The 142,776-nt window shown below is 45.7% G+C and overlaps 3 protein-coding genes across 6 annotated transcripts in view; 1 reads left to right on the forward strand and 2 right to left on the reverse strand.

Annotated features, from left to right (window-relative positions):
- LOC138801173 (fibroblast growth factor receptor substrate 2-like) overlaps nucleotides 1–5,669 on the reverse strand; it is a 17,566-nt gene extending 11,897 nt beyond the window's left edge. The window contains exon 1 of the mRNA XM_069983718.1: nucleotides 5,636–5,669. Within this exon, the coding sequence (XP_069839819.1) occupies nucleotides 5,636–5,659 (24 nt within the window). The 5' untranslated portion in view covers nucleotides 5,660–5,669. The remainder of the gene's footprint in view (nucleotides 1–5,635) is intronic.
- Nucleotides 5,670–41,600: 35,931 nt separating this feature from the next.
- On the forward strand, nucleotides 41,601–62,401 carry BFAR (bifunctional apoptosis regulator). 3 transcript variants are annotated; one of them, XR_011364701.1, is made up of 9 exons: nucleotides 41,601–41,725; nucleotides 43,451–43,781; nucleotides 49,330–49,537; nucleotides 52,463–52,632; nucleotides 54,799–54,943; nucleotides 55,572–55,742; nucleotides 58,731–58,933; nucleotides 60,749–61,833; nucleotides 62,236–62,401. XR_011364701.1 is itself a non-coding variant. In XM_069985419.1 (8 exons), the coding sequence occupies exons 2-8, from the start codon at nucleotides 43,528–43,530 to the stop codon at nucleotides 60,939–60,941; spliced, it is 1,344 nt and encodes a 447-aa protein (XP_069841520.1). In that variant the 5' UTR covers nucleotides 41,601–41,725; nucleotides 43,451–43,527; the 3' UTR covers nucleotides 60,942–62,401. The 3 variants fall into 3 exon arrangements, 2 of the variants coding, with proteins under 2 accessions (XP_069841520.1, XP_069841521.1); XM_069985419.1 differs by having other exon boundaries at nucleotides 60,749–62,401; XM_069985420.1 differs by lacking the exon at nucleotides 41,601–41,725 and adding an exon at nucleotides 41,781–41,866 and having other exon boundaries at nucleotides 60,749–62,401.
- Nucleotides 62,402–68,001: 5,600 nt separating this feature from the next.
- PLA2G10 (phospholipase A2 group X) lies at nucleotides 68,002–104,738 on the reverse strand. 2 transcript variants are annotated; one of them, XM_069985422.1, is made up of 4 exons: nucleotides 104,616–104,738; nucleotides 78,244–78,409; nucleotides 72,157–72,263; nucleotides 68,002–69,105 (listed from the first exon to the last, which is right to left on the reverse strand). In XM_069985422.1, the coding sequence occupies exons 1-4, from the start codon at nucleotides 104,620–104,622 to the stop codon at nucleotides 68,951–68,953; spliced, it is 435 nt and encodes a 144-aa protein (XP_069841523.1). In that variant the 5' UTR covers nucleotides 104,623–104,738; the 3' UTR covers nucleotides 68,002–68,950. The 2 variants fall into 2 exon arrangements, with proteins under 2 accessions (XP_069841523.1, XP_069841522.1); XM_069985421.1 differs by lacking the exon at nucleotides 104,616–104,738 and adding an exon at nucleotides 100,533–100,672.
- Between the last annotated feature and the right edge of the window lie 38,038 nt (nucleotides 104,739–142,776).

Here is a 142,776-nt window from a genome sequence, read left to right on the forward strand (position 1 = left end):
GTGAAGCATAAAATTAGAAAACAAAGGGGAGATTTATCAAACATGGTGTAAAGTGAAACTGGCTCAGTTGCCCCTAGCAACCAATCAGATTTCTCCTTTCATTTTCTGAAGAGTCTGTGAGGAACGAAAGGTGAAATCTGATTGGTTGCTAGGGGCAACTGAGACAGTTTCACTTTACACCATGTTTGATAAATCTCCCCCATTGTGTTTTATTTATTGTATTCATTACAATGACAATGTCACATTAGTCATATCACCCTCCTTCTTTATCAGCTTTATTTCCCACTTAGACCCACACTACCACTACATGTATGGATCTACACATTTATGTATGCTAGTGTGCACCAACATCTGTAGATGGTAATGTGTTGCTGTCACTTTAAGAAACAAACAAAAACTTCTGACAGTCACACAGATTCTTCAGAAGTTTTGACCGCCCAGGGCCTAGGTGAGTCAGGAGGAGTGTTTCACCCCCCGACATGAGGGTCTTCTTCTGGCTCTAATGATTGGTGGGGGTCTAATGGCTTTAATCCCTTAAAGGGGTTATCCAGCGCTACAAAAACATGTCCACTTTCTTCCAGAGACAGCCCCACTCTTGTCTCCAGCTTGCTGCTCAGTTCCATTGAAGTGAATGTAGCTTAATTGCAAACCGCACCTGATCTGGAGACAAAAGTCGTGTTGTCTCTGAAGGAAAGTGGCCATGTTTTTGTAGCACTGGATAACACCTTTAAATACAGGCATTGCGTTGACTTGAGAAGGCCTAGCCCTCTAGCATGTATGTGTTCTCATAAAAGAGAAGAGAGTAAAGGCCCTATTACACCAAGTGATTATTGGCTGTTACAACCGATAATCGATTGGTGTAATACCTACTGTTAAAAGGAGATGATCAGCTGACATGCACGGCTACGATAGTGATAACGATGGTCTGCTGGCCGTCGCTCCGTGTAATAGGAGCGGCAGCAGCAGACCGCCGCTATCTCGATGGGCTCCCTCGCCAACGGCTTGTGTAATAGCACTGGCAGCGAGCGGGAACAAGGAGTGAGTGCTGATCTGACAGGTAGGGGCTCGTTTGCTCCTGCTGATCGGCCCATGTAATAGGGCTTTAAGCCACTGCTAGATATCTCTTTTGGTGGCTTATCTGCACCAAAAGAAAGGACATGATGACATTCTTTTGCCTGATCTTTCTCTTCTCTATCATCTGTTATCAGAGAAGAGTTGGGAGCACAACCGGTCTAGCTGTGCATATATGAATATGCAAAGTGGGCTGGCCGGGAGGGGCAGGCTAGACTGGACCAGCGGGTGCTCAAGGAGCATGGGGGACTTCCCAAATGCTCTGAGCATGCTAATTACCATATCAATAATTAGCAGAAATCACCACTACTGGACTGCAGAGGAATAAAGAAGACGCGGGGATCCTGAGCGTCAGGCGCATATCAGCAGGTTCACTGGCCCGAACCTGCTGATAGTGCCGCTTTAAACTATAGTAATCTAATCCATGTGACTAGACCTTATTGTAGAGTGGTGTTGTACTGGTGGTAACCAGCATCATAACTATGGGACCCCCTCATCATTACGTATATACTGATATTAAAAACTGAACAATCTCCTTTGATGGTTATTACAATTGTGAAATCTGAAAGTTTCTTAGCATTCTATTTTTAGTTTCTTGGCATTATTGCAAGATGCCCCAATGTTGTTTGAACCACCATACACTTTGTCATTGAAATCTTCTTTACCCTAGGATAATTTCGGTTGTGATTTGCCTTCGGTGGAAGCATCTAATAAAAAGCATGAAGCTGTTGAGACAGACATCTTTGCTTACGAAGGGCGTATTTAGGCAATAGTCAATGTAGCCAAGGAGCTGGAGAATGAGAATTATCATGACATAAAGAGAATCAATGCCAGAAAAGACAACATTGTACACCTGGCAATATCTCCTTGAGCGACTATATGACCAGCGACAAAGACTCAACATGAATCTTGAGCTTCAAGTTCATGCTACATACTGTTACTTGGATGGATGGATGGATGGATGGATGAAATGAAGGTAAAGTGTAATTTAGGATTGGGTTCAAAACAATTGTCAAGGTCTTATCAGACTTTTGAGTTTTCCTTTCCTATACTAACAGAGTCAATATCCAATCTAACACTTTGTCATTTTTAAAGCATAATGCATACTGTTTTATTAGTCGTTAATATGTATAATTGTATGCCATATTCTACTTGCTTTTCTTTTGAGGAGGTTTCAGGTAACTAAAATAGTTACTAACTTTTTAACAAAGTTTGTGTAAATCATTAGTACAAGCAATGTAAGAAACGTTTTAAATTCTCTTACTAGAGAAAAAAGCATTTTTCCCCACTTATCAAGTTCCTTTCCTGCTCCTTAGTCCTGTCCATCTTTAGGCTATGTTCACACTATGTATGTGTGCGGCTGTATTTTTTATGCGGCTGTAAATGTGCGGATGAAACTACGGCCGTGGGAAAAAATAGACATGCGGCTGAAAACATACGGTCATTTACTTGGAAATCTGGTTCAACTAAAAATAACAAATAAAATCTTAAGAAAGTGATGCAAACACCTCTGTAATGCATCTGGGAAAGCAGGGAACACAGTTTACATGAATTGCTATTACCGGGGTTTGCGATCCTCTGCAGTATGCCCATGCCGATGTCTCTCATGGTTAATATATTGAATTAATAAAACACATTTTCGTTGTAATAAAGTCCCTTTCGTTGTTCAATAATTAAATTTAAACGATTCCATCATTTTGCAATTAAATATACTGTTAAAATAAATATGTATATAAATAAATGTATATTTATATATATATTTATTTTTTGACAGTATATTTAATTGCACAATGATGGATTCGTTTAAATTAAATTATTGAACAACGAAACTGATTTTATTTCAACGAAAATGTGTTTTATTATTTAAATATTAATTAGTACAGGAAGCTCCATAAGCCGTTAATTAATATTGCCGGCAATAGAGCATTCTGTACTAATCATCACTTTACTTTAATTAAAACATCAAATGTTTCTTCTAATTATGTTATCACAATAGCATTATTAGAAGAAACATTTAGAATTATATGTGCGCTCAGCTGATTGGCTGATCGGCTGAGCGCACATATAAAGAGCCGGTCCGCAGTACAGTAACTTCATTGTGCTGCGGACCAGCGAAGAGACAACATCAGGGTGAGTATAGAGCTCTCCCCACCCCCTCCCCTGCACTGCACCCCTCCCAGCAAGGAAGGTGGGTCACTTAACCCCTTCCTTGCTGGGATGGGTGCAGTCTGACATCAGTCTGGCCCCCAAAGGGTTAAGGGGGATGCAATACATCCTCCCTTAACCCCTTGGGGGCCAGACTGTAAACAGCGATCTGTAAAGATGCTGCATACTGTAAGGAGCACAACACCGCTCACAATGATGGGTGTTGTGCTCCTGTTTGTGTGTTTCTCCCTTTTTGTTTTTCAGATATCAGTATCCTGTGGATTACGTCGGATTCCGTGGACTACATCGATGACCAGTGGTTGTTTGTTGTTGTTTTTTTAATAAAATGGTCAATGAGGGGTGTGGGGGTGTTTTTATTTGAATAAAAAAATTTTTTAACTTCTGTCTTGTCTGTATTTCTTTACTTTATAGACTTAGTAGTGGAAGCCGACTAATAGACGGAATCCATTACTAAGTTGGGGCCTAGTGTTAGCCGGTATAAAATGGCTAACACTAACCCCCCATTATTACCCCAGTACCCAATGCCACCAGGGGTACTGGGAAGAGCCGGGTGCCAGTGGTCTCGGAGCGTCAAAATTGGCGCTCCTGGACCGGGCGGCAGCAGGCTGGTAAGATTTAGGCTGGGGAGGGCCTAAAACAATGGCTCTTCCCACCCTGGTGTTACCAGGCTGCTGTCGTTTGGTTTTTAACCCGGCTGGTTATAAAAATAGGGGGGACCCTATGCGTTTGGTTTTAAAATAAATAAATAATTAAAAAAACCCGCATAGGGTCCCCCCTATTTTTATAACCAGCCGGGTTAAAAACCAAACGACAGCAGCCTGGTAACACCAGGGTGGGAAGAGCCATTGTTTTAGGCCCTCCCCAGCCTAAATCTTACCAGCCTGCTGCCGCCCGGTCCAGGAGCGCCAATTTCGACGCTCTGGGACCACTGGCACCTGGCTCTTCCCAGTACCCCTGGTGGCATTGGGTACTGGGGTAATAATGGGGGGTTAGTGTTAGCCATTTTATACCGGCTAACACTAGGCCCCAACTTAGTAATGGATTCCGTCTATTAGACGGCTTCCACTACTAAGTCTATAAAGTAAAGAAATAAAGACAAGACACAAGTTAAAAATTTTTTTTATTCAAATAAAAACACCCCCACACCCCTCATTGACCATTTTATTAAAAAAAACAACAACAAACAACCGCTGGTCATCGACGTAGTCCACGGAATCCGACGTAATCCCCAGGATACCGATATCTGAAAAACAAAAAGGGAGAAACACACAAAAAACACACAAACAGGAGCACAACACCCATCATTGTGAGCGGTGTTGTGCTCCTTACAGTATGCAGCATCTTTACAGATCGCTGCTTACAGTCTGGCCCCCAAGGAGTTAAGGGAGGATGTCTTGCATCCCCCTTAACCCCTTGGGGGCCAGACTGATGTCAGACTGCACCCATCCCAGCAAGGAAGGGGTTAAGTGACCCCCCTTCCTTGCTAGGAGGGGTGCAGTGCTGGGGAGGGGGTGGGGAGAGCTCTATACTCACCCCGATGTTGTCTCTTCGCTAGTCCGCAGCACAATGAAGTGACTGTACTGCGGACCAGCTCTTTATATGTGCGCTGAGCCGATCAGCCAATCAGCTGAGCGCACATATAATTCTAAATGTTTCTTCTAATAATGCTATTGTGATAACATAATTAGAAGAAACATTTGATGTTTTAATTAAAGTAAAGTGATGATTAGTACAGAAAGCTCTATTGCCGGCAATATGAATTAACGGCTTACTGGAGCTTCCTGTACTAATTAATATTTAATTAATAAAACACATTTTCGTTTCGTTGTTCAATAATTTAATTCTAACGAATCCATTATTGTGCAATTAAATATACTGTCAAAAAATAAATATATATATAAATATACATTTATTTTTATATATATATTTATTTTAACAGTATATTTAATTGCACAATGATGGATTCGTTAGAATTAAATTATTGAACAACGAAAGGGACTTAATTACAAAGAAAATGTGTTTTATTAATTTAATATATTAACTATTAGAGGCATCGGCATTCGGCATCATTGGCGGCTATTTTTGAAGTACTCCGTACGGACCGCATGTCAATCCACGGCCGCATTTCCAGCCGCAAACAATGGTCTTGTTCATTTTTTACGGGTCCGTTTACGATAGGGCCGTAGATTCATACATAGTGTGCACTGTGCAGCTGCATATCCTATACTTCCAAGCATACACATGAACCACCAAAAATACCGCCGCACAATTACAGCCGCAAATACAGCCGCACAGTTACATAGTGTGAACCTAGCCTAAAGAAGATAAGTTCAATTAATTATCAGGTTTCATATTGCTAGTAGACATCTATGTATAAATAGAAAAGAAATCAGCTCACCGCCAGTACACAGTTGCCGCTCATGATCCAGCGCTCTAATGGTGTGCTCCAACAACATGCAATCAGGATCAGGACGTATGGGGTATTAGAATCATTGACTTTATGGGCTTGGAAATAAAGGACACATTATACTTCAGACACTGATCCTGAACTTTGTTGATTAGAAGTCTATGCATGGCTGAAGGCTCTAGTAAGCATTATATATGCTGAATTGACAACTTAGACTGCTCAGTACTGCTATGTAATGTCCTTCATCCTGCTGCTGCTTCTAATGGTGTGCTCTGGCAGTAGAAGGGAGCAAGATTCCTTCCTTTTGTGTACAGTGTGCAGGTACATAAATCTAGCTCAGGGGCAACTAGAGATTATGAACGTTAGAGATAAAGCCTGCAGAGGGGAAAACTGTGGACAAATGTCATATTCAAGTTATATAACGGGCAAAAATAATGTGATGTACATGCAAAACAACTTGCCTAAAAGTTCTTTTAGACTTTAAAGTCATACATTCTTATTAATGTAAATTTGTTCTCTTGACCTAAACATTTATTTTCCATGCATCAAAATGTTTTATCAGTACACTTTCAAAAATCACTATGCCGAGTGCAACTGGGATCACAGACAGGTGTATAATGGAGGCTCTCAACTCCAGTAGTAACACAGTCGATAACACCACGCTTAACCAAAAAATGCTTTTCAAATAGATGTCTTTTACTGTTATAACTTTTTTTCATAGTAAAAGAAATTCACATAATTCCACAGAGACAAAATTAGTACATCACCCAAAGTGCAAAGGCGGATTCCACATTTATTTTTCATGCATCAAAATGTTTCTTTGCACATGTGATTTGCTATTATGGCGATATTTTATTTGAAAATATATTCATTTTCTAGAATGGGCTTTTATCACCGGACTTTGGTAAACACCTGAATGAAGTGAAATATTTGCTTTAAAAACACCTATAGGAAAAGGTAGGAGACAAGTTCTTAATTTAAGAATTATTACAATGCACTAAGGACACACAGAGTGTTTTCACATGGATTCTGAAACAGATCCTTTGTTGAAGTCCTTCTAAATACAGCATGGACTCCGCTTCCTGTTTTCAGTGGGAATGGTAGTTCACACTAGTCGTGGTAGTTCACAGATGCCTTGGAGAAAGAAAATAATTGACATAGATTTGCTATTCTGATGCACAGACAACCAAAGGATATGCCAAATGTGGTGCATTTACTCCAACGTGCTTTGGACTGACACCAGTCTAAAGCTGCATTCACATGTCGGCATGTGTTATGGGACTGTGATGATCCATGTCACGAAAAAACTGACAGGTCCTTGTATGTATGGATGAATGGGTCTGTGAATTATGGAAAGCACTAAGCAGGTGTAAATGCAGCTTTTCACCTAACTTTACCTACTATGCATCCCTTTGAATTCTGAACCACAATGTAGGGGACTTAAAGGGGTATTTCAGCCTATGTTTAAAAAAAAAACTGCTGTGGCAGGAAGAAAGCCTTCCCCCACTGCTCTCCCATAGCTCCCATTCTTTGCCATGCAATCCCCAGATCTTTTTTCTTCTGCTTCTAAGATTAGCGCTCAGAACAGGACCTTCCCACTCACTCAGTCACTGCATCTAGTGTTTGTCTTGGAACCAGTAAAAAGAAAGATCATGAGCTGGATGGAGAAGAGCAGAAGCTGCGGTGGGGACAGCAGGGGACCCAGCTAGGTAGGTACTGTTTTTTTTTTTTTTTGTGTATTCCACCCCCCCCCCCCCCCCCCCCCCCCACAGTAACTTATTTTGTTCACTATAAGTTGGCTTTTATCTGTGTTTTTGCCTACTCCCTTTCTCCATGATTTTTGTTAGTCAGCATTGCACATCACAGCAAGACCAAGTTACTAACAGTATAGAGACAGTTAAGGATTCCTTCATACAGCACTACCACAGCACTAATATTATGCCATTGTACTTTCTAGGATACAAGGCATGTGACCCACAGCTGATCAAAGACAGAGTAAACCATCTAGAATTGTGTTACCAAGATCTGGTTGGACTGGCAGCACATCGGAAAGCTCAACTACTGCAGTGTAGGCGCATGTGGAAGTTCTTTGGCGACATGGATGAGATAAAAAGGAGAAAGAACAAATATATACTTCTATTGACTTTGAAAAAGATCTCACCACCATTTCCATTCTACAGAGAAAACATAAACCTTTTGAAGATAAACTAAGAGGACTTGACTCTAATTTACAACAAACCATCAAAGACGGAGAGTTTTTGATTGCCAATAGGCATCCAGACACACCAAAGATCCAAGAGCGTATTGACAGTGTTAAAGACGAGTGGGCACAGCTGAAAGATTTAGCAGCTTTCCTATGAAAGTGTTACTAGACACTGGAAACTTTTTCCATTTCCAGGTTGATGCTAATGATCTGGCTGCAAGGATGCAGGATACATATCATGCAAACAGATGACATTGGTTATGATGAAAATTCCACCAATGTTCTGGTAAAGAAACATAAAGATCTTCTAGATGACATCATGTTGAACAGAAGACTTTGGAAGGTCTTAACTAGAGATGAACGAACCGGGTTCGAGTCCATACGAACCCGATCGTTCGGCATTTGATTAGCTGGGGCTGCTGAACTTGGATAAAGCTCTAAGGTTGTCTGGAAAACATGGATACAGCCAATGACTATATCCATGCTTTCCACATAGCCTTAGGGCTTTATCCAAGTTCAGCAGCCACCGCTAATCAAATGCCGAACGTTTGGGTTCGGATGGACTGTAACCCGAACCCGGTTCGCTCATCTCTAGTCTTAACCAACAAGCTGAAATGTTGCCTGAGGAATACAAAGAATCCCCTGAGATTGACAGCCGACTGCAAACACTAAAGGCTCTCTATGCTGACCTGGCATCTCTCGCTGACCTGCGTTCTCAAACACTGGCTGGGGAAGATGGTGATTGCCGAATCTCTAGAGGACATGAGGGTTGGTCAGCATAGGTGATGTTAAAACATGTTGTCTAGTAGATACATTGTATGTATTAAAGGGTTTCTCCTCAATAAACAGTTATTGCTCTGTGTAATATGGCCAGCGGTCAACTGATGAACAAGCAAATACTCATTCATCGGCTGATCAGGTCAGAGAGCTTGGAAAGTTGGGGTCTAAGACAATGTAACTTAAAAGGGTTGTACAGGATTAGAAAAACTTGATTGCCTTTTCCCAGAATTAGTACCATACCTGTCCACAAGTTACCTGTTCCAGTATTCTTCCATTAAAATGAATAAAGCTGAGTAGCAATACCACACACAACCTGTATAGCAGAGTGGCACTGTATTTTGAATACAACAGTTTTGAAATTTGAATCCAGTAGAACTTTTAACTTCACTACAAGCACTTAGGTTAACTTTAATAAAAATGTCTACATGGATGATGTCATAGAACTTAGAGGGTGCTCTTATAGGCAGCCCCGGCCGCAGAAGGTACAATTTGCAATTCTGAACTTCAGACAGGACCTGGACTTTATGCTTTAAACCAGGGATGGGTTAACTTTTCTGTCAATTCTGGCATTTAGAAAAATATTTGAGGGCCATACAAAAATATCTATGGCCAAACGTAGTCAGCTAGTCACCATGTTTGAGTAATTGTTTGTATTTTTTTTTTTACTTAGACAGGTTTTTACTTACTCAAAAGCATGGTGTGTTAAGCTTTTGAGTCAGAGTAAAAACTCATATGTGTGGAAACATAGTCGCTCGCTGACTACATTCACACCATATAAGTAAATTGTGTCCTTACCCATCTGTAATACATTATTTTGGACAACCTCACATGGATTATGGCACTGCCAGACACAGGAGGGCATGTCCGCAGGCCACATCAAAGGATCTCTGGAGTCGGACGTTCCCCACCCCTGCAGGTTGTAATACACTAACTGCTGAGATATTTTACTACCAGGCCTGATCTAATTAACTTTGACAGCTGGGGATAACACAACTTCTAGATCCAGAGGGTAAGTGACATAGAGCTATGTCCATTGGTTTGTGGGGAGTGTGCACTGGCATCATGTTTTGTTTTTATCTGAATTGACTAGTGTGAAGACTTGTATAATAAAATCATTCATTGAATTATTAAGGTAATTTGTCTATATGGTTTATATGGTTCAAGGGTAAATACTACTTGTTTCCTCTTTCTAGTTGATGTATTTGCAGCTATAGGATACAAAGGAAGAATTCTTATCATGAGTTTTCTAGCATAAGATATTTTGTATTAAATAATTAAATAATCAGAGATTGAAGCATGTTTTGATGTTATGGGCCGGACTAGCTTTCATATGTTGCCCAACCTTTGGTGCCCTAGATCCCAATGTGTTCAAATTGTGGGGATAGTTCTGTATTATTGCTAAGTTACAAAAATGTTTCTGTGACAAAGGAAAGACACGGTCATTTAAAGTGTCACTGTCGTTACAAAATCGGGAGATTAAACAGAGAGTAGATGTGATGCAGTGTGTCCACTCTCCTCTCTAAAAAAAAAGAGTCAGGCTTATAATAGGGCTCTATGGAGCCTGCGCTACAACGCGGATCTCTCCTTACTTGTTCTCCTGGTCAGTACGGATCTGAACACTCAGACCCGGACCAATCCAAACTTTTGACATGTCTCTATCACATCAAGGCTAATAGCAGCACCAATGGTCCCTTAGTGTCGTCAGTATGTGCTGGATGCCTGCTGGTAGACCCACAATCCCCAAGTAGGTCTGTGACAATAGTGCAGATGAAGTCCAACAGCATCCAAGGATAATCTTCCAAAATTTATTGATAACCAAGTCTACATAAATAAGTATTTATGTAGACTTCGTTACCAATACATTTTGGAAGATTATCCTTGAATGCTGTTGGAAATAAGTTGTGAGATAACTAGAGATAAGTAGCCAGCAGAGGTGTCTGGCAGCTGCTTTCTCAGCTCTCCCTATTGGAAACACTTGTATACTTGACTGAGCTGGGCATACACGTGTATGAGTGTTTTGAGAACAATAAAAGTGCTTGGCCACCATAAGGGCCAATTAACATGACTAATTTTGCCTTTGATTTGGCTTTTCTTTTCTTATTGAAATCATCAGGTGCTTAAAAAGCAAATTCCAATTTCTAAATACCCTAGAAAATCAAGACTAGATATGAAAAAAAACAAAAACAAATAGGAGACCTGGAAAGGAAAAAACTATTTGACCCACCCCTACCATAATAAATGTATAAAGCTACCTCTCTGCATCCATGGTGTGTGACCAAGACTTTCAATAGAACTTTTACCTGGGATCGTACTTGCTGTCACTAGTTAAAACGTGTACCTGTCACTTTCTGAAAATGAGACATGTCAAATGTATTGATCATTGAGGATCACTTCTCTCCCCCTGAAACCAAGATAGTTCCATAGACTTACAATTGGAGTTCATCTCGGTCACATGGCACAGAAATGGGAGAGAATTCTCTTAGTGAGAAGCTTTCCTGGCTTGTTCTAGTGATCGATGCAGGTTTGAACACCTTAAATTAAGCGGACCCTCGCGGTTACCTGGGATTCTTTGCCAATTTTTTTTTAAAACTTTGCATTTGGAGAAGTCTACAATGGATATCCCGATGAGGAATCCATTATAATGTATGTGGTGGCCTATTACCATTATTTCTTCAAAATTAAAGCTTTGGCTGTGGATTGCAAACAAATCAGAAAGGTAAGACCTTAGTGGTGTTGTAAGCATCTCTATTTCAGGAAAAAAATATGATGCAGTATTTGTATTCTTGATTAGTATTAGAGGTTTGCTAATTGTAAGGGAGCTTTACAATTGCCTTTCAGAGGTTGGCGCTTCTGACTGATGGTGCAGGTTTTGCATAGATGTACTTTATGAGTGATAGGTAATGCTAGAAGGAAGCGAAACTGGCATTAAAGCGACATCAGTACTTCAGTACATCAGTACTTTCGCATTAAGATTTGCACATGAATAGAATCAATGGAGCTGCATCATAAAGGGGCAGAGTTTCCTCCCACTGGGGGCGGGCCATCCCACCTCCAGTGCTTCATCCGTGCCATGCGGGGGAACCGGCCAGGGGCGGATTAACTTTACCATAGGCCCCGGGCTGTTCACCAAGCCTCCCCACTCCACTGTACCTATCACAGCACTAGCCTGGTGTTCATAGTACAGAACAGAAAATGTCATGATGCCCTGATTTGTGGTAAAAAAAAACCCAGCCATTTTTGCAAATCATGGTAGAAATGTAGCCACGAGACAGTACACCACTGAAAGTATAAGGCTTTTTGGGTGGTCATGGGGCCCCCCCCAGGAGCTCAGGGCCCAGGGCTACCGCCCAAAAAGGACCTATTATTATCCGCTACTGCAACCGGGCCGTGGATAAAAAAGAAGGACTGTGGCACCGGCTTCCTCGCACTGGTGCTGTTCTATTCATGTGCAATACTTAAAGAGGTACTCCAGGCTAGGGGTATTTTTTACAGTGTGGCCGGGGAGGGGGTGGATACAGACTCTGCAGTCCACCTACCTCCTTGGTTACAGCACCAGGTCCCAAATCCCGCCGCCCCATTCTCCCCGCTACGGCCGCTAAAAGGCTGAGCAGCCTTAAGACGTAACAAGCTCAGACCCAGAAGCGGCAGCGGGACGGGAGAACGGGGCGGCACGATCCAGAGGGAGGTAACCAGGGAGGTAAGTGGCCGGCAGCGTTTATATCCACCCCGTCCCCGGCCATACTGTAAAAATACCCCTAGCCTAGAGTACCCCTTTAGGCTATGTTCACACTATGTATCTGTGCAGCTGTATTGCGGGCTGTAAATCATTGGCCGGATTTTTCCGGTTCATGTGTACGCTGGAAAGTATACGATATACGGCTGCACAGTGCACACTATGTATGAATCTACGGCCCTATCGTAAACAGACTCATAAAAAATGAACAAGACCATTGTTTGCGGATGGAAATATGCAAATTCACGGCCGTGGATTGACAGGCGGTCCGTACGGAGTACTTCAAAAATAGCCTGCAATGATGCCGAATGCCGATGCCTCTAATAGTTAATGTTCACACTATGTATGTGTGCGGCTGTATTTTTTATGCGGCTGGAAATGTGCGGATTAAACTACGGCCGTGGGAAAAAATAGACATGCTGCTGAAAACATACGGTCATTTACTTGGAAATCTGGTTCAACTAAAAATAACAAATAAAATCTTTAGAAAGTGATGCAAACACTTCTGGATGCATCTGGGAAAGCAGGGAAACAGTTTACATGAATCGCTATTACCGGGGTTTGCGATCCTCTGCAGTAATGCCGATGCCTCTCATGGTTAATATATTGAATTAATAAAATACATATTCGTTGTAATAAAGTCCCTTTCGTTGTTCAATAATTTAATTCTAACGAATCCATCATTGTGCAATTAAATATACTGTTAAAATAAATATATATATAAATAAATGTATATTTATATATATATATTTATTTTTTGACAGTATATTTAATTGCACAATGATGGATTTGTTTAAATTAAATTATTGAACAACGAAAATGTGTTTTAATAATTAAATATTAATTAGTACAGGAAGCTCCAGTAAGCCGTTAATTCATATTGCCGGCAATAGAGCTTTCTGTACTAATCATCACTTTACTTTAAAACATCAAATGTTTCTTCTAATTATGTTATCACAATAGCATTATTAGAAGAAACATTTAGAATTATATGTGCGCTCAGCTGATTGGCTGATCGGCTGAGCGCACGTATAATTAGCGGGTCCGCAGCACAGTGACTTCATTGTGCTGCGAACCAGCGAAGAGGACACATCGGGGTGAGTATTGTAACGCCTGGAGTAGTGGATCCACTGGACCGACACCAGCGATGGCACTAACCTCACCAGGGGGCGGAGTCTAAGGGGCCGCTGGTTTTCACCAGAGCCCGCCGCAAGGCGGGATGGACTTGCTGCGGCAGGCGACCCCCAGGTCGCTACCCCTGGCTTGGTTGCTGGTGTCGGCAGGCGAGGCGTGGCAGGAGATGGCACAGGCAATGGTCTGCAGGTGAGAGCGCACGTGACAGGCTGAACACGGGAACAGATGGAGGGACAGGGGAACAGGAACCAGGAACAGGGACTAGGGACCAGGTAACGGATAGGACTCAGGAACAGGGACTAGGACCAGGTAGCGGAATAGGACACAGGAACAACAGGGGGCTGGGCCAACGCTATGGGAAGCATGTAGAGGCTCCAACACTAAGGACAGGGCATGCTGGGATTTATAGGGGAGTGATTGGTGCCACTAACCAATTAGGAGCGCACTGCCCCTTTAAATCTGAGACAGCCGGCGCGCGCGCGCCCTAGGAGGCGGGGACGCGCGCGCCGGCCGGCACAGACCGCGACATGCACGGAGGAGAGGTGAGGCGCCCCAGGGGCCGAAGCAGCAGCAGCGCCGGGTCCCAACACAAGGACCCCGGCGGCTGCACGGGACAGGAGGCGGTCGCGGCGGCAACCCGGGACGCGGGAAGCCGCCGCGGCCGTGACAGTACCCCCCCCCTTTGGCCTCCCCCTCTTTCTTGCCTGCAAATGGCACAGGAAGCCACAAAGTCTTTGACATCTTGGGATAGACTGGGCCACCAGTAGTGGCGAGAGATCCGTTGGCCGGTCTTACGGACTCCAGGGTGCCCGGCCTCCAACGAGGAATGTCCCCACTTCAAAATACCTCTTCGAAGCGCAGGGGGAACATGAGTCTTTCCGGGGGGTACTCTCCGAAGAGTGGAGGTGACGACTGGTACTAGGCGATCAGGCGGTAAAACGTGGCAAGGGAATGTGGGTCTGTGGACGAGGTCCTTCTGTAAGTTCTCCCGGTGGTGAGAGGACATGACCTCAGTCTTGGGTACGGAGAGAGGGTACACCTCGGCAGAGAAGGCATCCGCCGAGTCTTGGTCTTCTGCCGGTAGGCCGGATAGAGGCTTGGCAGGGACAGAAAACGACTTAGAACACTTGGTCTGAGGTGACTTGAGACACTGGTTGGAACAGTCCTGACCCCAACTGAGAATCTCCCCGGTTCTCCAGTCCAGCTGAGGGGCATGTTCTTGCAGCCACGGGAGTCCCAGGAGGACCGCGGGGGAAGAATGGGGCAGGACGTAGAAGGATATCTCTTCTTGATGTAAAGGACCCACCTGGAGGACTAAAGGTGCGGTCTGGTAGTACACACGGTCGGTAAGAATTTCGCCCGTGACCGAGGAGATAGTCAGGGGCCTGGCTAGTCGGGTCACGGGTAGCCGCCATCTTTGGACCAATGTTGCCGCAATAAAACTGCCTGCTGACCCAGAATCGAGGAAGGCAGTAGTCTGATGATTTTGTCCTGAGGGAGTCCGGATGGAAACTGGCATAGACAGACTTGGAAAGGTGGCATTCACACCTAGGGACACCTGTCCCACCGGACCTAGGTGCGAGCATTTTCCGGATGTTTGGGGACGTAGGGGACATCCCAGCCGGAAGTGATCGGAACCACCGCAATAGAGACAGAGATTCCGCTCCAGGCGCCGGATTCTTTCATCAGGCGTCAGGTGAGCCCGTTCCACCTGCATAGGAATCTCAGGAGAGGGCTGGGACATCGAAAGGTCAGGATTCTGGAAAACCGGCGCCAGCTGGGGATGGCGACGGGAACGGCTTAGTAAATGTTCATGCCGAACCTCCTCCTCCCTCTCCGAAAAACGAGTATCAACTCGGGTGGCCAGTAGAATGAGTTCGTTCAGGGAGGTAGGCAGGTCTCGGGCAGCGAGCACGTCTCTCACTCGACTAGACAGACCCTTCTTGAAGGTGGCCAATAGGGCGGCCTCGTTCCAGTCCAATTCAGCTGCCAGGGTGCGGAACTGGATGGCGTAGTCACCAACAGAGGAGCTGCCTTGAGAGAGGTTGAGGAGAGCAGTCTCGGCTGAAGAAGCACGGGCAGGTTCCTCAAAGACGGAGCGAAACTCGAATAGGAAGGCCTGGAGATTGGCAGCAACAGGATCATCACGGTCCCACAGTGGCGTGGCCCAGGCCAGGGCTCTACCTTCCAATAGGCTGATGATGAAAGCCACTTTAGAGCGCTCGGTGGAAAACTGACTACTCAAAAGTTCAATGTGCATGGTGCACTGAGTCAAGAATCCTCTGCACAACTTAGAGTCCCCAGAGTACTTGCCTGGGAGAGCCAGTCGGAGTGAAGAAGAAGCGTCAGGAGGTGGTGTGCGCTGGGCAGTAGTCTGCTGCTGTAAGGTGAGTTGCTGGATCTGCTGCGACTGTTTCTGGATTTGTTGCGCCTGCTGAGTGACCACTCTGGCGACATCACGGAGATCAGGCACCTCGCCGGGATCCATGGTTGGAGCCTACTGTAACGCCTGGAGTAGTGGATCCACTGGACCGACACCAGCAATGGCACTAACCTCACCAGGGGGCGGAGTCTAAGGGGCCGCTGGTTTTCACCAGAGCCCGCCGCAAGGCGGGATGGACTTGCTGCGGCAGGCGACCCCCAGGTCGCTACCCCTGGCTTGGTTGCTGGTGTCGGCAGGTGAGGCGTGGCAGGAGATGGCACAGGCAATGGTCTGCAGGTGAGAGCGCACGTGACAGGCTGAACACGGGAACAGATGGAGGGACAGGGGAACAGGAACCAGGAACAGGGACTAGGGACCAGGTAACGGATAGGACTCAGGAACAGGGACTAGGACCAGGTAGCGGAATAGGACACAGGAACAACAGGGGGCTGGGCCAACGCTATGGGAAGCATGTAGAGGCTCCAACACTAAGGACAGGGCATGCTGGGATTTATAGGGGAGTGATTGGTGCCACTAACCAATTAGGAGCGCACTGCCCCTTTAAATCTGAGACAGCCGGCGCGCGCGCGCCCTAGGAGGCGGGGACGCGCGCCGGCCGGCACAGACCGCGACATGCACGGAGGAGAGGTGAGGCGCCCCAGGGGCCGAAGCAGTAGCAGCGCCGGGTCCCAACACAAGGACCCCGGCGGCTGCACGGGACAGCAGGCGGTCGCGGCGGCAACCCGGGACGCGGGAAGCCGCCGCGGCCGTGACAAGTATACAGCTCTCCCCACCCCCTCCCCAGCTCTGCACCCATCCCAGCAAGGAAGGGGGTCACTTAACCCCTTCCTTGCTGGGATGGGTGCAGTCTGACATCAGTCTTGCCCCCAAGGGGTTAAGGGGGATGCAAGACATCCTCCCTTAACCCCTTGGGGGCCAGACTGTAAGCAGCGATCTGTAAAGATGCTGCATACTGTAAGGAGCACAACACCGCTCACAATGATGGGCGTTGTGCTCCTGTTTGTGTGTTTTTTGTGTGTTTCTCCCTTTTTGTTTTTCAGATATCGGTATCCTGTGGATTACGTTGGATTACGTGGACTACATCGATGACCAGCGGTTGTTTGGTGTTTTTTTTTAATAAAATGGTCAATGAGGGGTGTGGGGGTGTTTTTATTTGAATAAAAAAATTTTTTCACTTGTGTGTTGTCTTTATTTCTTTACTTTATAGACTTAGTAGTGGAAGCCGTCTAATAGATGGAATCCATTACTAAGTTGGGGCCTAGTGTTAGCCGGTATAAAATGGCTAACACTAACCCCCTATTATTACCCCAGTACCCAATGCCACCAGGGGTACTGGGAAGAGCCGGGTGCCAGTGGTCCGGGAGCGTCAAAATTGGCGCCCCTGGACCGGGCGGCAGCAGGCTGGTAAGATTTAGGCTGGGGAGGGCCTAAACCAATGGCTCTTCCCACCCTGGTGTTAGCAGGCTGCTGTCATTTGGTTTTTAACCCGGCTGGTTATAAAAATAGGGGGGACCCTATGCGGGTTTTTTTTTAAATAAATAAATAATTTAAAAAAACCGCATAGGGTCCCCCCTATTTTTATAACCAGCCGGGTTAAAAACCAAACGACAGCAGCCTGGTAACACCAGGGTGGGAAGAGCCATTTGTTTAGGCCCTCCCCAGCCTAAATCTTACCAGCCTGCTGCCGCCCGGTCCAGGAGCGCCAATTTTGATGCTCCGGGACCACTGGCACCTGGTGGCATTGGGTACTGGGGAATAATGGGGGGTTAGTGTTAGCCATTTTATACCGGCTAACACTAGGCCCCAACTTAGTAATGAATTCCGTCTATTAGACGGCTTCCACTACTAAGTCTATAAAGTAAAGAAATAAAGACAACACACAAGTGAAAATTTTTTTTAATTCAAATAAAAACACCCCCACACCCCTCATTGACCATTTTATTAAAAAAAAAACACCAAACTACCGCTGGTCATCAACGAAGTCCACGTAATCTGACGTAATCCACAGGATACCGATGTCTGAAAAACAAAAAGGGAGAAACACACAAAAAACACACAAACAGGAGCACAACACCCATCATTGTGAGGGGTGTTGTGCTCCTTACAGTATGCAGCATCTTTACAGATCGCTGCTTACAGTCTGGCCCCCAAGGGGTTAAGGGAGGATGTATTGCATCCCCTTAACCCCTTGGGGGCCAGACTGATGTCAGACTGCACCCATCCCAGCAAGGAAGGGGTTAAGTGACCCCCCTTCCTTACTGGGATGGGTGCAGTGCTGGGGAGGGGGTGGGGAGATCTCTATACTCACCCCGATGTGTCCTCTTCGCTGGTCCACAGCACAATGAAGTCACTGTGCTGCGGACCCGCTAATTATACGTGCGCTCAGCCGATCAGCCAATCAGCTGAGCGCACATATAATTCTAAATGTTTCTTCTAACAATGCTATTGTGATAACATAATTAGAAGAAACATTTGATGTTTTCATTAAAGTAAAGTGTTGATTAGTACAGAATGCTCTATTACCGGGAATATAAATTAACGGCTTAATGGAGCTTCCTGTACTAATTAATATTTAATTAATAAAACACATTTTCGTTGTAATAAAATCAGTTTTGTTGTTCAATAATTAAATTTAAACGAATCCATCATTGTGCAATTAAATATACTGTCAAAAAATAAATATATATATAAATATACATTTATTTATATACATATTTATTTTAACAGTATATTTAATTGCAAAATGATGGAATCGTTTAAATTTAATTATTGAACAATGAAAGAGACTTTATTACAACGAAAATGTGTTTTATTATATAAATATATTAACCATGAGAGGCATCGGCATTACTGCAGAGGATCGCAAACCCCGGTAATAGCAATTCATGTAAACTGTTTCCCTGCTTTCCCAGATGCAGGTGTTTGCATCACTTTCTTAAGATTTTATTTGTTATTTTTAGTTAAACCAGATTTCCAAGTAAATGACCGTATGTTTTCAGCAGCATGTCTATTTTTTCCCACGGCCGTAGTTTAATCCGCACATTTCCAGCCGCATAAAAAATACAGCCGCACACATACATAGTGTGAACATAGCCTTAAAGCTAATGTACTGATGGTACATTAGTTTTAAACAGCAGTACGGTTTATACAACAAATCCACTAAAATGAATGAAGTCATTTTAATAAGAAAGAGGAATCAGAAATCAGAATTGCTGACAGCTCTATACCGAGGTCAGGGAGTGGATTGACTGCTGTTGTGGTTATACAGTGCCTAATTTCCTGTACGCCGTCACAGTAATCGACCGATTTGGCAGATTATCGGTGAGTGTTATAAAGACAATGACAACCATCATCAAGTCTTTATGTCCTGACCTAAAATCATCAGCTGACGATTGCGTATCGCTACATGTAATATTGATGCACGGCTGACGACTGTGTAAAGAAATTAATAGAGTCCATATATACCTGACCCCTTATAAATACTCTTTCTAAGAGACGTTTCCTGCACCTCGCAGCCGCCTTAGACATCTCTGGCCACGGATCTATAGTGACAGGCCACTCTGCCAATCACTGGCTGCGGAGATGAATGGCCTGTCACTGAAGACATGGAGATAGATGTGTATAAAGTGGCTGCGGGGAGAAGGAAACGCAGGGAAAAGACACTAGGACACCGGACAGCCAGGGTAGGTATAAACTTTATTATTGCCTATGTGAAAGCAAGGGCTGCACGGACATCGCTAATGAGATATATACAGTCAATGCTCACTTACATTGCTCATCAGGCTGTGTAATACTCTTCTAAGGTAGCAAAATACCTTGACTCAGCCCTACTCACCGAACTCTAGGTTCAGGGAAATCACTAACAGTATTAAATGTTTCAGAAAATTTCTCCTGAATATTCACTGGTGTCACCCTGTATTTTTTCCAAGCTTTACCTTTCCTACAATTATTGTGCTTTTCCAACTTGAACTGGCAATTTGATCACTGGCCAGTCAATTACATTGTTAGGCTATTTTCCAACTACAGGAATGTGCCGTCATTTAACGGTAAAAAGTGGTCATCTATTGCTCATGATCATTATTTCAGCCTATCATTGACATTAGACATAATGGAAACATAGCCTTACAAAGTAAAAGGTAATTGGTCTAATAGAAATCCTTGAGGCACTGTCCAGTCTTGTTACTATTAACAACTATGGACCGACTTTCCAACCACTAATGTACCCTTCACAGCTTTTTTTCTTCAAAGCATATTCCACAGCAGATGAGGTCACATCCACACCATCAGTCGTTGGCTCTTCATTACTTACACATTGATTGTCTTCCATAGGGGTTAACGTTTCCGAACTACACTTATCCATAGAGATTTTGTGGCAGAGTACAGGAGAAAGTTGTCAGCCGTTTCTTCCAGGTGCCTTTCTTAGTCTGGCCTCTCCCCATTGACCTGTCTGGCACGGGTGACCCCACCGGGAGTACTACTCCCACCAGCTTAGCTCAATGGATCACTAAGGCACACAAGCTCCCTCACCACGTCAAGGTGAAGGCACCAAGAGGGAGCCCTTCCTCCCTAGCCCAATTTTACCCATTCTGGACATTAATTTACCTATTCTTCGTAAACACCCACAGAGAACTCCTTAAAGACTCGAGGAACTTCCCAGCCACTAACAAGGACCTGCTCAGTGGCGATCCCAGCCTAGGTCTGCCCAGTACCCATAAAATGTCTTAAACATTGTTGGGATATCTAACAAAATCTAACACCTAAATTTAATTGAATATATACAGTTTGCCCATGGGGTGCTATGGCACAGAGTCCACTCCGGGTCTAGGTTCAGGGAAATCACCATCCCTCTAGGCCTTCTAGTAGTGGAGTCCAAACTGCCTCAGCATCACAGGGGCAGTGGCGGTCTTTGGCACCAAGCACCCCAAGCGATCGCTTGGGGCCCCCAACATCCAGGGGGGCCCACACGCCCCGCTCTTGTGCTCAAGACCGCTGGACAGGGCCGCTGCCCCGCTCGCTGCTGCCATCTGAACTGTAACTATGAGCACTCGTAATGAGCGCTCAGTTACATGCAGCAGCACTGACAGGGCGGGAGACATTGGCCCCCTTCCTGTCAGTCACTCTTGTGGCCGCAGGAAGTGTTTTCCCTGCGGTCACAAGTGGTCGCTTTGTCCTTGTGGTGCCGACGCTCCAGTGACATCACTGGAGCATCGGCGCCAGGACAAGGGGAGTGCGGCCTCTTGTGATCGCAAGGAAAACCCTTCCTGCGGCCACAAGAGTGAAGAGAAGAGGAGACGCCCGGACCCAGGTGAGTATATGTGTTTGTTTTATTGTGTTATATACTATATGGGAGGGGGAGCACACAGGGGTCTGTTTAACTGGGGGAGCGCACATCGGGGGTCTATATAAATGGGGGGAGCACACAGGGGGGCTATATAACAGGGGGAGCACACAGGGGGGCTATAGACTACTGGGGCTTCACAGAGGGGTCTATATACTACTGGGGGCAGCACACAGGGGGTCTATATACTACTTGGGGCAGCAGAATGGGGTCTATATACAACTTGGAGAGCACACAGGAGGTCTATATCCAAGTGGGGGAGCACGCAGGGGGGCTATATACTACTGGGGGAACATACAGGGGGTCTATATACTACTTGTGAGGCACACAGGTGGTCTATATATAACTGGGGAGCACACTGGGGTCTGTATACTACTGGGGCAGCACACAAGGGGTCTATATAATACTGTTGGGGCACACAGGGGGTCTATATACTACTGGGGGAACATACAGGGGGTCTATATACTACTTGTGAGGCACACAGGTGGTCTATATATAACTGGGGAGCACACAGGGGTCTGTATACTACTGGGGCAGCACACAAGGGGTTTATATAATACTGGTGGGGCACACAGGGGGTCTATATACTACTGGGGGAACCACACAGGGGGTTTATATACTACTGGAGGAGCACACAGGGGTCTATATTCAAGTGGGGGAGCACACAGGAGGTCTATATCCAAGTGGGGGAGCACACAGGGGGGCTAAATACCACTGAGGGAGCACACAGGGGGCCTATATACAACTGGGGCAGCACACAGGAGGTCTATATACTTCTGGGGGAGCACACGGGGGGGGGCTTTATATAACTGGGGGAACACACAGGGGTCTATATACTACTGAGGGAAGCAAACAAGGGGAATATACTACCGGGGGCAGGACACAGGGGGTATATACTATTGGGGGCAGCACACAAGGAGTATATATTACTGGCGGTAGTGCACAAGGGGTATATACTACTGGGGGCAACACACAGCGGTCTATTGTTTTGGAACGTGTGTCGAGGGGGGGGGCCCAGACATAACTTCGCTTGGGGCCCCAGAAATGCCAAGACCGCCCCTGCACAGGGGAGCCCACTCTAATGAAGACAATGTCCTCCACCCATTTCCAGAACATTGAGGGGCCACTCAAAGGAAAGGGGCAGTTGAGCCAGAGCTGCAGACGGTTGTCTCCATCCTGTATTTTTCATTAAAACTCATCTGTTGTCTTTTTTTTTTATAACACATTTAATTTTGACAATCAGTTATCTAGAACCCTCACTATATTGTCTTTGCATAGAAAATATACAGTTAGCTCAAGGGCTGCTGAGGCCCATCCCAGCCTCCTAACATAGTCCCACCCAGCGACCAGCCCAGGCCAGCCCTAGCCGCTGAGGCAGACCTACCCAGCACCCTTAACAACTCAAAATTATTGTTGAGACATTTAACACCTCAACTGGAATTATACAGTTTGCCCATGGGGTGCTAAGGCACAGAGTCCACTCCGGGTCTAGGTTCAGGGAAATCACCATCCCGCTAGGCCTTCTAGTAGTGGAGTCCAAACTGCCTCAGCATCACAGGGGAGCCCATTATAATGGAAACAATGTCCTCCACCCGTTTCCAGAACATTGAGGGACCACTCAAAGGAAAGGGGCAATCGAGCCGAAGCTGCAGACGGTTGTCTCCATCCTGTATTTTTAATTAAAACTTAACTTACTTTGTTTTTTTTGTTTTTTTAATAGCACATTTAATTTTGACAATCAGTTATCTAGAACCTGTACTATATTATCTTTGCATAGAATATATACAGTTAGCTTAAGGGCTCCTAACATTCTCCCACCCAGCGCCCAGCCCTACCAAAGCTGCTAACGCGGACCCACTCAGCACCCTTAACGGTCCACTCCTGGTCTAGGTTCAGGGAAATCACCATCCCTCTAGGCCTTCTATTAGTGGAGTCCAAACTGCATCAGCATCACAGGGGAGACCAATCTAATGGAGACAATGTCCTCTACCGTTTCCAGAACATTGAGGGGCCACTCAAAGGAAACTGGCAGTCGAGCCGGAGCTGCAGACAGTTGTCTCCATCCTGTATATTTAATTAAAGCTCATCTGACGTTGTCTTTTTTTTTAATAACACGTCTATTTTTAACAATCAGTTATCTAGAACCCTTAATATTTTATCTTTGCATAAAATATATACAGTTAGCTCAAGGGCTGCTGAGGCTCACCCCAGCCTTCTAACATTGTCCCACCCAGCGCCCAGCCCTACCAAAGCCACTGACGCGGACCCACCCGGTATCCTTAACGAGCCAAAAACATTGTTGAGACATTTAACACCTCAACTGGAAATATACAGTTTGCCCATGGGTTGCTAAGGCACAGAGTCCACTCCGGGTCTAGGTTCAGGGAAATCACCATCCCTCTAGGCCTTCTAGTAGTGGAGTCCAAACTGCCTCAGCATCACAGGGGAGCCCATTCTAATAGAGACAATGTCCTCCACCCATTTCCAGAACACTGAGGGGCCACTCAAAGGAAAGGGGCAGTCGAGCCAAAGCTGCAGGCGGTTGTCTCCATCCTGTATTTTTAATTAAAATTCATCTTACGTTGTCTTTTTCTTTTTTTTTTAATAGCATGTTTAATTTTGACAGTAAATTATCTAGAACCCTCACTATATTATCTTTGCATAGAATATATACAGTTAGATCAAGGGTTGCTGAGACCCACCCCAGCCTCCTAACATTGTCCCACCCAGCGCCCAGCCCAGCCCTACCCCAGCCGCTAACGCGGACCCTTCCAGCACCCTTAACAAGTCAAAAACATTGTTAAGACATTTAACACCTCAACTGGGAATACACAGTTAATTTTGACAGTAAATTATCTAGAACCCTCACTATATTATCTTTGCATAAAATATATACAGTTAGATCAAGGGTTGCTGAGAGCCACCCCAGCCTTGTAACATTGTCCCACCCAGTGCCCAGCCCTACCAAAGCCGCTGATGCGGACCCATCCGGTACCCTTAACCTTTTAAAAACATTGTTGACACATTTAATACCTCAACTGGAAATATACAGTTTGCCCATGGGGTGCTAGGGCACAGAGTCCACTCCGGGTCTAGGTTCAGGAAAATCACCATCCCTCTAAGCCTTCTAGTAGTGGAGTCCAAACTGCCTCAGCATCACAGGGGAGCCCATTATAATGGAAACAATGTCCTCCACCCGTTTCCAGAACATTGAGGGACCACTCAAAGGAAAGGGGCAGTCGAGCCGAAGCTGCAGACGGTTGTCTCCATCCTGTATTTTTAATTAAAACTTAACTTACTTTGTTTTTGATTTTTTTAATAGCATGTTTAATTTTGACAATCAGCTATCTAGAACCTGTACTATATTATCTTTGCATACAATATATACAGTTAGCTTAAGGGCTGCTGAGGCCCACCCCAGCCTCCTAACATTCTCCCACCCAGCGCCCAGCCCTACCAAAGCCGCTGACGCTGACCCACTCAGCACCCTTAACAAGTCAAAAACATTGTAGAGACATTAAACACCTCAACTGGAAATATACAGTTTGCCCATGGGGTGCTAAGGAATAGAGTCCACTCCTGGTCTAGGTTCAGGAAAATCACCATCCCTCTAGGCCTTCTAGTAGTGGAGTCCAAACTGCCTCAGCATCACAGGGGAGCCCATTCTAATGGAGACAATGTCCTCCACCCATTTCCAGAACATTGAGGGGCCACTCAAAGGAAAGGGGCAGTCGAGCCGAAGCTGCAGACGGTTGTCTCCATCCTGTATTTTTAATGAAAACTGATCTTACTTTGTCTTTTTTTTTTTTTAATAGCATGTTTAATTTTGACAATCAGTTATCTAGAACCCTTACTATATTGTCTTTGCATAGAAAATATACAGTTAGGTCAAGGGGCGCTGAGGCCCACCACAGCCTCCTAACATTGTCCCACCCAGCGCCCAGCCCAGCCCTACCCCAGCCGCTGACGCAGCACCCTTAACAAGTCAAAAACATTGTTGAGACATTTAACACCTCAACTGGGAATACACAGTTTGCCCATGGGGTGCTAAGGCACAGAGTCCACTCCGGGTCTAGGTTCAGGGAAATCACCATCCCTCTAGGCCTTCTAGTAGTGGAGTCCAAATTGCCTCAGCATCAAAGGGGAGCCCATTCTAATGGCGACAATGTCCTCCACCCATTTCCAGAACATTGAGGGGCCACTCAAAGGAAAGGAGCAGTCGAGCCAAGCTGCAGACGGTTGTCTCCATCCTGTACTGTTAATTAAATCTCATCTTATGTTGTCTTTATGTTGGAATAAAATTGTGGCAATAAGTTATCTAAAACCCTTACTATATCATCTTTGCATAGAATATATACAGTTTGCCCAAGGCTGCTAAGGCCCCAACCTTCTGTCATGGACTCAGCCGGTGCCCAGCCCAAGCCTTCCCCTTTGACGCAGACCCGCCCGACACCCTTAACAAGTCAAAAAGATTGTTGAGACATCTAACAACTAAGTTTGAAATATACAGTTTGCCCATGGATTGCTAAGGCAGTGACTTCACTCTAGGTCTGGGTTCATGGAAATCACAATCACGCTAGGCCTTCTAGTAGTTATATGAAGAAGCTATGGCTTCTACAAGGCGATTTCAAGAAGAAGCAATGAAGACCTTTGGTACAGAGAATTGATAGACAATTCTTTTATGCAGAAGTGGGGTGGGGTGTGGAGTGAGGTGGGGTGTGGAGTGAGGTGGGGTGTGGCAATAATGCACACATGATGCATTGTTATGGATGTCAGCAGCAGCAGTCTCAGTGACCTCAGCAGCACTCTGTTTGACCCCACACACTGTGTACTATATATGCATGTAAATACAGACTTAATGCTAGTAGTCAGTCCTTCCAATATAATAGCAGAATGAAGGAAATGGGGGATGACCATCTATTGCAGAGGACGGCTATCTTGCTGACCAGAGGAATTAATAAGTTGCAAGCATAGAAAGAGACGATGACATCACTGGCCCTTAACCAATCATAAAGCTGGGACTCTCAAGCATTTTGAAAATGGTAGCCACAACTATCTGGTACTCTGTAAGGCTGTCTATAGACATATTTAGGAGCAGGCTGGAGCAGGATGAGCTATCCAAGACAAAGGATCATGAACAGGTGTAGTGTCATAGTTACCAGTCGTGATTTAGACAGCTGTGTCCTAACAATGAGGTTACTGCAAATACTAAAGGATTATCAGGACTGGCTGCAAGTAAATGTTATGCATTCCCCAGCAGGTGATAGTGTAATGGACAGCGAGTGTTGGACCCGCTGTGCTACTCAACCGGTTTGGCTTTGGGCCACACCAGGGAGCAGAGTCTAAGTGCCCTCTAGGTCTTCACCCTTTGTCCCGCTCCAGGATGCGGAAGCTGGACTTCTGCGGCTAGAGGACACCAGGTCGCTCCACAAGTGTGGTCCCGGTATGAGTAGCAGCCTATCCCCAAGGACCAGAAGGAGTTGGTGCGAGGCACCGGGGAACAGGCCAAATATACCAGGTCATCAGGCTGGATCATGAGCAGGAAAGTCAGTGCAGTACTAGGGTTGATAGGAGTAATTGTAGTCACATAGGTAGAGGATCAGGTTAGGCAGAGTTAAGGCAGGTTAGACATTCTGAGCCAGCAAAAAGGACTACACTCTATATTGGTTATAGATTTGATCTGAGAATAAAGAAGAATTATAGCAAAGTAAACCCTTGGTTCTCACGTGGCCATTAATTGAAACTACTAGAAAGGAAGTGTAACATTTCAAATGTCAACATTGCTAGATCAGTACACGCTTCAATGTGTATAGGATTATTGAGGTGGATTTGGAGTGGGGTATTGGAGGAAGGCTCTTAGTAATGAAGGAACCTATGACACCATCAGTAGTTAGGATACTAGGGATTAAAATGACTTGATATAGGGTATAGAGAAACTAGTTACTCTTAGATCAGGCAGACCATCAAAAAGAAAAGCTAGACAGAAAGATCAGGGTTTGTCTTCCTCTTCCAGAACCCTTCTGGTTTGCCTTTGCTGTCAATGTGGAAAGGGTGGACAGTTTGTACCTTGTCCTGTTGAGGGGGGAATGCTACGTTCTTGCTTGTTCTCATAACGTAAAGAGTTAACAAATTAGAGACAACTTAATGTATGCGGTAATGACAGGCATAGACTTCACAAATGTTTTCTGCGTTCAGAAACTCAGAAATTTCTTTTGTCATTATCTGAAATGCACGGGTGTGATTGAAAGTATGTTCACACATGGCGGACTTATAAAGTATTATCGCAATGAAGGACAGCTGGATGTCAATTACATGATGAATTATAGTGTGGAAACTAATTAACAGAACTAGATTACAATTAATTGACCAAATGTAATTTCATTGTCTTCTTTTCCTACTTTTTTCCCATTTTTCCTTTCTGAAGCTTTTTTTTTTTTTTTTACACTAATAAAAATCATTAGAACTAGGTAAAATGTGTGTAGTCAACTTGTATTATTCCCTATTAGAGATAGGAAACTGTAGAAGTATCTAATTTATTGAACTCAAAACGTACCCTGAACTATCGGGATATTCCCCTGTGATAAACTTTAACGCTATGCAATGCAGCTAGTTCAGTGTGAGATTGTGGAACTTGTCTGCACTGTAGATTGGACCACTCAGAACATACAGACAACTATTGGAGTACACGTCTGTGATGTATTTTAGCTGTATAAAATGCAGCTAGCTCAATGTAAGACTTTGGAATTTGTTTACACGGAACAATGGACTATTGAAGAGGTACTGACAGATATTGGGGTACACCTGAATAACTATCATTAAAATCATCTTGCTTTTTTTTTTTTAAACCCATGCTTATGTTTGAATTGCACATTTACATTGGCCAATACGTTAATAACGTTGTTATAACATGTATCACCAAAACTTACTGGAATATACAGTTTGCCCATAAGGTGCTAAGGCACATCGTCCACTCCTGGTCTAGGTTCAGGGAAATCGCCATCCCGCTAGGCCTTCTAGTAGTGGAATTCAACCTGCCTCAGCATCACAGGGGAGCCCATTCTAATGGAGACAATGTCCTCCACCCATTTCCAGAACATTGAGGGGCCACTCAAAGGAAAGGGGCAGTCAAGCCAAAGCTGCAGACGGTTGTCTCCAGCCTGTATTTTCTTTTTTAATATATATATATTTTTTTTAAAACAGAGCAATTTATAAGCTGTTATGTGTGGCAGTCACGGCCTCTACAAAGTTATGATAAGGAGAAACAATAAAGGGGACCTATGACACCATCAGCAGTTAGGATACTAGGGATTCGACTTGATATAGGGTATAGAGAGACAAGTTGGGGTGTTATTCTACAGGCTGATGGAGCCCTGATAATAACTTTAAACGAGTGCCGATCTGCTACATTGGCGCTTGTTTACTGGGCCTATTCCACGGCCCGATTATCGTTTAACAATGGCTGCAGGGACATCATTGCCAATGTCCTTGCAGCCCTTGCTTAAACTTTATACATTACCTATCAGGCTGCAGAGCTCCTCTTGCGGTCTTCTTCTCCCCGGGTCCCGCACACTCCAGCTTCAGAGCAGCCTGTCTCAGCTGACAGGCTGCTCAGCCAATTAGTGGCCGCAGTGGTCTTGGACAGTGATTGGCTGAGCGGCCTGTCAGCTCAGACAGGCCGCTCTGAAGCTGAGGCATGCAGGACCCGTGGAGAAGAAGACTGCAAGATGAGCCCTGCAGCCTGGACAGTTAATGTGTATCGCCAGTTGATTAAACCTATATCAACGATCAGCCGATGATCGTTGTCATCAGCTGATGTTTGTATTTATTCCATGGAGCGATAATCGTCCGAATCGGGCTGATACGGCTTATTATCGCTCCGTGGAATAGGCCCCTTACTCTCAGATCAGACAGACCATTAAAAAGAAAAGCTAGACAGAAACATCAGGGTTTGTCTTCCTTTTTCAGAACTCTTATTTTTTGCCTTTGTTGTCACTGTGGCAAGGTTGAACAGTTTGCACATTGAATGCTAGGTGGCTGTTCCCATAATGTGAAGAGTCAACAATGTGTGCAGTAATGACAAGCTTAGACTTCACAAAGTTTTTGAGTTCAGAAACTCAGAAAGTTCTCTTGTCATTATCTGAAATGCTCGGGTGTAATTGAAAGTATCTTCTCACATGGTGGAGTTTCATAGTATTATCGCAATGAAGGACAGCTGGACGTCAATTACATGTACCCCTGTACCCCTTTCTGAACTTTCATTTTATTACACTAATAAAAATTAATAGAACTAGGTAAAATGTGTGTAGTCAACTTGTATTAACCCATATAAGAGATAGTTAAGTGTTTAAGCAATTCACTTATTGAACTTGTATTCACACCTATACCCAGGGCCTTATTTACCAATAGGCACCCGTAATCTGGTGCCTAGGGCAGCACCTTGCAGGGGGGCAGCACCAGGGAGCAGGGGGAGAAGGATTTTATTTTATTTTTTAGTCTCATATCTCCCATTCAGACTTGCCAGTAAATTTGGTGTCTTTCCGAGCCGGCGGGGTTATGGTGGTATTGGCCAGGTCTGGTGTGGCGGTGTTAAATATATGCAGACTGCTTTACCAGTGATTCAATGTGCAATTTCGTTTATGCTTATGTCAGTTAAAAACCATGAAAAATGCGGTTCAGACAATGTTTCTGCATAAAGAGAAAGGCATTTGGCCAAAACCACGCTCCCATTTCTTCCCTGGTACTGTGCTGTTAGCAGAATTATTGGCCATACGCCAGGGTCTGGTTTCGGCTGCATGTGGTGACGTACAGTAAATGTGGGAACCCGGCCTAAGACTGATCAGATATCAATATGATGCTCAGAAGCTAGAAAATCATTGCTGATTGGTGAGTGAAGATGGGACGTCTTCAGGTCTAGTGCATAGGGCGGCAGCAGCAGCTGTTAATACAGCCCGGACTATACCAGGTAGCAAACTCTGTCAAATGCAGATAGTTTAATGCAAGACTACAAAACTTGTCTTAACTCTAAACCGCACCACTCAGAACGTACTCTGAATTAACAAGATACTACCCTGTAATGTACTTCTATAAAAGTTCTATATAGTTCTATAAAATGAAGGTATTTCAGTGTGAGATTGTGGAACTTGTCTGCACTGTAGATTGGACCACTCAGAACATACAGACAACTATTGGGGTACACGTCTGTGATGTAGTTTAGCTCTATAAAATGCAGCTGGCTCAATGTGAGACTTTGGAATTTGTCTACACTTAACAATGGACTATTAAAAAGGTACTGACAGATATTGGGGTACACCTGAATAATTTTCATTAATGTCATCTTGTTTTTTTAAACCCATGCTACTCTGTCTTTATGTTTGAATAGCACATTTACATTGGCCAATATGTTAACAACATTGTTATAACATGTATCACCAAAACTTACTGGAATACACAGTTTGCCCATGGGGTGCTAAGGCACAGAGTCCACTCCGGGTCTAGGTTCAGGGAAATCACCATCCCTCTAAGCCTTCTAGTAGTGGAGTCCAAACTGCCTCAGCATCACAGGGGAGCCCATTCTAATGGCGACAATGTCCTGCACCCGTTTCCAGAACATTGAGGGGCCACTCAAAGGAAAGGGGCAGTCGAGCCGGAGCTGCAGACGGTTGTCTCCATCCTGTATTTTTATTTAAACCTCATTTTATATTGTCTTTATGTTTGAATAGCACATTTATTTTTTACATTAAGTTAACAACATTGTTTAAACATTTACCTCCTATCTTCATGTGAAATCACCTTTATCAAAGTTATATATATATATATATATATATATATATATATATATATATATATATATATGTATATCTGTGCTGTCAGTTTCCAGCTCACAGGCAGTGTATACTTACCATGCTGCTTATGATCTGACATCTGGCTTTTCCAATCCTCCGATCACCAGCTGTGTCTTCAGGCCCTGCCTAATCCAGTGGGCGGAGGCGGCGGCTTGAAGGTACAGCCGGTGGCCGGGGGTTTGGAAAAGCCAGATGCCGAATCACAAGAAGCGTGGATGTAAGTATACATTTCTTGTGATATGTAAAATGACAGCATGGATTTATACTGTACATATCTGTGCTGTCAGTTTCCCTTTATCCTTATTGGCAACATAAACCCCTGTTTACACAGGAAGATGTGCGGCCGATAAAGATACATTTTTAAGCACGTTCTAAACAGACGATAATATGATAATCTGATAATCAAGCATTAGCTCGGTCTTCCGCTGATCACTGTCACTTTTACACAGGCCGATTATCGCCACAGGAGCGTTTCTAGCGACTATCCTGGATGATATCGGCCCATGTAAAAGGCCTTTACGTTGTGTCTTGATTGGTTGTAGATAATTATGCTCACATGACCTCTACACATGAAAACCAACACCCATTGAAACTAATCGAGACCAATGGGCAATGGCTTTCACTGTGCACACAGTGGTGGAGATTTATCAAACATGTAAACATGTAAAGTGAAACTGGCTCAGTTGCCCCTAGCAACCAATCAGATTCCACCTTTCATTTTCCAAAGAGTTTATGAGGAATGAAAGGTAGAATCTGATTGGTTGCTAGGGGCAACTGAGCCAGTTTCACTTGGCGCCATGTTTGATAAATCTCCCCCAGTGTATCAATGCAGCGAATACAGGAGATCTCACTTACCTGTGTGTCCTGTGTCCTGTGCTTGAATCCAGGCACCTCCTATTTCTCACTTCACGACATGACAGTGGTCAGTAGGGTCCTCGCCATCAACCTTTAAATAAATAAGAAAGAAAAAACTTTAATACATGCCCTTACCTTGAGCTGATAATGTCCCACCTTAGACTATGGAGAGGCTTGTAAACACTTGAATACCTCCGGTAACCATGACAACAGGGCACTTGTGTCCTCAGCCACTTCAGAGTCAGTATAGGAAACATCCAAAACCAGCATCATATAATGTTACAGTGATGACTCCCACCCCCTGCAGGTTACTAACAGGACCCCACTGGTAAAGGGACATTACTAATAGTAAAATGTATACATACCGCAGTCTGGCTGTCAGGCTCCATGGTATGTTGTTTCCAAGGGGCGTTGCTGTGCTATGTGGTGATTAGCTAACAGCTGCCCATAGCAACCAGTTAGCAACCAATCACAGTGCAGCTTATAGTACTACAGCAATTAAAGCTGCCGTGTGATTGGCTGCCTATAGAAGCCAATCACAGTGCAGCTTATTGTGCTGCAGCAGTACAAGCTGCCCTGTGATTGGGCAGCATTTATCTCAATTACATTTAGCATATGTTTATTGGTCCTGTACTTATAGATGTTGTCATTTTTATGGTGTTTATTGTAGACAAGAAAATCATGCAGTGTCCTAATCCAGGGTTTCTCAACCTGCGGTACGCGTACTCCAGGGGGTACGTGCGGCAGGTTGAGGGGGTACGTGGGAGGGGGGAAAAAATAACATTTTGGTGTGGGTGCTGGGACACTGCTATCACTCAGCAATGTCCCAGCACCAGTCCCAAATGCTGCTCTCTCCTGCCTTTCCCCAGCAGCAGCTCACCGGCGTGCTGCTAGGAGAAGGAAATAGAGTGAGAGCAGTTTCTAGCACAGGAAGCCGAAGCTACAGACAACGCCTCCCCTATAACCCAGGCTGGCATCTACAGACCCCCCGGAACCTGCCACGGCCCCCAGCTACAGACGTAACTCCCCCCCGGAACCAGCATACCCCCAACTAACGTTCCCTCACCCCAACAAACCCCCCTGAAACCCTCGCCACCAGGGGCTGTTGGCAGCTGCAGACCCCCGAGCTCGCACTGGCCCCTAGCACTAGCAGATACCCCACCGACCTCCCTCCCCCCCAAACCTGCACCGCAAATCTACCACCCCCTATCTCCCCCTCGGACCCCTTCACCTCCACTTTCCCCCTGGACTCAGACCTCATTGCAGCACCTGGCTGGAGAAGACAGGAAAACTCACTTCTTGAACCGATTAGGTGAGTATGAAGTTTTGTTTTTTTTGTTTTGTTGGGGTATGGGGCTCAGCAGGGGGCATTACTATGGAGACAAAGCAGGGGACATTACAGGGGGCATTACTATGAGGGCAGAGCAGGGGGTATTACTATGGGGGCAGAGCAGGGGACATTACTATGGAGACACAGCAGGGGACATTACTATGGTGGCTCAGCAGGGGACATTACTATGGTGGCAGAGCAGGGGACATTACTATGGGGGCAGAGTAGGCGACATTACTGTGGGGGCATAGCAGGGGCATAACTATGATTACAGATCAAGGGAGAATTACTATGGGGGCACAGCAGGGGACATTACTATGTGGGGAGAGCAGGGGACATTACTATGGGACAAGGAACATTACTATGGGGCCAGAGCAGGGGGCATTACTATGGTGCAGATGACATTACTATGGGGCAGAGCAGGGGGCATTACTATGGTGGCAGAGCAGGGGGCATTACTATGGGGGCAGGCCAGGGGACATTACTATGGGGGCAGGCCAGGGGACATTACTATGGGGGAAGAGCAGGGGACATTTCTATGGGGCAGAGCAGGGGACATTACAATGGGGGCAGGGCAGGGGCATAACTATGGGGCCAGAGCAGGGGACATTACTATGGGAGCACTGCAGGGGACATTACAATAGGGGCAGAGCAGGGGACATTACTATGGGGGCAGTGCAAGGGACATTACTATGGGACAGAGCAGGGGACATTACAGGGGGCATTACTATGGAGACAGAGCAGGGGACATTACAGGGGGTATAACTATGGGGGCAGAGCAGGGGACATTACTATGGTGGCTCAGCAGGGGACATTACTATGGGGGCAGAGCAGGGGACATTACTATGGGGGCAGAGTAGGCGACATTACTATGGGGGCAGAGCAGGGGCATAACTATGATTACAGATCAAGAGAGAATTACTATGGGGGCACAGCAGGGGACATTACTATGTGGGGAGAGCAGGGGACATTACTATGGGACAAGGGACATTACTATGGGGCCAAAGCAGGGGGCATTACTATCGTGCAGATGACATTACTATGGGGCAGAGCAGGGGGCATTACTATGGGGGCAGAGCAGGGGGCATTACTATGGGGGCAGGCCAGGGGACATTACTATGGGGGCAGGCCAGGGGACATTACTATGGGGGCAGAGCAGGGGACATTTCTATGGGGGCAGAGCAGGGGACATTACTATGGGGGCAGGGCAGGGGCATAACTATGGGGCCAGAGCAGGGGACATTACTATGAGGACAGAACAGGTGACATTACTATGGGAGCAGTGCAGGGGACATTACAATAGGGGCAGAGCAGGGGACATTACTATGGGGGCAGTGCAAGGGACATTACTATGGGACAGAGCAGGGGACATTACAAGGGGCATTACTATGGAGCAGAGCAGGGGAAATTACTATGGAGGCATTACTATGGGGGCAGAGCAGAGGACATTACTATGAGGACATATGGTTAATGTATAGAAACATATATACATATAGGCTATGTACACACAAAGTAAAAAAAAAAAATACAAAATACGGTCATAATTGTGAGTGAAAATAAAACATTGTGTGAACAGGTAAAAAAAAATCCTTCCATATTTTACAAAAGCAGGCGAAAAATAATTAGCACGTTCATGCTCATTTTATATGATGTGAGCACTGACGGACAGTTTCTCATTGACTTCAATGGAGCGCATTACTATATTGAAAATACGGTCGTATTTTTGCCTCAAATTAATATAGTATGTGAACACAGCTTTAGGCTATGTTCACACATTGTTAAGAATGCCCGTTGTTGCTGATTTAAACAATACCTGTTCTTGTCATAAAAAATGACCTGCATCGAAATCAATGCAAACAACGGCCGCTATTCACACAGTGTATTGAACAACGTCCGTTATTCAATACGGCCATGGAAATAATTGGCATGTCAAGTATTTCCGGCCAATGTGTATTGAAATCAATGTGATATTCGCTTCAAGGAGTGGGATATTCTTGCCCAAAGTAGATTGCACTGCCCTGTGCACTCTAAGGAGTGAGACCTGGGGTAGTAGGTAACTTTTGACATGTCTGAAGTTACTAGAAATGACATCAATGCTTGTTCAACCGCCCACCTACTTCTATTAAGGGTAGAAACACACACCCTGGATACACAGTGGAATTCCGCAACATTTGCTCAGTGTGAACATACCCTAAATGTGTATGGCCACTTTAAGATTACTGATGACTATCTGTTAAATTGTGGCTTATGCATTGTACAATTTTTAAAAAGTCTCCATGATGATAATATTTTTATTTTTTTAGGTTCTGGATAATCTTATGGAAACAGATAAGATGATATATGAATACGAAAAACTCACTTCAGACCTGTTGACGTGGATTGAAGAAACCATCATTCACAAACTAGACGTTGGCTAATTTAGTCATTCAGTGCATACAGGACCATAGAAATGTGGTGTCCCACTAGGGGTGTTACTGTTATTCACACCCTTCGGCTCAGTTCACACTAAGTATATTTCAGCAGGGGTGGATTAACTTTACCATAGGCCCCGGGCTGTTCACCAAGCCTGCCCCCCCCACTGTAACTATGGGAGCACTAGCCTTGCGTTCATAGTACAATCTATACTGTGAGGCGCCCCCTAGTTGTTGGTGAGGCCCAGCCGAGGAGTCAGTTTTCACAAAGTAACTATGATCTGCACAGTCCTTTTGCTTTTTGCAGAAATCTCTATTTTAGCAACATTATTATTTATTTTGTACTTAATTTATTAGTATATAGAGACAGGTGAAAGGTAGTCCTAGCATTATATTCAGCTTTTAAATAGACTTTCACCACATATGGTGAGGCCCAGGCACCCTATTGATCAGTCTGGATAGGCCCAGGCATTGCCTTGGTCTGTTGTGTGAGGCTCCAGTTGAAAAAGTTTGAGAAGCACTGGTATAGATAATGTCATGATGTCCTGATTTGTGCAAAATTGCCATTAAAAAAACTGTGATTTTTTGCAAATCATGGCAGAAGTGTAGCCAGGAAACAGTACACCACTGAAAGTATAAGTCTTTTTGGGTGGTCATGGGCCCCCCAGCAGCTGCCGCCCGAAACGCCCCTATTATAATCCACCACTGTATTTCAGTCAGTATTGTGGTCCTCATATTGCAACCAAAACCAGGAGTGGATTAAAAACACAGAAAGGATCTGTTCACATAATGTTGTAATTGAGTGGATGGCCGCCATTTAATGGCAAATATTTGCTGTTATTTTAAAACAACGGCTGTTATATTGAAATAATGGCAGTTATTTACCGTTATATGGCGGCCATCCACTCAATTTCAACATTGTGTGAACAGAGCCTTTCTGTGTTTTTAATCCACTCCTGGTTTTGGTTGCAATATGAGGACCACAATACTGACTGAAATATACGTAGTGTGAACCCAGCCTATGTCTGTACTTTTTGTGGTCTTATTGCAGCTAAAGTATTACTAAACATGACCACTAGATGTTGCTGTATTGTATAGCTGAAGTATGGGAGCTGCACGGCTGAAGTGTCTCAAAGGGTTATTGTATTTTTGTGTACCAGATTCTGTGAACCAGTAGGATTCTTACTTTCTCCTATCCTATCACCTCTTCCCTTTCTGCTCTTCTGCTCTGCACTTTTTCCACTCAACCACAGTGCACCTTACACACTGGTTAGGAAGTTAGTCCCTTGTGTGAGGGAGGAGTTTTAGTACAAGTCACAGTCTTAGGCTATGTTAACACTACGTAAAAAAAACACGGCCGTATTTCATAACAATGACCGTTGTTTGAGCAAACATGGCCATTGTTATGTTATACGTCCGTGTTTTTTCGTAGTGTGAATATAGCCTTAGTTGGTACCCCGCATGGGTAGGACGCAAAACAGTACCCTCTTACAAACTTCTTTCCTGAAGCACCCACACACTGTGTGATGCAGTGCTAAGCCCTTCAGTAGAGGATTAGCCAACAGATCATCTCAACCAATACCAAGGACTAGGAGTAACCACAGTGTAGGACAGTATCCACTAAAGAGCCAAAGAGCTAGGAACTGATCCAGGCGGAGCAAAGTTACTGGAAAATCTATGAACTCCATCTCACAACGCGAGTGTCAGCAGGAAACCCTACATCCTACTCCCTCACCAGGGCCGGACTGGGACTGAAAATCGGCCCTGGCATTTCAACGCACACAGCCCACTTACTGTACCGGGGAAAATTATATGATAAAATGTCACTGCAGCACAGACACTATATACCATATAAACTTGTTAGGCATACCTGGAGCTACAATTCTCAGCAGTTCCAGAAGGTCTATAGCTGTTAGAGCATGCTGGGAGTTGTAGTTCACAATTAATGGTGTTAGGTATTACATAATTCTGGGGTATTCAGTTATGTAAAATGAAAACCCCCAGAACTAAGTAACACCGAACCCCATAGATTGGGAACTACAACTCCAATCATGCCCTGACAGCTATAGACCTTGAGGAACTGCTGGGAGTTGTAGTTCTCCCAACAAAATAGATAATTCTGGGGTATCCATTTTACCTTAATAAAAATATATTTGGTTGGGAGAACTAAAACTCTCAGCATTACCTGAAGGTCTATAGCTGTTAGGGCATGGGGTTGGGTGTTACATAGTTCTGGGGTATTCATTTTACATGAATAAAAATTGTAACACCCAACCCCATAGATTGTGAATTACAACTCCCAGCATGCCCAAAGAGCTATAGACCTTCAGGAACTGCTTTTCTCCCTACAAATTTTTTTATTTATTTTTTTGTAGGGAGAACTACAATTCCCAGCAGTTCCTAAAGGTCTAAAGCTGTCAGGGAATGCTGGGAGGTGTAATTCACAATGTCATATTTTCTGTTATTTTAAAATTCTAGGGCACCGGCCTCCCTGCTTCACTTTATTAATATGATCATTTAATTTTTAAACTTTAAACATTTTCTACCTAGTGCGTGCGCTGCTCCTCATGAACTGGTACTGTTATTTGCGGTATAGAGCAGTGCAGCGCTCCTACCAAATAATGTTCTACCGAATACAAAAATCATCATACAGTGACTCACAGGTGACGTCTTCTTTGATCTGAGGAGTCACTTTCCTTTTCCTCTTCATCTGGCCCAGACCACCATGATGATTTCTTGCAGCCACGATTTCTCTCTTCACAACCTGCCAGACAAATATCTTAGGCTCCGCACTTTTCTAGCAACTTTCTATCCCTTTTCCCTCCTGCTTGATTCAGTAAATCCAGTAGGTATCTGGGTTGCCCCCTGTATGTAGGATCCCCTGCTGTTCCCCCATATAGGAATAATGTCTCCTGCTGTGCCCCCATATAGTAAAAATGCACACTTAGTAACAGCCCCTTGTGCGCTCCCTCAGTAGTATATAGGCCCCCTGTGTGCTCCCCCAGTAGTATATATCTTCCCTATGCGCTCCCCCAGTAATATATAGACCCCCTGTGCACTCCCAAGTTGTATATAGACCCCCGCTTTGTGCTCCCCAGTAGTATAAAAACCCGCGCTGTGTGCTCCCCAGTATGATATAAACCCTTGGTGTGTGCTCCCCATCCCATATTGCCCCCCTGTGCGCTCTCCCTGTAGCATATAGCCCCCATGTGCTTCCCAGTAGTATAGAGCCCCCCTGGGTTCCCCTTCCCCTCCCATATATCATATAACAAGAGGCCGCTCTCCCCTGTCCTATTTTCGGCGCTCCAGTAACGTCACTCGAGCGCTGAAACCAGAGACAGGACAGAGTTGCCTCTTGTGACCGCTGCGGCCTTAAGAGTTACTGACAGGGAGGGAGCCAATGACTTGTTACAAGCGCTCATAGTTACTGTGCAAAAGGTACCGACATCACATGGGGTCCGGGCGACCATGTAGGGATCGGGACTGGCCCGGAGGGGATGGGCCCCTCTGGCATTTGCCAGAGATACCCTATGGCATCTGCATCCCATCTTGACAGAAAAATAAAGATAAAAGATGTGGATATTTTGGCAAATTTATTAAACAAGAAAAACTGAAATATCACGTGATCATAAGTATTCAGACCCTTTGCTCAGTATTGAGTAGAAGCCCTCTCCCTTTTAAGCTAGTCTTCTTGGGAATACTGCAACATTAACATTGGTGGACGCCATTTTCTAGTCTCTCCAGAGATGCTGAATTGGGTTGAGGTCAGGGCTCTGGCTGGGCCAGTCAGGAATGGTCACAGAGTTGTTGTGAAGCCACTGCTTGCTTATTTTAGCTTAGGGTGCTTAGGGTCATTGGCTTGTTGGAAGATGAACCTTCGGCCCAGTCTAAGGTCCAGATCACGCTGGAAGATCATCGAGGATATCTCTGTACTTGTCCCTGACCTAAACCCACTTGAGCATCTCTGAAGAGACTTGAAAATTGCATCCACGAATGTTCACCATCTGACCAGAAGGAACTGGAGAAGATCTGCAAGGAAGAATGGCAGAGGATCCCCAAATCCAGGTGTGAATAACTTGCATTATTCTCAAGAAGTGTGGTGGCTCCTCGCCTGTTTTAGTGCCCAACTGTTGGTGTTATGTCGGTGGTTGAAATATAGTTCAGCCAGTGATGGTACTGTTGTGACGCCATTGCTAACTCAGCACACAGGTGTGATGGTATACCTGCTTTGTTTAGTGGTGGGCTATATTGATACCCAATGGTCGGTGACCTGCCGGGTTGTGATGGGTCCCTTTGGCTCTTATCACGGTGGTACAGAGTGGCAAGTTGCCCACCCAGACTGTCAGTACCACCACCCACAGAAAGGGGAAAATGACCCAAAGATGGTGTAACCTGTGTGTGTGGGTGCTGGTGCAAAGATCACTGAGTCCCAGAAGAATAAATAAATTAGTTTCACTGAAAGCCTCTTACAATACAGGATAACTCTTCACTAGGTGACTTCTGTGATACAGACATGAGCTCACTGGATCTGTGCTGAGAGTTGCTTAAGTGCTAAGGTAGAGTAGCAGTGCTGGTTTAGTTTAGTGCTGATAAGAGTAGAAGAGCTTAAAGAAGTTGAGCGGTGTTTGTCAGGAGAGTATAAGAACTCGTTGAGAAAGCCCCAACCCAGAGTAGTAATGTGCTCTGCCGGAACTTGTGAGAAGAAATACTTGAAGAAGAATACTTGTGAAGTCATTACTTGTGCCCATGTTTCGACTATGTTGTCGCTATAACCACCATCTGCCCTGCAGTGTTGGGTTACCCGTCCTACGAGGGTGACACAAGCCCCAGTCTTGGTTACCTGGTCAGAAAGTTATGCAGATTTGTAATTACCAGCTACTATATGTCCTGCAGGAAGTGGTGTATTCTTTCCAGTCTGACACAGTGCTCTCTGCTGCCTCCTCTATCCATGTCAGGAACTGTCCAGAGCAGCAGCAAATCCCCATAAAAAAAAACTCTCATGCTCTGGACAGTTCCTAACATGGACAGAGGTGGAAGCAGAGAGCACTCTGTTAGAATGGAAAGAATACACTACTTCACACAGGAGATACAGCAGCTGATAAGTTCTAGAAGACATGAGATTTTTTAAATAGAAGTAATACAAATCTGTATAACTTACTGAGACCAGTTATTTAGAATTCATCCCCCCTCCAGAGTACCCCTTTAAACACCAATACCAGGGACATCACAGGGTTAACTCCAATACCAGGGACATCATAGAGGGTTAACTCCAATTCCAGGGGCATCATGGGGGGGTTAGCTCCAATACCAGGGGCTTCATGGGGGTAAGCTCTAATACCAGGGGCGTCATAGGGGGTTAACCTCAATACCAGGGGCATCACAGGGGGTTAACTCATATACCAGGGGCATCATGGGGGGTTAACTCCAATACTAGTTTGCAACACTTTGCCTACATTCACATTATAAATGTCATAATTAAATAATAGTGTATAAGTGCATTTAAAAAAGTAATTTTTTTTTTAAATAAAATATATAAAAAATCCAACAATAAAATATAAGCAAATGTAACATGAATAATAAATAACATACAAATTTGGAATGTCCACATGTGGAAATATTCAAACTATTACTATGTAACGTAATTATATATTAATGTTGCACACTCCATTACAAAGTACAACAGGTCAAGAAAGAATAAGTCCGGATACGGCTCATGCAAACCCTTCCTTCCATCCTCTATGTCAGTCTATGTTATTATATAACATCTTATTGAGTATGAGGGAAGGATCATGTGACTCCTACAGCAGAGAGCAGCTGAGCCTGCCTACACCACGTGATCACACAGAGTCCGACCTGGCATGACAGCTGATGAAGTCTCGCCTGTCAGCGGGGGCTGCGCATGCGCACAAGTTTGCCCATAACCGGGCACGTCAGGCGGAAGGAGAAAGGGTGATCCGCTGACGCTGGGTAAGATGGCGGCACCCTCGGGAGCTTCAAGTGAACCGAAACAAGGTAATTGTGTTTACTGAGTACATAAGCGGGTGTGGGGTTGAGGGCAGGTAATACTGGAGGAGCAGTGCACGGCTGCTATCAGTATATGAGAGGTGGTGGGAGCTGCGGAGGTATCGGCTTCTGTAGCTTGGCACCCGGCTGGTAAGTATTTATAGCTTGTGGCTGGCACCAGCTCTTACGTGGCAGCATAGTATGGGGCACTGCTGTCACCTGTGTATTGTCTATACCAGGCTTTCCCAACCTGTGATTTTCCAGCTGTTGCAGAACTACAACTCCCATCATGCCCTGACGGCCTGTAGCTGTCAGGGCATGATGGGAAATGTAGTCTTTATGTGTGGGGAGAAGTGGTAATCCTGAGCAGACCTGTATGATGTAAAGTAGGCATGGGGAACCTTTGGCCTTCCAGCTGTTGCAAAACTACAATTCCCATCATGCCTGGACAGCCAAAGCTTTAGCTTTGGCTGTCCAGGCATGATGGGAATTGTAGTTTTGCAACAGCTGGAAGGCCAAAGGTTCCCCCTCCCTGATGTAAAGCCTGGAGAGGGTAGCTTCACCCTGCTGTGATGCCAGGTAGAGCTGCCTCTTATTGTATACCAGGGTTACCCAGGTAAGTGGCCATTACTAGCGCTGTATGTCATCCTCACTCTAATGCCATGTTATCCTGGTCACACCTGGCAGATGCAGAGAGCTAGTGACTGTCCATAGTAGTGCCCACATACAGAAGCCTATCCTGTGCCAGCCATAGGCACACACTAGGTCTGGCCACTATGGTGCCAGCTGGCATGATATGATGTGGCGTTCCCTATACTTGTATGGCATCGCTTGTCTTCAGTGATTGGCAGCCAGGCGTTTCTCTCTGTAGCAGTCTTGGAGAAGAGAAGCAGGGCGGCAAGGACATACATGTATTCTGGGATGGTCTCACTAAAGCTGGCCATATACCTTCATCTTATTCAGTCAGTGGCTATCCCCCCTATCCTCATACACAAGCACGTCTTGGATGAATGTTCTTGTGTTTTCAATGGAGGTGATTTATGGAATGGGAGGTCATGCAATTCCATATGTGCATGACATGCAATGTTTTGATCCGATCACTTCATAAAATCCATATAGCTGGTGTAGCTGGAACGCTGACACCTCCTGCAAGCTTGACAGCTGTTTCGTGTGATTACAACACTTTCTTTGACGTCAGAGGAAGTGTGGTAATCACACGAAACAGCTGTCACGCTTGCAGGAGGTGTCCGCATACCAGCTATATGGATTTTATGAAGTGATCTAATAAAGGACAAAGTTTTATCGGGTGAGTGCACTCTTGTATTTCTTTTTTATGTATACATTGCATGGACTTGCGTATTTCAGAGAGTAGCACTGAGAGTACTCAGCAAACCCACCTGTTATACTCCGAGTACTGTTGTCGCCCAGCGCTTGTCGTCTTAAGTAAAGAGTCAAAATGTGTGAACGTATCGCCTAGAGATGATCTTGGAATGAGGTATAAAATCAAGAAATGGCTCTCTGCCAGTTTCTCCTTGCCAGGCTGGATTGACTGGTCTTACCCTTTACTCAGGAGAGTCCTGTCAATCCAGCCTTGCTCATTGTTCAGACCAGCTATACCAAGTGAGAAGAATATATCTATGTCTTCCAGTCCTGAGTGCATATTGCAGCTGGTACTCCCAGCATCACATGTATTTGTTCTGAATCTCTCACCATCATACATGTTCTGTTTTGCAGAGTTATTAATGACTAGTGGATTTTAATGAAGACCTGGATTCCTGACGTGAGTGGCTGACGGCCTGTGCGTGACAGCCATGGAGGAAGATGTAAAGTTAGAAAGTGCCAATAGCGAGAGCAGCTCCAGAGCGACTTTGGACCGGAACATATCAGTCAGTGAATTTTCCTGCAATTGTTGCTATGATATCCTGGTTAATCCCACCACGCTGAACTGTGGGCACAGCTTCTGCAGGCACTGTCTGGCCCTATGGTGGGTGTCTTCAAAGAAGACCGAGTGTCCTGAATGTCGTGACAAGTGGGAAGGATTTCCTAAAGTTAACATACTACTTAGGTAAGTAAAGGCGGTAGCGTTCCCGTTTTCCGAAGCTAATATATTCAGCACCTTGCCTACACAATGCAGTAAATAGACCATCAATAAACTATGCTAAGCTGCTAAAACCTAAAAGGTATGTTTTATGCGTACTTACTCCACTGTGGATTTCCGATTGAGCAAATAAGGGTCCATTTACACAGAACGATTATCTGCCAAAGATTTAAAGGCAAAGCCAGGAATGGATTTGAAAAGAGGAGAAATCTCAGGTTTTCCTTTATAACCTGATCTCTGTTTATAGTCTGTTTCTGGCTTTGGCTTCAAATCTTTTTCAGATAATATTTCTGTGTAAATGGTCTCTTCATCTGTGAAATAAAAATCCACAGCAGATTAAACTAAACGCACCCTTAGTATGGCACTAATGACAAAAATCATTTTACATCGATATAAAGGCATTTTGCAAGAAACTGCATTTCTGACTAGAAAACCGATGCTAGGTTCACATTACGTTTTTTCATACGTTTTTGCAAAAAACGGATGGATTTGTGTGCATCCGTTTTGATCTATTTTTCCATTGACTTCCATTATAAAAAAAGGATCAAAACGCAAGTTTTTTTTTTAATGTACACAAAAATAAGGTCAGCTACATCTTTGTGTATGTTAAAAATAAAAGGATACATTTTGATCCCTTTTTTTTAATAATGGAAGTCAATGGAAAAACGAAGAATGGATGGGAAAACGGATGCAATGGATAAAAACGGTATGTGAACCCAGGCTTATGTAACAGAATATATTTGGACATAAAGCCAAGACAATGCAATTTCCGTTTACACGCGAACTCTCTGCATGGCTGAAGGTTCATGTGTTCTCTATAGAGCGAGAAAGGGGGAGCTGATGACTTTCGCAGGAAACCTATGCACATGGAATTGTATATAGTGTGTACCCCCATGCTCCAGTGTGTTTTAACTACATAGCAAATTTGGTCAGGCGACATAAAGATCAGTGTCGCTCCTAGAATGCTGTTGCGTGGCAACATAGCATTAATGTTGTAAAAAATCCAACTTTTGATGAGTTTTTGTTGTAGATTGCTAGTTGCATGTGACTTTGAAATCATTTACCCCAGTGCAACTTATCTGCTATGTGGATATTTGTTTTAACAGCCAAATCGTAACCTTAAAAGGGAACTCCGCGCAAGCTTAAAAAAAAACCAGGGTGGTGGGAACGTAATAATGAAGTGATACTTGTCCAGGTGTCACTGCTGGTCTCCTGTATCTCTCAGTTCCTGTGTTGTCACGGCTCAACAGGAACTACCCAGCAGAGGTGTCCTGACTCTCACAGACTGGCTGAGTGGGTCCGTGACTTCACAGGGTCAGGAGATACAGGCTGTTGTACTTTATTGCTATTGGGACAGTTAGTAACAAATGACAGCAAAGAGCTGATGAACAAGCAGATGCTCACTCGGCTGATGGGTCACTTTTGACATGTCAAAAAAAATCTGCTGGCTGTGTATCGCCCCATGTAATAGGAGATGTGCGGGTGGTGGCGGATTAATGCTATAACCGCACAAACTATCTAATAATGGCAGGCCTGGCCACGCGATTCTTGGGTCGTGTAACAGACTTTAACCCCTTGCCGCATATGGACGTACCGACACGTCCAAATCTGCATACAGTTCCTGCAGATGGACGTGCCGGTACGTCAACGGGATGACAGGGGCGCAGGAGCTGCACTCCTGTCATCCCCGGCGGGGCCCGGCTGTCAGTGATAGCCGGGCACCCGCCGCAACTGCCGAGATCCGCGCCAAGCCCGGATCCCGGCAGTTAACCCCTTAGTTAACCCCTTAGTGATCAGATCCAAGATGGCCGCCGCAATCACTGTGAACAGACTAATGTCTGTTCACAGTGATCAGAAAATAAAAATGAATGAAACACCCATGCTCTCCGCCACCGGAGGTAGCGGAGAGCATGGGGCAGTGATCGGGGACCCCCCTGTGGGGTCCCGGAACAGGCGTTCGGCGGTATATACTATATACCGCCGATCGCCTGTTCACAGTGCAGGGATGCACTTTTTATCCCCTGTCACCATCAATGATTGGTGACAGGGGATAAAAAGTGTCAGTGTCCGTCCCCCAAGTCTCCCCCTACCCCTTATACGTTACCTGATCCTGGAGCTCCTTCCTCCTCGACGTCCTGGCTGGTTATGAAGTGCGCATGCGCTACATAACCAGCCAACTCTAAAAATTTAAAGTGACAAGAGACCAATTTGGTCTCTGTCACTGAACTATGATTACTGTGATAGAAAATATCACAGTAATCATAGTAATACAGTGAAAATGAATGTGTAAAGTACAAAAAGTGACAAACATACAAAAAAATAAAACACACACTTTTTATTATAGTAATAATTGCAGTTTACTCCTAATTTGCCCGTAACCACCACACGTTGCCCGTAACCACCGCACGTTGCCCGTGACTCCCTCCAGATTGTCCGTAATCACCCCAAATTACATGTACCCACCCCAGATTACCTATAAGCACTTCAGTTTATCCGCAACAAATCTAGATTGTCTGTAACCCCCCCCCCCCCCCCCAGGTTGCCCTAACCACCGCAGGTTGCCGTAATCATGCCAGATTACATGTAACCCCCCCAGATTGCATGCAACCACCGCAGGTCGCCTCTGACCACCGCACCTTGCCTCTGACCACCGCACCTTGCCTCTGACCACCGCACCTTGCCTCTGACCACCGCACCTTGCCTCTGACCACCGCACCTTGCCTCTGACCACCGCACCTTGCCTCTGACCCCCTCCAGATTACAGGTACCCACCTCAGATTACCTATGAGCATCTCAGTTTATCCGTAACCACCCCAGGTTGCCCGTAACCACCCCAGGTTGCCCGTAACCACCCCAGGTTGCCCGTAACCACCCCAGGTTGCCCGTAACCACCCCAGGTTGCCCGTAACCACCCCAGGTTGCCCGTAACCACCCCACGTTGCCCGTAACCGCCTCCCCTCATGTTTACCGTAACTACAGCAGGTTGCCTGTAACCACCCCAGGTTGCCCGTAACCACCCCAGGTTGCCCGTAACCACCCCAGGTTGCCCGTAACCACCCCAGGTTGCCCGTAACCACCCCAGGTTGCCCGTAACCACCCCAGGTTGCCCGTAACCTCATTTTCTTTATTGTATTTTAGTAACTGCGCTATTCTAATAACCATTACTAGCTGCGGTTTTGCTCCAGCAAATTGGCGCTCCTTTCCTTCTGAGCCCCGCTGTGTGCCCATACAGTGGTTTATGCCCACATATGGGGTACTGTTCTACTCAGGAGAACCTGCGTTACAGATTTCGGGGTACATTTTTTTTCTCCTGTTCCTTGTGAAATTTTGAAATTTCAAACTAAATGAACATATTATTGGAAAAATTCGAGTTTTTCATTTTTACTGGCCAGTTTTGAATAATTTCCTCCAATACCTGTGGGGTCAAAATGCTCATCCTACCCCAAGATGAATTCTTTGAGGGGTGCACTTTCCAAAATGGGGTGTCTTATGGGGGGGGTTCACTCCGCTGGCAATACAGGGGCTCTGCAAACGCACCTGGCTCTCATAATCCTCTTTAGAAAAATCTGCACTGAAAATGCTAATTGGCGCTCTTTTCCTTCTGAGCCCTGCTGTGTGCCCATACAGTGGTTTATGCCCACATATGGGGTACCGTTGTACTCAAGAGAACCTGCGTTACAGATTTTGGGGTGAACTTTCTCTCCTGCTCCTCAATAAATTGAGAAATTTCAAACTAAAGGAATATATTATTGGAAAAATTCGTGTTTTTTATTTTTACTGTCTACTTTTGAATACTTTCCTCTAATAGCTGTGGGGTCAAAATGGTCACCACACCCCAAAATGAATTCTGAGGGGTGCACTTTCCAAAATGGGGTGACTTATGGGGAGATTTTACTCCGCTGGCACTACAGGGGCTCTGCAAACGCACCTGGCGCTCAGAAACTTCTACAGCAAAATCTGCATTGAAAAAGCTAATTGGCGCGCCTTCCCTTCTGAGCCCCGCTGTGTGCCCATACAGTGGTTTATACCCACATATGGGGTACCGTTCTACTCAGGAGAACCTGCGTTATAAATTTTGGGGTAATTATTTTCTCTTGTTTCTCGTAAAATTAAGAAATTTCAAACTAAACTAACATATTATTGGAAAAATTCGAGTTTTTCATTTTTACTGTCTACTTTTGAATACTTTCCTCTAATACCTATGGGGTCAAAATGGTCATTACACCCCAAGATAAATTCTCTGAGGGGTGCACTTTCCAAAATGGGGTGACTTATGGGGAGATTTTACTCCGCTGGCACTACAGGGGCACTGCAAACGCACCTGGCACTCAAACTTCTTTAGCAAAATCTGCATTGAAAAGGCTAATTGGCGCTCCCTTCCTTCTGAGCCCGGCTGTGTGCCCATACAGTGGTTTATGCCCACATATGGGGTACCGTTGTACTCATGAGAACCTGCGTTACAAATTTTGGAGTGCTTTTTCTATCATGTTCCTTTTTAAAATAATAAAACTTTAATCTAAATGTATATATTATTGGAAAATTTTAATTTTCCATTTTTTTACGGCCTAATGGTGAATACTTTGCTCCAGCCCCTGTAGGGTTAAAATGCTCTTTATACCCCTAGATTAATTCTTTAAGGTGTGTAGTTTCCAAAATGGGGTCACTTATGGGGGTTTCCAGTATACAAGCCTCCTAAATCAACTTAAAAAAAGAACTAGTCCCTAAAAAAATCAGTTTTGGAAACTTTCACGAAAATGTGGTAATTTGCTGATAAATTTCTAAGCCCCGTAACACCCTAAAAAAGTAAAATATGTTTATGAATTGAAGCCAGAATAAACAGGACATATCGGTAATGTGACTTAGTAACTAATTTATGTGCTACGACTTTCTTTTAGAAGCAGAGAATTTCAAAGTTCATAAAATGCTATTTTTTTTTAATTTTTCATGATATTTTGATGTTTTTCACAAAAAACACACAAAGTAGTGACCAAATTTTGCCACTAATATAAAGTGGCATATGTGACGAAAAAAACAATCTCAGAATCGCTAGCATACGTTAACGCATCACTGAGCTATGAGCGCATTAAGTGAGACAGGTCAGATTTTGAAAAATGAGCCTTGTCATTAAGGCCCAAATAGGCTTAGTCTTGAAGGGGTTAAAGTGACTGTACCACCAGGCCCAGGCTGAAGCACTGGAGGCGGGCCGACCCACCCTTAGTGGGAGGAAACCCTAGCCCCTCCATGATAGGGTTCCATTGATTCTAATCAAGTCATGTCATGGAGGGGCTGGAGTTTCTTCCCACTAAGGGGGGGTCGGCCCACCTCCAGTGCTTCTGCCTGGGCCTGGTGGTACAGTCACTTTAAGCACCAAACTAGGAGATCAGTGCTTGTACATGGCAGATCCCAGTGAGACTGCACCTACATATGAATGTTTGGCAGGGCATTTAGAGAGGTTTTATTCCCTAGGACATGTATTTTATTTATCTTTTAACAATCTTTTTGTTCTTGTTTCCAGGGATGTCATTGAAAAACTCTTTCCTGATACTATAAAGGAAAAATATGAGGACCTTGAGCAGAACGTTGAAATAAGTCGGGCCCTGCAGGCCTTCAATAAGTATGGAAATGATCAGAATCAGTCGTCTTCCAGGGAAGGGCGGGCTAACCAGCAGAGGGGTGGAGGTGGCTTCTTCTCAGGGGTGCTGACTGCGTTAACAGGAGTTGCAGTAAGTGATGCTCTGATATAACAGAGTCTTTAGTAAACTTCTCAGCTATTAAGCAGCTCGGGAGGGGGGGGGGGGGGGCAATTCACAAGCCCAGGAGCTGTCTGATTTTAGATGGAGACACAGAAGCTTAAAGTATACTTACCATCTCCCAAGGATCCTGGCAACTGGGTGATGTCACAGCCTGGCCACCACTTTGGCAATGAGGTGTCAGCTATAGGGTAAAGGCTAATGGCAAACACACAAAAACACAGAAAAATGCAACAGCTCACCACAATGGCAAGACACAGACCCACTACAGACATGAAAAAAGTTAAAAGCAGCCCCCAAACTGCTAAAAAAAAACTGTAAACCACCCCACCACGATAAGGTGGCCTCATACCAGGGCAGACCCTACACTGTACTATGGCCTCACCATGGCATGAAATACGCCTATGCTCTGGGCATGCAAGATCCGTCTTATACCTGCAAAAATAATTTCACCACATGGGTGGAGTGCACGACCAAGTGGAGGCAGTGTTTGCAACTTCAGCCATAGCAACGCGCTCCTGCCTAGTATGAATGGTGTTCTAGGAGAGCTGACCAAATTTGTCTTTTTTTTTTTTGTGTTCCAGATGGGGGTAGTGTCTGCCTCTACTTGGTCGTGCACTCCACCCATCCCACCCAGGTGGTGTAATTACTTTTGCCGGTATAAGACTGATCTTGCATGCCCAAAGCATAGGCGTATTTGGCAAATGGTAACCAAGATCCTCATTATTTTTGTGGGATTTTTTTTAGCAGTTGGGGGGGGCTGTTTTAACTATTTTCATGTCTGTATCTTGCCATTGCGGTGAGCTGTTGCATTTTTCTGTGTTTTTTGTGTGTTTCATCCAGAGCAACGTGCTCCTGCCTAGTGTGAATGGTGTTCTAGGAGAGCTGACCAAATTTGTCTTTTTTTTAACCCTTAGAGGACCGGGCCAATTGAAATTTTTGCGTTTTCGTTTTTTCCTCCTTGTGCTTAAAAGGCCATAGCACTTGCATTTTTTTCACCTAGAGACCCACATGAGCCCTTTTTTGCGTCACTAATTGTACTTTGCAATGACAGGCTGAATTTTTTCATAAAGTACACTGCGAAACCAGAAAAAAATGTAAAGTATGGTGAAATAAAAAAAAAACGCATTTCTTTTATTTGTTTTGTTTTTTTCTTTTTGCGCCGTTCACCCTGGGGTAAAACTGACTTCTTATATATGTTCCTTAAGTCGTTACGATTCCAACGATATGTAACATGTATAACTTTTCTTTTATCTTATGGCCTGTAAAAAATTCAAACCATTGTTAACAAATATACACTCACCGGCCACTTTATTAGGTACACCATGCTAGTAACGGGTTGGACCCCTTTTTGCCTTCAGAACTGCCTCAATTCTTCGTGGCATAGATACAACAAGGTGCTGGAAGCTTCCTCAGAGATTTTGGTCCATATTGACATGATGGCATCACACAGTTGCCGCAGATTTGTCGGCTGCACATCCATGATGCGAATCTCCCGTTCGCGGCCATACCAAACATTTTATTTATTTATTTTTATTTATTACATGGGAAAAGGGGGGTGATTCACACTTTTATTAGAGGAGGGGGCTTTTTATTAACAACACTTTTTTTTTTTCTCCTTTTACACTTATACTAGAAGCCCCCCTGGGGTTAGGGTTATTCCCCCTGGGGAACTTCTAGTATAAGCACTCTGATCTCTCATACAGATCTATGCTGCGTAGATATGCAGCATAGATCGATGAGATAGGCACATTGATTGCTTCCGGCTGCTGCAGCCAGAAGCAATCGAGTGCCGAGCCGGGATCAGCGTCATTACGGCGCAGACCCTGGACGGGGTAAGATGTGTGGATCGCTCCTCCGGGACAACATCCTGTTAACTTTGACAGCTGCATCTGATTACTTTATTAGTGGGCACGATGATCGGACCGTGCCCGCTAATAGCTGCGGTCCCGGGCTACGAGCGGCACCCGGGACCTGCGGCCCCGCTCTGGACACATGGAGGCGGCCCTGGATGTACGGGTACGTCCAGGGTCGCCTAGGGGTTAAAGGCTAATTGCCCTCCCCCAATCAGAACATATACCTGGATGGTTTATCTATATGGGTGGCTGTGTGTTGGGGTGGGAGGGTTATACAGGGTTATTCAGAAAGGATGGGGCAAAAGTAAAGATCGGTTGTTAAAGTAACATCAGTGGTAAGTGGCCAGTGACTAAAAATCACTATAACTTCTAAGCCAATCACAGCACAGCTTTTATTTTCAAGAGCCATACCATCGTGTTCCCTTATCGAGCACATGAGGGATTTGACCAAAGTAAACGTGTTCTGAGTAAAGTCTGTGCTCCCTTCTTTTTTGATGATGATCCTGTCACTAGCGGTACCTACCTGGACATGGTAAAGGAATGGCTGATGCCACAGAGACTACATGTCCCAGATCTTTCTCTATCAGCAGGATGGTGCACCCATGGTGAACATTTGTAGTGTGTAGATATACGTTGGATAGATGGTGTCTGTTTATGTTCTCTGTTACGAGTACCAGAGCTGCTATTTTGCACCATCCTTTTTGAGTGATCCTGTATTAGTCAAGGGAGCTGTCTGGCCGACAGCAATCTAAAGTGTATGGCCATCTATGGTATCCTATAGACTGATGGCTATTACTTAAGAGGAGGATGGTATTTATGTTATAGATGATATTTATATATTTAAAAAAGCGATGCAGAATCTGTTGGCGCTATACAAATAAATGTTGTTTTTGTTATTATTTGTCAAAACTTCAGAGCACCTGTCCTCATATTTTACTATCTAACCCTCATTTATGTATTGCAGATCCCAGCATAAAAAGTAAATCCTACAATTGAATAGTTATTCTCTCCTATTAATGTCTTTTCATGGTTTTTACTTCAGGTGGTGTTACTGGTATATCACTGGAGCAGTCGGGAATCTGAACATGACCTTCTGGTCCACAAACCAGTGTCTAAATGGACCCCCGAAGAGGTAGTCCTTTGGCTAGAACAGTTGGGCCCATGGGCATCACATTACAAAGACAGATTTTTATTAGGAAGAGTTAATGGAAGGTAAGAATAGCGTCATTACGTCGTTTAAAGAGAGATCCTACATTGATATGTTTACTAGCAATATGGCAAGTATGTTTCATCTGTCAAGTAGTAGATTTTCCCCAAAGAAAATAAGCCCATCCTGTATACACCGCCTCTTATGTCTTAGTGGTTACAGGCAACAAACTGCAGTTTGGTGTGTCTCCACTGCCAGTTCCATCTCTACTATTGTCTGCAGGCTAGCAGCATATTCTAGATCAGGAGTCTCAAACGCAGGCCCTCCAGCTGTTGCAAAGCTACAATTCCCATCATGCCTGGACAGACAAAGCTTTATCTTTGGCACCTGTGGTCTAGATGCATTGCACTAATAAAAAACATTGGTTATGAAAGTTTAAGAACATTCTGGATTCCCTAATAAAAAGCTACATGCAGATCGCATAAAATATTTTGCTTGAAAGAGGAGGTACCATCAGGTAAATCCTCCTAAATCTGATCCAGGGATAGTACGGCGATGTCACGGGGAAGCCGATGCCGCTTTTCATTTTTTGAACTGCAGCCCAGTTCCTGTGTACGGCCCAGTTCCTGTGTACGGTGCAGTTCTATCCACGGGTCCCGGGCCAGAGCTGAAGCACAGGAGGCAGGCCAGCCTGCCCCCAGTGGGAGGGAATTCCCTCCCCTCTGACGCAGCTTTATAAGAATCAATGGAGCCGCGTCATACATGGGCGTGGGATTCCTCCCACCGGGGGCAGGCCGTCCCCACCTCCTGTGCTTCAGCTCCGGCCTGGGACCCGTGGATAGAAGGACGCCGCCCACTGGAACCCGGCCGCGGTTCAAAAAACGGACCGCGGCACCGGCTTCCCTGTGACGGCGCTGTTCTATCCCTGGGTCAGATTAAAGAGGATTTACCTGATGGTACATCCTGTTTAAGATGGCCATACACTGTCATTCACTGTTGACCAAGCCCTTGGGCCTACAGCATGGGTCTCCAAACTGCGGCCCTCCAGGCATGACGGGAAATGTGGACAGCCAAATCCAAAGCTTTAGCTGTCCAGGCATGATGGGAGTTGTAGTTTCACAACAGCTGGTGGGCCGCAGTTTGGAGACCCATGGCCTACAGCTAACTCTACCGTCCTCCCCATACATTGGAACAATCGACACTGCTGAATGTTTCTGTGCTTTGTGTGGGGAGGGGTAAGCTACAGCCAGACAGCTCTGGCTGCAGCTTATCGCTCCAAGGACAACCACGATCTCCTTCGAGCAGCGGGTTTGGTTGATGTTATAATGTTTATGGAGACTTTTAGACCTTAAAAAGGTTATGATAGTTTTTGTTTTTGTTTTATCTCCTTTTTATACTTTCACATAGCCTCACTCCGCATTACAATGAAAGGCATTCAGAATCACTACACATACATAACCTTTCCATCCGTCTTTTTTTCATTTTTAATTGATTTTGCTTTGGAGCAGCCCCTCCAGATGTTGCACAACTACAATTCCCATCTAGCTTTGGCTATCCACAGATGATGAAAATTGTAGTTTTGCTACAGCTGGAGGGCCACAGGTTTGACACCCCTGCTATAGAGTGATGAAATATGCAATGGCCAACATTTATTCACACTTATCTTTAGACTCCAGGGTTCTGTACCATGTTCGCTACCTGCAGCTGCCACTAGATGGTGCTTTCTGCATACTGTTGTTGTGTATGGTCTATAATACTAAGCAGTATGATTTCTCTATCAACTGTAGGCAGCCAGCATATTACTATTCGAATCTCCAGCATAGACAAACAGATTAGGAGTTTGATTTTAGAAGAGCAACCAAATTATTCAGTAGGTAGCCAGCATGTAATGGGTTATGATAAAGCACTATGAATCAAATGATGCTGGGGAGACGTGATTCAGGCATTTAGGCCGCAGCTGATTAGGATAACCAGCAGGTAGACAACCGCTCTGCCATGTGTTTTTCTCCCCAACGCTGTGTCTGTGTGAGCAGGATGGCTGTACAAACTTAATAACATTTTTTGGCAAGTCTCTGTTACATGTCAGCAATACACGTTAACCAGTATCCTGTATACTTTTTCACTTTGAGAGGGCCACAACTTTTTTTGTGTTAATTTGCGTGGTCAGCTCAAAGACCTTGTATGTGCGGTATTAGCTTTTGTGAATTACTAACAACTATTTCTGTGAACAGGCTCCTGCTGACGCTGGCTGAGGATGAATTCTCTAAAGAGCCGTACAGTATAGAGAGCAACAGTCACAGGAAAGCTATTATCATGGAGCTGGACAGAGTTAAAACACTAGGGGTCAAGCCACCCCAGAATTTGTGGGAATATAAGGTATAGAACATAGTCTACTGTCGCCTTATTGTATTGGCTCTTCACATGGATGTCCTTCTTTGTGTGCATTGTATAATGTGCTGTAGGATTCAAAGTCAGGTTTGTTGAAAAGTGGCAAATTTTAAATAAAAAAAATAATATATTATAATATATTTTTTAAATACTTATTCTAGTCTTTACTATGCTGCAGCAATGATGAGCCATACCTGGAGGTAACTTGTGCAGCCAATCATTGTGTCATACATGCCAGTGTCACCATTAGGATCTGTGACTATTTGAGATTTTACAAGTGCGCTACAAAATGGAAATAAATTCTCTAAAGTGGCTTGATAGCTTACAGGTGTTCTTTGTATGGGATGTCCTCAAAACTGTGGGCCAAGAGGACTGGAATTAAGAAGCACTGCACTACAGCGTCTGGTTAGAAGGGTCTCCTGATAATAGACTGATCATGGAGGACCCTGCTGCTTTATTGCAGAAGAATGATTCCATTATCCACTACAATTGCATCATGTCTTTCAGAGTATTGTGGCTGTCTGCAGCATCTCTTACAATGTACTCTGTCTGGGTGTCAGACGCTTGCTTAGCAGTTTCTAGTACATGTGATGTGAACATGTCCTTTTTCTTCTAGGCTGTAAACCCTGGAAAATCCCTTTTTCTGTTGTATGCTCTGAAGAGCTCGCCCCGGCTCAGCATGTTATACATGTACTTGTTTGACTACACAGATACCTTCTTACCATTCATCCATACTACATGTCCTCTGCAAGAGGAGGATGAAGAAGATATTATAACCAAATTCATAGTAAGTTTGCATTTTTTTAATATAATCTTTAATGAGTCATCCCTTAATTTCTCTACTTGGTGCAGTCCTCTGTTCACAATAATGGCAACTATTTTTGGATTTGTATTCCATATTGTTACTGTTTTGGAGATTATATCTCTTTTAAAAGCAATCTGTATTTTGGAGGGAGGGGTATCTATATTATCTCAATAACCAGAAATAGTTTGGGTATAGTTTTAGTAACATCAGTTTGTAATAAAAATAAATAAATAATGCACAGTATAATACATGGGGCCAAATATAACTTATTTATAGGCTAACTGCTAGAGCCTTAGTTTCCCTAAAAAGAGAGGCACAGTGATCTTCCAACACCTTTTTACTCCTTTCAGTTTTTCAAAGGGTTTTCCAGTATCCATTTATTTAAAATCACTCCAAGATATAACAGTCTAATATAGTGTTATCACTAATAGTAGTGGCTTCAGCATGTTCTTGCCTGATTTACCCCTGACAGGAAGATTAAAAAAAAAAAAAAAAAAAAAAAAAAAAAAAAAAAAAACAATAGAACTACACAATATGGTATTGTCTCCGTCTCCCTGGTTCCTCCCGCCCCCCCCCCCCCCATCCTGAGACAACACATCTTCTGTCTCAGGAGGCTCAGCTTGTCTCCGAGCTTAAGGGTACAAACCCACTTGACGTATTTGCTGCGTGAATCAGTCTTAAAAATAAGCAGGCAAAACGCAGGTTGGCTTTATACAATTGTTCTGCGTTAAAATACGCAATTGCGTATTTTTGAAGCGTGAAGCTTGTTAGCAAAGCATCAGTTGTTAACAACCTGTGCGAAAATGTGCGTAATGTACCATATAATCTAGTTGTGTTATATCTGAGGTACAGTGAGGGATTTTTGTATATTATATAATCTACAGGTGTCTGTAGCCTTAAGTGCACTACGTGGCAATTCTGGCGTGCGGGTAAGCTTGTATTAGTGCTAATATGGTGAATGGTTTAATTAAGCATCATATACTAACAAGAACTAACGTTTCAAGAACTGATTCCTAATATAATTGACTTTTTTGTGCTTAATACTGATTGCAGTGAGACCAACAGTGCTCCTTTGTTATAATATGCATTCACTATAGGTACAAGCGATTTATGTAGTCTGAATAAAACTCACTGTCCATATAGCACTTTGATCAATCTCAGTGTATCTGATTGGATCACGCATAAGAATGGTCACAGCGATCTGCAGAAAAAAGGGAAAAAAACAGGTTCATGACCACTATTCTGTGTTATCAGTATGGCTGGACTGATGACTCGCTGCATCGCTGCTCTGCTGTGAGCAAGGCTTCTGTGCTAGGTACCTTATCTGTTGTAATCCATCTTCACAGATGTCCTGTGGAGCTGTCAGGACAGACTTTGCTATTCTGTGTTCAGCTCTGCTATGCCAGAGTGCAGAGCAGAGGAGCACAGTGTTGCTGGCCAAAGCAGGCAGTGACTGTGGAAGTGCCCACCCTCCACCCAAAGCAGGAAGTAAAAGCAGACCAGGAGCATAAATAGTTAATTTTGAAGCTGACAATACATCTTTAACAGTGGTGGGGCTTACATATGGCACTGGTTTTCTGTACATTTTATAGTAAATCTAAAGGCCCTATTCCACGGAACGACTATCGTTTGTATTCGGCCGCTACGGACGATAATCGTCCCGTGGAATAGAGTGCAAAGATCAGCAGACATCGTTCATGTCGGCTGATCGTTGCAGTCGCTTGTTTTTCAACATGTTGAAAAACAAGCAACTGATATAGCAGCGATCTGCTGCCGTCGCTCCATTGAATAGGAGCGTCGGCAGCAGACGCTGCTATATCCTATGGGCTGCCCGGACGATCAGCGATCCCCCGGGCAGCCTCCCCGCCGCCCCCTCCCGCACTCACCAGCTCGCTGCAGCCGCGTTGAATAGCGGCGACAGCGAGTGGGGAACGAGGAGCAAACGAGCGCTCTCAGAAACGACTGGTGTAATAGGCCCATAAGCCAACTAATAGATGGTGTAAAATTAAACTAAAAAAACTGGTACATTTGAAGATATCTGAGGACTTGCCGAACTGTTTGGGTTTGGCAGTGTTCTCCAAACTCTTGGCATTTGACTCCTGGCGGTTGAAGGAGTTGAATACCGCTCATATTTCCCAGAACTCACCAGGGTGGCATCCAACTTCTCCAGGATCATACATGGTATGGATCTGCAGGCATTCTGATTGATTATTACAAAGACCTCCTTTTCTTGTTTTAATTGCACCATTATTTTAAGATTTATAATCGAAATCTGTAAGTCACGTCTTTCGGCACGCGTCCCTGACCCGCTGAGTGAATTATCCCACCTTCCTGCTGGCGGCTTTGGCGCCGCCTACTTATGCATAATATAGAGGTGTCTTCCTTCAGCCCAAGATCCTTTGCGCTGCTAGGGTGTGTGCACACTGAGGTATCCGGGCGGATAAGCCACCGCGGATTCTGTTGCTTGTCCCTGCTCACATCTCTGCCCCGGCCATAGACTCTATTCTATGATCAGGCGATTTCCGTCGTCCCGACAAAAGAAGTGACATGTTGATTGAAATCATTCATTTGGTTAGGTCTGGGTGCTGAGACCCCCGCAAATTTCAAGAAAAAGTGGGGAGAAGTGCTCAGCCAAGTGCTTTCCTTGCTGCAGGTGGTGAGCTTTACAGAATGAGGCAGTAATTTATGGCATACTATAGAGGGAGAAATGTGAAAACCTTATCGGCTTATATATTTAGCTAAGAAGATGATCCATGTAGCACGGTTATTTGAATCTTTTATATGTTTGACTTTCTGTTGAAGTGGCTTTTTTTTTTTTTATAAATAATGTTTGAGTTGTGTAGTTATGTACTCTGTGGATCACCAAAAGTGCAAAAATAAATATACTAGTTTAGAACTTCATTGTTTATAGTATACAAAGTGACTTGACAAGGACCCCTCTCCTGGAATAAATGTTATTATTGTTTTCAGGATTTGCAAGATCCAACATGGACGCAGTGGCGTGAGTTCCTTGTCAAATATGCATTTCTTCCATATCAGCTTCTTGCTGAGTTTGCCTGGGACTGGCTAGAAGTTCATTACTGGACGTCTCGATTTATAATTGTGAACGCCATGCTGCTCTCAGTGCTGGAATTATTCTCATTTTGGAGACTGTGGTCAACCAGCCAGCTTCGGTGAGTGTGTGTGTTGTATATCTGACATCATAAATTGTATGTGTTGGTGTTCAGAACATGTACGCATACATAAACATGGAGGGGTGGAAAACTGTTAGCTACAATTCCCATCATGCCTGGACAGCCGAAGATGGGAGTTGTAGTTTTGCAACAGCTGGAGGGCTGATGGTATCCCTGATATACCCTCTCATTCAGAGGGAAGGAATCCGCTTATATAAACTTTAAGTTCCTAGGAATCTGTCTCTTCCTACATCTCCAATTTCAGTGTCTTGCTCTTCTGCTGTAGTAAACTAAAGACACGGCCTTCTTATTTTACTATTGCCTTTTGGCAACCATCCGGCCACTACATTCAGTGGGGATCTATGGCGAAATTATTTGTTGTGGTCCTAGCAATCCGATGCCCACATTGACACACTTGGCTCACGACTGAAGATGATTTTTATATTTAGAGCTTGACTTTCTAAACAGGAAGGTATGAGACCTGTTATGCATGGTCACACTTGCTCATCTTTATAGAAATCCCATTTGTTTGCTGGTGTAAAATATGAGAATTAAAAAAAACAAAACTTTTGATATTAGAGAGACATGTCAAAAGTTTTGATCAGTCAGGGTCTCTGTGTTTAGACTGCAACCGATAAGAAAACGAACCTCTACATACCGTGCATTCACTCACAGCTCTGTGTCATATGTCCTAGACAGACTTTTAATGTAAGTCTATGCAGCCTTCTAGGTCGCAGGCATAACTGAGAGGAGAGCATTGTTACCACGCTTGTTCTACTGATCAGTCAGGGTCTGAACACTCGGACCCTGACCGATAATAACTTTTGACATGTATTGTTTTAAGCTTGGTTTTTTTACTGACCGGTACACTTTACGGTGTCCCTATCACTTAAACAAACTTCTGACATTAGAAGTCAGAGGTTTATATCAGTGGGGTTACAGGGGGTACTGCCCCTTCATCTCTGCTCACTGCAAAAGTAGTGGTGGTCGGAATTTATAATACAGCCTATGAAACTACCACCGTCCACCGCTACTTTACCAGAAGGAGCAGAGATATAGAGGCAGACCCCGCTGCAAAGCATTTCTGCTTCTTTCTAGTGATCAGTGGGGGTCTTGGCACCTGGACCCCCACTGATACAAACCTCTGATATGTAGCAGTGACATGTAAGAAATTTGTTAAAATGATAGGTACACTTTCAAGCGACTCTGTACCAACAATCTGTCCCCCCCCTTCCCCTCCAAACCACTTGTACCTTCGGATAGCTGATTTTAATCCAAGATCTGTCCTGGGGTCCGTTGTTCGGCAGGTGATGCAGTTATTGTCCTAAAAAAATACTTTTAAACTTGAAGCCCATGCCAAACGGGAGTATCTGTGCCCTAACTTTGCACCACCCCTCCATCCCTCCTCCCCACCCTCTTCATCATTAGGAATGCCACTGAAACATTTTCTCCATGCTGAACATTGCACAGGTCCTTAACGATCCAGCCCATGTGCCGGGCTGCCACAGGTGGGGAATAAGAGGCAATCTGCCTGGAGCATTCCTAATGATGAGGAGGGCGGGGAGGAGGGACGGAGAGGTTGTGCAAAGTTAGGGCACAGATACTCCCGTAGGGCACGGGGCTGCCAGTTTAAAAGTTGTTTTTAAGGACAATAACTGCCGAACAGACCCCAGGACAGATCTTTGATTAAAAGCAGCTATCCAAAGGTACAAGTGGTTTGGGGGGGGGGGGGGGTGTTGGTTCAGATTGTGTGTGTACAGAGTTGCTTTTAGCCAGGTAGAATCTGCGTTAATACATTTCAACTCCATCTTTCAGGTCTATCCCTCGTCTTATGTGGGGACATTTTTGGAAGATGTCAACCCAAGGACTTTTTGTAGCCATCTTTTGGCCTGTAATCCCACAGTTTGTCTGCAACTGCTTGTTTTACTGGGCTTTGTATTTCAACCCAATCATTAACATTGACTTAGTGGTGAAAAGGATTCGAAGATTGGAGACTCAAGCAATGTGATGTGAACGTTCTCCCTCCCACGATAGGACACAAGTCGTGACACTGAATTAAAGGATGGAAGTCGCCTCCTCTTTCTACAGTCACTGTGTGATCCTTTTATTTTAAATAGACTGTTAAATCCAAGAGGCACTACTAAACTATTAAGGTCAAAATATTTTCATACTTTTTTTTTTTTTTTTTTTTTTTTTTTTTTTATATATGTATAATTACTTTTTTTTTTCCCCCTGAACATGAAATTATATATATTTTTTTTCTTCTTTTAGAGCACCACTTTAATGAGATTTTGAGTGAATTTATGGTTTACAGCCTACATAGAAATACTGTGCAGCTGCTTTATGTTAAGTGCAATCATTTTAAGACTGTGGACTCAATTGCCGTTTTCCCCCTACCATATTCTTCCAGTTGTGCATTGTCATTTACACTTTGTTTTTGAGCCAGCTTTAGAGAAGGTTTGACATTTCCCCTATTGCTTTCCCCTAGTTTTTTTTTTTTTTTTTCTCTTTCTTACTCATGCAGTACCGCTAGTGTGGTGATAATGATTTTTGTTTTTTTAGAAACACCGTAATATCAGCAAAGATAAAAATGTGTATGTACCATACACACACAAGGTTGGTGAAGTTGAGAACTACTATACTATACTGACCCCTGTGTTAGCCTTATGTTTTTTTGCTACAGGCAATAGAGCTATTAAATTATTTTCAGTTTATTCTGAACGATTTTGATTTTCCCAGCTGCAGATTAAGTGCAATAATTTTTAATTATGTCTAATGTGAAAAAAAAATCTCATAAATGCTTTCCTGTTTGTTATTATAGAAGTCTAAAGTTTTTCAATTTATGATTTCTCAACTAACAGAACCAAAAAAAAAGAATTCTCCCTGCTTCTAAGCATTGTGTGAGTAGCTTCTGTCGCAAGACAGTCTTAAGCATATTCTATATAATTTTTTTTTTTATTATCTAAAACTTGTCGTTGGCTGTAAGGCCTCAATGACACGTTCAGTGATTTTTTTATTTTTTTTTTATTTTTTTTTTAATTTTTCCTGGGCCACAAAAATTTCTTCTTCGTGATCTGCGGAAAATCATCCATATTTGCGTCCGTAATTGCATTGTTTTCCGTAAAATGCATTTGCATAGATTTGATCCAGATCCCACAGACTTTTATTGGTAATCCGTTCCGCAATCACAATCTGCACTAGAGCATGTCCTATTTTGTGGAACGGATTATGGAAGAAAATTAAAAGATTATGTGAATAGGCTAATAGAAATCAATGTGCTCTAAGTTGAACTGTGATTACAGATCTGCAATAACGGACAACTTTGCAGGACGTGTGAATAAGGCCTAAGGCATCTGCCATCAGCAGGAGTTTTTCTACAATCAAAGACCAATGAGCTAATACCACATGTTTGTTTTTTCCCAAGGCGGACAAAAAACTATCATACTACATAGTTAGGGTGTCTTCACACCTACCGTATCACAGTAGAAAATCAGCTGCGGATCCGCAGCAGATTTAACTAAATGAATGAACACAGCATCAAATCCGCACTTACAAATCTGCTGCGGATCCGCAGCGGATTTGACAGTGCGTATTTAATGCTGTGTTCATTTATTTAGTTAAATCTGCTGCGGATCCGCAGCGGATTTTCTACTGCGATACGGTAGGTGTGAAGGCACCCTTAAACATATTTACTGAAATGTGTAAGAATCACAACATAGACAGACTTGGGTTTGATTTTTAATTTTTGTGATTTCTAATGTATGTTTACCACAAAATCCATTGTAGAACTGATCTAGTTAAAATGTTGGTTAGGTTTATTGGTGCATTACATTATTTTGCACTGATCCTGAGTTTTAGGTTATGTACCCACTATGGGATCAAAGTGGTGGAAGCGGCCGTCTCGTAACATGGCAGACGCAAATAACGATTATGATCAATGTTAGGAGACCGTTGCCTTTGCCCGTTATAATCCTGTAGAGGAAACATAGCCTCGGCCTGTAATAGAAGCTACAGCTGCGTTCAGCTCTTTTTTTCCCCCCTTAGAGCTGCTTTAATGTCCTCCTTCTGGTGATGCTTACTGGGTAGTACCCTCTTCATCCTAGACAGGGTTTTTTTTTTCTCTATATAAGATTACTGTAGAAATGGTCCCGCTGCATTAAAGCAGCTGGGCTCTTAGGCCAGTTTTACCTTTATGTCATACAGATCTGCATTACAGACATATTACAGATCATTACAATCCTGTCACAAATCATTTACAATACAGACATATGCTTTATCCAGGATTTTTTTTTCAAAACAGTGCTACACCTGGCTTTACGTGGTACAACTCTGCTCTATGCAATTGGGCTGCAAAGTGAGGACAGGAGTGACTTTGTTTCTTGAATGACCCAGCTATGTTCTAACTCTGACTAGCACCTTTTAATGGGGTTGTCCCAGGATTATTACTTTTCTGGATCATATTTTCACTGTTCTTTTGGCTGCCACATAGTGTGTTCATCCGTAGCTCAACGTTCCTGCTATTTTACAGGCTAGCCAATATAAATCCTTGCACTAGAAGTGGCTTTTTCTTACTGATGTCGGCACATAAGGTGGACGATCTAAGAGGTAATATATAATACAGCAGGGCGTACCCTAGAAAGGGCTCCTACAGTGTCTAGACACTGTTTTTAAATGGTTCCAAAAGAAAAAATATAAGTTATGTAATATTATCCCGGTACAACCCCTTTTAAAGAATGAATGTATAAAATAGTATACAGTGATATGAAAAGTTATTGTTTTAATACTGTTAGGGTAGCTTCACATGTACCGTATCATAGTGGATTTCACGCTATGAATTCTGCTGTGATTCCAGTTACTGTCATTTTTTTATGGATTTACATACTCTCAGCGGGTTTTTCATTCCGCTGCGAGTATGTAAAGCCCCATCCCACTTAACCCAGGGCTGCCCAGCTAATGCGTTACCTGCCCACGCTCCTGCTTGTTTCTGAGGCTCCCAGCCCCCTGACGCCCTGTTCAGCCAATCAATCAGTGCACTGCCTTCCACTGCACTGGTTAGCTGAGCAGGATGTCAAGGGGCTGGGAGCCTGAAAAACAAGCAGGAGCGTGGGCAGGTAACGTATTAGCTGGGCAGCCCTGGGTTAAATTAGAAAGGGTTTTACATACTCACAGCAGAAAGAAAAATTCGCTGCGAGTATGTAAACTGTGATGAAAATGACAGTATCGGGAATCGCAGTGGATTTTGCTGCATGAAACCGCTGCGGTCCTGTACGTGTTAAGCTACCATAAAGCTAAACGTAAAAACCTACAGATTAGCCTCCACCAGAGTAATGGTGCCTATAACCTCCCCCGTGAAATCCAGCATTGGGTGGCCACCTCAGTCTTCCTATCCCCAGTAGGTGGAGCATAGATTAGGAGTTTAGCTCCATGCTTTGGGACAATACCGGTTGTCCACTGGTGTAGAATATATATATATATATATATATATATATATATATATATATATATAATATTATAGTCCTGCAATCCTCAAGGCTGTGGACAATTAGAGAAATGAGTAAGACTGCCTAGTTCTAAATGCACTTTGGGAAATGGAAGGGCTCTAACCCCCGATGTAACTGCGCAGTAACAGGCTGTTGTTATGCTATTATTGGCCAGTAGAGCCTTGGAGTAGTTGAAGGCCAAGTGCTCCTAAAGAACTACACTAGCTATAATTACCTTTAGGGGCTGAAGATATAGCTGTGCATATTCTATAACGAAAATGTAGAAATTACTAGGCCATTCTTAAAAAAAACTCCATGGCTAAGAGGTGTTTGGAGTGATAATGAAGCATGTACCCAGACACTGCACTCATAGTCTGTCACAATGCATGGATTGCCATGGATGTTGGCTAAGAAAGCCCCCTGCTGCTCCAAACTCTTTCTAGCCAAAGTCATGGAGCCTGGGGATGACTGAGACAAGGGTGTCCCATTCTCATCATCCTTGGGGGATCCCAGCTGTCAGACCCTTATTGATCTAGCATTGATCATTTATCCAGCGGTTAGTTCACTAATGTATCATTCTAGGTTTAATAAAGAATATTTTCTGCATGTGACTTTTTTTTTTTTCTTCCAAATAAAAGGTAGGACATCTACTGTATCTGTATAAAGACCCCACCCTTATTTCCATACACTTCTGATGGCATCTTTATCTATTATGCTAAACCACACCCATGTATAAGATATCATTTATCTTTTTGTATAGTGTACATGTAAGAATTTTGCCATTTTTATTTGATTTTACATGGTAATATGCTACATATGTCTCCTAGTCAAAGGGGTACTCCAGAATGTTTTTAAATCAGCTGGTGTCAGAAACCTTCTGTATGCCCTGCAGGAGTTTGGTTATTCTTACCTGTCTGACCATAGAGATTTGTATTGAGATCTGTTTCAATCTTTTTATCAATTTTGTTTCATAGAATAAATGTCAGAAATACAACATATTAAAGCTGCATCCAAGATATTTGAGCTGGGGATTTGCTACTACTTTGCACAATTCCTGACATGTTAGAAAAAAGTTAAGAGACACAGCTCACCATTTGTAGAGTCTCAATAACCGCAGCGGAGATGTGGTGTGGAGGGTGCACGAGCTTCTGGGCGTTGGCCAGACGCCAAATGCATAGACAAGTTGAAGAAAAAAGGGAGTTGAAGCTGGAAGTCTTGGCAGCTAAAAGATAACTTTTATTTGTGCATTTAAAAAGTTATAAGATACATAGGAGGACCTATGCGTTTCACGCAATAGTGCTTAATCATGATTAAGTGCCATTGCGCAAAATGCGTAGGTCCTCCTATGTATCTTAAAACTTTTTAAATGCACAAATAAAAGTTGTTTTATCTGCCAAGACTTCCAGGAGTGCCAGCTTCAACTCCCCTTTTTTCTTCAGTTCCTGACATGGACAGAGGTGGCAGCAGAGAGCACTGTGTCAGAATGGAAAGAATACACCAGGGCATTCAGCTGTACTAGAAGGCTTGAGGCAGTTTTTTTTTGTGTAAAAAAAATTGTAACAAAGTTTTTGGCACCAGTTGATTTAAAAAAAAAATAAAAATCTAAAGTACTCCTTTGAAACCTATAACAAGCACTTATGACGTTTACATTTCACATTGCTGCTGAGCTTCACTATAGCTGTACTGCATATAGGCATCAGTTCTGGTGGTGAATGCAGAAGCAGCTTCTTCTTAGCCAGTGTCGGGGATTTGTCTCCTAGGCATCCTTGGACCATGTGGTCCTATCATATTACTTGACTCTGCATTACTTTCCCTCCTATAATCCTATTTGCCATAAACCTGCAATTTACGGTTTCACGTCTTGTAAATATGTAATTCTTTGGAATGTATATATGTAATTTATTAAATACCAATGAAATGAGCTTCTTCTAGGGGACTTTATTGTTCTGTCACTGTGACCGCACATCCACCTTTTAGTCTCCATTTTTTGTAAGCAGGTACTGTGAAGATCAAAACCAACTCCGTTTTTTTTTTTTTTTTATATCCCTTTTAACATTTGGTTTAAATTAAAGTAAATTCTTGGCCTTTTTTTTAGCGTGTTGTATGATGTCTGAGGAACCTTTTCTTGTAATAACCAAGCTAATAAAAAAATATTTTTGGAGTGACTGGAATGTAATCACACAATTGCACTGATCAGTTGTACTCAGAATAAACATACTAGAAAACATTGTTTTTCATAGTATTTTGATGATCATCTGATTGGCATGACATCCTTGAGTTTGTGTGATCCACATTCATGTGCGTGTAGTAGTTAGGCCTTACGACCATCACAAACCTAACTGATGTTGTTCATAGAGAAAGCCAATTGTGTGTTCTTCTGCACATGTTACTTTTTGATGCCTCTAAACACTTTTATTGTACTCCCCATGTGTGTTGTTTTTTGTTATTTTTAGTGTGTGGCATAAAACATGCAGTCTTGGGGTTTCCAATGTTATTTATAACACTATTTTCTCTATTCTGAGCTTCAGTCGTTTACTTATGTGTTGTTTTTTTTACTATGTTATGACTGCTCTTCATGAGGAATTTGCATGTGTGAACAATTTGTGTATTCCTGCAGAGATTGTGACAGTGTTAGGGCCCTATTCCACCGGATGATTATCGTTCAGATTATCGTTAAATCGTTCAAATCTAAACGATAATCGCTTGGTTGAAATGCAGTTAACGATTAACTACCGAACGAGAAATCGTTGATCGCTTTATAAGACCTGGACCTATTTTTATTGTTGCTCGTTTGCAAATCGTTCGCATTGAATAAGACAACGTTCGGCCGTTCGTAATAGATACGAACGCAATAGCGAAGAACAAACGATGGCAATTACGATCATAAGTAACAATTATTGTTCCATGGAAATGAGTGAACATTTTCAGGTCTTTCGCAATAGCGGTCGCTTGAGATCGTTAATCGTTAGCGATTATGAAAATGATAATCGTCCGATGGAATAGGGCCCTAACTGTTCAGGGCCAAATGCTTGAGGTGGGGGGGGGAGGTGGTGAGTGTAGTATGATGTATTGTACAGGACTGTATTTCTCTCTGTGCTCAATCTTCTCTCCCTAAGATCCCAGATAAGCTCTGACCTCTGAATCCAGCATTTTATGTGCCTAGACAGTCTAAAAATTGTACAGCTGCTTGTCTCCTCTTCCTGCTCACTCATCTCCCTGCCCATTGTAGTCAGTGGCGGTCTGCTGCTGCTCCTGTTCCATTGGATGACTTGCAGCAAACTGGTGCTATCATGATCTAGATTTTTTAACATGCTAAAAGACCAAGATTTGTTGACATTGTGTTTGTCGGCTGATTTGTGGTCTTTTAACACTTTGATCTGCTACTCTCTCTGGGGAAAAAAGGGGGAAAAATTACCTGGCAAATATCCTATCAGACAAAAATGCTTTCTTTTCCTGTTTTCTTTCCCCTTACTGCTAAGCTGTGATCCTCAGCTTCGTGCCAACTTGTTTACTGGTTATGATTGTATCGATAATTGTACCAATTTCATCAGGGACTATGCCCATCTATCCGAATTCACAGATCCATAGTCACGTTAAACATAAATTTTAATAATAATTATCGAAAATATAAATATGGAAAAAAACAATGATAAAAACAAGCACAGTACAGAACGAAGTCTACAAACCAATGCTATTTTATGTATACTGATGCTCACACAGAACAGGTCCATACAATTACTGTCTAGAATTGATATACAGAACTCTCTATCAGAGTCAAAATTAGAAATGTCAATATTGTCTCGTCTCAACGTGTTTCCCCTTGCCATCTACAGTTCATTAGGAGACCACAGATAGGGTCCTATTACACGACTCGATCAATATTGTATATAAGCACCAATCTGCTAGATCGGCACTCATTTACTGGGCCTGGGCTGTGATTGGCTGCATGGTCTGTCAGCTCTGACAGGCCGTTCTGAAGCCACAGCGTGCAGTGCCAGAATGGATACAGAGCGCAGGAGAAGACCGGGAGTGTGGACTGGTGAAGTATGAACTGTTTGTGCAATTGTCAGCCATTGTGTGATAGCTATGCGCGGTCAGCGGACGATGATTTTAGGTCTGGGTTGTCTCTATTACACAGAGCGATAATGGTGGCATGCTCCGTACTGACCCGACACGATTGTATCCACTGGTAGAAAAAATTTCACATTGATCGGATCAGCATACTTTATAACAGGTACATGTTAATTTCTATGCTGCTACAAGTCAACAATAAAAAAAAAAAAAAGTAAAAAGGCAGACTGCTCGGCTATTTCAAAGTGTCATTTACATTTATATATACACAGTATTTGTTTTTTTGTTTTTTTTAAACTGATGGTTAGAAGCCCAAATCATGACAGCACCTCCAAACCAGAGCCGTATTGTATTCGACAGCGTTCATTCACCCATGGCAGGTACAGCCAGTCATGAGTATTGAGCCAATTGTTTTCTTCGGCCGCAAAGCTACTGATGTCTGCAGAAAGGAGGCCTTCTCTTTGTCTCAGTCCTTATAGTACTTGCAGCGTGGATTTTCCTTCCCACATAAGAAATTAGGATACAGCGCATACTTTACTTTATAAGGTGCTTTCCGTAGGCATTTTGCTAATTCTTTGTCACACTTGCACAGTATATTTTGGCATAAATCCCTTGTGTAATCTGAAAAACAAAGCATTCAGTGCATTAGTAACTCTCGTGTTTCACGAGTGGCTGCCTGGGTCAAAGGGTTTTCCTTTACCCAGCTAGTACAGTGTGCAAGCAGGTGTAGACTCCATTGTAAGAAGTACTTATATCTCTGCACCCACTCTAGAGCACACTTCTTTTATATTTGCATTAGACAAGTTTGGTCACCTTTTTATTTTTTTTTTTTAATGTTTGTCTTTGGGATCTGAACATCAGGATGTTCGCTCATCACTATTTACAAGCTGCTGTTGCAAACTATGTCCATTTTGTTGGGTTGTTTTATATATCTGTTCACACATTGTTTTATTTTCACTCAAATTGTATATAACTTTTTATTTGAGTGTGTGTGAACCTAGCCTTAGATGAATTTTTCCGATTCCCCAATAGGGTTATTAGAAAAGACACACTTCAAAGGAAAGTGAAATTGCAATATCAAGAATGGAAAATGTAAATGTAAATTTGTTAAGAAATAAGTGAATTTACAGTAATAACGAAAGGGAAGTGCCTCGTTGTCTCTGAGATCTGCTCATCAGCCGGCTGCCTTTTAACTCAGTACCACTCTGCCCTGGGTGTTGGGAAAAGTTGGATATAGTTCTGGGAAATTGGGAAAAGTTTCCCAGGATTGATTCCAGCTTTCCCTAGCACCCGGGGAGGAGTGGCACGGGGTCAGTGCCAATCAGTTAAATGGAAGAAGGCTGATGAGCAGATTTCAGAGATAATGAAACTCCTCCCTTCGTTATTACTGTAAATCAATAGTGTTAATAGGCAAATGATTAAAAAAATAGAAACTAGAGATGAGCGAACTGGGTTCGAGTCGATCCGAATGCGAACGCTCGGTATTTGATTAGCTGGGGCTGCTGAACTTGGATAAAGCTCTAAGGTTATCTGAAAAACATGGATACAGCCAATGACTATATCCTTGTTTTCCACATAGCCTTAGGCCTTTATCCAACTTCAGCAGCCACCGCTATTCAAATGCCGAAAGTTCGGGTTTGGATCGACTCAAGCATGCTCCAGGTTCGCTCATCTCTAATAGAAACAAACTACCTTAAACATCCAGCACCAGAGATAACAGTCCAAAAAGGGGTTTCCACTTAGGATGGAAAATTTTATTTTTCCATTGTATACTAACAACTATGGCTAAGAACATTTAGTTCAGAACACATTAGTTGTTTTGGGGCTGGCTGTGGAACTTAAACTTTGTTAGATTTTGGACCATTTTTTCGGGTGCTGGATGTTCCTTGGATGTTTGTCGTATTCCATGTGCCAAGTGGAGAGGCACTAATTTCCATTAAAGGACTGGTTAGCTGGACCAAGGATGCTTAATAAAATATGTAAAACATCTCGAATTTTTGCAGTATTGAGTATGAGCACCATGTGCACAAATACACACTCTTCTTGGCATGCTATCAGTGAGGTTATTAATAGTTGTCTGAGGAATGTTCCGCCTTGCTGAATGCACTTGGGCACGTATACCATTAGGATTCGCTGCTGGCAGCTCCGTCTGCAATTGCCAACCAATAACATTCCAGATGTGCTTGATGGGAGACAAATTCAGAGATGCTGCAGGCAATGGGAGCACATTAAGGTCACACAATATGCCGAAATCACGAGTAACATGTAGTTTGGTACTGTCCTGTTCAAAAACATATTCTTGGACACTTTGGGGAAATGTCCAAATCAAACAGCCTGAGAAACCCAATCAACGCTCTAAAAAATTTAAAATGTATATATAGAAAATACAACTCCCACAGAAATCAATGCAATGGTAGTTAATTGAAAAATCCCAGACAACCCCTTTAATTCCTCTAGGACCACTTAAACACACCCTCCCACCCCTCTTTCATTAAAAACAGGTATGGAGGCAGTGATAAGAAGAGATGGGGTGGCTAACCTTGTGTTCTTGCTGAACTGGGGAATATGTGAATTCAGCCTGTAAAATTGTAAACTGTAAGCAACTGGGACTTTAGCTTTGAGGGTTGTTTAGTAGTCAAATGTCTTAGTTTACACAACATCTCTATAGTGAGTCTATTTATATACCTTACCAAATGGAAACAATATAAAAGGGTGAACAGGCTAGACTATAGGGATATCCTACTAGAACCACACTTGTGGAAAACTACATGGCTCTCATCAAAATGAACTGTAATTACTATGGTGGTTTCCTTTGCTGCGCGCTAAACGCCTCTCACTAGTAACCATACGGAAGTGCTGTCTATAAACAGTCCCGAGACCCATGTGTTTGGAGACGTGAATGGAGAAAACTGAGAGGGTAATTACTCATTTGTTATGAGCTCTAAAGCCATGTGTAATTGCCATGTGTTCATTTCAGCCGGCCTGATGTACTGAACCTACTGACCTCAGCTCTGCTACATCTGAATTCAGGGAAAAGCACAATTTGCGGCAGCCTAAATTCTATTATGGACAAATGTTAAGGTTGGGTCAAAACCACTGTTATTTTACATTTTGTTCTTCTCTGTTATGAAACACTTTGACATACCAGATCCTCTGCAAACCTTACATTAAATGGGTATTCTGGTGTTTAAAAACTGCTGGGGCCAGGTAAATATAAAAAAAAACTATACTTACAAACCCCAGGTCCCTCACTGGTACCCCACAGCTTTTGTTTTCCTAGTTTTGGTCTCGCTGCTTGACCCCTCTGCCTGCTTTCATGGCAGGACCTGCTAACTCATCATTGGCCAATGGGATGCTGCTCTGGCAAGTAATTGGCTGAACGGGCACCTCCTGCCCTGAGCTCTTATCTTGGAAACCAAAAGAAGACGGGAACAGCGGCGGACCAGCAGGGAAACAAGTTTGGTAAGTATAGTTTGTTTGTTTTTTTATTTATATGGCTCCAGTATAAATTTTTAAGGTCCCACAATACCCCTTTAAAGTGCCAAAAGAAATGCATGTTAACATCCATTTAAATAATAAATTTTGAACCTCTACGTCTTGTCGTTCAGCAGATCAACCTGTCTTTTTTACCAGACTAATCCTGCATTAAGACTGCTTGGTATATTGCCTTACCACACTTTATAGAGTTTTTGTCACATTTCCAGTTGTATCCATTGCTCTTAGGATGGCAACCATAATGTTCTGCATATCCATAGCAACAGTCATGCTTATGGCAGCACCTATTAAAGGAGACAATATTATTTAGGTATAAAACAATCGGATTGAAAAATTATACAAATGAATATAGAGCATGCCACAGTTGTCCTTGAAACTAATAACAAATAGCGGTACTGTTCAAGTCTAATAAACATCTACAGGGCAGGTGTAACATACGTGCCAATTCAGTGGGCTCACTGTCGTGTCTTCCCTAACTATTCACCCTAGTCTAACATTCATAACAGCAGCAAAAAAAAAAAAGCTAATCAGTTATATTCCCCCTTAAAGTGAACCAATCACCCATATTTTACAGGTAAGGCTACTAGCAACTCGGGGAAGATCTGCTAAAACGTTGCCTCACTATGCATCCTGGGTCTTCTGGAGAAGCTTTTGCTGTTCAAACTAAGTCTTTTATTCCGGCGCACGATACATGCAGAGAGCCGGGAACCAGAGGCGTAGCTACCATAGACTCAGGGTTGGCAGCTGCTATGGGGCCCAGAGGAGAAGTAAGAGCCATCCTGTGTCCTTCTGCTTAACCTCTTATGTACTGCAGTGTACAATGTTTACTTACATGCTTCAACACAAAAAAAAGGTTAAAAAGGAGAAGACAAAGCAATCTCTGCTTCACTGCACTGATAACCCATGACCTCTGTTCTCTGGCCATGTGTGGAGGACCGTGAAGAGGTCAGTTGTAATCGGTGTAATAGCAGGAAAGCAGACATCTCCTTGTCTTCTGCTCTTTAACCCTTTTTTGTGTTGCAGAATGTAAGTGAACTTTGGATCACTTACACACTGAAGTACATACGGAGTTAAGTAGAAGGTAGTCTGCTCCTGCACCTATGCATTTAACTATAAGGACTCCCAAGGGTCTCTTATAGTTAAAAACAGTGGACTGACTGACAGAGCAAGCAGCCATTGGCTCTCTGCTCTACCAGTCACTCTTGTGGCTACAGGCAAGGATTCTGCCTCTGGCCACAAGAGATTTTATTTTTTTGGCCCCATCACATACATTATGCAGTGCTTTTGTGTTGTGCATAAGGGAGGGGGGCCCCATGAATCCTAGCTATGCCCCCTGCCGGGAACTAGTCATCTGGGCCGTGCCTGTCAGTGCACTGCAGAATAATTGACAGGAAAACAGGCCATCAACTTTTCTAGAGTATCTTGCGTACACAACACTCTTCAGGTCAGGCCGTGGCATCTCAATAGGATTAAAGGGGTTATCCAGCGCTACAAAAACATGGCCACTTTTTCCCCAACTGTTGTCTCCAGTTCAGGTGCAGTTTGCAATTAAGCTCCATTTACTTCAATGGAACTGAGTTTCAAAACCCCACCCAAACTGGAGACAACAGTTGGGGGAAAGTGGCCATGTTTTTGTCGCACTGGATAACCCCTTTAAGGTCAAAGAGTACTCTGGTTCATTGCCTTATTGCTGACATGAAACCTACCTGGCAATGGTGGTGAGTAAGAATATAAAAAAACTAGGTAACAAGCTGGGTCAGAACTAGGGATGGTCCGAACAGAGTTCGGTTCGGGTTCGTACGAACCCGAATGCTCGGCAATGATTCCCGCTGTCTGCCCTCTCCGTGGAGAGGGTGGATACAGCGGGAGGACCGCCTGGAAAACTGAGATACAGCCATAGCCATAGGCTGTATCCCAGTTTTCCAGGCGGGCCTCCCGCTGTATCCACCCGCTGCACGGAGAGGGCAGATAGCGGGAATCTGATGCCGAGCGTTCAGGTTCATACGCAGTTTCGGACCATCCCTAGTCAGAACCTTAGTTTGAACAGCAGCACCTTGTAACATGGTGTCCTTTAACCCCTTAACGTTTATTTTAGTCATTGGGAATTTAAGGGGGTATGGAGAAGGCTCAAGCTGTGACAGGAACTGCCCAGAGCAGTACCAAACACCCCATAAAACCTCTCCTGCTTTAGACAGTTCCTGTCATGGACATAGGTGGCAGCAGAGAGCACTGTGTCACACTGTACAGAATACACCACTTCCTGCAGGACATACAGCCGCTGATAAGTACTGGAAGACTGGAGGTTTTTATTGTTTAGTAGAAATCATGTACAAATCTGTATAACTTTTTGACACCAGTTGATCTGAGAAATATTTTTTTCTCCAAGGTACCCCTTTAACACAGGGTTTGGTGACCTGTTCTTGCTCTGTGGATATTTACTCAGCATGTTCAATTAGAAACGAATAGAGATGAGCGAACCTGGAGCATGCTCGAGTCGATCCGAACCCAAACTTTTGACATTTGATTAGTGGTGGCTGCTGAACTTGGATAAAGCCCTAAGGCTATGTGGAAAACATGGATATAGTCATTGGCTGTATCCATGTTTTCCAGACAACTTTAGAGCTTTATCCAAGTTCAGCAGCCCCAGCTAATCAAATACCGAATGTTCGGGTTCGGATCGACTCGAACCCGAATCCGATTCGCTCATCTCTAGAAACGAACAGTACAGCTGTCTGTGTGCTATTAGTTTTGTTAGATTGCGTTTGTAGGTAATTGTGACTGGAAAATAATAACCAGACCCATATATCTGTAGTCCCCGAATGCGTTTGCTTGCTCGACTATAGCTTGTTGTTATAACAATTTCAACTAAGCCGAAGTTCACAAACAACTGATATTGGTTGTGGAAAATCTTACAGATCCTGGCTGTGCCTGAGCACACACGGAAGTATTTATTTGCTGAAGCATTTTCAAGTCACACCAGTGAACGCTGACATAATGTTAGCTTCTACGAACCTCATGGTGCGTTTACACAGAAAGATTTATCTGACAGATTTTGGAAGCCAAAGCCAGGAATGGATTTAAAAAGAGGATAGATCTCAGTCTTTCCTTTATGACCTGATCCCTGTTTATAGTCTGTTCCTGGTTTTGGCTTCAAAGATCTGTCAGAAAATCTGCCTGTGTAAACGCACCATAAGCCAAACCAATCTTTTAAAGTGTTTATTACAATGAATGAATTATCTGCGTCTGAGTAATCTCGGGGTCAGGAATGGGGTATGCTACATTTCACTGTTATCAGCCAGGATCATTTTTATAGTCTGTAAGTTGTGTAATTTCATGGTCATAGTTTTAGAGCATGGATTGGAAACCTTTAGCCCTTCAGCTATGGAAAAACTTCAATTCCCATCATGCATTGACAGCCAATGCTAAAGCTTTTTCCACAGCTGGAGGGCCAGAGGTTCCCCATCCCTGCTCTAGATGATTGTACTTGGTGCATGAGGGGGTTTGAGGGTCCCGCTGCCACACCTGTATTATAAATGGCCCAATAGATGGGGGCATTGCTACAGATTTTGATCTGGGGCTTGACACCACAAAGTTACATACAGTATCTTATATGCCCTGGGGTGATGAAATGATACCTGCCTCCTTGGGCCCCTGCAACTGCTACACTTATGACCCCAGTACCCAGGGCCGTTTCTGTGGTCTCTGCCGCCTGAGGCAAACCTCAGGCGGCCGCCCCACACTAGCGACCCCCCCTGCCTCCCCCCCCCACCACCACCACTCATTCACCACTGTACCCCGCCGGGCTCCCGTCAGCCAGCATCTCCCTTTGCCCTTCAGCCTGTGGTGAGTGTCGGCGAGGGCTGCAGTCGGATCGGAGCGCGCGGGGGGGTATTCCTATAAGGGCTGCATTCCCATGTCGAGGAATGCCTGTAACCGGAGTCTCCCCCGCCCGGACAGCATCTGATAAGATGCTGAGAGCGGGGGAGAACTCTATTGATATGTGCCGCGCTGTAATGACAGCACCACGCGCGGCTGATTCATTACAGCATCGCACGTATCAGTACAGTTCTCCCCCGCTCTCAGCATCTTATCAGATGCTGTCCGGGCGGGGGAGACTCCGGTTACAGGCATTCCTCGACATGGGAATGCAGCCCTTATAGGAATACCCCCCCGCGCGCTCCGATCCGACTGCAGCCCTCGCCGACACTCACCACAGGCTGAAGGGCAAAGGGAGATGCTGGCTGACGGCGCGGGAGCCCGGCGTGGTACAGTGGTGAGCGCTGATGACAGGACAGGCAAGCGGCTGCAGGGCTGCTGTCTGCCGCCCCCTGCAGGAGCGCAGAATCTGCCGCCTGAGGCGGAATACTCATTCCGCCTCATGGCAGAAGCGGGCCTGCCAGTACCTGCTTGTCATTGCTAATTGTTAGTTCCTAATAATACATGGCTTCTGCATGATCTGCCTGCTCAGCCAATCATTAGCTGAGGCAGGACACTCAAGATATGTGAAATCATTTTCACCTTCCAAAAACAACGCCATTCTTGTCCTCAGGTTGTGAATGGTATTACAACTCAGATTCATTCACGTAAAGCGACTGCCAGTTTAAAAGTTGTTTTCTTTAGAACAATAACTGCATCACCTGCCGAACGGACCCCAGTACAGATCTTGGATTAAAAGCAGCTATCCGAAGGTACAAGTGTACAAGTGGTTTGGGGGGGTCAGATTGTGGGTACAGAGTCATTTTAACTCAACAGAACTGAGATGCAATACCACACACAAACTAAGGGTGGTATTACACGGAACGATAATCGGCCGAATTGGCCCGATTCGGCCGATTATCGCTCCGTGTAATAAATGCAACGATCAGCCGATGACAACGATCATCGGCTGATCGTTGATAAAGTTTAGAACCTATTTTCGTCGGGCGCCGACCGCGCACCGCTGCGTGTAATAGCGGTGCGTGGCCGGCGACTAACGATATACATTACCCATCCACGTTCCAGGGCTGCTGCTGCCGTCCGCTTCTCCATGCGTCCCGCGCGCGCTCTAGCGTCACAGAGGCCTGTCAGCTGATAGGCCGCTCAGCCAATCACAGGCCGCGGCGGTCCCGGCCTGTGATTGGCTGAGCGGCCTACCAGCTGACAGGCTGCTGTGACGCTAGAGAGCGCGCGGGACCCCCGGGAGAAGCGGACGCAGGAGCAGCCCTGGAACGTGGATGGGTAATGTATGCCAGTTTAGCAAGGGCTGCAAGGACATCGGTAACGATGTCCTTGCAGCTCTTGTCAAACGATTATCGGGCCGTGTAATAGGTCCAGTAAACGAGCAACGATCTAGCAGATCGCTGCTCGTTTACAGGTATTATCGGGCCCTGCTCGGCCCGTGTAATACCACCCTAAGGACAAGAAGGGCGTGGTTTCTAGAAGAAAGCAGCGATTTTTTTTTTATAATAATGAAGAACCCCTTTAAGAATACTGGCCTTTGAAATTTCAAAAATGTCATAAATTATTGATATGCTTCTGTCCAAGCCACAAGATAGACATCACAGCAAGCTGGCAGATGCCCATTTTAACAGACCTATAAAGTACCCATACTGTCTTTCTGAACCTACTGCTAGCTGGTTTGGCTGACTATTTAAATTGTATGGTGGCCTCCCAAGAGTTGGATGAGTTGGATTTTCACTGCCCGACTCTTTTGTTCTTGGTGGGATAAGCTGGTTTCAGCTTGTCCCTCCTCTTCCCATAGATAACACATGAACATTAGAATGTGCTGAACATTTATGTGTATGGGGAGGTCAGTATAGATAATGTACAGTTGGAAATGTATGGACACCCTTAGACAAACTGACAAAAAAATTATTGGTCATGATGCCTTTATTTCTTCAGTTTATTTTAAAGATGACAACTAATATGGCTGAACTTCCTTTAGTTATCATCACAACTGATAACAAAAATACTGATATTATGTACGTATTATGCATGTCTGTATTAGTGTGTGTATTATGCATGTGTGTATGTATTATGCATGTGTGTATTAGTGTATGTGTATACACTAAAACACTTTGTAGTTTCATAGCCTAACAGAGCTATCAACCCTATATAACCCCATATAAGTGCAGGGAGAATGAGGTAGGCCGCTGTCTACCACTATCTCCAGGTTTTACAATGAATTGGACAAAGCAAAATTGACAACAATATGGATGACATTCAATGCTCAGCGCTGCTCACCATAACACCATATTCATGTAGGATAACTATAATACTAAATACCAGTCTGTCCTATCTTTTGGTATTCCATGTCCTCCTATGCCACAGTAACATCCATATCCTAAATACGACAGCGAAGATCTGCCAGTCCCACAATGAATGGCTCCAGATAATTCAAAGATTCCTCTTTTCTGCCTTATATGTGAGGCGCCCAGGTCACCATTCAGACCTGCAATAAAGAGAAAAGATTTGGATAGTTTGTTACACGCAGCACTATGTTATTATGTAATTCTGCATCCAGTGAGTAGACGTGGCAGTAAAAGTAGGAATTACCAGTTCTTCATGTTTCCAGTGCCAACCAAGCAGAGAAGACTTTTTCCACCTCACTGTAGTGTGGAGGCATTAAAGAGATAGATGTAAGCTCTTGAGCTACACTGTGGTCTCTTTAACAATATACACTACCGTTCAAAAGTTTGGGGTCACCCAAAAATTTTGTGTTTTCCATGAAAACTCACTCTTTTTTACCACCATACATTGTGAAATGAATAGAAAATAGAGTCAAGACATTGACAAGGTTAGAAATAATGATTTGTATTTGAAATAACATTGTTTTTACATCAAACTTTGCTTTCGTCAAAGAATCCTCCTTTTGCAGCAATTCCAGCATTGCACACCTTTGGCATTCTAGCTATTAATCTGTTGAGGTAAGCTGGAGAAATTGCACCCCACGCTTCTAGAAGCAGCTCCCACAAGTTGTATTGGTTGGATGGGCACTTCTGGCGTACCATAAGGTCAAGCCACAACAACTCAATGGGGTTCAGATCTGGTGACTGCGCTGGCCACTCCATTACCTATGATAGAATACCAGCTGCTGCTTCTGCTGTAAATACTTCTTGCACAATTTGGAGGTGTGTTTAGGGTCATTGTCCTGTTGTAGGATGAAATTTGCTCCAATCAAGCGCTGTCCACTGGGTATGGCATGGCGTTGCAAAATTGAGTGATAGCCTTTCTTATTCAGAATCCCTTTTACCCTGTACAAATCTCCCACTTTACCAGCACCAAAGCAACCCCAGACCATCACATTACCTCCACCATGCTTACCAGATGGCGTCAGGCATTCTTCCAGCATCTTTTCATTTGTTCTGCGTCTCACAAACGTTCTTCTTTGTGATCCAAACACCTCAAACTTGGATTCATCCGTCCACAACACTTTTTTACAGTCTTCCTCTGTCCAATGTCTGTGTTCTTTTGCCCATCTTAATCTTTTTCTTTTATTGGCCAGTCTCAGATATGGCTTTTTCTTTGCCACTCTGCCCTGAAGGCCAAAATCCCGCAGCCGCCTCCTCACTGTAGATGTTAACATTGGTGTTTTGTGGGTACTATTTAATGAAGATGCCAGTTGGGGACCTGTGAGGCGTCTGTTTCTCAAACTAGAGACTCTAATGTGCTTATCTTCTTGCTTAGTTGTGCAACGCGGCCTCCCACTTCTTTTTCTACTCTGGTTAGAGCCTGTTTGTGCTGTCCTCTGAAGGGAGTAGTACACACTGTTGTAGGAAATCTTCAATTTCTTAGCAATTTCTTGCATGGAATAGCCTTCATTTCTAAGAACAAGAATAAACTGTCGAGTTTCAGATGAAAGTTCTCTTTTTCTGGCCATTTTGAGCGTTTAATTGATCCCACAAATGTGATGCTCCAGAAACTCAATCTGCTCAAAGCTAGACTGTTTTCAGATGTGTGAAGATGATTGCACAATCATCAATTAGCCTTCTGAGCCAATGAGCAAACACATTGTACCATTAGAACACTGGAGTGATAGTTGCTGGAAATGGGCCTCTATACACCTATGTAGATATTGCACCAAAAACCAGACATTTGCAGCTAGAATAGTCATTTACCACATTAGCAATGTATAGAGTGTATTTCTTTAAAGTTAGGACTAGTTTAAAGTTATCTTCATTGAAAAGTACAGTGCTTTTCCTTCAAAAATAAGGACATTTCAATGTGACCCTAAACTTTTGAACGGTAGTATAATTAGGGGTGTAACTACCACAGTAGCAGCCATAGCGGCTGCTATGGGGCCCACTGCATCAGGGGGCCCCTTTGCCTGCTCCTGCAATAAACTGGGCCCCCTGAGCTGTCAACATTTGCAGAACTAGGTGGCCAAGTGGACCTCCCGGGTGCTGCAAATATCCTTTTAACTGCATGCATTCCTGACAAGCAATTTTGACTAGACTTGACGGCTTAGTGGTCAGTCGGGAAGGGGGGGCTTCGTGGTCAGTCAGGAAAAGTTTGCTATGGGGCCCAGCCATTTCTAGTTTCGCCCCTGAATATAATATATTTCTTCTTCTGTCTCTCTATAGCTGGTAATATATGGCAAAATTTACAGATAAACAGCACTATCATTTAATAAAAAGACAATGGGCACCATTATTATTATTATTTAAAAGAATGTATATATTAAAATTTTTTGCAGTAGTTTAACAATACAAAAAAAAAAAACACAGCCAAACACATTAGTTTGTTGCTGCACATATGTAAGTACCATATGACAAAATACAACCCCAAAGAACCATTACAGAAGAAATAAAGATCAAAAATGCAGCCCTAATGCCGTGACAGCTTATAGAGTCTGATGGCAGATAAAGAGAACCTATCCAAACATAAACATAAGACAACCATGCACACACACACACACACATATAGTACATACGGACGCCCCTGCAACCAGGTGCCACACACAACTTTAATCTGCTGTAACATCCAGCCAATGTATCCAAAACTTTTTAAATTTCCCAGGACACTTGCGACTGTCATAGAGGATTGGAAACAGTAGAACGTATTTATTAACTAAGTGGATCCATCTCTGCAGCAGGGGAAAACTGAACTTTTCCACTCCATAATAACAATTTTTTTTTTGTCATAGAATAAGAGAAACCAAATGAAAAGCCGAGCATGCAGGAAGCTCCCTACCGATGCTTGACATCTAAAGCATAAATTGGAGGTAGAGATACCCATTCTCCTCAATTGGTCATCTTTAGTGACATATTGCATAAAATATGCAGTAAAACCAGGAAAAAAATTATTTGTGTGGTAAAATTGAAAAAAAAAAACCCAATTTTTTTTAGTTTGGGGGGTTTCGTGTTTACGCCGTTCACCCAATGGTAAAAGTGACAAGTTATATATGTACCTCAAGTCAGTACGATTACAAAAACTAAACTAAAAAAACTAAACTAAATGTCCTTATAATTGCTCTATTACCATGCATTATTACCAGGCCCGTACTGGTAATCTGGCGAGCCGGGCAAATGCCCGCTGGGCTGGCCAGATTACCAGTCCGTGGGCCGCCTGGGCTGCATAATAAAAAAAAAATATTATTTAAAAAAAAAAAAAATCACCGCCGCAGCCCTTCTCTCTTTTCCCGGCCCGACCAGGTCACCCCAGCCCGCACGGCCTGCTCCGGTCACTGCAGCCCGCTCCTAAATTGCTCATCCAATCAATTTGGAGTAGGAGCGTGAGGCCGCTGCGGCCGGCCGTGGAGCGCACGTTGTATGTGCACTACAGCCGGCCGCAGCGGCCCCATGCTCCTTCACGTTGATTAGATTAGAGAAGCACATCAGGAGCGGGCTGCAGTGACTGGAGCAGGCCGTGCGGGCTCCGGTGACAGGAGCGGGCATTAACGGGCTGCAGTGACCGGTGCGGGCTACTGTGAAAGGTGACCGGAGCGGGCCGTGCGGGCTCCAGTGACAAGTAATCGGAGCGGGCCGTGCGGGCTCCGGTGACAGGTGACAGGAGCGGGCAGCAGTGACCGGAGCGGGCCGTGCAGCTCCGGTGATAAGAGGTGACAGGAGCGGGAAGGGCTGCGGTGACCGGGGGCCATCTATAAGGGACAGGGGGAAAAGAGAGAGGGGGCCATCCATAAGGGAAGGGGGAGAAGAGAGAGGGGGCCATCTATATAGGAGGGGGGGAGAAGAGAGAGGGGGCCATCTATAAGGGAAGGGGGAGAAGAGAGAGGGGGCCATCTATATAGGAGGGGGGGAAAAGAGAGAGGGAGCCATCTATAAGGGATAGGGGGAGAAGAGAGAGGGAGCCATCCATAAGGGAAGGGGGAGAAGAGAGAGGGGGCCATCTATATAGGAGGGGGGGAGAAGAGAGAGGGGGCCATCTATAAGGGAAGGGGGAGAAGAGAGAGGGGGCCATCTATATAGGAGGGGGGGAGAAGAGAGAGGGGGCCATCTATAAGGGAAGGGGGAGAAGAGAGAGGGGGCCATCTATATAGGAGGGGGGGAAAAGAGAGAGGGAGCCATCTATAAGGGATAGGGGGAGAAGAGAGAGGGAGCCATCCATAAGGGAAGGGGGAGAAGAGAGAGGGGGTCATCTATATAGGAGGGGGGGAGAAGAGAGAGGGGGCCATCTATAAGGGACAGGGGGAGAAGAGAGAGGGGGCCATCCATAAGGGAGGGGGAGGAGAGGGGGTCATCTATAAGGGAGGGGGGGAGAAGAGAGAGGGGGCCATCTGTAAGGGAGGGGGGAGAAGAGAAATAGTCCATCTGTAAGGGAGGGGGAGAAGAGAGAGGGGGCCATCTATAAGGGATGGGGGAGAAGAGAGAGGGGGTCATCTATAAGGGACGGGGGAGAAGAGAGAGGGGGGTCATCTATAAGGGAGGGGGGAGAAGAGAGAGGGGGCCATTTATAAGGGACGGGGGAGAAGAGAGAGGGGGTCATCTATAAGGGAGGGGGGAGAAGAGAGAGGGGGCCATTTATAAGGGACAGGGGGAGAAGAGAGAGGGGACCATTTATAAGTGACAGGGGGAGAAGAGAGAGTGGACCATTTATAAGGGACAGGGGGAGAAGAGAAAGGGTCCATCTGTAAGGGAGGGGGAGAAGAGAGAGGGGGCCATCTATAAGGGACGGGGGAGAAGAGAGAGGGGGTCATCTATAAGGGAGGGGGGAGAAGAGAGAGGGGGCCATTTATAAGGGACGGGGGAGAAGAGAGAGGGGACCATTTATAAGGGACAGGGGGAGAAGAGAGAGGGGGCCATTTATAAGGAACAGGGCGAGAAGAGAGAGGGGACCATTTATAAGGGACAGGGGGAGAAGAGAGAGGGGACCATTTATAAGTGACAGAGGGAGAAGAGAGAGGGGGCCATCTATAAGGGAGGGGGGAGAAGAGAGAGGGGGCCATCTATAAGGGAGGGGGGAGAAGAGAGAGGGGATCATCTGTAAGGGGAGGGAGAAGGGGCCATCTATAAGGGGTAGGGAAAAGGGGGCCATCTATAAGGGGGGAGAGGGGGCAATCTATAAGGGGGGGAGAGGGGGCCATCTATAAGGGAGGGGGGGAGAGAGAGGGTGCCATCTATAAGGGAAGGGGGGAGAGAGGGGGCCATCTATAAGGGGGGGAGAAGGGGCCATCTATAAGTGGGGGGACAACATAGGGGGGGAGGGGGCCATCTATAAGGGGGGGATAACATAGGGGGAGAGGGGGTCATCTATAAGGGGGGACAACATAGGGGGAGAGGGGGCCATTTATTAGGGGGCTAAATAGAGGGATGCATATACTATACGGGGGTCACATAGAGTCAGCCTACATACTAAATGAGGGTGTAAAGGGGCCAATGCAGATGTGCAGTTAGTATAGAGATGAGGATGGTGCCAGGGTGAGGAGCCTAATATGTCTGTCTGGCAGATTCTGTGGATTCGTGGCTCGGAGGGCCCAGGGCAGATGGAGAAGAAAATGAAAAGGGAAGAACTCCGATCAGAGAAGACGTCCCCTGTGAGTCACCTGATGTAACTGCACTGTAATGTATGTGGTGTACAGAACCTGTGTAGAGCTGGGTACCTCTACATGACTGTATGAGGTGATAGTAATCTGTATACAGTGGATGTTATTTAGTAGCAGCGGTGGTATTAGTCAGTATGTGGTGGTATTAGTCAGTATGCGGTGGTATTAGTCAGTATGTGGTGGTATTAGTCAGTATGCGGTGGTATTAGTCAGTATGTGGTGACATTAGTCAGTATGCTGTGGTGTCAGTATGCGGTGGTATTAGTCAGTATGTGGAGGTATGTGGTGGTGGTGGTGTTAAACTCAGCACGGTGACCGGGGCAGGAAGCAGTCTGTCTCTGTACACTGTGTATTGGTGATGACCTGTAACTACAGCTCAGCTACACAGTACAGAGACAGAAGCTTCTGACCCCATTTACTGTGTTATTATCTGTAATTCCAGTCATGGCCGTGATGATACAACATGTAGCCATGCTGCGCTCACAACATCCTCTCATAACATTTCACCGCGCGGCGAGTGGGCCTGTGTGCTCTGAAATGCCAGGGCTGATTTTTAGTCCCAGTCCGGCCCTGCTTATGACACTTTTACTTTTTGGTCTATGGGGCTGTGTGAGGTGTCATTTTTTGCGCCGTTATATTTACTTTCTATTGGTACCTTGCTTGCTTATATGCGACTTTTAGATCGCTTTTAATAGAATTTCTCTGGATTTGATGTGACTAAAAATCAACAATTTTGTGCTTTGGCATTATTTTGCGCTTATGCCGTTTACCGTGTGTGATCAGGAATGTGATAATTTAATAGTTTGGGTGATTACGCATGCGACAATACCAAATATGTTTATTTATTTTTGTTTATAAAATGGGAAAAGGGGGTCAATTAAGACTTTTAGGAGGGGATTTTTTTATTAATAAAAAAAAAAAAATACACACAAACTAGAAGTCCCCCTGGGGGACTTCTAGTATAACTACATTGATCTCTCATTGAGATCTATGCATTACATATGTACTGCATAGATCAATGAGATATGTGATCTATCGCTCTGGTCTCCTGCAATTGAGAACAATAGATTATTGAGCTGGGATCAGCGCCATTACAGCCCAGAGCCCCGGCCCAGCAAGAAGCAAGGAGTGCCAATAGACCACCAGGTATGTGAGGGAAAGAGCTATTTAAATGCATCTATCAAGTTTGACAGCTGCATTTAAATGGTTAATTAGCGGGTATGGTGACTGGGGCGTGCCCACTAACTGCCACAGCCCTAGGCTGCTGAAAGCAGCTTAGAGCGCGGCGGTTCAGAGCAGGGCACAACCCCCTCAGAACTCCCTTAGCCGACCCAGGGCATACATGTACACCCTTGGTTGTCAAGGGGTTAAAAATCTTGTCTTCCAGTAATTATCAGCTGCTGTATGTCCTGCATGAAGTGGTGTATTCTTTCCAGTCTGACACAGCTCTCTGCTGCCACCTCTTTCCATAGTCGAGAGCAGAAAAGTTTTTTTTTTATGAGGATTTGCTACTGCTCTGGACATACAGCAGCTGATAAGTACTGGAAGGCTTGAGATTTTTAAATAGAGGTAATTTACATATCTGTATATCTTTATGACACTAGCTGATTTAAAAAAAAAATGTTTTCCTTTACATTTTGAAGGGGGAAAGGTTCAGTGATTGGTTTTGATACAGATCTTGTACGGAATTACACTGTACCAACATTTTTATAGTCTAATTGCTCACCACCGTTGTTTATGTCACTTTTTTAACAAAGTGCCTTCTGTATATACAGAATGTCTTTTTTTATGTTTGCACTATGCTCCTTATATACAAATTGTTGAATTTGTCCTCATGGTAATTTATGTCATACATGTTACAGTACTTGTTTTACATACAACAGTTTGAATAAAAAAGTGTTGAAAAAATAAATAAATTGTGAGTTGACTTCTCTAAAACCAAGAGGGCGTTGTGTCCAAGCTGCTGACATTTTTTGTTTGTTAAGGTAAGATTAATGCTTCCCTTTGTTGTACTGTGAGAGAAAATTGGCTTTTTGGTGACAGGTGACCCTATAAATAAGAGAGAACTCCATGTGGGGAATGAGGAAGTTTCATTATAATTGCTCAGGACTAATAAGCAATGACGCTACTCTCTAGAGAGGTTTTCTATGGGAATCCCCATAGAAAACCTCCCCTGCTCTGGACAGTACCTGTCTCGGCCAGAGATGTCAGCAGAGAGCACTGTGTCAGACTGAAAATTAAACATTTCCTGCAGGACATACAGCAACTGATAAGTATGGGAAGACTTGACATTTTTTATTAGAAGTAAATTGAAATCTATATAACTTTCTGACACCAGTTGATCTAAAAGAAAAAGATTTTCACTGGATAACCCCTCTAACTTTCAGTTTGATTTAGTTCTGCAAATACCATATTTCCAGTTAATACAGTAAATACATTGGAAATGTTTGTAATTTCCAGAATCTGTGTCATCACACATAGTTCCTGATTATATTCTAAATGGAACCTGTGTAGGTGTTTTGTTAGTTTGCTGGAAGCCACTAAGGGAAATTTTGCACATTATTATTACAGGGCAATAAACTTATGCAATTCTCATTTTTTGAAGACCCCTCTGGCGGCAGCTTATCTCCCATGAGAAAAAGGAAAGAGAGGCACCACTATACACAATCGATGGTTGATGTACTAACATCAGCGGGATTGGAAGTCATTCCTCAAATGGCCATCTGAAGTCCATAAGAAATCGGATAACTGGGTAGCAAGTTCTCTAAAAAATTGTGGAACATTTGATGGTTTATTTTAAGATAACCACAAATGGAGTCTGAAACTGTGGAGAGCATTGGACAAGCCTTAGGGCCGTATTACACGGCCCAATATTCCCAATAAGCAAACGCTGCTGTGCTAGATGGGTGCTCCCTTACAGAGCCTAATATGCAGCTTGATTATCATGCAGCAAGGGCCCTTGCTTTGGTGTAAAATATTAAAGCTATTACTTACCTGATCACGTTTTCCCAGTGTCCTTTAGCCTCGTCTGTATGATTCCCTAGTCTCTGCAGCTCTTACTTCTGGTCCTGTCTCCCACTCAACCAATCACTGGCCGCAGTGCTGTCCTGCCTCGGCCACTGATTGGCCGGAGCATACATCACCTGCTCCCCGCTCCGGGTTGCTTCTGGGGTTTCCGGCGTCTGCTCATCCTGCTCAGCCAACCAGCACGCTGCCCCGCAGGGAAATCCAGCCGGGAATCCCCGAAGCAACCTGGAGCGAGGAGCAGGCGATGTATGCTCCAGCCGGCAGGCGGTTAACTTACATACTCAATGTCAAAGCCCTTGCGAGTATGTATTCTTATAGGAAAGAACTGGAAATGGATTCACAGCTGATTTCGCTGCGAATTTGCAGCGTGAAATCCACTGCGCATCCGTTGTGTGAGAAGGCACCCTTATACATATCAGGGCTGTGGAGTCAGTAAGGCGCAGCTCCGACTCCTGAATTTTATCAGGACCGACTCCAACTCCCGACTCCTGCTCCTTCATAAATGGCCGGTCATATACCAGGGGAGTTATTTATCACACTGGCTCAGCAGCTTCTCCCTAATGTCCTACATGATCCTGGGGCGACTTCTGAGGGAATAAGGAAACATATAAAGCAGCTTCTCCTGTGTGTGCAGTGGATGCAGCCAGTCTCCAGCCTCCATGTCCTGAACTACTCACAACTAGACTAAATGGAGCAGGTGGTCTTTTCCTGCTGACAGTTTTCTATATTTCTAACTAAATGTTCACCATACTTAAAGAAACACTGCTAACACTGCCAGTTACCTGTAATAAAGAGGTCAGCCATAGTGATATTCAGGGGGTCACACATAGCGATATAGAGAGGGGTCACACGTAGTGATAGAGAGGGGTCACACATAGTGATATAGAAGGTCACTGTGGGGGCACGCAATAGCACGCACACACACACAGACACAGCCTGCTGCAGCCATACCATACACACACACACACACACACACACAGTTTGCTGCAGCCATAGCACACACCACACACACACACACACACACACAAACTTGGCTTGCTGCAGCCATAGCACACATACACACAGCCTGCTGCAGCCATAGCATATACACACACACACACACACACAGCTTGCTGCAGCCATAGCATACAAACACAGCCTTCTGCAGCCATAGCACACGAACACAGCCTGCTGCAGCCATAGCACACACACACAGCCTGCTGCAGCCATAGCACACACACACACACACACACACACAAACACAGCTGCAGCCATAGAACACTGAAGAAAAACACAGAATCTTCTCCCAGAGAGAAAACACCACACTGAGGACCAGGGCCGGCGTTGGGGGGGGGGGGGGGGCAAGCAGGGCAAATGCCTAGGGCCCCCATCCCCCAGGGGCCTCCTACCGCAGTTCCAGTGGAGAGGAGAGCACAGACAGCGTCCTCCAGCGTCTGGCAGTGATCCCTGGCTGCTGCCATCAGGGGTCACGCAGAGGCTGCAGGACGCTGGTCTCGGTGTCTGCTCCCCCTCCCCCTCCCCCTCCCTCCAGCTCCTCTCACTGCACGTGACTTCCTGCTCTGGTGTGGAGCTGTCGGGACGATGGAGGAGAGGGCTGCCGGGTGAGGATGACAGCCTGCTGCTGCTGCAAGGAACATGAGGGGGATGCACCACTACACCCAGCATGTTAGAGGGAGTAAGTATTCTGTACATGTAGTGTGTAATGTGTATGAATGTAGGTGTATAATGCATGAATGTAGTGTGTGTTACATGTCCTGTGTGTAGTGTATGGACTGGATGGTTTGTATCTGTATAATGTGTTTTCATGGGTGTGTGAGTGTTTGTGTATATATATATATATATATATATATATATATATATATATATATATAATGGTGTGTGTGTATTAGCACTGCTGACTCCAAGTATTGAGGTGAATAGACTGTATACAGGAGCTGCAGCCATTCTCCGGCCTCATCAGTCCTATGTAATTGCTGCAGCTCCTATGTATAGTGTATGATGACATCACTAAGGTAATACAGTGTATTTTATTGAGAAAAAAATAAGGTGGTATTCAGTCTTTAGGTGGTGGTCACTGTATGGTGGTAATATTGGTCTGTATATAGTGTCATTATGCAGTGGTCACTCTTTGGCATTAATATTGGTCTGTATATAGCGTATATATATACACTCATTACTGCCATAGATTGACTACCACATAATGACACTATATACAGACCAATATTACCGCCATACAGTGACCACCACATAATGACTCTATATACACACTATATACAGACCAATAGTACAACCATAGAGTGATCGCCCACATAATATTGGTCTGTATATAGTGTGTATATAGAGTCATTATACAGGGGTCAGTCTATGGCAGTAATATTGGTCTGTATATAGTGTCATTATGCAGTGGTCACTCTTTGGCATTAATATTGGTCTGTATATAGCGTATATATAGAGTTATTACTGCCATAGATTGACTGCTACATAATGACTCTATATATACACTATATACAGACCAATAGTACAGCCATAGGGTGACAGCCACATAATATTGGTCTGTATATAGTGTATATAGAGTCATTTATTATACAGTGGTCAGTCTATAGCGGTAATATTGGTCTGTATATAGTGTATATAGAGTCATTATGGGGCGGTCACTTTTATGGTGGTAATATTGGCCTATATATAGTGTGTTTTCTTCAATAACGGTATGGAGGTAATATTTGGTCCTGATTATAGTGATTTTTTTTAATTAATTTTTTTAAAGCAATTCATATAAATAGTTCTTGTGTTTACACCACTAGCGGCAGTCCCAGCATGTAGCGGCAGTCCCGGCATGTAGGGGCAATCCTGGCATTTAGCGGCAGTCCTGGCATGTAGCGGCAGTCCTGGCATGTAGCGGCAGTCCCAGAATGTAGCGGCAGTCCTGACATGTAGGGGCAGTCCCAGAATGTAGCGGCAGTCCTGACATGTAGGGGCAGTCCTGGCATTTAGCGGCAGTCCTGGCATTTAGCGGCAGTCCTGGCATGTAGCGGCAGTCCCAGAATGTAGCGGCGGTCCTGACATGTAGGGGCAGTCCTGACATGTAGGGGCAGTCCCGACATGTAGGGGCGGTCCCGACATGTAGGAGCAGTCCCAAAATGTAGCGGCGGTCCCGGCATGTAGCGGCAGTCCTGACATGTAGCGGCAGTCCCGGCATGTAACCTTTTGAACTGAGTAAGGGCCCTAATACATGGAGCGAAAATTGTCCGAATCAGGATGCTATCGCTCTGTGAGGACACTGGGGAACATGATCAGGTAGTATAAATCACAGACAAGGCCTGAGGACACCGGGGAACATGATCAGGTAGTATAAATCACAGACACGGCCTGAGGACACCGGGGAACGTGATCAGGTAGTATATATCACAGACAAGGCCTGAGGACACCGGGGAACGTGATCAGGTAGTATATATCACAGACAAGGCCTGAGGACACCGGGGAACATGATCAGGTAGTATAAATCACAGACAAGGCCTGAGGACACCGGGGAACATGATCAGGTAGTATAAATCACAGACACGGCCTGAGGACACTGGGGAACATGATCAGGTAGTATATATCACAGACACGGCCTGAGGACACCGGGGAACGTGATCAGGTAGTATAAATCACAGACACGGCCTGAGGACACCGGGGAACGTGATCAGGTAGTATATATATCTTTATTGTTTACTATATACAGCAAGGATTGCACACACATCACTAATGATATACTGTATATATACACATAGGGGGAGATTTATCAAACATGGTGTAAAGTGAAACTGGCACAGTTGCCCCTAGCAACCAATCAGATTCCACCTTTCATCACTCAGATTCTAAGTAGGTGGAATCTGATTGGTTGCTAGGGGCAACTGAGCCAGTTCTTCTTTACACCAGTTTGATAAATCTCCTCCATAGCTTTTGCTGTAGTAGGCTCTCTAAGCAAACTCCATTCTACCAAATTGGCGCTCACTTCTGCAGAATATCAGGCCGTGTAATACGGCCTTAAAAGTGGCCGTACACTTCCAATAACTGCTGGCTGAACAATCCTTCAGCTGACAATTATCTCTCCCATCTGGTCCCGTCCTCCCCATACACAGAAATTTGGCACATCTGAGTTTTCCTGTGTTTTCTATAAGAGGGGAAAGCCATAGCCATACAGATCTGATGGCGGCTTATCTCTCTTAGAACAAAGAGGTTGGGCATTAATTTTCCATCAAGCTCGACCCCCTATGTCCACTGATATCATCTGTCAGAGGACTGTCCAGAGAGCCCCATACACCTTACACTGATGGCCGAACCCACCACGAGCAACAGGTACCACCAACAAAAGAGTAACATGTATGGGGACCTTAAATTGTTGCTAAAATATTTCAGCATTTGGGGCCCCACCTTTAACTTTGCCCAGGGCCACATCTAGTCTAAAACCGGCCCTGCTGAGGACAGAGGTTACTGCTACACTACTTATGTCTTCTCCTCCTCTTCTATATTACACAGGATATCTTCATATTACACTGCTGCTCATATACAGTCATCCAGCATCCAGGGAGAGAACAGCACAGATCTCCCCCCCACACACAATGGGCTTTTCCAGCTCAGAAACAAACTGCTAAATAGTAGCGACAACTTTTCCATGACCACCCTTATGTAATATGGCTAGTGTCCTATTACTGATATATTCCCTGACCCCCCTTATGTAATAAGTCCAGTGTCCTATTACTGATATATTCCCTGACCACCCTTATCTAATAAGGCCAGTGTACTATTACTGATATATTCCCTGACCCCCCTTATGTAATATGTCCAGTGTCCTATTAAAATGTTGCTCATAATATATATTCATGAGCAAAACTTGTAAAGATCATATCAAAATTCAATTCTACATTTTTTAAAGATTTTTTTAAAGCTGGAGTCGGAGTCGGTACATTTTTTTCCGACTCAAACTCCGACTCCAGCCAAAACTAGCTCCAACCCCGACTCCACAGCCCTGATACATATAATCATCAGCCATTAGCCGCGCTACCTATTACATGTAGCAATGGGCGGTCCACGAATGATTTTTGAACTTGCCAAAAGATAACGATCATATGATGATCGACTCTTTGACTGATCGTTGTTTTTATTACACAGAGCGATATCGGCCTGATTCAGCCAAATATCGCTCTGTGTAATAGGGCACTTAATATATGGTAGAAGAATAGCTAGGTAAAGTGTATTGGTTGTTTACACAAGGCTAATACAATTAACAAAGGCTTTCATACAGTCCAAGGAAGCCAGATTTAATATACCGAAGGGCAAATGTTATGTCCTTGAACCACACTGAACTATCTAGCTGTTCTTCTCTGTCGGGGACTCTACCCAATACCTCCACTTCTTATCCCAATGTAACAAATAAAGTGTAGAATAGTAGAAACCAAGACAAGTAATATGAGACCGGGGATCTAGTATAGGAATGTAAAAACTAGTCCAGGCCCACAGTAGGCATACTATCTTGTCTGAAACTATAGATAGATTTCCTATGCTTTAGATGATGTTTGCCCATTGTTACGGCCGCGGCGGCGTCCCGCGTTCCGGGCCGCCGCCGCGACCGCTACCTGCCCTATGCAGCAGCCGGTGTCCATAGTCGGGGACCCGGCGCTGCTGTCACCTCGGCCCCGGGGGGCGCCTCACCTCTCCACGCTCCTGTCTCCCGCTGTGCCGGCCGGCGCGCGCGTCCCCGCCTCCTAGGGCGCGCGCGCGCCGGCTGTCTCAGATTTAAAGGGGCAGTGCGCCCCTAATTGGTAGTTGCATCCAATCACTCCCCTATAAATCCCAGCATGCCCTGTCCTTAGTGTTGGAGCCTCTACATGCTTCCCATAGCGTTTGGCCCAGCCCCCTGTTGTTCCTGAGTCCTATCTGTTACCTGGTCCCAGTCCCTGTTCCTGAGTCCTATCCGTTACCCGGTCCCTAGTCCCTGTTCCTGGTTCCTGTTTCCCTGTCACTCCATCTGTTCCTGCGTTCAGCCTGTCACGTGCGCTCTCACCTGCAGACCTTTGCCAGTGCCATCTCCTGCCTACTGCTCCTGCCACGCCTCGCCTGCCGTCACCAGCAACCAAGCCAGGGGTAGCGACCTGGGGGTCGCCTGCCGCAGCAAGTCCATCCCGCCTTGCGGCGGGCTCTGGTGAAAACCAGCGGCCCCTTAGACTCCGCTCCCTGGTGAGGTTTGTGCCAGCGCTGGTGCCGGTCCAGTGGATCCACTACTCCAGGCGTTACAGTAGGCTCCAACCATGGATCCCGGCGAGGTGCCAGATCTCCGTGACGTCGCCAGAGTGGTCGCGCAACAGGCTCAACAAATCCAGAAACAGTCACAGCAGATCCAGCAACTCACTGCCGCCTTACAGCAGCAGACTACTGCCCAGCGCACACCATCTCCTGACGCTGCTTCTTCACTCCGACTGGCTCTCCCAAGCAAGTACTCTGGGGACTCTAAGTTGTGCAGAGGATTCCTGACTCAGTGCACCATGCACATTGAACTTTTGAGTAGTCAGTTTTCCACCGAGCGCTCTAAAGTGGCTTTCATCATCAGCCTATTAGAGGGTAGAGCCCTGGCCTGGGCCACGCCACTGTGGGACCGTGATGATCCTGTTGCTGCCAATCTCCGGGCCTTCCTATTCGAGTTTCGCTCCGTCTTTGAGGAACCTGCCCGTGCTTCTTCGGCCGAGACTGCTCTCCTCAACCTCTCTCAAGGCAGCTCCTCTGTCGGTGACTACGCCATCCAGTTCCGCACCCTGGCAGCTGAATTGGACTGGAACGAGGCCGCCCTGTTGGCCACCTTCAAGAAGGGCCTGTCTAGTCGAGTGAGAGACGTGCTCGCTGCCCGAGACCTGCCTACCTCCCTGAACGAACTCATTCTACTGCGGTGGTTCCGATCACTTCCGGCTGGGATGTTCCCTACGTCCCCAAACATCCGGAGGACGCTCGCACCTAGGTCCGGTGGGACAGGTGTCCCTAGGTGCGAATGCCACCATTCCAAGTCTGTCTATGCCTGTTTCCATCCGGACTCCCTCAGGACAAAATCATCAGACTACTGCCTTCCTCGATTCTGGCTCAGCAGGCAGTTTTATTGCGGCAACATTGGTCCAAAGATGGCGGCTACCCGTGACCCGACTAGCCAGGCCCCTGACTATCTCCTCGGTCACGGGCGAAATTCTTACCGACCGTGTGTACTACCAGACCGCATCTTTAGTCCTCCAGGTGGGTCCTTCACATCAAGAAGAGATATCCTTCTACGTTCTGCCCCATTCTTCCCCCGCGGTCCTCCTGGGACTCCCGTGGCTACAAGAACATGCCCCTCAGCTGGACTGGAGAACCGGGGAGATTCTCAGTTGGGGTCAGGACTGTTCCCACCAGTGTCTCAAGTCACCTCAGACCAAGTGTATTTTGTCATTTCCTGTCCCGGCCAAGCCTCTATCCGGCCTACCGGCAGAAGACCAAGACTCGGCGGATGCCTTCTCTGCCGAGGTGTACCCTCTCCCCGTACCCAAGACTAAGGTCGTGTCCTCTCACCACCGGAAGAACTTACAGAAGGTCCCTTGCCACGTTATACCGCCTGATCGCCTAGTACCAGTCGTCACCTCCACTCTTCAGAGAGTACCCCCCGGAAAGACTCATGTTCACCCTGCGCTTCGAAGAGGTATTTTGAACTGGGGACATTCCTCGTTGGAGGCCGGGCACCCGGGAGTCCGTAAGACCGGCCAACGGATCTCTCGCCACTACTGGTGGCCCAGCCTATCCCAAGATGTCAAAGACTTTGTGGCTTCCTGTGCCATTTGCAGGCAAGAAAGAGGGGGAGGCCAAAGGGGGGGGGTACTGTTACGGCCGCGGCGGCGTCCCGCGTTCCGGGCCGCCGCCGCGACCGCTACCTGCCCTATGCAGCAGCCGGTGTCCATAGTCGGGGACCCGGCGCTGCTGTCACCTCGGCCCCGGGGGGCGCCTCACCTCTCCACGCTCCTGTCTCCCGCTGGGCCGGCCGGCGCGCGCGTCCCCGCCTCCTCGGGCGCGCGCGCGCCGGCTGTCTCAGATTTAAAGGGGCAGTGCGCCCCTAATTGGTAGTTGCATCCAATCACTCCCCTATAAATCCCAGCATGCCCTGTCCTTAGTGTTGGAGCCTCTACATGCTTCCCATAGCGTTTGGCCCAGCCCCCTGTTGTTCCTGAGTCCTATCTGTTACCTGGTCCCAGTCCCTGTTCCTGAGTCCTATCCGTTACCCGGTCCCTAGTCCCTGTTCCTGGTTCCTGTTTCCCTGTCACTCCATCTGTTCCTGCGTTCAGCCTGTCACGTGCGCTCTCACCTGCAGACCTTTGCCAGTGCCATCTCCTGCCTACTGCTCCTGCCACGCCTCGCCTGCCGTCACCAGCAACCAAGCCAGGGGTAGCGACCTGGGGGTCGCCTGCCGCAGCAAGTCCATCCCGCCTTGCGGCGGGCTCTGGTGAAAACCAGCGGCCCCTTAGACTCCGCTCCCTGGTGAGGTTTGTGCCAGCGCTGGTGCCGGTCCAGTGGATCCACTACTCCAGGCGTTACACCCATGCATATGAGCATTGTACCAGTGTTCTATCTTACATTTTACATTTGAGAACGTAAACTCTGCCCAATTTGTAGAAAACACATCCATACATACCATAAGAAATTTTAAAGGGGTAATCAAAACTTAACCTAAATGATTGGCATTTGAATTCCGCCGCCTGAAGAAAGTGGATGCAGCCCGGAAACTGACTGGAAAGCATGGATACAGCCTATGGTTTAAAGAGGTATTCCAGGAAAAATTTATTTTTCCCCTATCCACAGGATAGGGGAAAAATAGGAGATTGCAGGGGGTGTCCGACCTCTGTACCCGCTGCTGATCTTCGCATCGGGCCCTGGCTTCTGTATTATGAATAGAGCTGCGGGTATGGCAAGTGACCAACACCTCTAATCATTCCTATGGAGCCAACGGAAAGAGTTGCGTACAGCGATCTCCCGGCGTATTCGGCTCTTTCCATCGCTCCATAGGAATGAATAGCGCTGCGGGTCACGTGCTGTATCCGCGGCTCTATTCATAATACAGAAGCCGGGGCTGATACGGAGATTGACGAAGGGTACAGAGGTCAGACCCCTGCAATCTCCTACTTGGTTTTCCTGGAATACCCCTCTGATCAGGTAGTATGGAGTGCTCTGTGACTCTATTGAGCACTGGCAATAACGTGGCACTGTAAAATTATATAATCTAAAAACACAATACATTCTATGGAAACAAGGCTTGGAAAAGAGTGCTCCTTATAATCCCTGAGACATTGTCACAAAAAATAATAAAATGTAATATGCCATTTTATCATTCAGGGTCTGAGTGTTCAGACTGCGACTGATGAAGAAAAAGAGTTGAGCATATTCTCCACCTGGTCTGTGTCACTTGTTTCTTGCTCAGCATATCTATCCTTTATTTCAGTGAATGGTACACCAGTCACATATTCCTGTGTGGTCTCTTAATGTGCTATGTGTTCTGCCAACAACCAGCTATGTGCTAAACTGGCAGTGCCCACATCCCGCCTGCTGGAAGGTTTAACTCTGAATGCATCTGCCATCTATGTATGTAGGACATTTCAATTTTACATTATATTCTGTATTTCTGGGTCGAGGACATGGATACATATGCAGGAAATCCAGGTAAATATGGTCCTATAAACCCATTCACATAAGCAGAAAAAATGGCAGTACGGTGGCAATAAATAGGTTGAAATCCTGGTCCAAATCTATATATGTAATGGAGATCTGGCTATTATTAGAAAGGGTTCACTAAACCCTGCTAGGATTGTATGAAGTAATTGCATTGAAAAGACATCATTATAAAGCTTTGGCCTGACCTGCTGGAACATTGGCACACTGATACACTTCTGCTGGTTATTGTGACAAAGGTTTCTTAGTTTTCTCTTCTGGAGAGACCTGGATCCAACTGCAGCCACATCCTCTGCCCAGCAAAGTACTGATCAGCCTATCCTAGCACTGCTCTGCTGGGAGACAGCACTAGCTAACAGCAGCAATAGCCAGGCTAGTCTCCCAGGGACAGGACAGGCAGGTTGTGCTGTGTACAGAACAGCAGATGTGCTGCTGATGTGGCTGCTGCTTCATAGATAAAAGCAGCTGTATTCTCTGCTCAGCCTATACATGATAAAGTCATACACACACCATATAATACCACTATACAAGGGTTAAATAATATCACCACTTCACAAACATATATGACCTCAACATAGTGACTGAATGCTACTACTCTACTGTTAACAAATAATACCTCCGCACCATGATCACATACAGCAGGGTTAGGGAACCTCGGCTCTACAGTTGTTGCAAAACTACAACTCTCATCATGCCTGGACAGCCAAAGCTAAATCATGATGGCAGTTGTAGTTTTGCAACAGCGGAAGAGCCGCGGTTCCCTACCCCTGACATACAGTATGTCACCATATAGTTATTGAATAAATACCAATACTGTGCCCACATAGTGCTACATATCAGTTGTATGCAGACATTCTGCAAATTGTATAAATGATTACATTACAGACAGGCTCACAAGTGCCATCTTCTCTCATTCATTTTCCCTTATGTTTTCCATCAGAAACAGACCACTATCAACACTTCTTCAAGGCATAACTCATCTCTACACAGTTTGGCTGGGGAAAAGAGTAGGCAAGGTAGGCACCTGCCTAGGGCTCCACAACCTGCCAGGCCCTGGGGGTGCAGTTGGTGTTAGGCACTATTGGTACTATTCCACGTAGCGATTTTTCGACAATCAACAATTAACGAAAAACTATCTCAAACGACTGCTATGGCGAATGACCTGAAATCGTTTACCCGATTACACGGAACAGTTATTGTTACTTATGATCGTTTTTGCAGTTGTCCTGTTCTCACTACTGTGTTTGTCGCTACTGCCAACGACCAAACAACAAGAAATAAAAAAAAGGTCCAAATTCTATCTATTCTTGTTGGTCATTTAATCATTGTCTGCTATTACACTAAACAATTTTTGTTCAAATCCGAACCATCTAACGATAATCATTCTGGGTGATTGCCCCGGAGCTCCGATGTAAGTGCAAACTGATGAAGCAAGGGACTGCTGGTTCTCACCCATCACTTACAAGAAGCAAGGATGAGTGCAGGTCCTCTATGCTCTATTATTGGGAATGTTGGTCTTGATATACCGGCCTTTGTTCAGTAACAGTATAATGGCATCATTCAGTCACTGTGTGTCAATCATGGTATGGCGGTATTCTCTATCTAGTCCATGTCTTGAAAGGGATCAGAACACACAGTGCATCACAGCTTATGGTGTTCACAACCACATTACTGCAGACCAGTCTGAGTGCCCAGGTTGACCCCTGTCTAGTGCTGAAAGGTCCCATGGTCTGATGAATTACATTTTTTACATCATGTGGACAACCAGGTGCATGTAAGTTGTATACTTGGGAAGAAGTGGTGCTATGATGTTCTATATAAAGAAGGCTATGGGCAATGCTTGGCTAGAACATCTTGGGTTTTGGATGTGGATGTTACTCTTGACACGGCAGATACCCAAACATTGTTACAGACCAAGTGCCCCTCTTTATGACAGCAGTGGCCACTTTTAGCAGAATATTGTGCTCTGCCACACTGTAAAAGGTCATTAGGAACGATTGGAGGATAAAGAGGTCAGTATATCAGGTCCGATTGCCATCTGTTTAAAATACTACAGAACATCTTGAAAGGTCTTGTGGAGTCCACTCTTCGATGGTTCTGACCGTTTTAGTAGCATGAGGGAAGCCTATCTAATATTAGGCAGGTGATTGTATAACTGATCAGGGTGTCATTGTATTAATAGGTTAAATTAAAAAAAAAAGTTATAGTGCAAGATATCAAAATGTCATCAGTCTGAAGACAGCCCTCTGTTGTTAGAGACTCCTGCTCCATAACACAGCATACTGAGGCGACTTCCAGCTCAGGTGTGTTTTTGCTTTTTTTTTTTTCTTAAACAGACACACATAGGCTATGTTCACACATAGAATTTCTGTCAGTCTTTTGGTCAGTCTTTTTTCAGCCAAAGCCAGAAAAGGAACTGACAAGTGTTCAGTGAACACGTTTGTAAATGTTCATACGACCATGACCCTAATTGTTCATGTTCGTCGATAATGAACAATTTGTTCAATGATCAGAATGGTTGTAACTAGGGATGGTCCGAACCTGCCGAGGTTCGAGTTCATACGAACCCAGACTCTCGGCAATGATGCCCGTTGTCTACCCGCTTCGTGGAGAGGATGGATACAGCGGGAGGACCGCCTGGAAAACCAGGATACAGCCACAGCCATAGGCTGTATCCCAATTTTCCAGGCGGTCCTCCCGCTTTATCCACCCTCTCCACGGAGGTGGAAGACAGCGGGAATCATTGCCGAGAGTCCGGGTTCGTACGAACCCGAACCTCGGCAGGTTCGGACCATCCCTAGTTATAACGATCACTGTCAAACATATTCAAACTTGCGAATTTACGGCACTGCATAATTTGCTCATTGCACCTGATAATCTGTACACATGTGCGTAGACCAAAACGTACACTTTTACTGTACAGTATGTAACCTTATTTGTTTGTGAATGTTCAGCGAACACGAACCGATCACGATAACCTTTTTTATGTTTGTGTTCGGGATCCGAACCAAACATCGGGATGTTCGCTGATCACTAGAACTGACAGGGCAAAATTATGAACTGATAGAAATACTATGTGTGAACATAGCCTAAGGATGCCAGGGTGTCAAAATGTTATCACGTTAGACTTGTTGAAAAGAGCCCAGCACACATAACTGCAGTATAGTAGCTGATTACTGTCCACTGTAGATCTGTATCTATGTGTCTATGCATGTATGCACATATGTGTTCTATAACTTTATATTTAAAGTGTCACTGTTGTTTCAAATATTTTTTCACATGTCATAGAGACATGTCAAAAGTTTTGATTGATCCGGGTCTGAGTGTTCAGACCAGTGCCGATTATGAGATTGAGCCACTAAGCACAGTCCTCTCCTGGATCTATGTCACGTGATAAGTTGGGCTCCTAATGTAAGTCTATAGAGAGACAGAGACAGGAGTGGACCAGGGGCAGAGTGGTCCTATCCCCGCTCATTCTCACGATTGGTATAGGCCGTTCAAAGGTTTTTTTAAATGACAGTGACACTTATTATATATAATGTTAAGACTTGTGCTATAAAAGCTTCAGACAGAAGCTAAGGGGGTGTAGTAAATGTAGTGGTATGTGGTGCAAAGACAGAAGCAAAGAGTTACTAAGTGAGCTATACTGGTCAGGAGTAAATGCGCAATATAAATCTGTAATAACACAGACGAACAGAAATATGTAGAGAAATAATAGTAGAGAATAAACCTGTCAATGATAAAATTGTGTAATCTCAAATAATAATAGAAAAAAAGATTAATATGTTCATTAACTTAATTACTTAAAATATGTAAAATCTAGTCTGATAATACTCACAGCTACATAGGGAAACAATGAGGAAGATTTGGAGCTCCATGGATGAGGCAGCCAGCTGATGTTGTCTCTCTGAAGTTCCTCTATGCTATGAGCTTATTCCCCGAAATGTGCTGGGATAACTTTCTGTCTCACTCCACATTCGGTTACATGTTCCCTCAGACACAGGCTGCTCAGTCTCTTCCTGTGTGTGTCCTGGCTGTTGGCACTCCTGGCAGGTGGCCCAGGAATTTCATGGATTTAAGCTAAAACATGGGCTGCTGAAAGTTCCCTTTGTGTTCTGGATGCAATGTAAGTCTATGGGGAGGTTAATCAATAGTGGTGCAGGATATATAAATTTAAATGTAAGAAAGAAATCACACAAAGGTTATCAAAATGCTGCACATGGCACTTTTTAATTTATCAAGATGCGGTACGTGTGTATGTGACAACAGTGGGACATTACTTAAAGTGGAGAGCTGAAGACAGCTGAAGCCCTCTTCTCTCTGGCACATCCTGACAGGCAGTATCTTTTCTGAGATGTGTGTGTAGGGGAGTGCGTCTAAGTGCCAGTCATTGCATGTGGGCGAAACCATATTGGACATTGCAAGCGGATGTACTCCCCAGACAACGCCTTTAGGACCATCTTGTGACACGTCAGTCATAGTAGATTCAAGATATTTTTCCTCTAAATTTATTGTGTATGTAAGGAAAGCTTTAAAACACAAAAGTTCATTATCAGGTGGAGATCAAAGGAGAGCTGATTTCAGAGCATGGTACTACCACCCCATACACATTAGAGGTAAAACATTTTTATTAGAGATGAGCGAACCGGGTTCGGGTTGGAGTCCATCCGAACCCGAACTTTTGGCATTTGATTAGCTGGGGCTGCTGAACTTGGATAAAGCTCTAAGGTTGTCTGGAAAACATGGATACAGCCAATGACTATATCCATTTTTCCACATAGCCTTAGGGCTTTATCCAACTTCTGCAGCCACCGCTAATCAAATGCCGAAAGTTCGGGTTCCGATGAACTCCAGCATGCTCGAGGTTCCCTCATCTCTAATTTTTATACATGCCTGGAGATGAAGTAAAAACACTCACCCACCCTCATCACCACTACTTTCTAAGAACACATTATCCCCACAAGACCTGCCTGCTCAGTTAATCACTCACTGTGATGGGACACCGCTGGCGTCTGATCCTGTCACCAGGAATTAGTGGGGACTGGTGGGGACTGGGAGCAGCTGCAGGAGATCGGGGTAGGTTAGTATTACATTTTTTTCTTACCCTTGCACTAAGGGCCAATTGTAGGTTTTCTGCTGCCTGAGGCGAAACCTGAAATGGTACAACCACCACCACCCCCTCCCCAAGCCTATTGAAAATCCTAAGTAAGGTATCTGTGCAGAAACCCTGCAGCATATCATAATAAGTACACTCGAAATCCAGCTCAACCATAAATCACCCTGGTTAGGCTCTACCTTCAATCTGTAGTAAGGACAAGGCAGAAAACGTTTGAAAGTTTCCAATTCCGCCAGTGTGTAAACAATTTTTTAATCTTTATTGCTTCTCCTGGAACAAAAGCCCCTCTCATAGATTCAAGAGTCAATGCCTTGTGACTACTCATGGTGGTCTTATTCATGGTCATACTACCATTACACCTTGTGTATTGATTTCTTATGGTGTAGTGATGGCTTGTAGTGATGTCTAAAGCATATAACAAAACACACAAAGGGGGACATTTATTAAGTCCGGTGTTTTCTGTGCCAGACTTAAAAATGTCCCTGCTGCTCCGACAGTACGGAGATTTATGTAGAGGTGCACTGTCTCTACATAAATCCCGTGCGCACCAGTGTGTGCGCCAGTAAACCTACGCCAGCTCAGAGTAAGTTTCCTGATCATTTTTTAGCCAAAAAATGATGAATTAAGCGGACGCTGAGTCAACTGACTAGTTTATATACATTTCCATTTTTTATAAAAATTTATTAGTATGAGATCTTGTCCTGTGCTTCCAGGTTGGGTGCCATGAGCTCTCTTTTCCCCTTATTGCCCTATGACAGCACCCCTGGAGAGCGTCCTTCCCCCTTTCCAAGAGACAGGAAACAGCCGCCAAGGATGAATGCTTCAAAAGGGGCAGGGCCAACCCCATACTTTAGTTCTGTTTCCTGTCTTCTGAGAAGTCGTAGGAGGGTGACGCCTCCAGGGGGGACCCTCTCAGGAAGATTTGCCAGGATTGCTGAACTGGGGTGCCCCGTCCAGTGGCATCTTTTTGGACAGACGGGTTCCCCGATGTAAGTCTTTTACATTAAAGCCACCTAGGCAGTCTGGAATATCCCGGTCCATCATCTGGGCTGCTCTCACTCTCCTCCTAGTTTGGGTCCGGAGGTGGGGGAGGTTTGGGCCGGGTGCCGTGGTTCGCTCCTGCTCCTTTTCTTCGGCCCTCCAGTGTAGCCCGGGTGCCTTTCAATGCGTTAGTTCATGCGGGGGACCTGGTTAGCGCTTCCGGTTGCCGAGGGCCTTTTGTTTGTCTGGCGGCGGGGCCTCTGGAGGCTGTAGCGGGTGGTGTTATGCAGGCCCGGGACAAGGAGTTTTGGTGCCCTAGGCAGAGAAGGCAAATTGCGCCCCCCCCCCCCCCCCCCCCGAACCTAGCGTTATCAGAATCGGCGGTCAGTTTCCCTAAAGGCCCTATTCCAAGGAACGATTGTCGGGCCATATTCGGCTGATAATCGTCCTGTGGAATAGTAGGCAACGATCAGCCGACATCGTTCATGTCGGCTGATCGTTGCGTCGTTTGTCTTTCAAGCATGTTGAAAAACAAACGACTGATTCTATCATTTTACTGCAACACATACTGTACATGCCTTCACCACTGCAGTGGGATCCGGTGCCTTGCTAAAAAACATTTTTATCACAGGTTGAGAGTGTCAGGGAGGTGGGTCTGTGACAATGTTTGTGCACGCCCTGCTCTATGGCTGCTGCATCTTCAGGTCGTCTCCACTCCTCCAGCTGTCACTTATTCTGGAGGACGTGGCAGCTTGAAGATACAGCAGTGGCCAGAGAGCAGGGCGTGCACAGACATCGTCACAGACCCACCTCCCTGGGATAAAAATGTTTTTTAGCAAGACACGGGATCACACAGCAGCGGGGAAGGTTTGAGACAGCAACTGTATTGCTTCCCACTGTGCCAGTGCTCCCCCTGTGCCCCCATGTAGTAGACAAGCCCCCAAAGCACCCCATATAAATTGGTTTGCCAAATATGTGCCCCCATACAGTATAGGAGATCTTCTTTGTGCCTCCATTTAGGTAGGGTTTAGTAGTGGAGGTATTGTGGATAAGGGGTGTAGTAGTACAGGTATAGATGAGAGGTGTAGTAGTGGAGGTATAGTGGATAAGGGGTGTAGTAGTTCAGGTACAGATAAGGGGTGTAGTAGTTCAGGTATAGATAAGGGGTGTAGTAGTGGAGGTAGAGTGGATAAGGGGTGTAGTAGTTCAGGTATAGATAAGGGGTGTAGTAGTGGAGGTAGAGTGGATAAGGGGTGTAGTAGTTCAGGTATAGATAAGGGGTGTAGTAGTTCAGGTATAGATAAGGGGTGTAGTAGTACCGGTATGGATGAGTGTTGTGTCAGTACATGCAGGGAGTTGCAGTGTTGTCACAGGCTGACAGCTAACCTGTGACAACACTACAACTCCTTGCATGCACTGACAGCCTATGACATCACTACAACTCCCAGCATGTACTGGCAACCTGTGGCAACACTACAAACCTGTGGCAACACTACAAATCCCAGCATGCACTGGGATCCTGGGAGTCAGTACATGCTAGGAGTTGTAGTGTTGTCACAGGCAAGCTGTCAGTACATGCTGGGAGTTGTAGTGTTGTCACAGGCTAGCTGTCAGTACATGCTGGGAGTTGTAGTGTTGTCACAGGCAAGCTGTCAGTACATGCTGGGAGTTGTAGTGTTGTCACAGGCTGACAGCTAACCTGTGACAACACTACAACTGCCAGCAAGTACTGGGAGGGATACACACACATACACTCACTCACTCACTCTCACACATACATGCATACATCCACTCTCACACACACATTCCCATGCAGGCACTTACATTTCATGAGGGATCTCCTTCTATCTTCCCAGCACCTGCAGCTCCTCTGTCGTCCTCCTCACCGGCACTATGCTCTCCCGCCCCTCCCCCTCCTGTCCTGCACAGACAGGAGACTGTAGCCATGAGGTGAGAGCCGGTGAGACCTACAGACTGCTGACAGGGGAGGGAGCACGACCCCAGACTGCATCCTAGTGAGAAGGACAGCTCTGTAAAAGTCTGTTCTTCTCACTAAGCAATGCAGTATACAGCCAGCAGCACCGTCCCCTCTCTGTGAGTCACCTGGCCCCTACAGCACTCCCGTCAATGCGGCCCTGGTTACAGTGCAGGGTGGGCTGGCGGGCGAGCGGGGGACAGGATGGATGGGTAAGAAAATTAATTACCCATCCAGACTGCGCCCCCTGTAGTTTTGCGCCCTAGGCCATCGCCTACCCCTGCCTACTCTTTGTCCCGGCCCTGGTGTTATGTATATACTTCCGGTATGGGGGCGTGATGACACAACGGTCTTCCGGGAGAGCGCGGCCGCGTCATCAGCCGCTGAGCCGCGATTGGCCAAGCACAGTTATGCTCAGCCAATCGCGGCTGAGCAGCTGATGACGCGGCCGGCACTCGGGAAGATCGAAGGTGTTCGAACCAGCCGGCCGAAGATGACGTTTGGCACAAGATGGCGGACGCGTGTCGGCGCGGATCAGGTATGTATAATGCACTACACTTCCGGGTACACGGGTGGGGGTGGTGGGACACGGGGAAGGGGGCCATTCACAGACATAACATACATTACAAAGTTGTATAACTTTGTAATGTGTGTTATTCTGTGAATAATTTTTTACCGCCGCACTACCCCTTTAAGAGTGGCATCAGGATGAAGGCTTCAGGGTGCTCCAGTGGATGGGATTCCAGCCAGTTCCAGGACCTTGCAGCATTGAAGTTTTTCCTGTACCTGCTGCCTTGCATCTACTACTATGGAGAAAGAAGCAGAGCGCACTGACACCCAAGAAGCCGTGTCTGAGGTGGCTGTGGTCAGCTGGGTGAGAGGGGTTGTACTCCAGATGGTCTTATTTTGCTAAACGATTGTTCTGTGTGTTTTAGGAAGGTTCCAAAAGACCAAAAGCTAGAAAAGAATGTGCTATGTGCAAGAAGAAGTTGCATCATCCTTTTCTAAGACTCTTTGTAATACCTGTTTGACTAAAGTTATGCAGGAGGAATCTCCATCCTTTATGTCAACTGATGGATTTTTTTCCCTAGGGGGTTTTATACTTAAATTATTTAGACAAGAGATTTTGTCCTGATATTTGTTTGGTTCCTTGCAGAACGCTTATTAGAAATGAAATTAAGTCGGCTATGCCTGGAGGTAAACCTTCTACTTCTGTGCAGCCTGAGGTTTCCTTGCTCTCCCCCTCTAGCCCACTATCTCCTTAGGAGCTTGAGCGAGAGGAGGAGGAGGAGGAAGGAGAGTATAAGGCTTCATCTGATTCTGAGGAAGAGCTCTCTGGTAAACCGCTATTCCCTGTAGAAAATGTGGATGCTCTAGTAAAGGCTATTAGAAGTACTATGAAGGTTGAAGAATGCGAGGAACAACTATCTGTTCAGGACAAAATGTTTGAAGAACTTGCTTCTAAAAAAAGAAAGTTTTTCCATTACATAAGACTATTAAGGACTTAATTTAGAGGGAATGGAAGAAACCAGATAGAACATTTTTTGTACCGAGAACCCTTAAGGGGAAGAACCCCTGAGGAGGCTAATACTGAGTCTTGGGATAGACCTCCTATGGGTGATCCAGCAGTTGCTAAAATTTCTAGAGGAGCGGCTCTCCCCTTTGAGGACACAGGCCTACTAAAAGATCCCATGGATAAGAGGGCAGATGGGTTCCTAAAGAACAGTTGGGAAGCAGCGGCTGCGGCTTTCAAACCAGTGGTTGCTACAACATCTGTAGCTAGATCTTTAAAGTTGTGGTTAGCAGATCTGGAGTCTAATATTAGGGATGGTACTCAGAGAGGAGCTGATTAAGTCCCTTCCCTCCCAGTCTAATGCTTTAGACTTCATGTCGGATGCATCGGCTGATGCACTCAGGCTTGTCACCAGAACTACTGCCCTCACTAATTCTGCCCGTAGGGCACTGTGGATTAAGGACTGGAGAGGGGATGTGGCCTCCAAATCTTTATGCTCTCCCTTATCAGGGTAAGTTTCTGTTTGGGCCAGCATTAGACACCATTCTGGAGAAGGCTTCAGACAGGAAAAAGGGGTTCCCCTCTGTTGCTCCTCCAGCTAAGAGGCCCTTTGGTAGCAAGGGAAGGGGGGGCCCAGTCATCCTCCTCTAGGGGTAAGAACTGGAAACCGCTTTCTATTTCCCAAGACCATGAGCAGTAAGAAAGACAAGAAACAATGACGCCAAGCTACCTGTGGGGGACGCCTTTTGCATTTTTACCCAGAGTGGGAAAAGATTTCAACAAGCAAGTAGGTAAAAGATCCAATAAAGAATGGTCTCAAACTAAAATTGTCATCTCTCCCAGGTGGTCGTTTTGTGATTACAGATCTAAGCAGAGATTTACAGAAGCAGACAGCTGTAGAATTGGAGATTCAAGCCTTACTTCTGAAGAAGGTATTAGTTTCAGTCTCCAATGCAGAGGTAGGAACAGGGTTCTATTCGAACCTGTTTCTAGTGAGGAAACCCATTTTGTACTATCATAAATCTGAGGGATCTGAATCATCACTAATGCTACAAGAGGCTCAGGATGGAGACAGTTCAGTCTGCCATTCTGAATCTCTCGAAGGACTGTTTTATGATCACACTAGACCACAGGGACGCGTATTATCATGTTCCGATATTTCAGGGTCACCAGAAGTTTCTGAGGGTGGCTGTGCATATGAAATTGATAGTTCACCACTACCAGTTCCAGGCTCTCCCCTTCGGTCTCTGCCAGGCTCCCAGATCCTTCACAAAAATTATAGCAGAGGTGATGGCTCACATAAGGGAAAAGGATATCTTGATAGTCCCATATCTAGACGATTTCTTGATTATAGGCCCTTCTGCAAAGATAGTTGCCCAACATTGTGTCCTGGTCCAGGACATTTTAGCCAGAAGCTAGATTTCATAATCTGGATATTAGACGCTGTCTTTTGTTCTATCTTAATAAGACTAGGGATTGGAGAAAGTCTCAGAGATTGCTTATTCTTTTTCATGGAAAGAATAGGGGTCAGGCTGCCTCCTCTAGATCTGTAGCTAGATGGAGTAAGGATACAATTACTCTACCTTATACCTCATCTGGGTTAACACCACCGGCTGGATTTGGGGCCCATTTAACTAGGGCAGTTTCTACATCTTGGGCAGAGAGGGCTGCAGCTTCTATATCCCAGATCTGTAGGGAAGCCACTTGGAGTTCACCTCACACATTTTTCCGTCACTATAGACTTCAGCTTCCAGGATCAGAGAACCTTTCCTTTGGTAGAAAGGTCCTTCAGGCAGTAGTCCCTCCCTAGTAAACCTATTCTAGTCTCCAGGGGTGCTGACATAGGGCGATAAGGGAAAACTTAAATTACTTACCGGTAATCTGTTTTCTTTGAGCCCATGACAGCACTCCTCCTAATACACTCCTCCTTATAATGTACAATTTGTAAATAATAATAAATAATAATAATAATAATGATAATAAAAAAATGTAAACAAAAAAGGAAAAAGATGAGAAAAGAGGTACAGATTCTTTTTTGCACTTACGTTTTTGTATTGCTCTGATTGGAGCATACGGTTTTCTCCGTTGAGGGGAGAATGTTTTCTCTGCTGGAGAGCAGAGCTCTGCCCTCGTCTAGATTCCACGAAACTTGCTAAGAACTGGAGTGTGAGGTCGGTCCTGCACCTTTTAAAGCATTCATCCTTGCCTGCTAATTATCCATTTAAATGCATCTGCTCCAGCCAGGGGTCTGCGCCGTAATGGTGCTGATCCCAGCTCGGCAATCTATTGCTCTTGTCTGCAGCAGCCAAGAGCAATAGAACACAGATCTCATTGATCTATGCAGTATATCTATGCTGCATAGATCTCAGTGAGACAACAGAGTACTTATACTAGATTTTTAAATAAAAGTAAATTACAAATCTCTATAACCTGCCTCTCTCTGAAACCAGTTGATTTGAAAGAAAAAGATTTTCACCGGAGTACCCCTTTAATAATTTTATTGATAGCTGTGGAGAGGCTGCCGTGTAGTGTGTAGTGTGGCACTGTATTAACATTTATTTTAGGTCTACAGGGTATTCTGAGGATGAAGGTTATATGTGCTGTCTTTCAGTGTATAAGCTATTCACTGACAGCAAGCATAGACTTCTAGTCACTTAAAGGAAACAAATTGTCACAGTTGTGTTGATTAGGCTCCCAGGGAAGCTGCACGGACCTTGCAGATGGGTCTCCTACCGTGTCAGGGGTTGCTGTCTCCATAGCTGCCTGTGGGAGAGCGGGCAGTTCCGGAGAGGAGATCAGAGGAGAAGGCCGGATGTGCTGCACATGTGAGGATCCAGCGTGGCTGTGATGTGAGGGAGGCAGGCCAGAGCTGTCAGGAGCGACATCAGTGATGTGGGGGTGACTAGGGGATCGGCCTTGCTCTGGCTATAGTGTGTGTGGGATCCTGTGTAAATGTAGCGTCCTCTTCTTCTCTTCCTGACATGCTGCAGCACAGGGGTTAAACAACATGTTTTCCTCTTGCCCTCCGGACGAGTCCCGTCCCATCACCAGAACGGAGGTTATTAGTCCAGAGCAACCCCTGACCTCTGACCTGAGGCTGCCCGCAAAGGAACCGGAAGAGAAAGAGATGGGTTGCAGCATGGGTCAGTAGCAGGACTGTGTTAGTGATTACGGTAACTTATGCTGGGTTTACATGGAACGATTATCGTGCGAATTTACATGATAACGATCGAATTCGAACGATAATCGTACATGTAAACGCAGCGAACGATCGCACGACGAGCGAGAAATCGTTCATTTTGATCTTTTAGCTTGTTCTTAAATCGTCGTTCGCAAAAAATTCGCCGATCGTTCCGTGTAAACAGTCGTTCACTGATTTTACCTATGTGCGAGATAGGCTTAAGCGATCGCAAAATGATCGTAAAACAAATTTTCTGTACGATATATCGTTCCATCTAAACGCTGATCGTTATAAAAGAAAATCGTTACTTAGAAATCGTTAATCGTACGATTGGGCAAATTATCGCTCCGTGTAAACCCAGCATAATGGTGCATTTACACAGACACATTTATCTGACAGATCTTTGAAGCCAAAGGCAGGAACAGACTATAAACAGACAACAGGTCATAAAGGAAAGACTGAGATTCCTCCTCTTTTCAAATCCATTTCTGGGTTTGGCTTCAAAAATCTGTCAGATAAATCTTTCTGTGTAAATGTACCAAAGTGGTTATTGGCCAGTGACTGGAGAGCAAATTAAAGGGGTTGTCCAGCAAAAATCGGTTTCTTCAAATTTACTGTTTATAGATTTGTAATTTACTTCTATTTAAAAATCTCAAGTCTTCCCAGACTTATCAGCTGCTGTATGTCCTGCATGAAATGTTATTTTCTTTTCAGTCTGACACAGTGCTCTCTGCTGTTATCTCTGTCCGAGACAGGAACTGCCCAGAGCAGTAGTAAATCCCCATAGAAAACCTCTCCTGCTCTCGACAGTTCCTGTCTCGGCCAAAGATGTCAGCAGAGAGCACTGTGTCAGACTGAAAAGAAAGCAGCATTTCATGCAGGACATAAAGCAGCTGATAAGTATGGGAAGACTTGAGATTTTTAAATAGAAGTAAATTACAAATCTATATAACATTCCTAAAACAGTACATTTGAAAGAAAAAGATTTTCACTGGATAACCCCTTTAAGACTATGTTCACACAACATCTTATTTTGGTCATATTTTTTGACAGCTGTCAATTTGAGGTAAAAATAAGTCTGTAGTTTCATAATTACAGCCATAATTATCATAATACGGCCGCATTTAGGGCTCAATATGTCGGTTGTCCAAAAATACAGCCAAAAACAAAGCAAAAAAAGAGAATGAAACACTGCACTCATAAATGATGACTTCTTTATTCTTTATGCATGTGCAGACATTGTGGAGCAGACGCCAGCTGGGTGCGACGTTACGTTTCCTGTCTACAGGACGTGCTCTCCAGGATCTCAAATTTTCTATAGGAATATCTGCAGCATCTCTGTCCACCATTATTCCAGAGACCTGTGTGGCCGTGTGGATGCTTTAAAAGGGGTCTATCTTAAAGGGGTTATCCAGCGCTATGCTATATGTTTTTGTTTGTTTTTTCTTGGTTTTGTGTCTCCTTTTTTTTTTGGCAAATTTTTATTTTTAAACCAATTATTACGCTATCAGTCGCAATGTCCACAGTAATGCAGTGTGGTGACTGTGGGCCTGCCTTCTAAACATAATGCTTTTTGACAAGGTGCATCTGGGTAGCTGTGCCCTACTTTATACTAGGTGTTTTTTCATGTAACCATCATTTTTAAGTAAGTTATGGAGAATTACACTTATTGGAATATTTTTAATTGTGGTATATACTGTACTTAAAGCGGCACTATCAGCAGGTTCGGGCCCAAACCTGCTGATAGTGCCACTTTAAAATCCATGCTATTTTTGTGGGGTGGCTTAGTAGATGAGTTTTTAAAATTTTGGGATTGTAAACTTTGCCCCAGTCTATGAAAGGGATGTGTGGCATTTGGATAGGTCACAATTCCATTTTATTTTGGGTACAAAAACTTAGGCATCACTGTCAACAATGTGGGATCCATAATAGAAAAAACAAGTTGCCTAATGCTGGCTAACAAGGTGCTTAACTATAGTGAAATTTAAACACCTCTACTACTACTTGCATTTTTTGTGTGCTTTCAACATCATTATGGTTAGGGATCTTAATAAATTAATGCGTAACCTGTTAAATATACATATCTGTCTCGTTTTCAGTCTTTCAAAATCTTTTGCTTATGCGATTGTATCATTTGCTTTATTTTTACTGTGCAACAACTCCTTACTTCCATTGAGGAAGGAGAAAGAGGTGTGGTGTACGAACGTGTGACACATGTGTACCAATAGGTGGGCGTGCCAATCCACGCCAGGGCGTGCTTACATACGTCATTACTCACGTAGGGATATAAAGACTCGCCCATGTGTAAGCGCCATATTGCTAACATGTCTGCCGTAGAAAAGAGACGCGCGTCCCCACTGGAGCACTTGGAGACGGAGCTGCTCATTGTCTTATGGACGAATGTGATTATGAATTAAATAGAGCAGTGTATCGGTGTCCAAATGCGCGGAAAGCAAAAATGATCTGTCAAGTTATTCGCACGATGCACCGAACATTTGGGATACTCAGGACCAAAGAACAGATCCAAAAGAAGTGGTCAGATCTGAAGCTGAAGGAAGGTGACAAGTTCTGAAGATCCGCATTCGCATTCGAGCTTCAAAGCGCAGTAAGTGTATTTTTGGTTTGTTTGTCAAATTCTTGCAGTCCGAGCACTTGTACATGTATGCCAAATCCTTGTTGCCTCATGAAAAATTTAAAAATGTTATATCAGGGGGAGAATTTTCAAACATGGTGGAAATTGAAACTGCCTTATTTGCCCCTAGCAACCAATCAGATTCCACCTTTCTATTTTCAAAAAAGGTGTGTGGAATGAAAGGTGGAATCTGATTGGTTGCTAGAGACAAGTCAGCCAGTTTCACGTTACACCATGTTAGATAAAACTCCCCTACAGTGTTGACAAACCATGGGAAATCGAAAACAAAGTGTTATAAAGTATAATTGCCTCATTTGCTGCTACCAACTCATCTCAATCCAATTTAAATTTGAGATGCAATTTTACAAATATGCAAAGTGGAATGTTTTTTGTTGCTAGGGGCAACTGAAGCAGTTATACCTTATACCTATATCTTTAAGGCTTCGCAACCTACATTTTCCACTTTACTCTGGTTACACCCCTTCATCTTAGCAAACTTCCCCCGACCCCCCCCTCCACTTCCTGTCTTGCTCTTCCCCTTCTCCTGACCTGTCCTCTTCCCCTCCGATTCCACGCCCCTCTCTTGTTTGTGTAATTGATCTCCTGAATTCAGCACCCACTTTAATCCCTTTTGTTACTTATTTTGTTTCTTATTTTTTCTCTGTTCCATTTTATTCAGAGTGTCGTGCTGCATCTACTGCTGCTGCTAAATGTTTGGCAACCCAGCCGTCTGAAAGGAGCACAAGGCGAATATCTTTGGATCATGATAGAGAGGCTACAGGTAAGCGTTTTTTTGAGAGAAAAAAATCTCATTCCACATTTCCCACCAAACAGAAGTTACAGTGTGTGTGTTTGTAGACAATTGCCTTACCATTGTTTGGCTGTAACTGGTCCCTCTTGTTAAAGGGGTACTCTGGGCTGTGTGGATTTTTTCACTAGGACGGGGGAAGAGGTGGATGAGGAGAACGGTGTTCCCTTACATCCCTGGTTTGTATGGGGGGTCCAGCTGCGCATCACACTGGTCCCTGCTGGCCTGCTGCTTCCTTGTCGCGGCTGGGGCTTGAGACGTGACGTTTCAAGTCTGCTTAGCCTGTTAGTTGCTAAGGCAGCATTCCCGCTCTGTCACTAAGTGGGTGACCGTCCTTGTAAAGTTACATTTTGAGGCTATGTTCACACTACTGTTCCGTGACCCCGGCTGGCCGGGTGATCTTTCCGGCCGCGGAGCTCTGATTCGGGCGCATCAACATGCGCCCACATCAGAGCTTCTTATAGCACACAGTGAAACAAGCGTCTGGAGCCGCTTGCTTCACTGTGTGACCTGACAGGTCTTTTTGCGGCAGGAATTCACTGAATTCCGGCCGCAGAAAACTGACCTGTCAGTTTTTTTCCGGCGCCGCACAGGATCCCGGCCGGAGAGCATACGATGTGTGTACGCTCCGGCCGGGATCCAATTGACAATAAGGCTTACCTCCCAACTTTGACTGAGTGCAAAGAGGGACATAGACACGCCCCAAACAAACAAATCCACACCCATACCACAAGCCACTCCCCTAACCATGCTGAAACACTTCTACAATCACAGGGTAGTGCAACACTGATTTTCTTATGCTACCACTGCTACTGAATAAAATACATTGTACAAGGATCAATATCACCTCATACAGTCATATAGAGGTAAAGCCAGCCCTACACATGTTCTGTACACCATATACACTACCATTCAAAAGTTTGGGATCACATTGAAATGTCCTTATTTTTGAAGGAAAAGCACTGTACTTTTCAATGAAGATAACTTTAAACTTTAAAGAAATACACTCTATACATTGCAAATGTGGTAAATGACTATTCTAGCTGCAAATGTCTGGTTTTTGGTGCAATATCTACATAGGTGTATAGAGGCCCATTTCCAGCAACTATCACTCCAGTGTTCTAATGGTACAATGTGTTTGCTCATTGGCTCAGAAGGCTATTTGATGATTAGAAAACCCTTGTGCAATAGTGTTCACACATCTGAAAACAGTCTAGCTCGTTACAGAAGCTACAAAACTGACCTTCCTTTGAGCAGATTGTGTTTCTGGAGCATCACATTTGTGGGGTCAATTAAACACTCAAAATGGCCAGAAAAAGAGAACTTTCATCTAAAACTCGACAGTCTATTCTTTTTCTTACAAATGAAGGCTATTCCATGCGAGAAATTGCTAAGAAATTGAAGATTCCCTACAATGGTGTGTACTACTCCCTTCAGAGGACAGCACAAACAGGCTCTAACCAGAGTAGAAAAAGAAGTGGGAGGCCGCGTTGCACAACTAAGCAAGAAGATAAGCACATTAGAGTCTCTAGTTTGAGAAACAGACGCCTCACAGGTCCCCAACTGGCATCTTCATTAAATAGTACCTGCAAAACACCAGTGCGGGATTTTGGGCTTCAGGGCAGAGTGGCAAAGAAAAAGCCATATCTGAGACTGGCCAATAAAAGAAAAAGATTAAGATGGGCAAAAAAACACAGACATTGGACAGAGGAAGACTGGAAAAAAGTGTTGTGGACGGATGAATGCAAGTTTGAGGTGTTTGGATCACAAAGAAGAACGTTTGTGAGACGCAGAACAAATGAAAAGATGGTATTCTATCGGTAATAGAGTGGCCAGCGCAGTCACCAGATCTGAACCCCATTGAGCTGTTGTGGGAGCAGCTTGACCGTATGCTACGCCAGAAGTGCCCATCCAACTAATCAAACCTGTGGGAGCTGCTTCTAGAAGCGTGGGGTGCAATTTCACCAGCTTACCTCAACAGATTAACAGCTAGAATGCCAAAGGTGTGCAATGCTGTAATTGCTGCAAAAGGAGGATTCTTTGACGAAAGCAAAGTTTGATGTAAAAACAATGTTATTTCAAATACAAATCATTATTTCTAACTTTGTCAATGTCTTGACTCTATTTTCTATTCATTTCACAACATATGGTGGTGAAGAAGTGTGACTTTTCATGGAAAACACTAAATTGTTTGGGTGACCCCAAACTTTTGAATGGTAGTGTACATTACAGTGCAGTTATATCCAGTGACTCACAGGGGACGCCTTCTCTCATCAGAGTTCTTCCCATCTTCTTCATCTGCTCTGGTCCATCATGAGAACTTCTCCAAACCACGAATCCAAAAAATCTGCCAGACAGACTCATTAGGCTCCTCGCTCTGGCAACATCCTTATCTCTCTACAAACACATCTATATTGGCCCATTTACACCCTCATTTACTTGGTAGGCTGACTGTATGTGATCCCCTTATAGTATGTACCCCCCTCTATGTAGCCTCCTTATAGATGGCCCCCTATACATATCCCCCTTATAGATTGCTCCCTTATACATGTCCCCCTTATAAATTTCCCCTTGTACATTTCCTCCTTATAGATTGCCCTTTGTACATGTCCCCCTTATAGATTGCCCCTTGTACATATCCCCCTTATAGATGCCCCTTGTACATGTTCCCCTTATAGATGCTCCTTTTACATGTCCCCCTCTTATACATGTCCCCCTTACAGATGCCCCCTTGTACATGTCTCCCTTATAGATTGCCCCCCCCTTACAGATTGCCCCCCCTTACAGATGGCCCCCTCATACATGTTCCCCAGACAAAAAAAAAAAAAACTCACCTAACACCTTGCTCCCCCACTGCGGCTGTCTTCTTCTTTCACCCTGTCGACCTGGCCCCCGACTGATCCCTCTCTGGGGATGTCCCGGGAATTCCTTAGCAGAGCATGCACCAGTGACCTCTCAGTGTGTGCCGGGGCTGGTACTTCCGGTACAGAGAGCTCTCAGGTCTTGTGAGAGCTCCCTCTACCGGAAGTACAGGCCGGTGGCGCACTTTGAGAGGTCACTGGTGCGCGCTCTGCTGGGGAATCCCCAGGACATCCCCAGAGAGTGTGTATCAGCCGGGGGCCTGGCCGGCACTGCCCCAGTCCCGCAGGCATACTGAAATCTAAGGACAGTATGCCTATGGGGCGGGAGGCAGTGCGGTGGGGATCGGGACACATGGAGGCTGTCCCGGAACGCGGGACATTACCCCTAAATTGGGACTGTCCCGCCAGATCCAGGACGGTTGGGAGGTCTGCCACACTGTAAGTTTGAGGACCTTCGGGTCATGTGATCAGGTCCTTCACCCTTTTCTCTCTCTGTGCAGGTCCTGCTCCTTTCCCCTGTGTCTTCTGATGTTCAGCCTGTTCACCTTGCACTACAGTGAGCAGGCTGAACTTTAGAACACCGGGCCCCTCTCCCTGCACTTGCCAGGTTAAGCCCTGTGCTGACGCTGGCCCTGTATGGCTGCTACAGCTATAGTTATGCACAGGATGTCTCATCCCTAGCCTCATCAAGTGTTTGAGAACCGAGCAAGAGTTTGAGAACCAAAGCAAACTTTCCTTAAAAATACTGTTTGAATTCCGAGCAGTTTGAGAATCGAGGTACCACTGTATCTCTGAATGCTGCTAAGGGGGTCTTCCCAGCGCATTAATTCTACCCCTACCTAAAACTGATCAGAGGGAATCCAACCACAGGCACCTCTCTGATACCAAGAACAGGGGCAAAACTGTCCTCCAAATGAATTGTGCTCACCTCATATACGCATTCAATTAAAAACAACAAGATGGCTACCCCTGGAATAATGCACAGAAAGCAGAATTAAAAAAAAATAGAATAAAAGTATTAAAAACACAAAAATACCCTTTAACTGAGAAACGTCTTCAAGACCTGCCATCTACCTATAGAGTAATACTGACATTATCATTAAAAAAAACGGAATAATCAAAATAAAAGAAACACTAATGCTAGAATACTGTTGTGTTGTGGGAAAGGATTATTATCTGTAACGTTTAAATTAAATTAATTTAAATTAAATTACAACATTTTGAATTAAACAGAAAGTTACAGATTATACTGAATTTTACTCAGAACACACACTGAGCAGTCTCCTTCGGCTAAGGCTTGCGTACAATGTTGCCCCTTTTCTATGCTAGTTTCAGTTTTAGAGCAGGGGTTAGTATATCTGCCCCTATATATCCATCTGCCCCTCCTGTTCTATAACGTTATGTGGCATACTTAGTAACATTTTCCTGACAGGTTCCCCTTTTAGTCTATTGATGTGCTATTGAGACAACAGGATACATCATTCTAAAAAATATTATTCTATATGGGGATTTATAAAGACCGACGTCTGCCAGGCGTGCAATTGATGAATCTCCCAACTAACTTGTTCCTATGCGGTCTCATAGTAATCATTTCATCACTGCAGTTAGGAAACGATTGTAAGTACAAATGATGTATCTTGCCATTTAATATTGTATCCCTAGTGCAGGGGTGGGGAACCTTTTCCATGTCGAGGGCCGGTCGGGCATTAATAAAATCATTCGAGGGCCGCATACCGTGCGCGGCAGTTAGTAGCGGGGGTTTGCAGCACCCAGGACAAGGCATAGTATTGTTCCCCGAGTGCCCCTGCTATTGTAGTTAACCCCCAGTGATGCCCCTTGTAGTCTAGTTAACCCCCAAGTCATGTCCCTGGTAGCCTAGTTAACCCACATCAGGCATGTCTCTGGTAGCCTAGTTGTCCCCCCCCATCAGTCATGTCCCTGGTAGCCTAGTTGTCCCCCCCCCATCAGTCATGTCCCTGGTAGCCTAGTTATTCCCCCCCCCCATCAGTCATGTCTCTGGTAGCCTAGTTGTCTCCGCCATCAGTCATGTCCCTGGTGGCCTAGTTATCCCCCCATCAGTCCTGTCCCTGGTAGCCTAGTTGTCCCCCCCCATCAGTCATGTCCCTGGTAGCCTAGTTGTCCCCCCCCATCAGTCATGTCTCTGGTAGCCTAGTTGTCCCCCCCCATCAGTCATGTCCCTGGTAGCCTAGTTGTCCCCCCCATTAGTCATGTCCCTGGTAGCCTAGTTATTCCCCCCCCCCATCAGTCATGTCTCTGGTAGCCTAGTTGTCTCCGCCATCAGTCATGTCCCTGGTGGCCTAGTTATCCCCCCATCAGTCATGTCCCTGGTAGCCTAGTTGTCCCCCCCCCATCAGTCATGTCCCTGGTAGCCTAGTTATTCCCCCCCCCATCAGTCATGTCTCTGGTAGCCTAGTTATTCCCCCCCCCCCCCCATCAGGCATGTCCCTGGTAGCCTAGTTATTCCCCCCCCCCCATCAGGCATGTCCCTGGTAGCCTAGTGATTCCCCCCCCCCCATCAGGCATGTCCCTGGTAGCCTAGTTATTCCCCCCCCCCCCCATCAGGCATGTCCCTGGTAGCCTAGTTAACCCCCATCAGGCATGTCCCTGGTAGCCTAGTTGTCCCCCCCCATCAGTTATGTCCCTGGTAGCCTAGTTATTCCCCCCCCCATCAGTCATGTCTCTGGTAGCCTAGTTATTCCCCCCCCCCCCATCAGGCATGTCCCTGGTAGCCTAGTTATTCCCCCCCCCATCAGTCATGTCTCTGGTAGCCTAGTTATTCCCCCCCCCCCCATCAGGCATGTCCCTGGTAGCCTAGTTGTCCCCCCCATCAGTCATGTCTCTGGTAGCCTAGTTGTCCCCCCCCCATCAGTCATGTCCCTGGTAGCCTAGTTATTCCCCCCCCATCAGTCATGTCTCTGGTAGCCTAGTTATTCCCCCCCCCCATCAGTCATGTCCCTGGTAGCCTAGTTATTCCCCCCCCCATCAGTCATGTCCCTGGTAGCCTAGTTATCCCCCCCCCCCATCAGTCATGTCCCTGGTAGCCTAGTTGTCCCCCCCATCAGTCATGTCTCTGGTAGCCTAGTTATTCCCCCCCCCCCCATCAGTCATGTCCCTGGTAGCCTAGTTATTCCCCCCCCCCATCAGTCATGTCCCTGGTAGCCTAGTTATTCCCCCCCCCATCAGGCATGTCCCTGGTAGCCTAGTTGTCCCCCCCATCAGTCATGTCCCTGGTAGCCTAGTTGTCCCCCCCCCCATCAGGCATGTCCCTGGTAGCCTAGTTATCACCCCCATCAGGCATGTCCCTGGTAGCCTAGTTGTCCCCCCCCCCATCAGGCATGTCCCTGGTAGCCTAGTTATCACCCCCATCAGGCATGTCTCTGGCAGCCTAGTTATCACCCCCATCAGTCATGTCCCTGGGATCCTAGTTAACCCCCAAATAAAAAAATAAACATCCCACTCACCTTACCTCCGCTCCCACGCTGCCCATGTCCTCTTCTGTCCCAGGTCCTCTGTGCCGGTCTTCTCCTGCAGGCGGCGCGCGATGAAATGACGTCATCGCGCGCGGCCCGCAGGAGACTAAAGACACGCGCCGCTCTGCTGGGGAAGAAGCCGGCACAGACAGCATCCTCCGGTGTCCGACAGCTGTCACAGACACCGGAGGATGCGGTGTATGCCGGCTTCTTCCCCAGCAAAGCGGCGAGCATCACAGGGGAGCTGCGGGCCGCGGGCCGCATCGGGAGGTCTCAGGGGCCGGATGCGGCCCGCGGGCCGGAGGTTCCCCACCCCTGCCCTAGTGTAATGTAGTTTTTTCATTAATACATTGTTTAGACAGTGGGATTGGATTAGTATAGTTATTATCATGTACACAAAAATGACTTGTTTAATACTTTGCCATGAAAAATACTATAAAGCTTTCTGAATATGATACTAATGGTTGTAACACAAAAAATAACAAGAATACTGGTGGAAAGTTATGACAGTCCATGTGTAATACTTTACAAGTAATCCTTTTCTAACCAAATAAGTAGACTAAAGTCAGTTACCAAAAATACATGTAGAACTTGATGAGAGTGACCTTGTCTGGTCATCTGTTGATTAGAGGGTGATGCGGCGCCATCTGCTGGTGACAAGCTGTAATAAGCTCTCCCTCAGCATATAAAGAAGTGGCCACAATGTAGTCAGTACAACTAAATTTTTCTTCTTTTCTATTAAATTGTTCTAAAAGGTTTATTTAACAAACACCATGCCAGAATGTGTTTATGTGTCCAAAATGTAGTAACAATCCTGAGAAAGAGGATGCTTGTTATACCTCTTATATATTGATATTTTTGGAGACAGTGGGTGAAACCTTAGGGGACTTACCCTGATACTTATAAAAACTCTTTGGCTGGCAAACACTGGCTGTCTTTTTTAAATGCATTGGGACTTGAAGTTATTTATCCCCTCTTGAATGACGCAGGACAGTTTGCAAAAAAATTGGTTTTATACTTAACAGTAGGACATCAAAGGTTCCACCGAAGTCAGGTTGTACCAAAGTGACTGCCTGCTACTGCCACTGTAGGTTTCCAGGAAGACATCATCCCACCACCCTCTATTCTACCCCCACCTCTGCTTTGTGTCCCGCCGCCATCATCGTCATCAATATCCTTCTGCTGCTGCTATGTTGGTCTTACCACTTCCATTATTTGAAGATGTACCATGACCACTCACCTGTCCATGTAAGGAAGATGAAATTGGTGGAGGACCTAGGACACACTGAAACATGAGTGGCAGGAGATCTGTGAGGTCAGTATGTCGTTTTTAACAGCATCCCCTGCCTTAAAAAAAATTAATACACAACACATTTTCCTCCCCTTTTTGTAATTATGATGGCACTGCGATGTGTAGTGATCCCTAGGAACCAAATATTAGTAATTTGTGGAGGTATCTGCACTGTTACATGACTTGACCATATCGGTGCAGAACCGAAAGCCAGTGTGAATAACTTTGGAGTTCTGAACTTAGGGGACTGGTTTTGGGTACTGTACTTTTATACAGGAGATAAGATCTGAGATCTGAATTTAAGGGGTCCAGTTTGGGTCTGTATTTGTTTAGGGGATCTGGTCTGTATTTTGTCTGGAGTACATGTTTATTCAGGTGACTGTATTCCATGGTTTGGTCTGAGGTCTGTATTTATTCTGGCGTCTATATTTATGGTGTTTGGTCTGGGGTCTATATTTGTCTAGGGCAGTGCTTCTCAAACTTTTTCAGTTCGGGCCTCACCAACCAAACCACAGTGTTGCTCGGGCCTCACCATTGGTGGACGCCAAAGCCAGAAATGAAAGAATTAAAAGATTATCAGGGGCAGGGAGCAGAGGGCAGGGAACAGAGGGCGGGGATGTGGGGGCAGGGAGCAGAGGGCAGTGATGTGGGAGCAGAGGGCAGAGAGTACAGGGCAGAGATGTGGGCGCAGAGGGCAGAGATGTGGGAGCAGAGGGCAGAGATGTGGGAGCAGAGGGCAGAGATATGGGCACAGGGAGCAGAGGGCAGAGATGTGGGCGCAGAGGGCAGAGATGTGGGAGCAGAGGGCAGAGATGTGGGAGCAGAGGGCAGAGATGTGGGCACAGGGAGCAGAGGGCAGAGATGTGGGCACAGGGAGCAGAGGGCAGAGATGTGGGCACAGGGAGCCGAGGGCAGGGATATGGGAACAGAGGGCAGAGATGTGGGCACAGGGAGCAGAGGTGTGGACACAGGGAGCAGAGGGCAGGGATGTGGGCACAGGGAAAAGAGGGCAGGGATATGGGAGCAGAGGGCAGAGATGTGGGCACAGGGAGCAGAGGGCAGGGATGTGGGCACAGGGAGCAGAGGGCAGAGATATGGGAACAGAGGGCAGAGATGTGGGCACAGGGAGCCGAGGGCAGGGATGTGGGCGCAGAGGGCAGAGATGTGGGAGCAGAGGGCAGAGATGTGGGCACAGGGAGCAGAGGGTAGAGATATGGGAGCAGAGGGCAGAGATATGGGCACAGGGAGCAGAGGGCAGAGATATGGGAGCAGAGGGCAGAGATATGGGCACATGGAGCAGAGGGCAGAGATGTGGGTACATGGAGCAGAGGGCAGGGATGTGGGCACAGGGAGCAGAGATGTGGGCACAGGGCAGGGGGCAGAGATGAGGAAGCAAACAGCAGGGGGCAGGGATGTGTGAGGTGTGTGTGTCTGCACACATCCCCTGCTCTCACCGCAGGACCTGAGAAGCTTGAGGCTTGTCAGAGCTGAGGGGAGGGGGGAATTTGTTGAGAGCTTATTTAAGGTGGAACAGACAGCCTGAACCTCGGTCACCAGGAAGATTAACCTTTACTGCTGGCCGAGGTTCAGGCTACCTTAACAAATCCCCCCTCTCCTCTGCTCAGGGAAGCTCCCGGCGAACAAGCCTCCGTTCCTCCGTGCATATTCCTGTGTGCACACTCAGGCCGGTCAGGAAGTGCAGCCACTGGCCTGAGAGTGTGCATACCTGAATATGCACGGAGGAACAGTGATGCGGACTCTGACAGAGCCAGGCGGGCATCAGTCAAAGCTTGCAAGTATGCCGCTGCCCAGGGGCGTATCTAATGTCTCTTGGGCCCTGGTGCAAGAGGTCAACTTGGGCCCCCCCCCTACCACATACTGACTAATAACACCACATACTGACTAACACCACCGCTGCTACTGACTAATACAACCACATACTGACTAATAACACCACATACTGACTAACACCACTGCTGCTATTGACTAATACCACCACATACTGACTAACACCACCGCTGCTACTGATTAACACTACCACATACTGATTAACACCACCGCTGCTACTGAATAAAATCCTCTGTACATAGACCAATATCACTTCATACAGTCATATAGAGGTGGACGCACTGTACACAGGCTCTACACACCATATACATCACAGTGCAGTTATATGAAGTGACTCACAGGGGACGTCTTCTCTGATCGGAGTTCTTCCCTTTTCATCTTCTCCATCTGCCCTGGGCCATTATGAGAACTTCTCAGAGCCACGAATCCACAGAATCTGCCAGACAGACATATTAGGCTCCTCGCTCTGTCACCATCCTCATCTCTTTACTAACTGCACATCTGTATTGGCCCCTTTACACCCTCATTTAGTAGGTAGCCCTGACACTATGTGATCACCCTTAAAGTACATATCCCCCTATTGTATACACCCCCCGTGTAGTCCACCTTATAGATGGCCCCCCAATGTTTCCCCCTTATAGATGGCCCCCTGTGTTGTCCCTATTTTAGATGGCCCCCCATGTTATCCCCCTTACAGATGCCCTCCATGTTGTCCCCTCCTCCTGACCCTCCATCATCATACTACTACCCCTTTCATCCTCCTGCCCCTCCATCATCATACTACTACCCCTTTCATCCTCCTGCCCCTCCATCATACTACAACCACCTCCATCATAATACTACTACCCCTTCATCCTCCTGCCCCTCCATCATCATACCACTACACCCCTCATCATCCTCTTGTTCCTTCATCATCATACCACTACACCCCTCATCATCCTCTTGTTCCTTCATAATCCTCTTGTTCCTTCATCATCATACCACTACACCCCCATCATCCTCTTGTTCCATCATCATCATAATACTACTACACCCCCATCATCCTCTTGTTCCTTCATCATCATACCATTACACCCCTCATCATCCTCTTGTTCCTTCATTATCATACCACTAGACCCCTCATCATCCTCTTGTTCCCTCATTATCATGCCACTACACCCCACATCATCCTCTTGTTCCATCATCATACCATTACATCCCTTATCATCCCCTTTAAAAACAAAAAAATTTATACTCACCTGAATGATTTCTGTAGCCCCCAGGTCACACGCGCTAGCGGGGCTTCCCGCGGCGGGAGCGGAGCTTCGTTGGACCTGTTTTTTTTCTACATGATGCTCCGTGCACCAGAAGTACTTCCCCCCGGCGCACACAGAGCTCCATGGTGATCCGCAAGACAGACGGGGCCCGTCCCAGCCTGCCTCTTGTGATCGCAAGCAAAACATTGCTTGCGGTCACAAGAGGGAGTGGGAGGGGGCAGTGCAGTGGCAAGGGGGGGCCTCGCAGGCTACGCCACTGCCGCTGCCCCACTGCTCACAGGCTGCTGTTTGGCTACTGTCCCGCGCCTCACCAACCTGTGACCCGCGCCTCACCAGTGAGGCGCGCCTCACACTTTGAGAAGCGCTGGTCTAGGGGTCTGGTGTGATGTAGTTATTTTTGCGATCTAAGTTTATTTTGTCTGGGGTATATTTAAAGGGGTTATCCAGCGATAGCTCGTTTCTAACGTTGCCAGTGTCTGTGTCTGTAATGTGTGTTTGTGTATGTTAGTGGTGTCTCAAGTGATTGTGCATAATGTGTGGATAATGGGTGCATAGTGGAAGGATGACAGGCCCGCTGAGGCCCAAGGGCCCGCAAAAACCTGGAACCATCCCTGGAGCAGATGGTGGCAGGAGTAGTACTGTGTGTATGTGTCCCACACACTGAGCAGGGAGGGAGGGGGGCAGTGGCGGATTATAATATGGGCGGTTTGGGCGGCCGCCCGGCGCCCGGGGCTCCGGGGGGGCCCACGCCACGCCGCCCACATTATAATCCGCCACTGACTCTCTGATGTGTGGCTGCCGGGGGTGTCCCGTCCTATCCCCGGCAGCGAGCGCATCAGAGAGCTCCCCGTGCGCCAGAAGTCACAGCCACAGGCGCACGGGGAGCTCTCTGATGCGCGCGCTGCCGGGAATAGGACGGGACAACCCGGCAGCCGCACATCAGCCGGAGGCTGCAGAAGGAGAGAGGCTCGACGGGGGAACGGACGGCAGGTGAGTTGTGTTGTTTTTTGTGTTATCTGCTGGCAAGAGGGGGACCATCTATAAGAGGGTGGAAGAAGGGGGGACCAGCTATAAAGGGGGGCAGATAGAAGAAGGGGACCATCTCCTATAGGATTAGCACCCTCCTCTCCTGACATCCTCTGTGCTGCTGTGACCTCCCCTATAAGATCAGCACCCTCCTCTCCTGACATCCTCTGTGCTGCTGTGACCTCCCCTATAATATCAGCCCCTCCTCTCCTGACATCCTCTGTGCAGCAAGGGACCAAACATTATGTTTATTGGGGCCAGCAGGGAGGGGAGGCAGGCAGTGTTTATTGGGGACAGCATTGGGGGAGGGGGGGGCAGTAGTGGATTATAATGCGAGCGAATTGACCGAGGGGGGGGGGGGGTGGGGAGGGGGCCCAGGTTGGGTGGACAGCCCGGGGCCCAGGGAACATTTAGGGTACTATTACACCAACAGATCTGACGACAGATTATCGGCCAAAGATTTGAAGCAGAGAGGAGAAATCCAGTCTTTCCTTTATGACCTGTTATCTGTTTATAGTCTTTTCCTGGGTTTGGCTTCAAATCTTTGGCAGATTATCTTTCGTGACATCTGTTGGTGTAATAGTACCCTTAATCCGCCACTGGAGGGGGGAGGTAGTTAGATGTACAGGCACCTCTGCCCCGTGTCCCTGTGATACATTACATACAGTTGCATATACAATACAGTTCCATAGATACATAAATAGAGAGCCCCCTGCTGGACACTCCATAGGAATTACAACTGATTTGTTAGTGTGTGAGAAAGTCACAGATATCTCCTCTACTCTCTCCTCTGCTAATCCTTCCTTTACAAGCACTTTATCTCTACCTAAATTTACGCCCTCGCGCCTTGGTACTTAGCGCATCAGGGCGTAAATTTACGCCCGATGTTTCCCCGATCGCTGCGTGTTCGCACACAGCGATGGGGGAAGATGGCCTGCTATAAATCATAGCAGGCCATCTTAGCTTCTCGGCACGGGGGGTGGTTAACACCCCCCGTGCTTACGATCGCCGCTATTGGCTGATGAATTTAGATCAGCCAATAGCGGCGATCGGAACCTTTCCGGATCATCGGTGACCCGATGACCCGGAAAAAAAATGGCGGTCGGTGCTATCCGAGGACGGCACCGACTGCCATTACTGTAAAAAGTAATGGTGGTCACGGTGCCACCGGCCCGATCGCAGTGAACGGCCGGCCGGTACCGGACGGCCGTTCACGGCGATCGGGACGGTGGCACGGCGATCAGAGTCCCCCAAAATAGTAAATACCTGATCTGGACCCCTCAGCTAGGTAGCTGAGGGGTCCAGATCAGGTATTTGTACATTACTCACCTGTCCCGGGGTCCTGATCGGCGTCTTCCGGGTTCGCGGCGTCCTCCGTCTTCTCATTCGGTCTTCGGCTCTTTCCGACGGTCCCAATCGTCTTTTTTTGGCTATTTTCGGCTCCAGCCTCATCTTTTTCCGGATTTTGCGCTCTGCTGCCCCCTAGCGGCTGATATGTGTAATACACTTATCAGCAGCTACAGGGATGTTGAGAATGTAGAAAAAGTGTTTTTTTTTTCTATTTTCCGCACCCTATCGCCGCTGAGTGTTGATCAGCATCGCACGAAAGTGCGCTGCTAATCAGCAACTCCTCCTTTTGGCGTAGGGTGTTTTTTTTCTATATCCTACTGCCACAGTCTGCTGATAAGTGCCGCACATAAGTGCGGCATTTATCAGCAACGCCTTTGTTGGTGTAGGTTTTTTTTATACTTACTGTAAAAAAAAAAAACACGTAAAAAACACTACATTACACCACACTACATTGAATAAAGTTTGACACTACACCACTACATACCCCATATACCAATCCCCATATAAAGATGGCCCCCAGGGTGTTTTTGGCGTCAGAGGGATACGTTATTATTTCCTCCGACACCGAAACAGCCAGTGAGGATGAATGGGGGGGATCCTTCTTTCCTCCATTCATCCTCATCCTCCTCATCATCCAGTGACGTGTCTGGGGGTAGCGTAGCGTACGCTGCCCCCAGACACGTCTTTTCCGCCAGTACCGTCCCAATAAGAGATGACGTTATGGCGTGAAATTCTACAAACTCTGTGAGCGTACCTCAGGGTACACTTACAGATTTAGGGTACGTGCACACTGCGGAATGGCGAAGGATAACCCTTTGTGCATTCCGCAGCTGCCACCCGCCGGCGGACTGATGCGGGCACGCATCTCCACCCGTGTCATAGACTCCATTCTATGCACAGGCGGATTCCATCGTCCATCCAAAGAATGAATACGTTGGACGGAGAGCGGAATCCGCCCGTGCATAGAATGGAGTCTATGACACGTGTGGAGACGTGTGCCTGCATCACTCCGCCGGCGGGTGCCAACTGCGGAATGCACGATGGGTTATCTGTCGCGATTTTGCAGTGTGCACGTACCCTTAGAGCAGGGGTGGGGAACCTCCGGCCAGTGGGCCGCATCCGGCCCCTGACACCTCCGGATGCGGCCCGCGGCACCCCTGTGACATGCGCTGCTCTGGAGGAGAAGGAGCCGGCATTCACAGCTTCCTCCTGTGTCTGTGACAGTTACCAGACACAGGAGGATGCTGTGTATGCCGGCTCCTTCTCCTCCAGAGCTGCACACGTCTTCTGCGGTTTGCGGCTCTCCTGTCATGTGCGCCGCGGTGGTGAGGCAGGAGCCGGCATACACAGCATCTTCCTGTGTCTGTGCCGGCTCCTTCCCCAACAGAGCGGCGCACGTCTTGTGACTCCCGCGGGCCGCGCGCGATGACGTCATTTCACCGCGCGCCGCCTGCAGGAGAAGACCGGCACAGAAGAGAGGAGGGAGAAGAGGACCTGGATAGCGTGGGAGCGGAGGAAAGGTGAGTGGGATGTTTATTTTATTTTTTTATTTGGGGCAGGCACTGGGGATTAACTAGGCCACCAGGGACATGACTGGGGGGGATGGGGGTTAAGAAGGCCACCAGGGACCTGACTGGGGGTTAAGAAGGCCACCGGGGACCTGACTGGGGGGTTAAGAAGGCCACCAGGGACCTGACTGGGAGGTTAAGAAGGCCACCAGGGACCTGACTGGGAGGTTAAGAAGGCCACCAGGGACCTGACTGGGGGGTTAACTAGGCCACCAGGGACATGACTGAGGGGGTTAAGAAGGCCACCAGGGACATGACTGAGGGGGTTAACTAGGCCACCAGGGACATGACTGAGGGGGTTAACTAGGCCACCAGGGACATGACTGAGGGGTTAACTAGGCCACCAGGGACATGACTGGGGGGTTAACTATGCTACCAGGGACATGACTGGGGGGTTAACTAGGCTACCAGGGACATGACGGGGGGCTGACTAGGCTACCAGGGACATGACTGGGGGGTTATCTAGGCTACCAGGGACATGACTGAGGGGTAAACTAGGCTACCACGGACATCACAGAGGGGCTTAACTAGGCTACCAGGGACATGACTGGGGGTATTAACTAGGCTAGCAGGGACATAACTGGGGGGATTAACTAGGCTAGCAGGGACATGACTGGGGGGATTAACTAGGCCTACCAGAGGCATCATTGGGTGTGTGTGTGTGGGGGGGGGGGTTAATTAGGCTACCAGGGACATGACTGGGGGTTAACTCAGGCTACAGGGTATCACTAAGGATTCACATCAGGTACAAGGGGCATCACAGAGGGTTAACTACAATAGCAGGGGCATTAGGGGAACAATACTTTGCCTTGCCCCGGGTGCTGCAAACCCACGCTACCCTGCTGCGCACGGTATGCGGCCCTCAATTGATTTTATAAATGCCCGACCGGCCCTCGACATGGAAAAGGTTCCCCACCCCTGCCTTAGAGTGTATGTAGGAAGGAAAACCCGAATCCAGCCCCCAGATGCCCCCTCCCCCCCAATCCTCCGAGATAGTGGGAAGATCATTCGGGAACTGATCTTCCCACTGCTGGATAAAGGTTACCACCACCTGTACGGGGATAACTTTTATACCAGCACCCCCTCTTCCGGTCCCTCGCTGCCCTGTAGCTTGCGGCACGATCCGAATATATCAGAAGCAGTAACAGAGCCCTAATATTTAGCAGCCATGGAGCGGACCCAGCGCTTCTGGATATGAGGGACCCCGTATCGCACCAGGACAACATTCTCCAGGTGACGTCCCCCACACTGGAGAAAGGGAGACCCCAGAAGAAGTGCAGAGTGTGGTGTAACAGGGGGATCAGGAAGGACACCATTTACCAGTGTGACACCTGTGCTGATCACCCCGGCCTCTGCATACTGGATCGTTTCAAGGCGTACCACACGTCACTGGGGTTCTACATTATCTAAATTCTGTCCCTTATTCCTATTTCAGGGGTCACGTTGATCCAGGGATTATTCTGATCGCCAATATGGAGTCTGGAAGGAATTTTTTCCCCTGTGATGAGGCTACTGTCGTCTGCCTCACGAGGGTTTTTTTGCCTTCCTCTGGATCAACACAGGTTGAATTTGATGGACACCTGTCATTTCAACCTTCAAACTAATAATTGGCCTAATACCCCCAAATAAATTAGAATTGTCCCTTTTCCCCAGCTAAGTAGGTATGGCCGCCATTCCCATTAGAGGATGCCATGATGCAATTACAAAGCCTCTGTGCGGCCAGGATAGTAGAAACCCCCCACAAGTGACCCCATTCTGGAAACTACACCCGATAAGGAATCTAACAAGGGGGGCAGCGGGGATATGGCCCCCTGGTGACGGCCACATTTGGGACGTGAAAATGAAAAAAATGGTATTTTTTATTTCTCGGCACATGTTCTACGTAAGTGCCCTGTCACCAGTGGGGTCCATATGCTCACTGCACCCCTTGTTAGATTCCTTATGGGGTGTAGTTTCCAGAATGGGGTCACTTGTGGGGGGTTTCTACTGTCCTGGCCGCACAGAGGCTTTGTAATGCGACATGGCCTCCATCCTCCATTCCAGCCTCTAAATGGCGCTCTGTCCCTTTGGTGGCTTACCCTGTGCCCATATGGCACATTATGCCCACATGTGGGGTATGATCGTACTCAGGGGAAACTACCCTACACGTTTTGTGTTCATTTTCTTTTTTAACCCCTTGTGGAAATGGAAAAAATCAAGGCTAGACCAACATTTAGTGTAATTTTTGTAAAATTTTTACTCTAAATCATTAATCTTGTCATGATTTTTTTATTTTCACAAGGGGCTAAAAGATTTAAAAAAAACAATAAATGTGTAGCGCAATTTCCCCTGAGTACGGAAATACCCCATATGTGGACATAAAGCGCCATGCGAGTGCAGGGTAAGCCTCCGAAGGGAAGGAGCGCCATTTGGTTTTTGAAGGCTGTATTTGGATGGAATGGATTTCGAGGGCCATGTTGCATTCAAAAGGCCCCTGTGTTGCCAAGACAGTTGAAACCCCCTACAAGTGACCCCGTTATGGAAACTACACCCCTCAGGGAATGTAACAAGGGGTGTAGTGAGCATATGGACCCCACTGGTGATGGGCACAAATGTGGAACAATGTGGCGTGAAAATGAAATATTACATTTTTTACACTATAATGTTGGTTTAGCCTTGAATTTATCATTTTCACAAGGGGTTAAAAGAGGGAAAAAAAAAAAATGTGTAGAGCAATTTCCCCCAAGTCCGTAAATACCCCACATGTGGACATAAAGCGCCATGTGGGCGCAGGGCAAGCCTCCGAAGGAAAGGAGCGCCATTTGGATTTTGGAGGTTGGATTTGGCTAGAATGGATAATGAACGCCATGTCGCATTTACAGAGCCCTCGTGCTGCCAAAACACTGGAAACCCCCCACAAGTGACCCCATTCTGGAAACTGCACCCCTCAGGGAATCTAGCAAGGGGTGCAGTGAGGATATGGACCCCTTGATGACGGGCACATTTGTGCCATGAAAGTGAAAAAATGAAAATTTTCCCTTTCACGTCACATTGTTCCACATTTGTGCCCGTCACCAGTGGGGTCCATATGCTCACTGCACCCTTGTTAGATTCCTTGAGGGGTGTAGTTTCCAGAATGGGGTCACTTGTGGGGGGTTTCCAGTGTCTTGGCAGCACGAAGGCTCTGTAAATGCGACGTTGCCCTTGAAATCCTTTCCAGTGAAATTCAGCTTCTAAAAGCCAATTGGCGCTCCTTCCCTTTGGAGGCTCGTCCTGCGCCCCCTTGGCACTTTATCGCCACATGTGGGGTATTTCCGTACTCGGGAGACACTGCGCTACACATTTTGTGTCTTTTTTTTCCTCTTATGCCTTTAAGAAAATGAAAAATTGAAGGCTAGAACAACATTTTAGTGTAAAAAATAAATTTTTCTTTTTTCACGCCATATTGTTTGGAAAATCTATGAAGCACCTGTGGGGTCCAAATGCTCACCGCACCCTTGTTACATTCCTTGAGGGGTCTAGTTTTCTAAATGGTGTCCCTTTAGGGGTGTTTTTTAGGTTTTGGCACCCCAGAGCCTCTGCCAACCTGAAGTGGTACAGTCAAAAATGACCAAATATAACAGAGGCATTGAAATTCACTAGGTGCTCCTTTATATCTGAGGCTTGTGGTTGCGTCAAATAGCGCAATAGGGCCACATATGGGGTATTTCTATAAACTGCAGAAACGGGGCAATAATTATTGGGGTGAATTTCTCTGGTAATAGGTTTATAATTATGAAAAATATTGGATTACAATAAAATCTCTGCACAGAAAATTAAAATTTTCAAATTTCTTACACACGTGGCTTTTATTTCTGTGACTCCCCTAAAGAGTTAAAACACTTTCTGGATGTGCTTTTGCAGAGTGTGGGGGGTGCAGTTTCTGAAATGGGGTGCTTTGTGGGGCTTTCTAACATACAGGCCCCTCAAATACACTAGCTGGGTTCACACTACGTATATTTCAGTCAGTATTGTGGTCCTCATATTACAACCAAAACCAGGAGTGGATTAAAAACACAGAAAGGCTCTGTTCACACAATGTTGAAATTGAGTGGATGGCCGCCATATAACGGTAAATAACGGCCATTATTTCAATATAACAGCAGTTGTTTTAAAATAACAGTAAATATTTGCCATTAAATGGCGGCCATCCACTCAAGTTTCAACATTGTGTGAACAGATCCTTTCTGTGTTTTTAATCCACTCCTGGTTTTGGTTGCAATATGAGGACCACAATACTGACTGAAATATACGTAGTGTGAACCCAGTAAACCTAAACAGGTCCCTAAAAATATCTGATTTTGAAATTTTACTGAAAATTTGGAAATTTGCTGCTAAAGTTTTAAGCTTCCTATTGTCTAAAAAAAATGAAAGATCGTTTAATAAATGCTGCCAACATAAATTAGACATGTTGATAATGCTATTTAATATATAATTTATGTGGTATAACCACTTTCTGTATAAGCAAAAAAGTTTCAAAGTTGGAAAAATGCATTTTTTCACATTATTTGGGTTTTTTTCATAAAGATTTGTTATGAGTATCGACTCCAATTTACCAGAAATGTAAAGTACAATATGTCACGAGAAAACAATCTCAGAATCAGCCGGATAGGTAAAAGCATCCCGAAGTTATTAACCCCTTCAAGACTAAGCCTATTTGGGCCTTAATGACCAGGCTCATTTTTCAAAATCTGACCTGTCTCACTTTATGCGCTTATAGCTCAGTGATGCTTTAACATATGCTAGCAATTCTGAGATTATTTTTTTGTCACATATGGCACTTTATATTAGTGGCAAAATTTGGTCACTACTTTGTGTGTTTTTTGTGAAAAACATCAAAATATCATGAAAAATTAAAAAAATTTGCATTTTATGAACTTTGAAATTCTCTGCTTCTAAAAAAGAAAGTCGTAGCACATAAATTAGTTACTAAGTCACATTACCGATATGTCCTCTTTATTCTGGCTTCATTTCATAAACATATTTCAATTTTTTAGGGTGTTATGGGGCTTAGAAATTTATCAGCAAATTACCACATTTTCGTGAAAGTTTCCAAAACTGATTTTTTTAGGGACCAGTTCTTATCTTAAGTTGATTTAGGAGGCTTGTATACTGGAAACCCCAATAAGTGACCCCATTTTGGAAACTTCACACCTTAAAGAATTAATCTAGGGGTATAATGAGCATTTTAACCCTACAGGGGCTGGAGCAAAGTATTCACTATTAGGCCGTAAAAAAAAATGGAAAATTAAAATTTTCCAATAATATATACGTTTAGAGTAAAGTTTCTAATTTTCAAAAGGAACATGAGAGAAAAAGCACCCCAAAATTTGTAACACAGGTTCTCATGAGTACAACGGTACCCCATATGTGGGCGTAAACCACTGTATGGGCACACAGCGGGGCTCAGAAGGAAGGAAGCGCCAATTAGCTTTTCCAATGCAGATTCTGCTGAAGAAGTTTCTGAGCACCAGGTGCGTTTGCAGCGCCCCTGTAGTGTCAGCAGAATAGAACCCCCCCAAAGTCACCCCATTTTGGAAAGTACACCCCTCAAAGAATTCATCTTGGGGTAGGATGAGCATTTTGACCCCACAGGTGTTAGAGGAAAGTATTCAAAATTAGACCGTAAAAATGAAAAACCTCGAATTTTTCCAATAATATGTTCGTTTAGTTTGAAATTTCTCAATTTCACGAGGAACAAGAGAAAAAAATTACCCCAAATTTATAAAAGCAGATTCTCTTGAGTACAACGGTACCCCATATGTGGGCGTAAACCACTGTATGGGCACACAGCGGGATCAGAAGGAAGGGAGCGCCAATTAGCTTTTCAATGCAGATTTTGCTGTAGAAGTTCTGAGCGCCAGGTGCGTTTGCAGTGCCCCTGTAGTGCCAGCGGAGTAAAATCCCGCCATAAGTCACCCATTTTGGAAAGTGCACCCTCAGAAGAATCATCTTGGGGTAAGATGAGCATTTTGACCCCACAGGTATTAGAGGAAAGTATCAAAAGTAGACAGTAAAATGAAAAAACGCGAGAATTTTTCCAATAATGTGTTCCTTTAGTTTGAAATTTCTCAATTTCTCGAGGAACAGGAGAGAAATGTCACCCCAATATATGTAAAGCAGGTTCTCCTGAGTAGAACGGTACCCCATATGTGGACATAAACCACTGCATGGGCACACAGCCGGGCTCAGAAGGGAAGGAGCGCCAATTAGCATTTCAGTGCAGATTTTTCTGAAGAAGTTTCTGAGCACCAGGTGCGTTTGCAGCGCCCCTGTAGTGCCAGTGGAGTGAACCCACCCCATAAGTCACCCCCATTTTGGAAAGTGCACCCCTAAAGAATTCATCTTGGTGTGTGGTGAGCATTTTGACCCAACAGGTATCGGAGGAAAGTATTCAAAATTGGCCAGTAAAAAATGAAAAACTCGAATTTTTCCAATAATATGTTCATTTAGTTTAAAATTTCTAAATTTCACAAGAACAAGGAGAAAAAACGTACCACAAAATCTGTAACGCAGGTTCTCCTGAGTACAACGGTACCCCATATGTGGGCATAAACCACTGTATGGGCACACAGCAGGGCTCAGAAGGGAAGGAGCGCCAATTTGCTGGAGCAAAACCGCAGCTAGTAATGGTTATTAGAATAGCGCAGTTTACTAAAATACAATAAAAAAATGAGATTACAGGTAACGTGGGGTGGTTACGGACAGTCTGGGGTGGTTACGGACAGTCTGGGGGTGGTTACGGGCAACCTGGGGTGCTTATGGGTAATCTGGGGTGGATACGGACAACCTGGGGTGGATACGGTGAACATAGGGTGGTCACAGGCAACCTGGGGTGGTTACAAGCAACCTGGGGTGGTTACGGGTAATCTGGGGTGGATACGGTGAACATGGGGTGGTCACAGGCAACCTGGGGTGATTACCGGCAACCTGGGGTGGTTACAGGCAACGTGGGGTGTATACGGACAACCTGCTGTGGTTACAGACAACCTGGGGTGGTTATGGGTAATCTGGGGTGGATACGGTCAACATGGGTGGTCACGGACAACCTGGGGTGGTTACAGGCAATGTGGGGTGGATACGGACAACCTGCTGTGGTTACAGACAACCTGGGGTGGTAACGGGTAATCTGGGGTGGATACGGTCAACATGAGGTGGATACGGTCAACATGGGGTGGTCGCGGCAACCTGGGGTGGTTACAGGCAACTTGGGGTTGTTACGGACAACCTGGGGTGGTTACGGGCAACCTGGGGTGGTTACGGGCAACCTGGGGTGGTTACGGGCAATGTGACATGGATACGGACAACCTGCTGTGGTTACAGACAACCTGGGGTGGTTACGGGTATTCTAGGGTGGTTACAGGCAACGTGGGGTGGTTACGGGCAACGTGGGGTGGTTAAGGACAATCTGGGGTGGTTACGGGCAATCTGGGGTGGTTACGGGCAATCTGGGGTGGTTACGGATAAACTGAAGTGCTCATAGGTAATCTGAGGTGGGTACCTGTAATCTGGCGTGGTTACGGGCAATCTGGAGGCGGTCATTGGCAATTTGGGGTGGTTAGAGGCAAGGTGAAGTGGTCAGTGGCAACGTTCGGTGGTCAGTGGCAACGTGCGGTGGTCAGAGGCGACGTGCGGTGGTCAGAGGCATCCTGCGGTGTTTCAGAGGCAACCTGCTGTGGTTGCGTGCAATCTGGGGGGGGGTTACATGTAATCTGGCATGATTACGGCAACCTGGGGTGGCCACAGGAAACCTGGGGGGGGGGGTTACAGAACAATCTGGCATTGTTATGGATAAACTGAAGTGTTTATAGGTAATCTGGGGTGGGTACATGTAATTTGGGGTGATTATGGACAATCTGGAGGGGGTCACTGGCAACGTGCGGTAGTTACGGGCAACGTGCGGTGGTTACGGGCAACATGCGGTGGTTACGTGTAATCTGGGGGGTTACGTGCAATCTGGCGTGATTACGGATAACCTGGGGCGGTTACGGGTAATCTGGGGGGGGTTAAGGGTAATTTGGGAGTAAACTGCAATTATTACTATAATAAAAAGTGTGTGTTTTATTTTTTTGTATGTTTGTCACTTTTTGTATTTTATACATTCATTTTCACTGTATTACTATGATTACTGTGATATTTTCTATCACAGTAATCATAGTTCAGTGACAGAGACCAAATTGGTCTCTGTCACTTTAAATTTTCAGAGCTTGGCTGGTTGTGGAGCGCATGCGCACTTCATAACCAGCCTGGACGTCGAGGAGGAAGGAGCTCCAGGAGCCGGTGAGTATATGGGGAAGGGAGGGGTGACTGAGGGACGAGAGGGACGAGGGTGACAGGGGGGTGGGGGGCGACTTGGGGGGGGGCACGGTGACACTTTTTATCCCCTGTCACCAATCATTGATGGTGACAGGGGATAAAAAGTGCCGGGTTCCACATGGCACAAGCGATCAGCGGTATATAGTATATACCGCTGATCGCTTGTACCGGGACCCCACAGGGGGGGTCCCGATGACTGCCCCATGCTCTCCGCTACCTCCGGTGGCGGAGAGCATGGGGCTTTCATTCATTTTTATTTTCTGATCACTGTGAACAGACATTAGTCTGTTCACAGTGATTGCGGCGGCCATCTTGGATCTGATGGCCGCCGCGGGGAGGGAGAGGGTTAGTGACCAGCCCACTAGGGGGGCTGATCTGGGGTCTGATTGACTTATTTCATCTCCCCCCGCCGTGGATTCACGGTGGGGGGAGATGAAATGCAGTACAGCGCCGGCCCATTAGTGACCGCCGTATCGGCGGCCACTAAGGGGTTAACTGCCGGGATCCGGGCACGGCACGGATCTCGGCAGTTGCGGCGGGTGCCCGGCTATCACTGACAGCCGGGCCCCGCCGAGGATGACAGGAGTGCAGCTCCTGCGCCCCTGTCATCCCGTGGACGTACCGGCACGTCCATCTGCAGGAACTGTATGCAGATTTGGACGTGCCGGTACGTCCATATGCGGGAAAGGGTTAATGAATAAAGTGACACTGGTCATATTCATAAAATTTGTCTCTGTCATTAAGGCCATTTCAGGCTCTGTCCTTAAGGGGTTAAAGGGGTACTCCAGCGGGGGGGGGGGGGGGGGCACTTTTTTGCTGGGACCGGGGAGGAGGTGGCTGAGGGAAAAGTGCCGCTTCCGGGTGTCTGACGCGGGCCCGTGACGTGACGTCTCAGGTCCGCTCAGCCACTCAGTGACAGAGGCGGGATCTGAGTGGACTTGAAACGGATCCCGCCTCCTTCACTGAGTGGCTGAGCGGACCTGAGACGTCACGTCTCTGGCCCGCGTCAGACACCCAAAAGCGGCCGGGAACCGGGCACCAGAGCACCGCGATCCAGCAAAAAAGTGCCCCCCCCGCTGGAGTACCCCTTTAAACCTTTCATGCACCAAACTGTCTGAACTGGTTTCTATACCACTCCAGGCTCCAAGTGCTCAAGTGACCCTAGACCCACTCAGCTACCACACCATTGTAGCAGCTAACCCGCCAGTGCAACTATCATTCCCGCTGCCTCATCGCAATTGTGCATGTCTGCTGATCGTTGCCTTTCAGCATGCGCTATTATGCTGCGTTTACACAAAGCGATTATCGTGTGAATTCGCATGATAACGATCGAATTCGAACGATAATCGTAAGTGTAAATGCAGCAAACGATCAAACGATGAGCGAGAAATCATTCATTTTGATCTTTTAACAACTTCTCAAATTGTCGTTGATCGTTCGCAAGAAATTGGCAGATCGATTTGTGTGAACGCGTGTGAGCGTTCGCCGATTTAACCAATGTGTGAGATAGGCTTAAGCAATCGCAAAACGAATTTTCCATACGATATAGCGTACCGTTTAAACACTGATCGTTATGAAAAAAAATCATTACTCCGACATCGTTAATCGTACGATTGCACGAATTATTGTTTCGTGTAAACGTAGCATTACACTAAATGATTATAAGCCTGAACAGCCAATTGTTCAGTTTAATAGGGCCTCAACCAGCTGCCAGTATCTGATTTCAGCATCTGATTTATCTGGGCCCTATTACACAGACTGATTATCTGATGAATCAGGCTGATTTGGGCAGATATCGCTCTGTGTAATAAAGACAACAATCAGCCAAGGAGCTGATTATTGGCTAATCATGTTCTGTATACATGTTTAAAAATCATTGGCCGCCGATCACACATCACTATGTATAGTAGCGATGATCGGGTGACTGCTGATGACAGTGCAAAGTAAAATAATAAAGATTATACTTACCTCCTGGCTTTTCCCCGTGTCGCCAGCTCATTGCAGCCGCCACTGAAGCTTCTGAAGCCATCTATGAAGTGACAGGCTGCTCAGCCAATCTCTGGCCATGGCGCTGTCCCTTCACAGCCAGTTATGGGAATACACAGGAGGACACCAGGGGAGCCTGCAGAGGTAAGTATATACTGTGACAATCCGGGGGTTACTCACTCACTGGGATCTCCATCTCCCGGGTTCGAGACAGTTGGCACGTCACAAACTTCCGTCCAGTCAGTGCTGTATGCTCTAAACCAGCTTCTCAAACTTTTTCTACTGGAGCCTCATCCAACAGGCAAAATGATGCCTGGGCCTCACCGGATTGACCAAGGGGATGCTGGGGCCTCACCATCTATGGTGGTAGTCTATGCCAATATAAAAACTATTGCTCAGTCTACCCTCCATTTGTCTCCTAATCTCTGTATAACATTAAATAAGTGCAAAATGAGGCAATAATATTCCTTGCAACTTAAGGACCTTGCAACTTAAAGTCACTTTTGTGAGAACTGCCCTCCAAGCTGGGCCTCACCAGCAACTAGGGGGCGCCTCACTGGTGAGGCCCGCCTTACAGTTTGAGAAGCACTGCTCTAAACTGACCACAGTCAGCTATTTTTGTCCGTTCAAGGAAAAACATAAGACATAGGCAACACTTTGCCACTGACTGCACAACACAGCTTCCCTAGCTGTCAGTTCTGAGCCTACTGCTCAACATTACCAGTACCACTGGTCTCACCAAGACTCTTTGGCTGCAGCTCTCTCAGGCCTAGCACTGCCTGTGTTCTCCCACCCTGGGAGTCTTCACCTGGGAGCCATCACCTGGGAAGCTCTGAAGTCTCTAATAGAGCTCCACCAGGTGGGTTTCAGAGCTTCATCAGTTTTTAGGTTGGAGTGGAGTATATGGACCAGGAGCTCCACCTAAACCCCTATTCCCACTCCAGAGGCACAGTACTGCCTCTTAAAGCCACACCATGCCACAATACTTTATTATTTTCTTTATACAGTAAAGCCTGCACGGACATCACTAACAATGCCCATTCAGCCTTTGTTGCACAATCGGGTTCTTTAAGCAAGCACTAATCTAGCCGTGTAAAAGAAGAAGTGGGCTCTCTCTGTGAACCCATTTACTTTAAAAATTATTGAGAAATAAAAATAGCATATATTTTGGTGCTACAATAAGAGCCTACCTTTTTGTGGTGGTGATTTTGGCAGCAGCTCATACATATGTGATATGATGCAAGATAAGAGCTACTGAGTGAGTGTTGGTGGGGGGAATGTTATTTCTGTATCGGGCGCCGAAATTCCTAATGGCATTCACTTATATAACTATCTATTTAAATGAATGTGTGTTTGGGGTGGGGGGATGTAATTTGTCCTATCTGCTTAGGAAAACAAAAGGTATTGTCCCGACCCAGCTGAATGCACATTCCTGTGACTGTCTTCCAATAGATGCTCACACAGGCAGAACGGGGTCATGGCGGAATTATGGTAGATGCCAAGCAGCATATGTCCTGAATGGTTAGACACACTGAGCATCAATCTGTATAAAAATAGTCTCACCCGTATAGTGCACCAGATGTACCATTCAGTGCATATTAGGTGCAGACATTATCTTACTGTTTGTGAGGTTTCAAGGTAATATATGCATATGTAGGCTATGTTCACACTACATAAAATAACGTCCGTTGTCCGCACCGCAAAACTACGGCCGTGGTTTTGAGGGGGCACCGGGGGAAGAGGCTGTGCAGGGGTAAGCTACGGGGGTCCTTGGAGGGGGGGTCCGCTGGTCTGAGGTCTGCTGTCGTGCGGGGGTGGGGGGGTGGGAGCCGCACTACAAGTGTCAGCAGCCCCGTCCTATGCGCCGTGGACGTGGGCTGCTGGCACTCCTGAATGAGGAAGTTTAGGTTTTTGGGGGGGTGGGCGGGCGGCTGGTCTGGGGTCTACTGTCCTGTGGAGTGGAGGGGGGGAGAGAGAGGGGGCAGCCGCACTACAAGTGCCACCAGCCCCGTCCTAAGCGCTGTGGACGGGGCTGATTGCACTTCTGATAGGGGTAGTTTAGGGGTCTTTCACTGGTGGGGGTGTTTACTTGGGGGCTGCTGGCACAGGGGCAGCTACTCCACAAGTGCCAGCAGCCCCATCCTATGTGCCGTGGATGGGGCTGCTGGCACTTGTGATAGTTATTCTTACTATGGAATTTCTCCATACACTGCGCCCCTGCTGGACGCTTCATAGGAATTACACCCAGCCCTGCTCTGGTTTGGTTCATGACGTCACTGGTTTTTAGAAAAATTGAAGTCTGCCTGATCTACTAAATTGAGGGAAATAGCACTTTATGTGCATTTCCCATAATTAGTGTATATTAGAAATTTGTCTAACTTTCCATAAGTAATAACATATCAAAAAATACTTTTGGCCGGAGTTGTCCTTTAAAGCGACTCTGTACCCACAATCTGACCCCCCAAACTACTTGTACCTTCAGATAGCTGCTTTATTATCCAAGATCTGTCTTATGTTTTCCACATAGCCTTAGGGCTTTATCCAACTTCAGCAGCCACCGCTAATCAAATGCCGAAAGCTCGGGTTCGGATGGACTCGAGCATGCTCCAGGTTCGCTCATCTCTAGTCAACATTGAACTTTTATCTTTGTCTTAGGCATGTTATCTGCTGTTACATCATCAGCCACTAGATATCAGCACAGCCCCCTGAACTTAGAGAAGCACTGCCACTGTTACATACCAAGATATTTGCTAAAACTTTATGAAAATTTTCTACAAATAGCTCCTGCCACATACAGGTGTGATCTCAGTCTCATTCTAGACAAAACAACTCCAACTAATAGCAATCAGAGATGAGCAAACCTTTCGAATGTGTGTCATACTGGGGGGGGGGGGGGGTGCACGGTCCAACCTCCTTCCCCAAACCTGCCCCTCCTGTTGCACCCCCTCGGGAGGAGACGATGCAAGTGGACGCCAAGGATGCCAAGGCCAGATGGGCACACCGTCTACAGAACAACCTCTGCCTGTACTGTGGAAAAGCGGATATACAGTACAGCAATGTCCCTCCAGGCCTGAACCATCGCCAGAAAGCTCCAGGCGCCTGAGCGACTATCGAGGGGGTCTCTCAGGCGCACAGGTTACCTTCATGAGAAGGAACAAGCTACTGTTACCTATCTCTCTGGTGTTGGGGAATAGATGCATTCTGGGTCTTCTGCTAATTTCATTTATCCCATGTTTTGGTCTGGGTTTGAAGCATGTCCCCTTTGTCTCAGCTGTCCACTGAACGTCACTGGAGCTGACTCGGCTCCCTTTACCCAAGGGGACGTATGGTATATTACCCCCCGCCTTGAAGTTAAGGTGGGGTCTGTTCATGTCAAGACCCTTGATTTTCTTCTTATGCAGGATTTGTCTTCCGATATGATCTTGGGGTTACCCTGGCTGGAAGCTGATAATCTGGTGTTCGATTGGTCCAGCAGGGAACTTACTCGGTGGGGGCCTAAGCGGGGTCCTCATTGTATTGCTTTGACACTTGCAGAATGTTCCCCGGATGAGGGGAGGATTCCAGAATTTTTAGCTGACTACGCAGATGTGTTTGATGAGAGTGCAGTGGAGGGGTTGCCCCCCCCATCGACCTTATGATTGTTCGATTGAGCTCATTCCAGGTGCCAAATATTCTAAAGGACGAATATTCAACTTGTCCTGTCCTGAGAGAGAGGCCATGAGGGAGTATAGAAAGGATAGTCTACGCAAGGGCCACATTCGCCCCTCCTCCTCTCCTTTGGGGGCAGGCAGGGGTGATTCTAGCCTCTCTGCTGCCCGAGGCGAACTATAGAATGACGCCCCCCCCCCCCCGTCAATCCGCCCACATTATAATCCACTACTGCCCCCCCCCCCACTGCTGTCCCCACTAAACATAATGTTTGGTCCCTTCTGCACAGAGGATGTCAGGAGAGGAGGGGGCTGACTTTATAGGAGAGGTCCCAGCAGCACAGAGGATGTCAGGAGAGGAGGGGGCTAATCCTATAGGAGAGGTCCCCAGCAGCACAGAGGATGTCAGGAGAGGAGGGGGCTAATCCTATAGGAGAGGTCCCAGCAGCACAGAGGATGTCAGGAGATGAGGGTGCTAATCCTATAGGAGAGGTCCCAGCAGCACAGAGGATGTCAGGAGAGGAGGGTGCTAATCCTATAGGAGAAGTCCCAGCAGCACAGAGGATGTCAGGAGAGGAGGGTGCTGATCTTTTAGGAGAGGTCACAGCAGCACAGAGGACTTCAGGAGAGGAGGGTGCTGATCTTTTAGGAGATGGTCCCCCTCTTCCCCCCTTATAGATGGTCCCCCTCTTCCCCCCCTTATAGATGGTCCTCCTCTCCCCCTCCCTTATAGATGGTCCCCCCCCTTATAGGTGGTCCCCCTCTCCCCCCTCCCTTATAGATGGTCCCCCTCTCCCCCCCCCCTTATAGATGGTCCCCCTCTTTCCCCTCCCTTATAGATGTCCCCCCTTCCCCCCCTTATAGATGGTCCCCCTCTTCCCTCTCTCCCCCCCTTATAGATGTCCCCCTCTTCCCTCTCTCCCCCCCCTTATAGATGTCCCCCTCTCCCCCCCCTTATAGATGGTCCCCCTCTTCCCTCTCTCCCCCCCTTATAGATGGTCCCCCTCTCCCCCCCCCTTATAGATGGTCCCCCTCTTCCCCCCCCTTATAGATGCCCCCTTATAGATGGTCCCCCTCTTTCCCCCTCCTTATAGATGGTCCCCCTCTTCCCCCCCCTTATAGATGGTCCCCCTCTTCCCCCCCCCTTATAGACAGTCCCCCTCCCGCCCCTCCCTTATAGATGTCCCCCCCTTATAGATGGTCGCCCTCTTTCCCCCC

This window comes from Dendropsophus ebraccatus, chromosome 9, assembly GCF_027789765.1.
Source record: "Dendropsophus ebraccatus isolate aDenEbr1 chromosome 9, aDenEbr1.pat, whole genome shotgun sequence".
Lineage (NCBI taxonomy): Eukaryota > Metazoa > Chordata > Amphibia > Anura > Hylidae > Dendropsophus > Dendropsophus ebraccatus.

Coding starts and splice junctions, on each gene's coding strand:
- BFAR (XM_069985419.1), top strand. CDS start 43,528: ATGGAGGAAGATGTAAAGTTAGAAAGTGCCAATAGCGAGAGCAGCTCC. Junction 43,782..49,329: donor AAAGTTAACATACTACTTAG/GTAAGTAAAGGC, acceptor TCTTGTTTCCAG/GGATGTCATTGAAAAACTCT. Junction 49,538..52,462: donor CTGCGTTAACAGGAGTTGCA/GTAAGTGATGCT, acceptor TTTTTACTTCAG/GTGGTGTTACTGGTATATCA.
- PLA2G10 (XM_069985421.1), bottom strand. CDS start 100,572: ATGGAGCTCCAAATCTTCCTCATTGTTTCCCTATGTAGCT. Junction 78,410..100,532: donor CATTGTTTCCCTATGTAGCT/GTGAGTATTATC, acceptor TCTTTATTGCAG/GTCTGAATGGTGACCTGGGC. Junction 72,264..78,243: donor CCAAAAGATAGGACAGACTG/GTATTTAGTATT, acceptor CTCCTTTAATAG/GTGCTGCCATAAGCATGACT.